Below are 114,535 nucleotides of genomic sequence, written 5' to 3'. Positions count from 1 at the left end.
AGAACACTTTAAATATAAGTCAGTCCCCCCCCCCCCCCCCGGCCCCTCTCTCTCTCTTTCTTCCCCCGCTCCTCTCCTCTTCCTGTGCTGCTTGTGCGAACAGCTCTTCCTTCTCTCTCCACCTGCCTGAGCTGCTGTGGCCTTGTCTGAATCCTCTGAATTCCCACTCCACTGCAGTGTATCCGCCTGGAAACACCACAGATGCCAGCACTTGGTAAGTTGCACACACACAAAAAAGAAGAAGAAAAAAAACAAAAAACACAGGGGGAAGTGATGGAATGAAGATGTCCGTTATGGCAAATAGAACTCTGTCACACTCCTATAACATCTCTGTCACTGATTATCAGACCGGAGAGTCAAACACACACACACACACACACACACAATGCCGGTGTGATCAACAGAAACACGAGAGGAGTGCTTACATCACCGAAGAAACCAGATGACACACATTTGGAAAATAAAAAATAAGCATAAACAATGACGAGCATCGTAAAATCGTCGACGCTGAGACAACTAAAGAAAAAAAATGAGGCAACCAGCTGCAAAGCATTTTGACTTTCTTCTCAAATCCGTGACCAGGTAGTTGTGTTCGATCACTGTCGGACGGATCTTGGAGCCCATCGATCGTCGGCCCGGAGACGGATACGCGCCCCGGAGTCAAGGGGGCTGTCGCTCTGGGTTTCCGATGAAGACGGCGGGTATCTGGGCCCAGACTTCTCTTTCCGAGCTCTGCTCATTGTTTACGGTCCGATTAGCAACTCGAGAAGCGAGGCTGCAGTTGGAGTTGAGAGACGACGCGTTCTCCCAGATTGATTCTCAAATTGAACCCGTTTAACATGCCGAGATTACTGTCGGGCTAATGGTGGACTTGGTGAAATGCTCAGGGATTACTAATCACCAAACACACCGTGTACTGGTGATAATGGTATCAATAGGAGAAAGATGCCCATGGAGGCCCAGACAGAGTCCTGGAGCGCTGTGAGAAGAACAACAACCTGAGGACCCGGCATTGATTTCATATATAATTTATTTCCGTGCAGACAGGAGTTTGAGCAAAGGGAGGGTCTGGAGCACTCGGCTTGTTTTTCTTGAGTCCTCTGGGCTAGGAGGGAGGGATCACGGGGTGAGGAGTCAAGGGGAGGACAAGGTGACGGATTAAGCCGAGGCATTAGGTCAGCGTCGGGCAGCTGAATCAAACCCGACCGAGACCCTCCTCACAACTAACTATAATCGAATACATCATCCGGCTCTGTCAACACATGTGTCTGGCCGGGCGCTATATCACTTCCACATGTGCACACGGGCCCCGAGAAGACGCGGCAACACACACTAGCTGCGGAGCGCTGACAAAAGCAGCGTTTCGGAGGGAATAATGGCAGCATGAAATCAATCTGCGAGTTTCAAAAGGTTACAATGTGCATTGAGACCATATCGTTTCAAAGAGGGTCCACAAAGAGGACTCCGACAACAGGACATTAATTGGAAACGGGCGAACACGAGTTGAGTTGTTTTGAAATTCAAAACGTGTGTGTGTGCTTTATGCATTAGCCGGATAATTAATGCGCCGCAATCATCACCGGAGGCATTGGGGATGGGAATTAATCTCCACCAATAGAGCTCCGTTTCAAAGAAAACGTATCGCAGAGTAGCCTACATGATCCTTTTCAGCATTCTTTGGACATTCATCCACGGTATTTCGAATACCGAATTCGATTACGCGGAACACCTGAACAAACAATATCTCACAGCCAATTGTTCAGCGCCTTGGAGACCATTGGCAAACAAATTAGCAATGTTAATGTGAGCGGGTGTCTTGATATTTTTGGCTGTGTGTGCTTTCAAAAGGCGAGCGGCGCAGCTTCTACCCCGCTCGCTTCGCTTTTTGGGCTATTGTTGACGAAAGAATCAAACAGATTGTACTTATTTGAGGGTGAAACAAAAACAACAACAAAAGATCCAGGTGTTAGTCCCCCCCCCCCCCCCGCCCCCGCCACCTCTTCCTCAGTCGAGAGACATCCTCAGACTGCGAGCGCGGCGTTCGCTATTGTCGGAAAGCGTCTGCATTGTAAGAAGCGATCGGGTTGAGCTTCGGTTTGAGCGGTGCTAGCCTGCTTGACATTTCAGCTTCCAGACAGAACAATGAAATGCTACCACAAGATAACTTGGCAAGGCTATTGCCTCGTGTATTGATTGGGCAAAGGCCCAACATCCCCTCACTAAAAAGAGATTAAAATATCAGACTTGTCTAAGACATTTATGGAGTCTGTGACCTCAGCCAATGCTAAAGTGGAGTACATACATCATAGTCCATCTCTGTGAGCTACACTGACTCTTGAGTAGCACTGACAGAGCGAGAGAGAGAGCGAGAGAGAGAGAGAGAGAGAGAGAGAGAGAGAGAGAGACTGCACTCAACTGCACCTCCATGGTCGGATGCAGAGGGGATTTAGCGAGGAACCGTAGGTGTAAATCAACTTAGTCGCTGTTTCATTAAAGATTCACACCACGTTGGTGCGTGTAAATGTTTAACCCTGTGAGCTGTTGTCAGGGATGCTTCTCTTGCTCCTCCTTGTTCTTCTTCTTTGGGTTAAAATGGATGAGATGATTCTGTAGGAAAGGCAGGGAGACAAAAGCGTGAAAGATGTGTGTATCCATTCACAGCTCCAGAGGACCTTCATTACAGAGCAAGCAGGTCCTGTCAACGTCTTTTCATTACACGGTCCCATATATCCACCCCTGGTGTCCAAGCGGTCCGCTCTGTCGCCTGTCAAGAAAAGGCACTCTCGGGGAAAGTCCTCCTATCTCCCCGATCCCCCCCTCACCGCGCCTGATTCCAGACTGCGAGGCGGGAGAGGCCAGGCAGAAAGGGAGGAATCGTGTTTGCCATCAACAGCTCGAGAGAGTAGCATGGCAGCAAGATTGATGACACCCTCCCTGAAAGAAACAAAAGAACTCCTGTGCACGAGGGCCCGCTTATGGGGCTTGATAGAGTTGTCATCCTCTTAATAAACAGCGCTGATATGTCAGCGGCGGTGGCAGCAGGGGCGACAGCGTGCTCACCCACCAAGCCGTGGGCAGGACCACCTACACCGGCACCGCGGCCCACACGTCTGTGGACCATCTCTCCGTGTGGAGAGGCGCCGGTGGGCGGGAGCAGGGTGACCACTGGAGAGGAATAAACAAGTGACAAAAACATTCCTGTCTCCTGATTTCATTACCGAAGGTAAACTATGCAACAGCGTCTGCGGAGAAAAACATGTTTTTTTTGTTTGGGTTCTGGTCGAGTTGATCTGTGCGGCGGAAACAAGGAGCATTTTGGGGGATTTGGTGCTTTATGAATGTGGGAGGACGGGGTCGGACACATTAAACAGGTTTCACTGAGGGGACGACGTGGGCTCACAATGCAAATTAAAACCACGATAATGTGAGTTTACAACAGGCCCACGTAAGAGCGCCTGTGCAGCTAAAACAAGAAATAACAATGGAAAAATGCCGAAGCAATTCTAAAAGGAAGTGACATTTGAAGTTAATACGCTTATTCACTGCCTTGCCAAGAGTTAGACGAGAGGATTGATCCGTTCAAAATGGAGCTGGGGCCAGAAGATGGTTCACGTTTGAACATAGTTCTCCCTTATTCTATATGCTTTGTGTGTTTTGAAAGTGTGAGTCTCTGTGCTGCATGTCTTGTGAGAACTTGACTGTTTCAGAGCCTCCAGAATGACGATACTCAGTCTTCGACCTTCATTCTACCTGAATGTTTGTCTTTTGTTGTTGTTTAGCTGTGTCTGACTGATAGATATATAATTTATTCTGCAAGCTGTTATATTCTTGTCCTCTGACATGGATGTTTTTATTCTACCCATTTTAAGATAGTTCTCCCCTATAATTTGCTTTGTGTGTTTTGAATGTGTGAGTCTCTGTGCTGCATGTCTTGTTAGTACTTGACTGTTTCAGAGCCTCCTGAATGAGGATACTCACTATTCTCACTATTAATTTTTCGTGCACCGATTGAAAAGCGTTACTATTATATGAACCTTGTAATCTTATCCCGGTTTTGAGGCTCATTTTGTGACATCTGCATCTCGGGACTACAGATGAAAAATAGCCTCTTAGCCACATTTGCAGAAATGTTTTTATGAATGTGCCTTAAGGTCCCTTCTCAAATAAACCAAAGTAAACATGAGGGACACATCAGGCTGCATCCTGCTGGCTCACCCAGTAAAGACGATAACCCACAGTATGAGTTAGCTGAGCTACTCTCTTGAAATACAATAACTTATCCTAACCTCAACACAGTGACCAACAGGAAGGTTTTGTAATAGTAATGTGTCGGACAGTTTGTAACGCTCTTATTTGACCTCATGCTGCAATTAAGAGAACATTGAAAGTTAAAATAATTATTTAGTGGGTTTATATAAGTTAAATAAGTTAATGAAACTAACATAATGAATATAGCATACCAGTTATTACAATACAGCATAATACATATTTGGGGTGGCAGGAGCATTCGCTCTAAAACAAAATGAAGGCTGCACATTTCATCAGCTGCCGACATCCCATAAGAATTCGAGAGACCAAGATGACAATCACACAAATTCCTGCCAAGAAAATGGAGCAAAAAAAATCATTTTATATGGTCTGCCACTTACAATATTCACTTATTCCTCACCAGAAACGTTGTTGTCTCTGTCACGATTCAATCTGCAGCACACTCCCCACACGCTGTATAATACCTAGTTAAAGCCAGCAGGGTGTGAAATGGTATTTGGAAGTAAATGAAACTGACTATGAAACAGTGGAGTTGGGAGATATTGCCATGTCAAGATGACAGACAAGTCCGGGAATGGAGAGAAAAAGTTATTATCCCAAAGAAGAGCCGGGCTGGATTAAATATAACACACGATGCCTCGCGCTGCTCTTCATCCTCGCTGATACAGAATCGAGACAAAAATACAGACAGAAATCACACAAAGGCAGCAATCTGAGCAGCAGCTCGAGCTTCTGCTGAGTTTCATCCGAACGATCAATGGTATTTCATGCCGCCGTGCCAATAAGTGTTATTGCAAAGTGTTTGGTTATTGATGCTCCATACAAAGTGTTTTGAAGGAGCTTTGGAGGAACACAATCCCTCGAGGCTCCTCCTGGCCTGATTTACAGCGATGAGTCACAGAGGACATGCTGAGCATTGAAATAGCGACAAATGTGTTGTCAGCCTTATTAATTTTTAAGGTAGAGGGCTGTCCTGTGGTTTAGTAGAGGACATGATGATGTATGACGGCCGAGAGATCGCAGGGGTTACGGCCTAATTGTTATCGTGTTGATGGGGTGAAGGCCTAAGATCTGTGGAGGGTTCTCCGTCGGCCTCCGAGCTGAATGACCGAGCTGGAGAGAAGTTCACCGAGACCTCTCTTCAAAATGCTTTAATGATAATGCACAGATATATAATAAAGATCCATTGGAGGAGTCACATGGTGGAAAAACATCCTTCACATATCTCTCGCTTCAAAAGCCCTCCTCAAGATATTATATTGGCATCCCTGCTAAAGGTAGTGCTGCTGTACCTGCCCTCTCACTTCCCTCTATGGAGGCCTTCTATTATACCTTATTTTGACAAACCAGTTTGCATTATATCACACAAGACGAACATGTAGTATTCAAGTCTCCAGGTGAAGTCCTCGGTTGGGAGTTGCTGCCCTCTGCTGGGAAGTCAAGTGACTCTCCAGAAGGAACGAAGCTCTCCTCTTTCTCCTTTTAATGATATCTGCATTATAATGTTAGTAAATGTCTCATTTTTGTGTGTGTTTTTGTTGGATGCTTGGATAACGATGATTAGCATCCACTAAGCGTGACTTTTAAAACTAAATCCAAAGCTACTTCTCACATTAGAGAAACAAACTAGTGTTTATTTATTATTTATCTTCAAGTCATTGAGCTTCCACCTGTGTATATAGTGTTATTCACATGACTGTGCACATATAACCCCGCTGCAGATCCTTGAGACTCCCGTTTAAGAGCTGCCAAATGTATCCAACTTAGTCCTCGGAGCTCCCTGCCCTGGGAGGAAGAGTGATACATATATCAGGTTTATGATGACGGTGCATAAACAAGCGATTATCGCGTTGATGACATTGTTAAGTCAGCCAATGAGTGTGTTTAAGTCCCACGTTGTTTTAGCATTTACTTTTTAAAATGTTTTTATTAGGCACGATATCTAATCATATGGTCAGAATGTATTTTAACCTCCCTCTCCTTCACACTACATCTATATATCATCATCTGTCCATCATGGATCCCTCTCCTCTCCTTCTGCTGCAGGTTTTCTTTTTTTTTTTTGAAGGGTTATTGGGGAGTTTTTTTTTTCCGATGTGAGTTTTTTTGGGGGGGGGATATGTGTGTACAGATTGTAAAGCACTCCGAGACAAATTTGTAATTTGTGAAATTGGGCTATACAAATAAACTGAATTGAATTGAAACTGAATGTACTGATCACATTTTTTAAAACTCTTTCTCTGCTTTTTTATTTTATAATGCAGATCCTATAGGACCCTTCACCAGACAGAGAAAGTTTAATATCCTCCCCCTTTTTCTGACCACCCTCGTATTGTCATAAAGCCCCTTACTTTTCATTACCAGAAAAGATACATGACATATGTCCAGGAATTTACCTTTTTTTTAAACAAATTAAGTAAGTAACTTTCTGAAGATTATACAATTGTTTGTTATAGTGTCCCCAATATCCTACAAAACAACCAAAACCAATGTGTGTAACATGTTCATATTTCTTATATGTTTTACACAGTGAAAAAAAGCCTAATAACATCGATGTGTAGTTGTGTACAGGACAGTGAAAACATTTCATCATGTGAATTTTATGTTTACCCAGATGTCCCCAATAATTTAGGAAAAGTCATGAAATATGAAGCAAAATAAATTATTTAAATCATTCATTTAGAGACTTTAAACATTGAATGGGGTCAAATTGACCCCTAAGGTAATAGGAGGGTTAATATTTTGCATTTTAAGAATAACAACACGGAGCCAAACCAAAATAAGGTTCAACACCTCGCTGTTCAAGAACCGGTCATTAATTACATTATTGTGTTTCACTGTTTCACTGTTATCAGCACCCACCTGAACCATGCGTTAAAGTACGTTAGTGAGGGCTTGGCGGGTCTCAGGTGGATCCTTCTCACACTTTAAGCCGCACTAACGCATGTTTTCGTGGGTAAGATGCGAGGCGCGTCCCTTTGGTTCCTCACGGTGTCCTCTCTCCATATTACGCACATGTCACAGGAGAACCCGCAGCAGACTGGTGCAGCAGCTTGCGTGGTGCCTTCAGGCACATGTGACAAGTTTAGGAAGGCGAAACTCAACATATTTTCTTTTGTCTGAGAGCGAGAAGTCACTTCACATGGGCTGTGATTTCATCACCCACCGGGAACACGGCCTTCTTCTATCTGTAATGAACGCTGCAGATGCTACGTCACCGGTGACCGTGTTACTGAACTCTCCGGAAGCTGTGCCCACCGATGAAGACCCTGAGATCTACCCACCGATGAAGACCCTGAGATGGGATTAAAGAAAGACATTGAAAAAGATAGGCCTACAACGTTGATTATTTTTTGTCAAACTACGATTTTAAAGGTTGTAAGTCAAATCAATATTGTACGTACTATTTATCATTACTGGAATTATATTATTATCAACATCATGATATTGATTTCAAACATACTGCACATCTTTAAGAATAATATTTTTTCAGACACAAATATGTTTTCAAGTGAAACCCGTAATTGTTTTTGTGTACAGCAGGTAGAGGGGGCTCCCCTCCTCGGGTCCTCCAGAGGTAATACAAATCTGATGGGTCAGTGTCAGCAAGCCTGAGACACAACCTCCTCCTCCTCCTCCTATTCATCTGCTGCTCTGCAGTTCTGAGTCCATCAGGTGGTGCTGTCCATCCACTGAACTGCAAAAGCAGACAACAGTCGGGGGTTGCTCATGGAAGATCCTTTTATGATGTAATACCGTTTTCAGTGCATCCACAGATGCAGGTTTAGCAGCTATTCGTTAGAAAGCGTTTATTATCCGCATTATCAGATGCGTGATAGTGGATTTCAAAGTATGTATATGTAATTCTGTGTCCATATGTGTCAAACATCGGAGTTAAATGGATTAATATTAATACTAAAATGTTGCAACAACGCTGGTCCAGAACCTGCAACGGAGCTCGAGAGGGGACACCCGCTGAAGCAGTTTCAAAAGACATGTCCAGATCTTGCCACGCCCCCAGATAGTGCACCGTGGTGGAAATCCTGGTCCAGGAGGACCACAACAACACACCTGTCCTTTCAGGTGCGCTTGCAGCACCACACTTCAAATGATCGACAGGTTCAAAGAAAGCACGTTGCCAGAGGGTGAGAGGACGTCTTCAAGCTCTTTGGCACATTGAAGGTTGTTTGGCAGGTATCCATAGGGCCGCCGGAGCTTTATCAATTACATCAGTCTCTCACGGAATATGCTGATAGACAAAGTTATGAATAGGTCAACAACCTTTTCTCTGTGTCACACCTTCTTTTGTACCAGAGCTGTGGAAACTGAAAAGCACTCGTCCCGTGAGAGGAAAAGCTTCCTGCAAATCCATGCCGAGTGAAGCGATCCCCTTTATCTGAAGATGAAACGCTCATATCCGGGTGGAAGAGTTCTCCTCCAGGATGACGATGTCTGCGGGACTTGACGAGTATAAACATTGGGAATCATATGCCATGTCCCTCACAACCACCAGACCCAACTGAGCTGAACACCTGTGGGGGGGGGGGGGGGTTGGACAACGAATTGATGGAGTGGATTTTTGACAAAGCACGTACTGTGCCAACCTCTCATTAAGGCAATACATTATGTATTTTTTCCATTTCCACTTAATTTGTCAGCCATCTGCACTGCCCTACAAAGCCAAAGAGCAGTTTGAAGTACAAACCCTGTCAAGATTGCTCAGATTCGCTCACGTGTGCATTCAGGACTGAACCGGAGTGTACCAGACTCAGAGCATATTGCCCTGTGGGATTATATAATCTCTCCCATTGAAACCAGTGGGCATGCAGTGCCTGATTTCTGCCACAAGGTGGCGTCTCGCACCGGCGACTGCTGGCCGGTCTTATAATGTCGTTCCGTCTCTTCCCGCCCGCTTCAGTCTGCCTGCAACAACGGAGCACGTTGTCGAAAAAAGGCTTTTTAACGCAGCGTCGTTCACACGTTTCGCTTTTTAAAAAGCAAGATTATAATTCCATGCACATGTGATGGTGATGGGGGCGCGCGCGCGCGGTGGAGTGGCACGCGCAGGCAGCACGCGGCTGGGTTCCCGTGGACGTTAGGGGGCGTTGCGCTCCAATGGAGTAACCCCGCCCAGGCTCCTCCGACCAATCAAAGACGCGACGTCCCAGTTCCTGCTCTTATAAATGTCCACGGATCCCGAACACTCGGTACCGGAGAATGAGAGAGACACTAACCAGACATCACTCGACGAGACACTGGACCTACCAGTCCTTTAGTTTTTATTTCGATTTCCTCGTATTTCCAGGTAACTTCCCATCGTGTGTCTGTATATGTGCGCGTCTTCGTTGTACTCGGGGCTCGTGCTCGTTGGCTTTTCATTGTTTCCCGTGTCCCCGGCTTCTCGTTCCGGCTTCACGGTGCGGGTTGCTTTCACGTGCCCTGTCCTGTGTGGGTTTTTTTTTTAAACTCTCGGACTCTTCAACAGTCCGTAGACAGTGATGTTCGCAACGAGGAAAGCTCGATGATGCAATGCCTCGCATCGAGGCGGCGAACTGTTGTAACCATGACGACAGAGGTAACTGCAACAGGACGTACAGTAAAGAGGCGTTTGTGGTCGTTCCACGAGGCAGCTTTTTGAGAGCCAGTCTGCCTCGTTAAATTCAATGTCGGCCACTTTTGTTGTTGTTGCCGTGCTCGTGTGGCGGCAAGAGGCTTTCCCCTTTGTTTCCAAACTGGAGAGGGGCAGAGGGGGACGGGAGAAAAAGCCCGTTTAAAGCGTTTTTCATCCCCCTCAATTTTCTGGAAGAGGAGACAATGGTGCTGATTTTTTTGCTGTTGCGAGGGGATTGCGCCCCCCCCCCCCCTCAAAAAACCCTGTTGCGTAACATGAGCTCCAGAGTGCTGAGGTCTCATTCCCTGCTCTTCTTGTCCTCAGGTGTTTTATAGTAGGAAATAAGATGGCCACGTCCGACAGCGCCACGTTGAGCAAAGTTGTGAAGCAGCATTACATGGAGCTCCCCCAGGGAGATAAAGTCCAAGCCATGTACATCTGGATCGACGGGACCGGAGAGGGTCTCCGGTGCAAAACCAGGACTCTGGATGTTGAGCCCAAAAGCATCGACGGTAAGCGGCCTCTCGAACCTGAGACTACCATCACTGATGGGTGATGCCCCCAAAGGAAACCCTCGCTCATCCATCCTCTTCCTCCCTTTGTAGATCTCCCCGAGTGGAACTTCGATGGCTCCAGCACGGCCCAGTCCGAGGGCTCCAATAGCGACATGTACCTGATCCCTGCTGCCATGTTTCGGGATCCGTTCCGCAAGGACCCCAACAAGCTGGTCCTGTGCGAAGTGCTCAAGTACAACCGCAAACCTGCAGGTAATTAAGAAGCTCAAGTCTTTAAATCAGTCTTCCAATAAATGGTGCCATGTAAATGGCAACTTTTTAAAATGTGTTTGCCTTCTCGAAGAGTAATTAATATGACTATAAAACATGACGTTAAAGATGATGTAATGGTAGCATACCTACTTAACCCTCCTGTTACCTTAAGGTCAATTTGACCCCATTCAATGTTTAATGTCGGTGTTCTTTCGGGTCAATTTGACCCGAGGCTGTTTTTCACTGTCAAACATATAAGAAATATCAACTTTTTTATATATTTAAAGCGGCTTAGGTAGTCAACAAACATAAAGTACCTCACACTTAAACTTGGAAAACAATATTAATTCTAATTTTCTGGAGGTTTTAATTGCTGGGGTCAAATTGACCCAGAGGGTAAAATATGTCAGTAAATATAAAGGTAACAGGAGAGTTAAAAGGAATCAGGATTGCAATGCATGATGGGAGGAACATTACATCATGGGTGGTGGGGGCACACTTGGCTTTATAAATGTGTTAAATGTATAGATTTTGAGTGTCTTGTTACTATCTTATATGTAAGATGCACAAGTTCACTAATTGGCACATGCATCCACCGTGACTCAGTGGTGAAGGCTTGTTGATGGAGACGTGATGAGACGTTCACATCAAGATGAACTAGTTTTGGAAATCCTGAATAATAATAAGTTTCATACACCGTTGTCTGGAGGGGACGAGCCACATTCTTCATCTCTGGGACCCTAAAGCAAATGTGAAATAGTTGCAAACCGCACCAAAGTGCTACCTGTGCACGTTGCCTTGCTGTGTAGGCGACTCTAAAGTCGCTCTGCAGAACCTGCCCAGGCTACTGGATTTGACTGGATTTGACTGCACTGCTGTCGGTCAAATCTGAGAATCTTTTCTTCTTCCAGAAACCAACCTTCGCATCACATGCAGCAAGATCATGGCGATGGTGGCGGACCAGCATCCCTGGTTTGGCATGGAGCAGGAGTACACCATCCTGGGCACGGACGGACACCCCTTTGGCTGGCCATCTAATGGTTTCCCTGGACCACAGGGTGAGCGGCTAGTCCTGAGCGTTTGTGCTTAGAACTTTGGATTGTTTGGTTATTGACGACTGCTTTTACAGGTCCGTACTACTGCGGCGTGGGCGCTGACAAAGCCTACGGCAGAGATATAGTGGAGGCCCATTATAGAGCCTGTCTGTATGCCGGAGTCGAGATCTGTGGCACAAATGCGGAAGTGATGCCCGCTCAGGTATTTATAAAAACTAATCCATGTTTGGACTTGTTTTTGTTTTTTAAACGGACAGATTAAAACTAACTTTATTTTGCGTTTCCAGTGGGAGTTCCAGGTCGGCCCGTCTGAGGGGATCAAAATGGGCGATCACCTCTGGGTGGCGCGCTTCATCCTGCATCGCGTCTGCGAGGATTTCGGCGTTGTGGCCTCGTTTGACCCCAAGCCGATCTCCGGCAACTGGAACGGTGCTGGCTGCCATACCAACTTCAGCACAAAGGAGATGAGGGAAGACGGTGGATTAAAGTGAGTGTCAAAGTGTTGCGGTCGACAACTGTCGCGTGAATAATTGCATTTCCATTTCTGATGATGAACCGCGTCCTCTCCGCCCCTCAGAGCCATTGAGGATTCCATCGAGAAGCTCGGGAAGAGGCACAGCTATCACATCCGCGCCTACGACCCCAAAGGGGGGCTCGACAACGCCCGCCGCCTCACCGGCCACCACGAAACCTCCAACATCCACGAGTTCTCCGCAGGCGTGGCCAACCGCGGCGCTAGCATCCGCATTCCTCGCAACGTGGGCCAGGACAAGAAGGGCTACTTCGAGGACCGCCGCCCGTCGGCCAACTGCGACCCGTACTGCGTGACGGAGGCCCTGATCCGCACCTGTTTGCTGAACGAGGAGGGAGCGGAACCAGCGGATTATTAAATCCACGCCACTAAACGACTCCCACTGCCCTCCCTACCTTTCTTTAAACTAGTACTGTGTTTTTTTTCTCTCTCTCTCCCAATGAGATGATTTTTAACTTTCATTTAATTGCTTAAAGTTGGCTGGTCAACTTAAAAAACATGACGAGGTAATAATATCCTTGGTAGTGATGTGCTGGTAATGGCAGGGTACGTCTTCCCCTCGTCTTTAGACGGGATCGGCTTTTGTAACGATGTTTTATAGCCCAGCCCTTTTCTGTTTTGTTGGTGACTAAAATGAACTAAAGCACACGGGATCGTGAGGAGTAGAGCTGCCAAAGGTTGGACAGCATGTGTAACTTAATAAAACTATGACTAGTTCATGTACTGTTAAAAAAAAAAAAAAGGAAAATCTGTTGACCTGCCTTTTTTAAGTATCCAGTCTTCAATGTTACTAATTCTTTATGACTCGTCTATTTTTTTAATTTTTCTTTTTTTAATGGCAATGTTTGTCTTCAGATTGTTGGCACGCTTAGTCGACTTGTAGTGGTACACTTTGTAGATGTCTGTACCCAGACGTATGTCCTTCAAATGTGGTGGTTTTGTCCATAATGCCATTTGTAGATTTCCTCAAGGAGTTTTATCCTTTTGTTAACAGCGATATTGTAATGCACTTGATTTGGTGACGCCATGTTTACAGGACCTGGTGTTTTTTATTGATGCATTTAAAACTTTTATTTTACCACAACACTGTTGTCTGACTCATGAATTTTGACGTGTCGTTTTGGCAAATATGTTTTCCAAGAGCTGGAGAGGACCGACAGCGTGCTTTGGTTAGCTTAGCATAAAGATGGGAACCAGGGGGGAAGCATTTATTACCTTCGCATTGAAAATGCGGAAGGTAATGTTTTGATGGCCATTTATTTGTATGCGTGTTACTCGCATAACTCAAAAAGTATTAAACCGAATTGCATACAATTTGGTGGGATGATTGTTTATTATCCGGGGACCATTTGATTAGTTTTTGGGATTGTGTCAAGGTCATGAAAAGGTCAATCTTCTTTTTTTTACCGAGGTCAATTTATATCCAATTGGCATGCAACTAAAGCCAAAATGTTCATAATTCAATGCCCAATCTTGTGATTTGCGAAGGTATGCGCTCTACCGAGTGCCCGTTCTAGTTAACTTTATGGATTACAGCAACAATGGTGCCACTGTTTCCAGATGCTAAACTAGCTGGCTGCTAATCTATGAATAATGCTGGCGCAAACCATTTTGTGAGCACCATAATTTAAAGCTGGTCTAAATACTCAAACCCCCAAATGAACCAAGCATTTTTCTCTGAGCATCAAACTCCATGACAACCAAGCTGCCAAATGTCCCGATCCGTCCGTCTGGCTGACGTCTTGGTTGGAGTCCGAAAGCTGTTTTGTTCTGGCTGGTTTGGCGGATCCAACCGGAAGAGGCTGGTGTTCTCACGAAGCGGTTATGAAACGCCTTCACTGGAACAACAGCCTGAAGACAAGTACATGTTCTGGATCCCATTATCAACGACAAACCAGTCCAGCAGGTTGTCTGGACGTATCCGTTTGGTTACCACTGTACGGATCTTCAGGATGTACGGTCGGTTTCTACCAGAAAAAGAAAATGTGGGACTATTTTTAAAGGAAAATACAGCTGTTTGTACAAAGTTTAACTGTGATATGCTAATATGTTCTGCATACCTAAGCCTGTGGTGCCAGCACATGGTGTCTGCGACCAGCCTGCTAAGAACAAATGTGCCAATTTAGCAGTACTTAAGTCAAAGCCGCAGTGTCTCAGCAGCACCTTTGTGAGTCAGAACTTCAGACACAAACATGAAGGGATTCTTTGTTTCCACCTGAAGACACAACCTGCTCCATTCACGTTCAGACCTGGAGGACTATACTGGATCCCGGGACTACAGATGAAAAATAGCCTCTTGGCTAACTCTGGCACATTTACTGCAATGTTTTTATCAATGTGCACTGTCCCTTATTAAATAAACCATTAAAAAAAAAAAAATTTTTAAAAGGAAACACTAGGACAGCACTCCAGTTTCTACTTTTATTGTACTTCTCATATTTGCTATATTAAAAAGGGGGAAATTGGAAAGCTGTCCTGGTCTTAACTAACCAATACTTCTTCACGAGAGTCGCCCACGCTTCCTCATTTCAAGTGACAAAAAAATTTAATTTTGGTGTCCTCAAGCCACTGGGGGGGGAAGGGCAGCGTACGTTTGCTGTGAGACCTTTCCCCTACTCCCCGACAGGCCTCACAACAGCATGCGAGTCAGCTCACTGATTGGATTTGCCAGGCACGAGTTAATAAAGTTGGGTTCAGGTTTCGTCCCGTTTCACCCGAAGCCAACACATGTACTCAAACCCTTTTTTTTTTCTCACCAAAATCTCCACAAACAAAAACTTGTTGTTCCTGCCTTTCCGGGTTCTGAGAGTTTGGGTATGAGGCCATCCCGTACAGAATGCAAAGATTGGAAACAGCAATACTTTAAAGGAATACTTCACCCTGAAAATGAACATTTGTATATCCGTTACTCACCCCCTATAATATCTTGAATGGGGGGAGTAATAAATATGTAAATGGTCATTTGGAGATGAGGTAATCCTATGATGACATCATTCCAAAGTAATCTAAAGAACAGGTCGTATTTCGCAGAAATATTCTTCATCCATATTGTTTCTGCCTACATTCATAGAAAATATTGCTCAGATAGCAAATAGTGTAGAAAATGCAGACTATGCACCAAAAGCACCCGAACATAGAATAAACCTCCATCCACTGACCGCCACACTTCACAGGGGAATCAAACCGACAACCCAGACGCTGCCCTGCAGCCCATCATTCCCAGTGAAGCAGCCAGACTCAAACGGGGACACAATGTTCTTTCCCCCCAACCTTCCCACTCATCCCGCCTGTGCCTGTGTTTTTTTCATCTCCCTCTGAACATGCGGATAGTCAAAACATTACGGAAAGGTTGATGACCTCAATCACTCCCTCCATCTTCTATTTACATATTTGACAGATAACTGCGCGGATCTGTTGTGTTCAGCCTTACTCAACACTTGTTTGTGAAACGCCGTTGCCGGATGTGTGGACTTTAGTCCCTCGATACAATCTGTGAAAAGCACCTAATGACATTCAGCCTCCGTCTTAACTCCCTTTCCCACTTCCTCGCCTCGAAGCTCAATGAGGGTGTTTTTTTCCCGATTTGCATGCAGAAACCAAACCACCTTCCGCCTGGGAAGCTCAAACGGCGGGGAGACACTGGACAAAGGATGGAGAGGGATGCTGCCCTGTTGCCTTGACAACCACCCGGAATGTACAGACTGGATTGTGGTGGTTTCTTGTGTAAAGTGTGTGTGTGTGTGGGGGGTGGGGGGGGGGGGCGCATGTTATGTAAGGAGGGGGAAAAAACATGAAATGGGGTCTCATAAATGGAGCTGCACAATCGACCTCCCCCTCTCAGTCAGTAAGCATGCACTCATATGGCACCAGACAGTGCAAATACCATCCAACGTTATGCAATATTTTACATATTATTAATAATAATGACTGACTTAAAATAGTACATGGAGCTGCAAGAAAAGCAGCACGTGCACGGAGCATCTATCATGTTTCAAGGGAAAAGGCGTTGCTATGTCTGCATGATGTGTGCATAACATGATTCACTTGTGCCGTGTCACTTGTGTAACACGCCATAGGCTACTAGTTCAACCCAGTACTGGCCCTTCTTTCTATGTGCTACAAAGGAATAAGGAATTAGGAAAATCCTCAAAGCAGCTTAAAGTAAACTTTAGCTTGTTGTTTTGCTACAACTGCAAGAGGTGGAGGGGAACCGTCAGAGGTCAACGCATATAATCCTATTAAAGAGACAAAAGACAACATGAAGAGATTGGGCATATCTGAAGGGTTTTTAATTATTTGATGTTTCCAAAAGCGACTCACATTTTAGTTGTTTTTCATGTCAATCATGTCAATCATGACACTCATCTCCCACACACGCACAAAGTATTCACGCTCACGTGCATTGACCCACGCGTGGAAGCTGATCGCGCGTGCCCGCGTCCAGCCCCGTGGAACACATGCGCGAGCACGGCGCTGTCTGCAGGCTCAGCAGGGGACGACAACAAGTTGCTGGGTGTTTACTTCCACGCGGCTGCGGTCACGTGTTCACAGGGCTCGGTGTTTTTGCCCTGACTCCAGGCCTCCTGATTGGCTGAGCACTCCAGCGAGTCCCCCTCCAGCCACTCATGCTTACCTGCGCCGTGATTGGTCGAGCCGTTATGTATGACACAGTGACACAGCTCTGGGTGTACCACTGCAGCCATCTATCTATCTACCTTTGTTTCCTCCAGACTGCAGATAGAGATGCACGATAAGCAGCTGAATTGTGTGGAAGGCCTTGCTTTTGTGAGTGCTACATGCTGAGAGATGTGGATAACGAGTTGTGACCCCCCTGCGAGGAAAACCAGTGGTGAATTCATTATGAACCAAGCTCTGTCATTTTAGCTCACAAACGGTTGCACACAGTCCACACTGCCATGACTTGAACAGTTGGCAGGGTGAGTGGCCAGATGCCAGCACTCTGGCCACGCCACACCGACAAGAAGTGCTCCCCTCCCCCCAAAAAGCCTCCTGCTGATTTATCTGCAGGGGTTGTCCCTTCTTTAACACACACAACAATGGGTGACCCCCACAGTCCACTTTCTGTGTAATTTTCCATTTCCTGATGAGGCATAGAAAACATGGAAGAACAGCCAGTGCAGCAGCTGGTTTCATTTGAATCGAGAACATTTTGTCCTTAAATTGACTAGATTTTGTCAGTGTGTTGGTACATTTTGTAAAGGAAAAAAAGAGGTGTTTTATTAAATTTTAAGTAAAGAGGTAAAAATAAAAACACCAAAGTATGGTTTACATGTTGTACTACCGTGTCATTTGCAAGTGCCTTCATCATTTCAAGTGTTTATTTGTAAGAAGGAATGTTATTTATTTTTTCACCAAAATTGAATTTCTTAAAAAAATGATGTAATATGAAACTTTACAAGCTTTATGTGGTAAGACTGCACCACGACAGCAGCGGACATAATACATATAGAACAACAGAAATCATGCAAAGTGTGAGAATGCACGATTGGACTTTAACATTTAAATAATGGAAATTACGAATATATCCCAGATTAAATTGTACGCATTCATATGTTATTGAATGCTTTAGATAAGATTTGAATGAATAAAATCTGATGACATTTGATCAAAAATGAAATGTATGTTCTAATAAAAAAAGGTTAATTAATCAGTTTTCTTTGATTAGTTTCACACAAAAGAATACAACGTGTTTATTCAAAAAGTGCATTCATGTGTGAGCATGAGACCGATAGCATGTTGGAGTATTTCAGCAGAAGGAAGAAGTTATATACCTGAAGCCAACAGCTGCCTCTCACATGGCAGCCATTATCCTGAGACTGTTTGCCTAAAAGACTCAACCCCCAACAGGTCATCGTTCCGGGTCAAGTCTGCCAAACAGACGCTTAATAAACAACAGCTACACGTCAGAGGCGCATCAGTCCGACTCGGTCGACCCGATTGTGATCGAGTGCCGATCCGATACCATTTATGGATGTTACTGAGATCATTATTTTTCATGTTAGGCAACATCAGGCTTGACTTAATAGTAATTAGGATTTAGGATTTTAGTATAAGGTCGACAGCATATGGATATATAGGATTGAACTGAATAAATCTTATTGTCACCGTTGTCCGACCCATCTATCTGAGTATCGGCCCGGTATCCGATATTGGTATCGTTGCTTCACGTCAGGCTGTCATAACTTCCTGCACACTAGAGCCGCCCTGGCCCACACCCTCAGCATCCCATCCATCCATTATCAACACCGCTTCATCCTCATTAGGGTCATGGGGCGCTGGAGCCGATCCCAGCTGACATAGGGCGAAGGCAGGGGACACCCTGGACAGGCCGCCAGTCCATCTCAGGGCACACATAGAGACAGACAACCATTCACACTCACATTCACACTGTTGAATTAGACAATTTACTAAAGCAATATGTAAATTAGGATTTATTAATATACCATAACTTCATACATGTTGTTATAGAATGTGTATTATTGTTTAATAATTTACAATATTGTTTGGTGATGTGTGTGGAATTATTACCTTTGCATTGAAAATGCGGAAGGTAATGTTTTGATCGCCGTGTATTTGTATGCGTGCGTGCGTGTTATTCGCATAAGTCAAAAAGTTTTCAACCGAATCGCATGAAATTGGGTGGGATGATTGGTTATTATCCAGGGACCATTTGATTAGATTTTGGGATTGATCGGGTCAAAGGTCACGGTCAAGGTCATGAAAAAGGTCAACATCTTCTTGAATCGCATGAAATTTGGTGTGATCATTGGTTATTATCCAGGGACCATTTGATTAGATTTTGGGATCGATCGGGTCAAATGTCAATGTCAAGGTCATGAAAAGGTCAAAATCTTCTTTCTACCATAGCGCGATCAATTTATATCCAATTGGCATGCAACTAATGCCAAAATGTTCATAATTCAATACCCAATCTTGTGATATGCGAAGGTATGCGCTCTACCGAGTGCCCGTTCTAGTAACAAAAAGATATTAATTTTTTTACTTAAAAATCAAAACATCAACAACAACAAAATACATAATTTTCAATAAATTATATAAAGTGTTTCCGAATGCCTAAGCGCAATAGTGACTCACTGTCAGGATGTCTGAGAAGTGACAACACTGAACTGCTAAATACAAAATAAAAGGGACAAGGAGTCTCGACTAGTCACTGCTTTTTCATAGTTAGTACCAAGAGTGATAACCACAGCTTTTCTTTTTTTTTTACTTGTTATATTTTCAATGAACAATCTTGATCTGAAAGATAACCAACTACAGCAGTCAGATACACACAGTGGAGTAAAAAGTACATTTCCCTCAGTAATGCGATAGAAGTATGAAGTACATTTACAACTTCACTAAGTACAGTACTGAAGTAATTGCACTTATTTCTTTGTTACAACACATGCAACAGGAAGTGGTAGAGTAATGCATGTGTCTATATCATCACTAATAGTGTGCGGGTAAGATTAATAAGTCGAGGACCAACCGATAAAATCTCCATCGTCTTTGTGTGTTTTTATCGCTTGATGCCTGTTGCTAGGCAACAACTTTCGTCCAGGTTTTCTTCCTGTCAGCTACCAAGAGGGGAAAGTATAGGTCTCTTGTCAGCTATTACATTACAGTAATAAGATTGTAACAGGAAAGACAAAGATGCCCATTTATTATGTGTATGTATAATGTTTATGTATAAAGTTGATGTTTCAGGACATACATGAGCATCATCTCAGCTTCTACAGATGCAGTATTCTATTTTATATTTGTATTTATTACTGTGAATTGACTACATTATCTCCATATTGATACCCATGATCAAATTGAAAATGTTAATCATTTCAGTAAATTGAATATCTTGTTGTGTATGAATATAAAATCCATAAAAATATCATCAGGGAGAACCTTGACTTTTCATATCTGCTGTTGAAGACTGACTGGTTTCACCGGCCGCTGCTCTGCAGCCTCCATCACGAGCGTCCATGTTTAGATGCGACTACGTTTCATGTGATGGCAGAACAGCATCGTTATCTGTAGACTGTCTCAATGGTTTGCTTCAATTTTACTTTTTTCAAAGCTGATTTGTTTCACGCAGGGTTTTATCTCTAAAAGAGTATCTGGCTCAGTGCAGCAGTGAAGAGCTATAAAGATGTAAATATATAAATATATAAATAACAAACACGTCACATACAATCCCAAACATTGTAGTGGCCTTACATTCAGTATTACAATAAGGGAGATGTATACAGTATAATACACACGTGGTACTGCTTTCTAGGAGCTTAAAGGGAAGAAGGAATGAAAGGGATTTACTCCCGATAGATAGATAGATAGATAGATAGATGGATGGATGGATAGATAGATAGATAGATAGATGGATAGATGGATAGATGGATAGATGGATAGATAGATAGATAGATGGATAGATGGATAGATAGATAGATAGATGGATAGATAGATAGATAGATAGATGGATAGATGGATAGATGGATAGATAGATAGATAGATAGATGGATAGATAGATAGATAGATAGATAGATAGATGGATAGATAGATGAATAGATAGATAGATGGATAGATAGATGGATAGATAGATAGATAGATAGATAGATAGATGGATAGATAGATGAATAGATAGATAGGTAGATGAATGGATGGATAGATAGATGAATAGATAGATAGGTAGATGGATGGATGATAGATGGATAGATAGATGAATAGATAGATAGGTAGATGGATGGATGGATGGATGGATAGATAGATAGATAGATATATTGATAGATAGTGTGGTGTATTTCTCAGTACAAAGGTATCAAGTATCAATGCTGTAGGTCGGGGGAAGCTCTGAGAATAGAAGCCCACTGGGGTGAAGGCCTTTGTGCAGAAGATGACCAGGTAGGGTGGGGGTCAGAAGAACACTTTTAGCCCCAACTGACGTGGCCGGCCTATAGATTGTGACCTTAAACGGCCCTTCCTTCTCCTTATATAACTTGTAGCATAATGTCACATCTTTGGACTTTCGCAATCCGGCTCCTGAAAGTCCCCAGTCGTTCTAGGCGTCTGTTGTTGACCTGTATCTTGTAGAATAAACTTTGTATTCCTATCAAGTGCTGAGTCGCTCGAACTTTCCTTCTTCATCATCATTTCTTCAATCTTCCACGGTCGACGAGAAGATACTACATATTTGGCATCACGATATACTACAATAGATAGATAGATAGATACTTTGTTAATCCTGCAAAGGGAAATGTGTTCGCTACAACAAAGGGAGTGATTTATTGTGTGTGAGGATTTGTTTGTTTGTTTGTTTGTTTGTCTGGAAAAAATATTCAGTTAGAAAAGCACTCAGCTACAACCTCCTCTATGCCTGCATAACGGATGTCTTTGAACGTGTGCGTTGGCTCGTCGGCCTTCTAGGCAGCTCCTCCTCACTGCCAACTCACATGAAGAACCTTGTTTGCAGCTGGGCTGCATCGGTTTAGAAACACAACGACAGGAACAGAAGTCAAAGTTGACTCGATGTCTCTCGGCACACGGACAGCGGCCTCCAGCCAGGACGCCAGGGGACCAACCTGATACTCTTTGTTGTAAAAACCTCCTCTAGGCCAAGGAATTTCCCGCAGCTCCATGGTCACAGGATTCATGAACCACACCAAATACCTGCTGCCTCTCCTGAGGACACAAGACCTCGGCTCCTGCGGGACGTCCAGTGCTGCTGGTGGTGGTCAGGCGCCTCCACAGGCCCAGAAGACCACAGAGTCCACACTGCTTTGTCTTCCTTTGTTCATCCGTCCATGTGCTTCTAGTCCGGGCAGCTGAGACAGGAGAAGCCCGTTTGTCCTTTCCCCATTGAACGCCTCTCACTGTTGTGTACGGGCCTCACAAAGGGAATGCTTATTCTTCCAGGATTCATGTTACCGGATGTTTCACTGCCCGTTAAGCAAACACACATATGAGTACACGGATGCTACAACACACATGAAGTCATTACAGGTCTTCCAGACTGCAGGCGCAAACTACAATGTCAAAGGGTTTCTTCATCATTAAATAACATCACACCTGATAAGAGTTATCATGGAAACATAACAGTTAGGTGGGAACCACTGCGAGATTAATTTATGCTATTTATTTGATCTTGAGTCTGTTTGTTTTGGCTTTATGATGCAGATATGGCAGCTTCATGTTACGTAAGATGGCTGGGAGGAGGGGGGGGCGGGGGGTGACGTGACTTTGCAATTTTTAAAGTTTAAATGTTCATCAAAGTAGCTGAATAAGTGAATTATTATGATCATTGTGAAGGTTATTGGTATACTATACCCAGTCCGGTCTGGTTTTGATAACAACATGTTGTTCAAGGACTTTCTCAGTTCCCTTTCTTCGTTTTTTCCCACTTCACCAAGTTGAACATGTTTTATTTCTGCGTTGATTTGATTTTTTTAAACAAGAAGAGATCTCATCTTTTTCTACTTTAAAGTGGTGGAATGAAAAAGGTACTTTTTTTAAACATATTTTTTTATTTCGGTATTAACATCACTCACAACAACACACACAACTTTACCTCTTTGAAACCCTTATGTAACATTCAGCTGTCATTGTTAGGGGGGATCTCTAGTGGGAGGTCGCAGATCAACATCATACACGACACAGCTCAGCAGTGTATGTCAAGATGTCTTGTCATGAATCTGTGAGAAATATTGTGTTCTGTTCGGCGCCTATTTTAAAAAGCTTAGAACATCATGATGAAAGTATATGATTCTATGATTCCCATTCTCAATCATGTCCGAACACCAATAACTGCTTGGTTTCTGCTGAACCCTGCATGAGCCTGGCCTAGCATGTCTGTCTAAGGGAGACTCCTGGCTGCTCATAGAACCCTTTTTTATTAAAAAAATTGAAAGGTCAAGGGACAGTTTTGAAATAGCCGTGCCAGTTTTTCCTGTGCCGAAATGTCCCCCAACTGTGGAGCGTTATTTAGATCTTTAGGCCTCCGACTTTCATATAATACCAACATCTTCACTCTTTAAACCGGACTACTGCCCCTTAAAAACAGGAGTGTCTGGGATCAGAATCCCTCAGAGGGCAAAACAACAACAAGGTCATCTGTAAGCGCAGGTCAAGGTTTTAATTACCAAGTGAAATATTCTTTATAATTTCTGAATATGCATAATTCAACTCAATTAATTATCCATCCAGACAGCTGTGTTATGTGCTCATGGTAGATGTTTACACAAACACTTCGCACTTGAGTGATTGTCCTTGTTTTCCACCTGTGTGACACACACTTCTTTTGAAATAAAGAAGGTCAAATCTGAAACGCCTTTTTCATTCTTCTCTCTCTTCGAGAGCGATGACAGAACAGGGATCGGCCCAGTTAGTCATGCAGAGACGACGAATGTTTCCCCAAACGACACCATTCTGTCGAGTCGCTCAGCTCCACGAGGCCGACGGACACACAGGTGACCAGCGCTCAGCGTCACACCTCCGGTAACGAGACGTGAGACGGTTCGACTCTGCACCTGAGCCGCGGTGACGTTGCGTAATGTCCTGGATGTATGGCCCCTATGTGCTTCACACGTTGTCCACGCGTGATTAGGCACACACAACACACTGACCCTCTGTGTAGAGCTGCTGGATTGTGGACCCATTCACGTCATTATTGTGTCCTCTGACATGTTGACATCATACAGAAGTAATTACTCGTGTGTCAGACGATGCAACAAGACAAAACTCACATGGCGCTCATCATTTGATGGTTACATAATGATTACATTGAGCAGCGCATTTAATTAGTTTCTGAGTCAGTCAGTGTTGTTTCATTTTCTCTGTGCTTTTGCTTTTTAGGCTTTTTACTCTCCAGATTCTAGTTCCCGTGTTCAAGTTAAAGAAGCGCTATACCAATGCGACACATAAGAGGTCAGTTTACCGGTCATAGAGAGTTTTACTCTGTGAAAACAGCGGGATGTGCCTTGAGGCTCTGGCTGTGTTGGATTTAGTGGTATCTAGCGACGAGGTTGCAGAATGCAAACAACTGAAGTGTGTGAATCCAAGCAGCTACTTCAACGGGGAAGTCTCTCTCTAGAGCCAGTGTTGGTTTGTCCATATCGGGCTACTGTAGAAACACGGCGGTGCAACATGGAGGGCTCATTCAAGCAAACAAAAACTCAAGCATTCTTAGTTTCAGGTGATTATACTAATACGGTATGTACTTAATATGTACTTTCCGCCAAAAGATCCCGTAAATCCGACTCACCGGCCCTTTAAATCTGAGAAAATAATCTCAGTGTAGGTTGAGTAAATCCGTCTGTCAGTCCACCACGTTGGTCCAGGATGAAATGTCTCAGATACTGAATTGTCATTAAAATGTTGCGTATACATATTTGTAACGTTATGACGTTCTCATCAGCGTAGTTCATGTTTATTGCTTATTAATACATTTAAGCATGCAAACACCCTATAAAGCCCAATATACTTGCTAAAAAATTTGCATTACTGATAGTAGCTTTAAGCTTATACTAAAAAAAATCAAGATTTATTTTTATTTTTCTGTCTTATTTGTTTTCTTATTTGTATGTTACACTGCTGCTCAAAAGTTTGTGGCAACCTGTCATAACATCTTGATTTGATCAGGACTTTAGTTTTGATTTGAATTGTCTTTCGTGCTTTTAGGTTGGAGTAAACAAAGTCCTCTTTAATAGATTTTGTATGAGCGGTTTGCAAAAGAAAATGCTTTACAACGGTTAAACCAGACTGACAATTTAAACGTGCAGAAAGAGTCAACGATCCTGTGAGCCACAGTTGAGGCAGAATAGAAGAAATCACCATGTGAGGCAGAAGAAACATCAAACATAGCATCTAAATGTGTACATTTGTATACGGGAACAAGTTCCTGAAGCAAAGCTATTCTTAGAAAACATCACAATAGAAATAGAAGACAAGTGAAGTGGAAGTGGATCACAGAATATCAGCTGAATATACAACAGACAGACACATCACTGTTGAAACCTCTTATATCCAACCACTAAGTAAACTACAGAGGGTCCAAAGAAAAGCAGGTTAACATATTTAGAACCCAATTCCCCTGCTAGGGGTCAAATGATTAAACCACTATTCTCCCCTGGCCTGCAACACTAAACCATTTAAATAATTTAAATAAGTATACTCTATTATATCGGCATAACCGCCAACAGTATAACCGGTTTTAGGCGGTTCTCATTCACTATTGTTACATATGAGATTATTATTATTACAAAACATTTGAATAACTGAGCGTGCAGGACAGACACAGAGGAAGTCAGGCGACATTGTACTGTTCATCCACTCTGTCATACTGATTGGATGTGTTGTTACTCTGTAATGATTCCTTCTGGTCACATGACATCGATTCATCTGTCCATCCTAGAGAGGGATCCTCCTCTGTTGCTCTCCTGAAGGGTTCTTCACCTTTTTTTCCCTGTGAAAGTTTTTTGAAATATTTGTTGTGAGTTTTTCCTGATCTGATGTGAGGTCAAAGGTCAGGGATGTCGTATGTGTACAGGTTGTAAAGCCCTCTGAGGAGAAATTGTAATTTGTGATAATGGGCTATACAAAATAAACTGAATTGAATTGTGTAAAGAGCGACAAAGGAGGAGGTTGGAGGGAGTCAGAAGACTTTCACCCAGGAGACCCTTGTTTGTGTGAAAGATTTATTCCACCTTACTCATGTCACCTAACTTGTGCACTTAACTCACGCCACCTCTGTAAGTTACGTAACAGACAGAGTTGTTTTACATGACAAGCACACTCATTTAAAAAATGAGGAATTACTTGGTGACATCATACATACTTATGAGCCGTTGCCGAACACTCAAGGACTCCCTCTAACCCAGATCTCTACAAACGATTACGCGAAAGCAGTGCCCTCCCAAACCCCTCACGTTCCCTTAAGCTCCCGTCAGATTAAGAGCTGATCGTGTATCTGACGGTGCCACGGGAAGTTTCCTGCTGCCAGTCGTCTGTTGCTACGTCCTAATCCCGGCAAATCCTTTATCTTACTCTTTATTTTCCTTGTGCACTACTGCCCGCCTGAACTGAAGCAGTTGGGGGGGGGGGGGGGGGGTTCAGTGTGGTCATGAAGCAGTGAGGGTGCAGCAGACGCACGTCTAGTCGGCTTTGAAGTCGAGCGCAATGTGTCAAAGCGTGTGTGGAAAGAACGAGCGGTTTTAAAGTCACGTTTTGACAATGTGATGTCACTGTTATCATAACTGTTGTAAATTACCCTTAATGGAAAATCAATCTGCAATCGACAGTAGAAGAAGTATAGAGTATACTTCACTGATAGAACTGTTTGTAAAGCCAGTGGGACCCTTCCCTACTTCCTATCCCCTACTTCCTATCTCCTACTTCCTATCCCCTACTTCCTATCCCCTACTTCCTGCGCTCAGGCCTCTCCCATGTTGAACTCTCAACTGCACACCTTTAGGGTTTTGTGACCTGGCACCTGGCGCTGCTGAGACACACAGACCCACGAGGTCTAGTAAGCATCAGTGTCCTCCTTGTTGTGGTCGTCCTCCCAGCTCCTCGTCATCCTCACAGGCTACTCCACTCACTGGGCCTCTGGGCGAAGCACTCACCTTGAAGGCTCCTCTGAATGTGCTGCACGGACTCTGGGTTCCACTTTAGAAAGTCAATAAAGCACATATCACAGCGGTCATCGTTCCCAGTGAAAAGCCGGTGGGGCAGCTGCTGTCCCTGCAAGACAACCTGTGTCAGCCGCAAGGTGAAATAACTGAGATTACAGGAGGACAGACGCGTCATAATCTTTCGCCTTTTACCAGCTCAAACAAGGAGACGGGGACGTGCAACGCCACCCTTCTGATAGTGAATTCATATCAGTACATCTGTGTTATATATGCAACCATTAACATGTTTTCGTTGTCTGAAACCATTAAGTGATTTTTTTATTGTGAAAAGACGATTCCCACAGCGGTCCAGGGAAGACGCATCGCGTTGACGTCCAGAGCTGTGAGTGTATATTTCATGAGGCCAAGAACTTTGAGTCAAGAGCTTTGAGCCAGAGGCTCACGGCTGCCAAACATCCTAAACCCCCCCCCCCCTCCCCCCTAGAGGCCGCTGTGTTGTTGCACCTGTCGGTTTGTTGTTCTGTCACCAGGGCATCTCAAAAACTTTCCACAACATTCGCTGAACGGACACCTCTCGTACTGAGAGACACAGACTCATCTTTTGGTAATAATTTTAATCGATTACATTCTTTTTTCAGACCCTGCCGTGAAATAAACTGAAGGGGACGTACACGCAGGAGTATTTGTATGAGATGAGACGACAATGGAAGCAACGTAATGGTCATTTAGGAAACAGGAATTATAGTTTGGATACAATCCAGAATTTTTGGGGTTGTTTAAGTTGGATTTCTTGACGCTCGTCTCAATCAAACATCGCGTGTCCTCGTCCTCTCACAAGTTGAATATGGTTGCACAAGACTGAAGCTGAACTTGTGTATTCGGACATAATTTGGCCCCCAAAAAAAGCTGGAAATAAACTGAGCATAGCAGTGGACAGTGTAAAAGCACGTAAAAAACAAACCTTGAACAAACACCTGTAGAAGTTTAAAAAACTAAAAGTTTACTCTTTAATCTTATAGTTACAGTGAAATAAAGTTGGTCCATGACAGTAAACCACAGGCTCACGTTCTCCACCGGCAGTTACTAAAGTATTGCGTTCAACAATGTTGTGAGTTTATTTATTTAGTTGTTACTTACACTGCAGTGCACAGAATGAAAGTCCATATTATATAAACTCTACAACAGCCTTTATTTACCAAATGTTTTGGGGCTACATTGCCCTCACTGGAGTTTGTTCATCTCACCAACCGGCCAAACAAATGTGCAGCAAGCTCATGTCAATATTGGAGCGTTGCCAGACGGGAGGGCCAAACCCTCGGCTGCTGTTGGCACACTCAGACTCCATGGAGGTGAGCTCCTCTCCTTTCTAGACTCTTCCAGAGCTTTGCAGAGCGGTGCAGAAGCTCAGCGCTCATGGCGACTGAGCAAATACTCGGCTGTCTGGCTGCAGGGTCGGAAATCCTTTCACGTTTTTTTGATTTGCATTTTCTAATCATTCTAACAGACATTCTGAGACATCATTAACTTAATTTAGTTAAGCAAACACCTCTAGTACTCAAACTGATCCACCTGCTCAACTTTATCTTCTAAGGTGCACCATTGGAAATCTTCAGAGTCATAACCAGTGGAAGCAGTGTGGACTCTGAAGCTAGGGATTGCCCTCCAGTGGCCAGAGGAGCAGGGATTTAGCAGAAGGGGGGGGGGGGGGGGCTGAAGGCAGCATTGCTCCTGATTATTACTGGTATTGACTGCAAAATATATCCAACGATATCTCATGCAAGATAAAAGCATAACGTTTAACTTATGTGGATATCATGGTTACATATTTAATCTATATTGTCGATCAGTGATATTCAGCGTTGCCATGAAGACACCAGATATACGCAGCGGCCTGGTGAAGATGAACCTCAGATGGGAACTGAACATTTAATCAAATGCCATGCGACGTTTTTTTAATTGAAGTCTGTTCATGTTCGATCTGAGAGACGGCCGGAGTCAGCCTGACAGGCTTTACAAAACCTCCCAAAATAAAGTTGCCGAAAGGGAAATTATTTATGTTCAAGACAGCCAAAAAGTTTTAAAGCGTATATGTCTGGAAAACCACACACAGTGACCCAGATTTCCTTTTCCTCTCTTTCTTGTCTGGGTCAACTTCCTCTGCAGCATTTTCACATCTTCTTTGTCGTTTTGGGTTTTCACAATAGCCTCCAGACGGGTCCTTCCTTTCTTTCCCTCAAAGCTTCTCCAGTCATTTGAACTCTCATGGTAGCATTTTTTTTAAAGGTGTTATTGTTTTATTTCCCCCCCTTTGTATCTTAAAGGCTGCCGAACACACACTCAGGTGAGCACACACCGGTGCTCTCTTACAGCTCCACACGCAGCGTGTCCCAGGTTGGCCTCGGCAGCGTGGGAACCGTATCTTTGGACAGCGGCACATTGTGGCACCGGAGCTGTGGAGAGGGACAGCGGGATAGAACAGGGATTGTCCCTCCGCATGGACCCAGTTCATTCGGCTGGCACACAGCAGCCTGTTGGTGTAACATCACCTGACCCGACCAGAACCGAGTCGGGCTAGAGGCCTCTGATTATTCCTCTCTGGGGTCCAGACTGAAGGAACTATTATTCCACGTTCCACGATATATACAGTGCGGTGCACGCACACACACCGACAGAGACATTTAGCTGAGTCGTCTTAATTAAAACTCCAACACAAAGGCAACAAATGGCCTCTTTATGTTTGCAGAGCGGTGAGAGAAAACCTCTTGAGCTGGAGCCACGACCAGGTCCAAGTTCACAGAGATTCTCTGACACCTGGGTTTAGGAGTTTGACAACTTCTCACAAATGTTTTTCCTGTCCAACACATTGAAAAGGTGTTTTCACAGAATAAAGAATATTATTAAGGGACACGGTTATATTTATGAGCCTGGGTTTACTTTTGATTGATGATTTTTAATTTTGTATTTTGTAAAAGACAGAAGACTTCAACATGAATAGTTACAACTTGTGGTTGACATTTTCCCCAATGTTTTAATAAAGAAAAAAAGAAAAATCAACAGACTGATAAATAATAATATTATATTATTTGCAGCCCCACTTAGAAGCTACTATTCATTTGACTATTGGTCCATAAATCATATAGTAAATTATTGCATTTAGGGATTAAACTCCATTCGATAGTCTCCGTTAATCAATGAGTCGTTTGTGTCAGAAAATAGTCCATGAATAATATATTTAGTTCCTTTAAGTTCTAAATGTGTTTTTAACTCACAGTTAGTCTCTAACATGATGCTAAACACCCAAGAGGATGACTTTGAACTGGATGATCACGAAATGATTGGCAGCAATCCACACATTTGTCAATTCATCAGATAATTCTTCCCACATGTTTATTTCATTTACATTTTAAAAAATGGGTTACATTTCTGTGTGAAACCACACAGCACTAGTTTTAGTCTATTTCAGGGGCAACCTTTGTCCCTGTAACTCGTCACGGGGTCAACGAGGTCGGGGTTAACATGAGAAAGTGGCGATAGCCGTAAACCTCAAGGAAAACTTTGCTCTTGGACTTTTGAACTGAGCATTACCTGCAGGAGGAATGACCACGGCTGCTGGGACCCCAGGGTTAAGATGAATATCGACCTCAGGGTCGTTGTACTGTACAACAGCGCTCAGAGGTACATGTGTGCATAAAATCCCTAGAAATGATCAATACTTTGAAATCCTATTATTGGGTTTCAGCACAAGGTGAAGCGCATGCACACTTCCTTGCAGAGAGAAAAAGTGTGCAGCTTTTTTAAAAGCCGGGTTATGTCACAAAATGTCCAAACCCATCATAAAACAAAGTCCAAACCCATTCTGACACCATGAAGTTCAACTCGGAGGCCCGTTGTTTGTGGTTGTATGTTAATTAGAGTTGGCCTTCATGCTCGCTGTTTATGTAAGCGGGGCTTGTTTATTCATCGTGAGTTCAGCCCCGTCGGATCTCAATGGCTCCATTATTTGGCGAGTGGCTAAAGCCTCTTTCAAACTTCAAACATTGGAGACCGCCCACTCCGGCAAAACCGGCCTTGTGATCTTCAAAAACTGAAACGTAATCCCTCTGCATACGCAGCAACGTGCAGCCGAGTGAGAAGACCTGAGGCCGCTTCTACTTCATTACGTCCCGAGCCGTTATGAGCGGTCCTGGGGAACACCTGAGCACGCTGTGCTCCCGATGCAGTAAACATCACCGCAGAATCGTACAGACGAGCGGCTGAGGACCCGCCGCATTCCCACTGACCTGCGAACAGAGCTTCCCATATGTTCCACCTCGCCAAAGAGAGAAGGGCCACACACAGCTGGGTCATTGTTCTCCACGGGGGGGCCCGGCGTGTGCAAAGCCTCATTATAGGAGCGGGCGGCCATAAGCCTCTTTGAATGTACTCTCTGCACCGGCAGACTGAACCAGCTGGAGCGCAGGCGCCGCGTATGACTGGAACATTGTGTGTTAGTACATCCTGGTTTAAGGAGGAAACAGACCTGCATGAACATTCCAACGCCAGTTTAAAATGTCAGCTTTATTGTATGGACAGGTACCTGACACGCGTGTGCAGAAAGCTGGTGGAGGCTTAGTGCACCGAGCAACACATTCTTCTTCGACCTTGCTGCACACGCCTCCTCCTCCATGGCCATGTTCCAGAAAACAAGGACAGAGCTCTGGTATCAGAGACGTCTTCTCCATGCATTATACAAAATCAAACGTGTGTATGTGTCGTCAAGCTGTTTCCCCTCTGATGTTGTCTCAGTGTCCAGAGGAGACGCACATCTGAAGATGAAATGACAGGAGTCATTCATCGCCTGGTTGAGTGAAGCCAGTGTCCCTTCATGGCCTCTTGATTACGCCGATCTCACCGTCCTGCCGGCCGGGTCACACGGCGTGCCTTCTGCCGATCACACGGGACACAGCTACCCGGCATCTCACAGAGCTGGGAGAGAAGTCCTCTGAACTAAATGACAACGTGATACAAAACTGTCACCTGCCAGCTGAGGTGTTCTCCAAATGCAAAAAAAATGCAAAAAATATTGGCATAGAGTTTCCATCCATCTCCTTTTTATGTGTTTTTTTCAATTTGCACATAAAAAAGTAGAAACATCTACAATTATTTTTTTTAAAGTTGAAATATTGCAAACAAGCTTCCTGCTAGACTAAATAAATAAAAAACAACATGTGAGGAACTGAAACAGAGGGATTTATTATAATGATGACGTATGTGAAGCAGGTTCCACAAGCTGAGGATTACAATCTGCTCCTCTTCTACATTATGAAACTTCTCCTGTTGAAAGGCACATTTCCTTTACACAGTGGTGACATAGAATTAATAATTAGCACAGTTATTGACAATTGGTTTGAGTTAAAATACTTCAATACTTTTATTTTTTATTTATTAGTTGTGTTTCTTCTCATTTTTCACTTTACGTTGTCAGTTTGCTCTACCTTCCTGTCACTTTATGCAGTACTACTGCAAACAGATCGACACACACAAAAAATAAAAATAATACTTGTTCGCTGATCCCTGTCGCTATATTGTGCACATTCTCTAATAAAGTATATTTTAAAAAATTAAAATAACATTTAAAAAATACTTCACGATACATCTATTTATCTTTTTCCCCTCTCTCTATAACTATCTCATATCACCTTCGCTCGTCTACTGGACCACAAAGTCGCTTATACAATTAGAACATCTCTTCCTTTCTGTTTGTGAAGACTCAAAGTTGCTTTTGAGACTCAGGTTGCACAATAATGACTCTACAAACATGCAAAGGAGGGAAAGAAGCACCGTGTCTCCACAGCGTCAGACTGAGTAAGCAGTGTGTGTGTGCAAAGGAGGTGACTTTGTTATTCATGAGTCAGCTGTGTGAAAGCCATGAGTCAGGCTGAGTCCAGGAAACAGCTGCATCCTCGCGTCACTCTTTTTATTCCCACTGTGAACCTGTAACCCTGCAGCCTTGTGGAGCAGCTGTAAAGTTATATTTGCATTTGGTCAATATACTTTCCAACATACAGGACATGGTCATTGACTCAGATTATGTAATTATGTGTCTTATTCAGCAGAGACCAAATCTAAAAAAATGAAAACATAATCTGAGTGTGTCCTCTGAGTGACCAGGTGTTATAACAATAGTCTTTTTAAAAGCACCGTGTGACTTTCACATATTTTCATTTTCCATCTCAGTTACACGTCTTAATGTCTGGTTTCCAGTTTCATGCAATTCTTTCTTTCTTTTTTTCTCTCAGTCTTTATTCAACCAAAGACGACAACAGGTGAATAAATGTAATCGGATCCAGAAGAGAGGAGTTGAGTTTTATTCAGCATCAGGTGGGGAACGCCTGCTCAGAACCTGAACTTGAACTTCAACATTACAATCAGGGTCGGGCCAGTGCCTCGAGTTTCTTGGAGATTAACTTTTCAACTCTCTCAAGGTCATTTAGTCTTTTAGTCTCTGTTGTTCGGTTCTCCGTGCGCCAGTGAGAATAACAGTGAGTCAGCCATCGTTAACGTCATGCTCGAGCGGCTCGGTGCGGTTCTACGGAGCCTCGGCGGCGCTCTACGGTGGGGACCTGAGGGGCTGTGACACGTGTCATCGCCATCCGTCCATTGTTGAGACATTTCACCCAAAAACCACAAACGTCAACATCACGGCGGCTCTACGGGAACGCGAAGGAGATCATAGAGGTCGATGCTCCTCGTCCTCTGGGGAGCGTTGCATTTACTGCATGTCACGGCTCCAGCCACGAAGAAACAGAAAGGGCCCTTCCCCTCTTCGACCCCACCTTAACTCAACTGGTGCAGTATACATCCAATAAACTGAAACTAAGGAAAAACTATAACAAAATAAATGAAATAAAACTAGTGTGTAGGTCGTTCATTCATCAAACTGCCAGTCAGTCCTTTCTCTTCTTCATCAGGGGGGGGGAGCCGCATTGGGTGAAAGGACGATGTCATGTCACCTGGCCATTACACAGGTTTTTAGATAACAGAAGAACATCACAAGATTAAATTCCCCATTTACTGCAGCGGCAGCAGAAATAAAGCTCCATCTCAGCTGTGAGTCGTCACATTTCATGACACCTGTGTTTTAAAGGAGAGGTGAGACGTGCTAAGCACACACGGCCTCATGATTGGTTGTGATACGCACACAGAAGGCTCCGGGAGGATTTACAGTAACAGCAGGGATTATGTTTTATTACACATCGCCGGCTGTAATCCTCTTTAACGACGCTTGTTTGCTGACTCCTCGCTGAAAGAACACTTCAAGACTGAAAGACTGAATTATTATATACTTCAAGTCACGGCTAAAATTAGTGTTGTCTACCGATACAACCTTAAACGTCGGGTCAGTTACGACCACACACGGCGTCGATGACAATAGCGAGGATTTGCTGACTCGTGAAGAAGTCATCGCGCTCCTGGTTTGAGACGTCTCAAAGAAATATAAGGAGTAATATTATAAGTTCATTAAAGCTTTGCCTGCTTTGCTCCAGACCGCTGGCTTGCATCTGATGTGCAGAATGCTTTTATACACTGATAAATGAATCAATGATGAACTGATAACCTGATAATGAGAAAACATTCGAATCAAGATCAGCACAAATACTGTCCACGGGCTCAACATGTTTTCTCATTTAAAAATATCTATTTAGGCAGCAACGTGGGAATCTATTTTAATAAATGATTCAGATTAAAGCTGGAGGAAGGAAATCAATTCCACGTGATACATCTTACTGGTTATGTAACTGGCTTTGAAACCCACATTAACCATGTGGCCTGTGGATTGTTTGTGTGTCAAGTGTCTCACTTTGGTATCGCTCCATTTGCTCCTCTGTCAACAGACAGCAACCAAACAGAGCGTCCTTTACACATGTTGTTGTGGAAGGACACAGTGGCCATGTGGTCATTGCCAGCCACCTAAATCCCAGCTTTGGATATTTACTTTTCTAAGATTGCTAAATATAAAAAAAAAAAGTACCTGGAAAAAGTCTCTTTGTTTGCTTTACAACGGGCCGTCCACTGGACGACGGGTCAGGGTGTGCTGGTGCAAGTAGGTGCACAGACCCCGGGTTGGGGTTTGTGGGGGTTTTGCAACGTGACCATGAGTTGGATTCAGAGGAACAATCAAACCGGGATAAGAGAGGGGGCCGTGGGGACAATACCAAGGCTGTCCCCTGGAGGCCCTGCGCCACATAAAGACCTGATTATCCCCCCCTCCCCCCTCCCCTTGTTTGCTGGCCTTGCCGAGTGGTCAGACAGTGGACTCAGTATGTCCTCTCTTCTGTTGATCGGTGGGGACTCTCTCCTCCAGTCCCCGCCAGGGTCGAAGCAATTTAAGGGGGGGGGAGCTGTTGTTTTGGAGAGCCACTGTGGGAAAGTCATTAAAGTGCAAAGCATCTCTCTTTTATTTATTTCTAAAGGACTCCTGGAAGAGACGTCCACGAAGGCGGCGGATGGTAATGAGTGCTGACACTGACCGGCCACCCCCGCAGTGCCGTGTGTGCCGATAGCCGCTGCCATGGCAAACCGAGTCCTCTGCTGTGAAACGGGCCTGTGGGACCAGCAGGGAGGGCTTCCTCTCTTCCACCGGTGGCCGGTGTCCACCAGCAGACCACTAAATCAGGCATTTTTCGTTCATCTTTGGTGGCCTTTGTAGCGAGGTAGGTATTCTGTCACGTGCACCAAAGATCAGCCTGCCATCATTTATTTAACGGCAACTTGGCGAATACCTGATACGCAACACATGCCTCACAGGCATCCCGAGGCCTTTCATTTAATCAAGGGTCATTCCTCCGCCGTCTCCTCTTACTGGTCATATCATTATCATTCCATGCAATATATATTTAAGTGGTGAACTCAACTACCTGTCAACCTTCCTCCAGTGAGATGACCCACATGGCAGACTGTTATCAAAGCATTACAGAACCACACGAGGACACGTAAGCGGGGACAAAGGCCCACCGTAACGACAGAAGATTGCCTTTACTGCAAAACCTCACGGGAGTTCCCTTTATGAGACAGTCAGAGGTGCTTCACTGGCCGACACCACCGTGGTACAGTAAAACAAAGAAAGAGCTGACCGCTGAGTCCAATGTTGAATGTGACAACCTGTCATTACCTTCGCATTCAAAATGCGGAAGGTTATGTTTTGATCGCCGTGTATTTATTTATTTATTTGTATGCGTATTATTCGCATAACAAAAAAAGTTTTAAACCGAATCGCATGAAATTTGGTGGGATGATTGGTTATTATCCGGGGACCATTTGATTAGATTTTGGGATCGATCGGGTCAAAGTTCAAGGTGAAGGTCATGGAAAGGTCAACATCTTCTTGAATCGCATGAAATTTGGTGGGATGATTGGTTATTATCCGGGGACCATTTGATTAGATTTTGGGATCAATCAGGTCAAAGGTCAAGGTCATGGATAGGTCAAAATCCTCTTTTTACCATAGCACGGTCAATTTTTATCCAATTGGCATGCAACTAATGCCAACATTTTCATAATTCAATGCCCAATCTTGTGATATGCGAAGGTATGTGCTCTACCGAGTGCCCATTCTAGTTTTATATGTGGAGCACATGAACCGGTCTGAAGCAGTCTGTGTTATTCATGTTTCCCATGTATTCCTTTGAGAAATAGGGACCTCTGCTGGAATCCCCTGGTACCACATGTTGTTTACCAAATCGGACATCCCAGCGTTCAGTGGAGACTCATTTCATAGGGCTCTCAAGTGTCACGCATTGAGAGTGACTGTCACGCATTTCGGTCTTAAGTCACGCACTCCCGCCACACATCGTATTTCTCACGCTGAAAAAAACTCTCGGCTATTTAATGTTTTAATGTGCCGCGGCGCGCAAACATGAGCTGGCCGCGCTGCCCTCACCGTGGAGGAATCAAGCGCTCCCCTGGAGTTCTGCTGCGAGGAGCCACTTATCAGCCAATCAAAAAAAGAAATGGGCTACACAATAGCCAATCAGAAAAAAAATGATGGGAATGTTACTCTTGCCTGTCTTCAAAACTTGAGAGCCCTGCATTTCGTCTTATTATAACATTATCCATTTAATGTGCTGCACATGCAATCTGACTTGCATGGCTTCCCACCGAGAAACCATGGTGCAGCAGTGATGTTGGGCTCACCGGGTGAATATTTATCCAGGAGTCAACTTTAAATATTGGCACACCCGCCGTCTATTTTCAGTCCGTCTATCAATTTGCTTGGTTAAACAGCGGGCCGCGCGTAAGAGGACAACATTCACAGGACAGGTCAAAGTCTTGATGAAGGGGGAACCTGCTTGACTGTCAGTGAAGCGGCCGAAAGCCACATCGATCGGCCTCGTTACCGGCTGGGTTCAGGCGAAGAGGGATTGATTAGGCCGCCACACATGCAACGTTTCCCCGTGCTTTGATATCACCCCGGAGCCGTACTCGGGATCCTCTCGCCTCGCGCTACTGTGCACGACTCCTTATAGACTTGTGAAAAAGCGCGGTTATGCAACAGCCCGGCCACTTGAATGAACTGCCATTTACTGCGGGTGAATGGAGGAGTTGAGAATGGCCAGGGGCCCATTGTCGGCGGCCATTGGCATGCAGATCACCGCCGCATTAGTATCAGGCCTCTCGTTGGTTTCAATCAAAATCTGCTGTGAGGAGCTTTCTTCTCCGTGTCGCCCTCAAACTGGTCCTGTCGGAGAGACCATCCGGAGGCCCGCCGCCCGCATGGCACATGGGGCGCCGAAGAGAGAATCAAGTTTGATGGGTTTTTCTGACCAAATCTCGGTCACCAATCTCGGGTCAACAGTTGGTTGCAGGGAGGGCCTGAAATAGGTTGTTGTAGTCACGAGGGACATGGAGCAACAACCAAAGGTGGACACTCAGTCAATACCAACAGAATCAATATCAATTCTTCATGCACCAAATAAGGACAATGCTTTTATTCTGACATAATGAATCGCTAACCTCCTTGTCGACCTGGTGAAACTCAGTTTATATCTGAAATCAACAAGGCGTGCGGACAAGCAATTGCCGCATTCATTTCAGTTGAAACACAAAGATTCACACCAGTTCAGTAACCTGTTTTTCTCTTACATTCTCTCCAAGTCAAACAACTCTGTTATTGTAGCGCTAACATTTTGCAGTCACATGATTCACTGGATGCTGTGATAAACGAGCATCTGCTGAAAATGTTTATTATTTCCCATAAATTTGGTATAAGACACTCACGCCAAACAAGCTATCACAAAAGAACTATAACTTCATTTTAGCAACTGTCTGCATTCCCACTGGGAACCTGTAAAACCACTAATTGGCCAATACAAAAAAGGGTGGGAAGGCCAAGAGAAAGTTGTATTTTGACAGTTTCACAGAATCTGGCGTGTGCTTTTTGTAGGAAATCAGAGCTTTTTTCCATTTAAAGTGCTGATAAAAGAAGTCTGAGGACACAAGGGTGGGTTCAAAGGGCAAACGGTGACTTCCATTTGTTCCCCCTTTTTGTGACAGGTAAGCTTAACTGCTGCGGTACACCATGACCTGTCTCCCTGACCTTTGCACACCAAGAGCATAAATATGGGACTATTCTCCTCAGGGTGCATCTTTGCTATGAACCAGTGCACCTCCAGAAGGCCATAAATCTAGCAATTTCCAGCTGGCTAAACATTTAATATGTTTTATGAGCCTCTTCGGTGAAGGCCAACAGGCGGAAGAGGCAGGAAGCATGTTTCACAGTTGTAACGCAACATGAACCTGGAGAGAGGGGGATCGAATGCTGTGAAACGGTTCTGGTGCAGGCTTAATGACTGGGAAAAGAAAAGCTCGGTGTGCAGCTGTTGTATGGGAGCCTCCAGGTTTGGGCTCAGCCATGAGACAGTTTCACTTACAGCATCAGCTTCATTAGGAGCACTCACTATCCTGTGGTTTTTATACCTCTTATAAAACCAAAGTCACCTGCATTTTTATATATCGACAAAACATCCCCTTATGAATCAACACGTCTAAATCCCTGAAGCCTTTCATCTTTTTTTCTCCTCCCAATCAAAACTCAGTAGTTTAGGAGCCTTTCGGGTATCAAAAGAAAGGAGGAGCTTTAGGAGCTTTAGGAGCATCGTACATCCTCAAAATCCTACTATCTTTACACACAGGTGTCATTAGTGCAATAAACTGAGATTGCAAAGCACAGCCAACTCCCATTCCCTTCCCCAAGGGGACCACTGGCGCCTTTTTTCAGGTTTATCTCGCCCTCCCAACACAATAGAATCAATATGTAATGAGTGTATGGACCAATATTCAATATGTTGTTTACGATGTGAGCACATGCACTCCAGCATGATCTACTACTGTACATGTGTTCTCAGGAGAGGCAGTAGAGGTGTGTTAGGGTCTACTGACATCTACTTCCTCGATGATAAAACGACAGACACATTGTATATAACTTTGCTGAAACTCACAGACTTGGCCGGTGGCGCCATCTAGTGGTCAGCACTTGAAACACACGCGCACACTTGTGGAGGAGCCAGATGGAGCTCATAGTGAGCTCCTTCTCGAGGGCATCTCCGATCTGATGTGTTAAAAGAGGAGGAGCTTTTCTTATTCCCTTCTTCAGACGAGCCAGTCAGAGATTTACCCTGAAACAACAGGCTGATCTCTATTAGATATTAACTCCTTCTCACTGCCTGTCAGGTGGTAAGCCCGAACAAGCCTCTGGGGTGGTTAAACCTCTCCTGAAGAAGCCCTCCTTCCTCCAGAGATCCTCCAAGATCTAACTCGATCTCTGCCTGAATCCTCTGTCGCGACTTTCTTGATCCAGATTTTCCATTGAGAAATTTCAATCTTTTTAGAAAGAACACCAAAATACCACGGCCGCAGATAAAAAACTAAATGACCAGCAGACGGCACTCCTCTCTGTCCCTCTAACCTCTTCCTTTGGTCTAGTTTGACCCTGACACCACATGTGATTATGACATCCTGTTACAGAGCATCGACACACAGACAAAGGCAGTTACTAATTTATTTCAGTTTTTGCAATATCATTTGATCATCTAAACTGTATTTTTATCATAGTTTGTCTCAGTTTGTATTTGTATGACGGAGTTCCACAACGTTACCTGTGCCAAACCAATTTTTTTCTACCTTTTACATGCTTCTTTTGAGCAACATGCTTCCTTTACACATATATTTCTTGATGCAAATTTACAAACTTTATTAAGCAGATAAATGCAAATAGATATAACTAAAACCAAAACAGTAATGGAGAGCAAAAACTTACAAACATAAAACATGGAAAACCTGCAACTTCTTGATGACTAAAAACATGGAAAACCAGACAAAACCTATGTTTTAAGAGCCCATCACACCTCCCAGATGAATTATCTGATGATGTAGATTCTGTTGGTGGCTCCCTGACGCATCCAACACCACTAACGAGAATCTGGGCGTTATCTTTGCTAAACTCTCCTACTTATCCAAGCAAAGCAAATCTCAATCATCTTTAATTCAAATAATAAATTCAAAAATTCTGCACATCTTGTCAAAAAGAAAGAGAAAAAAAAGGTCAAGACGCTGAATACTTCGAACTTGATTACTGCAACCTTATTGCACTCTGCCTCTATAAAATCCAGTCCCCTCCCCTTGATCCCATCTCCCGCCAGTTGATCCAGAATGCTACAAAAAACTCATCAGAGATCACATCACTGCACTACTAGTCACCTGCACTAGCTGCTCAAAAAAATCTTTCTAAACTCTTAAAATACCTCAATAGCCTTGATTGGTGATGCTCTTAACTGGTGATAAAGCTTGCTTGTATCCATATGCCCTTCTAGACCTAGACTACCCCACTAGGGAATACTCTTAGAGTCTAGTAGAGTCTTAAAAGATGGGAGGGAGCCAGAGCCCTTATCTTTCTTTGATTTTATGGGTTTCACCAGCTTCCAATTTCAGTCCTCACACAGTCACCAGTCACCAGAGAGAGAAGAGACCAAGACTTCCTCTTTGACAGAGCTTAGTTAGGCTTGAATCTTTATAGGCCCTGTCCCCCCCCTTATGCTGCTATAGGCTTATAGCTGCTGGGGGGGATGCACTGAGTACCTATCTCCTCTCTTTCCTTCTCCTTCTTTGATCACCTTTTCTCACGTTACTAACTCTGCTTTCTCCCCTCTCTCCCCGGCTACTCTTCTTGACTTTACGCCTCATCATGGGATCGACACCCATCGACGGCATATCTGATCTGCCTGATGGATCCAAATTCCTGCTCATGTCTCATCATGACTACGCTGACACTGTACTGCCTCCTCCTCCTCCTCCCCCCACCTCCCTGATGGAGCCATCTGTGATGGTGATCGTGAATATGCCTACTATGGACCTACTACTCTCTGTCATCATCATCTCTCAAATAATTCATTGAATAAATCTGTCTAAATCACATTACACCCATTCACCTCATCTGTCCATCTAGGAGAATCCTCTCCTCCTCTCTCCAGGTTTCTTTCCTTTTTTTCCTTCCCTTGAAGGGTTGGGAGGGGTTTTGGTCCTGGTTTGTGAGGTTTTGGGCAGGGATGTCTGTGTACAGATTGTGTAAAGCACTGACAAATTAATTATTTGTGAAATTGGGCTATACAAATAAACTGAATTGAATTGAATTGAATCAGTTGATTGAAGGAAGATTAACAAAAGATGGACCGCTTTGGATTATGTGTGGCGTAAAAGTGTGAAAAAGAGGATGTGCAACTTCCCTCGGTTTTCTTTAACGGTTTTTTTGGACCCATCATTACAAATCCATTATTCAAGAGCATAATTGTCAGTTTGTTAAATAACAGAAACAACTGTTAGTTGCATCTCCAGACGTGACACCGGAAAGAGTTCCTTGTTTCAGGAGGTCGGGCATGGAAGGATCAACTCTAGCGGAAAGTCTCCAGCTGTTCTCCACCTTCTTTCTGACACATCTGGGGGATCTACTGTGCCTGATGTCTTGTTGCTGTTCAATAAACGTGACACGCTCCCTCTTGGAATAAATAATACTTGTAAAGATGACCCCCCCACCCCCCGTGAAACGAAAAGGCTGTGAAATGTTATACATATGACACTTATGACGAATCCACATGGACATTTTTATTAATTTCACTTCATGATGACACAAAATACAAAGTACCAGGAGCACGTGTCTGTGCCGCGCGTTACATTATAAGCAACCTCATGTTCTAATGAAAGAGCCTTTTATTAATTTTGTTATGTACATCTCTTGATGGAGTCGCATTTAGATCGTAGCTAATACCTTTGGGGGAAAAATAAACACATTCTAATCTTCACAAAAATATTCTATCCACACATTTCCCCCAGAAGTGCGACACGAGTTACACCGATAACACCGACATGTTCTCTGACAGTCACAACTAAAGCTCAGCACGTCAGCTGCGACCGGGAACCCCGTCCCTGGAGGCGCTGCGTCACACATAAGGGAGGACCACACCGGACAGGGGACCACTGGACTGTGTCCGTGTACGTTTCTGCAGGGATGGGACAGTGAAGCCGTTTGCATGCACGTGCTATACCCAGAAAAATAAAAATAAAATAAAATAAACGTGTTGAGGCTTTCCTAATTATATGGAATAAAAACCCAAAACTTTCTGAAGATAAATGCTACTGTGCACTTTTGTTACAGCCCTCGTTAGTTTGATCCTGATAGTTCAGTCTAAGGCAACTTTCCTTTCAAAGGAAATCAGGGAATGTCATCAATGACATCACAGTGATGGGGAATACGTTTTATGCAATCTGAATATCTAAACCATGTCAGACGTCTTGGCTTGCCTCTGTAAACAAAGTTCAGTGGAGGTTAACTTCTAGGTTTGTCATATCAGACATTAGAAATAAGAATTCAACGCTGTGAAATGCACACGCTCACATTTGTAAACCTTTCCTTCTTCCACATTTAAAATTCATCATGACATCATCATCATCATCATGACACATCTGTATGCTTTACGGTGAGGTATATGTCCCTAAATACTCCGCTTGGATCGCGACCTTAACTGCATGGCACTGTTTATGAATGACTGTAAATGTGATGATGAACCTTAAGACTGTCAGTAGTGATCACCTTCAATGAAACATGAACGTGAAATCAGAAAACAACACGTTGATGTGTTGATGTTGCTGCGCTACAACATAAACGCTCACGTGTAAACACACTGTGGCACGCTGTTCAATATGGACCGGTATCTTGAAATGTATTAGGAGAAAAGAAGTGTGTATTCATCCTCGTGAAAACAACTATGTGACTTAGAAAGTTTTCAGAATAAATCAACAACCACATTATTCATTCCCGCCCTCTGCTGATGGGTGAGGAGCAGTACAAAGATACATGTTGTTTGTGAACTTTACATAATGCCCCAGGTTAAAAAACACAAATGAAAACAGCATGAGGGAGGTGGGGATTTGAATTCCAGAACTTATGATCAACACACATTTGGATGTTTCCTTGGCTTTGCATGCTAATTACCAATTGGCTGCACAGCAAGAAAATCAAAAGCATTCTGTACACAACCAGAAATCTGGCACGACGTAAACCAGAGGACACGACCACATCCAGCAAGCCCTCGGCCCAGAAGGATATTTACACGTGGCGAGAGTTTCTGCCCTGCTAGGCGACCACTTCTTCACGTGGCAGGTTGAGCCTCACCTCGCCTCCGGCTGCTGTGGACGCCGAGTAGACTGCGGTGGCGGAAACAGAAGGAGGGCCATTGGTCTCCATGGTGAAGAGCTCGCAGGGCCCTGGTAGGGCCGCGTCAGGAGCCTCCTTGTCTGGGCTGGAGGCCCGGGATGAGCCAGGAGACGACGTGGGGCTGAGCTGCACGGCCGTAGTGTCCTGCAGCGTGTGCTCGCTGACCTCTATTTCAAACGCCGCCCCGCCGGCCAGCCCGCCGTGTCCCATCAGCCCCGCGCCCCTGCCGCCCACCTTGGACCTACGCGAGCTGTTGGGAGGCGGGAGGCGGCTGCACACGCAACAGGCCCCGAAAAAGGAGAAGGCCACCAGCAGCAGGATAGGTCCGATGATGATCGGGGGATTGGCCGAAGGCACCAGCGTGCTGAAGGCGAACGCTCCAACGAGGGTGATGTTGAGTCCGGCCAGCATGATGCACAGGCCGCAGGCACAACAGAGCGCCGGAGAGGGCAGGCCATGAGGGCGGGACTTCCTCCTCGCCGGCTTCTCTTTTTTAGGTACAGGTGTGCCGGTGTTTCCATCAGTGATGACCATGTCTTCTCCTCCGAGCTCTCTCACTCTTCCACTGTGTTATCAAATCTCCCCGCGTTTCAGTCCAGACTCTTCCCCATGCAAATGCTTACATAAATTCACAGCCAGGGAACATCTTGGTCTGGAAATGGAAATGGCAACACATGACAGCTGTGAGGGTATTTTTATATAGTGAAACAACTCTGCATACGCTTGCTCTTATGATCACTGTGGGCATATTTTTAGCGGAGTGTATTCCCCGACAGACGCTGTGTAATGAGCTCTGAACATGCAACACTCTGTCCTGCTACTCCGATAAATTACACATCATCATGATAACAATCTGATAACCTGAAAGCTGAGTGTTAAAGTTGGCTCTTTGGTCAGAAGCCTGTGTCACATGCAGGGCTGCTTCACCTGCTGCACATTTAAATCAACTGGACTATGTTTTTCTTTAATTTTATTGTTTTGCTTAATTCCCATAAAACTACACACACGACAAGTGCAGAGCACATTGTGTCGCAGGTAAACACAAAAAAAACATGCATTGGTGAGACCATTAATGGGGAATCTACTGTTGCATTATCACACCGTATCAATGAGATGCATGCTGGGACTCGCATATAACACATAATAAAAGGCATACATGTCTCTTAATAATTGAACATGTTTGTTCATAATATTTACTCATTTGATCTGGCAAGTGCAGTAAAAGGTGTGCAATGGCTGCATTTGTGCCAGCGAGGCCACTGTGTTTCAGTATTTAGTAGTAATCTAATCAGCTCTTTCATTCCAGCATCCATTCAGGAGCATATACAGTGTATGTAAAAAGGGGTGTGGGGAAAAAAGGTATTATTTGTTGTAAATGTGTCAAACTAGGACCATGAACGCCTCACGAACAGTGCGTTGGATTATGAGAAAGGTTCGCTTGGCTGACTGTGTTACATTCCTGTGAAATGAACCGGTAAAAAATAGAAATCACCTTACCCTGAATGTCGATGTAGTGCAGGTCTCTCCATTGTTTAATCAGCAGGGTTTCACCGACATTCCCGGTCTAATTACCGGGTGAAATTACCGAGAGGATGAAAGCGCGCATCAACACCAAACGAGGGGTGTTCATCCCTCCGCGGCTTCCCGGTGCTGAGGGCACAAGTCATGACAGCCATTCAATCAGTGGCCATGCACGGACACACAGACGCCGAGGGCTACACGCCACGAGGAGGAGGAGGAGGAGGAGGGAAAGATCTCCTAGATGAGTGAGATGCAATTTCTTCGGAGTTGGCACACATCAGACGCAACACCACGCGCCGCTCCTGATGTGGACCGAGACGCACGTAGCATCGGCGAGGTCATCCTGCAACGGGAACGGGGGGGGGGGGCGGCAATATGTACGCGAGGCGTCGCTCGGGTGGTGGGTGTGTCGTCATATCATTATTGCATTTATCTGATCCGCCGCTCAGAGCACCTTCTCTCCTCTGTGCACATCTGGATGCGACTCCGCTGTCTCCTCCTCACTCATCCATCCTTGAGTGCTCAACCTGGCGTGCGCTGTGTGTGTATATGTGTGCGTGTGCGTGTGCGCGTGGAGGGGATCGTGAGCTACATGAAGGCTGTCGCATCTTGCCTGTGTCACTATAGCTCCCCTTTACTTACTTGTTGCTGATTTGTCTATAAACTCTTTAGAGGAGTCACATTGTAACTATAATGGCTAAATTGGAGGTTAATATATCAATTAAATGGGAAGTACAAAAATATGTACAAATTTAAGTCATTAATTCAAACTAATTCAGGGTAAAAAATCTCATCACCGTTGAGTAAAAAAAGTCATTAACAACTCATTAATAAATAAATAGGCCAACAGGTGGGCAGTTATAAATGTCCGTATTGGATCAAATGGGCACGTGTTGCCTAATAGGCCAAGAAATTCAGTAATTAAATCATTATTAAAGAGTTCAGCCATTCAGAGGTCAAACTGTCTTTAATGATTTAAAGAGCTAAATCTAGAGGAGGATAAACACCACCTGGCAACCCAGAAACGTATGAAGGGCTGGTGTTCATATTGCCTCTTCCCTCTATAGTTTGTTTACAGAGACCTTTTATGCAAAGTTTTTGCATCCTGACAGTTGAAATTGATTTTAAATATGTTGCATGGGGCAAGAGCTCATGCGCAGAGGAAACGGGCAGGAGACCAGGTACGGTGAAAGAAAAACATGCTCTTTACTGAGAAAAAGTAAAACATGGAACTCAGAAGGCGAAGTGAGACACAGGATTTACCAAAAGGAATTACAACAGGAAGAACATACAGGACTAAACAACAGGAATCAATGACAACAGTCTGGCAGGGGACACAGGAAATAATGGCAGTATATATAAGGGGTCAACCACAGGTGTAGTGCATGAGCAATCAGGGAGGCAGAAGAGTGAAAAACCACAGGTGTAGGGCATGAGCAATCAGGGAGGCAGAAAAGTGGGAAACCACAGGTGTAGGGCATGAGCAATCAGGGAGGCTGAAAAGTGGGAAACCACAGGTGTAGGGCATGAGCAATCAACAGACACTGGAGACACACAGAACTAACAGGGTGGGACGTTCTCCGAGCTGGATACTTCATTATTACATGACATTACGTGTCATTTAGCTGACACTTTTATCCAAAGCGACTTACAATAAGTTCATCAACCATGAGTAAAAACTCAGAACAACAAGAATCAAGAAAGCAGCATTTCTTCAAGAAAGCCAAACTACAAAAATACCATTAGTAATACCATAAGTAATACAATAAGTTTATAAGTAATACCATGAGTAATACCATAAGTAATACACTAAGTAATACCTTAAGTAGGTGCCATTCTGTTTTTATTCAAGACATAGTCGGTAAAGATGTGTTTTTAGTTTCCGGCGGAAGAGATAGAGACTTTAAAATCTCTTAAGATTAAAAGAAACAATATTTTTGGATTATCTGTCGGGGTAATTCAGAAAATGTGGGCTTCAGATTGTGATTAGGGTGTACTGGCCCTTTAAATGTTCTCACTTCTGGTTTTAAGGTTTTTCACGCCTTCTGGTTTTCACTCAGGCGTGTTTTAATTGCTAATCCCTTTAACTCGCTCTGGTTGAGGTCACAGTGTTTCTTTTGGCGGAGCCGTGGAGCAGCCATTCTGTGCTGTCTTGAATATATCAATGCCTTATGCTTCACTGCCGAGGCGTGGGGGCTGCAGTTCAGTGTGCACATGCACGGGGACGCAGCCGCTTGTGTGTCGGCCATTTCTGCACACGTGTATTCCAATTTGTTTTCCTCGTGCGAGAAATACAAGCTGGGGAACTCGAGCCGAGTCTTGTACGAGTCCCACCGGCGCATAACGACCGTTACCGCTTCTTAATTGGCGGCTGAGAACATTCTGAGATGGCGAGATGAGCCGCGCACAAGTGGGACTACACGGGTTTAATTTGTTCCACTCGTTGGCAGCAAGTTTGGAGTTACTTCTCCAAACAATCACAACGGGGGATCTTCGGAGGTGTTTATTAGGCCACACAAGCACACTCTCGTGAGATCATCTCCACAAACAAGCCACAATTCCACAGAAGATCATTATCTTGTGTCCCTTGCGTCGGCTTTCGAGAGCCAGCTCATGAAGAGGATTTATCGGGGAAGTCAAATAATATCGGTCAGTCGGGCCTTTTGATGACATCATGGCAGGTCTTGATCAGACGCTGGCTGCTTCAGTTTCCGTCTAGCTAAGAGGTCTGGTATGTCTGCAGATGTCCTGCAACACATAGAGCACGAGTCACAAGAGGATTGTTGTGTTGTGTCTGAAACACCTAAAGGCAAAACTAGAAGATTAGACTTTAGAAAAGTAGATGTCTGTCTGCGCTACGTCTTCCCTCAGTTTGTGACTATCTCATGTTCTTTCTCTCCCAAATCATCTCAAATAAAACCAATGAAATGAAGATGACATCAAGTAAATAATGCATGTCACATGATTGTCCCACACAGTTGTCTCTTTGGATCCTATTAGCTGAAGTAACATTGGCATTGCTTCATCTTAAGGTAAACTCACCTTCTCTTTAAACAAATAGTCCCCGGACATATCACTAAAAGAGCAAAATCGAAGACAATTCAGAAGAAATCAAATCAATAAATCTCATGTGTTGCATGAAATTGACTCTGAGAGATGAAAACAGACGCTCACGTCTCAACAGTGTCGTCAAGTCCCTGCACGACTTTGACGTCTCCGCGTGGCGGGGCTTCATGATCTCATTTCGGGGAACTAAAAAGCTTGACCGCATTGCTGCTGAACATTATCCTAGAAATATCTCTGTCACTCCAGGACGTTAAAGTGATTGTTCCGCTTCGTGAGGGCAGTCGAGCGCTGACACTCAGCTTTATGGGCCAGAAGATGTGTCACTTAAAGTCTTTGTACGTTCATTTTGGGGCCTTTATATGTGGAATGGTGACAATCCAGCAGTATTGGCGAAGCTATGGCATGTCAACACATTATAATGTTGAATGTGGTGAATGGCAGCGATTAGACACTGGTGAGGTTGATGATCTGAAGAACTCTTCGGTTGGGGTGACATTATGTTCTTTAACCTCAAATGGGACGTGAACCCTCTGTCTACGTCCACAGATCTCCTCGGCCTTCCCGCTCGTCATTAACTTTCTTTCATTTCATCGACATCAACCCGCTTCATGCGTAAATCCCTACTCCCACATTAATAACATATGCAAATACAATTCCCCGCATTTAATATCGTCCACGTACCCCTCGTCCGGGTTGGCCTCAGCCGCCGGCCCGCCCTCCACAAAGGTTCCCATTCGACTCTTAGAGCGCTCCAGGTTGAGCTGGCTCTGGGTCCCTGGCGAGAGCACGGGAGTCAATTCAAGTACATTTTATTTAAGCATGTCTAGACCGTACTCTTTAATTTACAGAGAGCCCGGGAGGTCTCCCCAGAAGAGCAGATCCACACGCTGAAAACATGCAACATATTCATCTTTCAATCTGAGGGCTGAATTGGGTTATAAAGGCTGGACGGTGAGAGAAAACATAATCTCAGAGGGAAAACACACACACACACACACACACGAGTCATACGAGCTGCATGAGCCGCTGTAGCTCATGACAGATCTCATAGGACTGTACGGGTGCAGTTGAACAGCCCTAACAGAGTTGATGAAAATAAAAGGAGAAATATCCATCTCACAGTTTATTGCTAATAACTCCTGACCAACTTGTTTTCTTTTTCACCATTTAACTGCAATGTCGGTTTGAAAATATGAACACATGAGTTTTCTGTCCATACATTACAGGGTTATAAATCAAGAGATATTAATGCTGGATTGTAAATGCTGATGCCTAAAAAATATAATAAAATAATATGAAGAAATATGTATTGTGTGATGAAAAATGTGTATCTCTTTGCGAAGTTATGGTGGGGAGATACTTTACATCTTACGTCTCTAGAATCTCTGAAATGAATAAAAACACAATTTACACTTACAAATGATAAATGACGTATATCTTCGTCTCAAGCTGTGTTTTCATGTGTTAAATGCTTCTGATGAACTATAACATCCATAAAGAAGGCAGCGCACTAAATCTTTTCTCTCACATCTTTCCTTAATCTCATCATGTTTCCCATCTAGGTCAATAAAAAGTGGTTATGAAAGAAGAAAACATCTCTCTCTCTCTCTCTTTACTTTTCAACTGCACCCCATGCGATATTAGTAAGATGATTGAATCTCTGCAATAACCACCGAGAGCCGACACCTCTCTCGTTGGTGTTGATCAGCTCTGCAGCGTGCAGACGTGCAGGTGTCAGATTTGATGCATATTGGACTCAGACGTGCCAGCTCGCGACCAACGAGCAAACCTGTCGCTGAAGAGTTATTTGTGTGCGGGTTGGCTTCCTGTCTATTGAAACATACTCCCTCACCTTCTCTTCTCAGCGTCTCCACGGGTTGATCCGGAGCGGGGTTGGCAGCCGTGGGGTGCACTCTGAAGTTTCCTGTGGTTGTTAAAGACAAGAGACAAAACAATGCGTGGCTTTAAATATCTTTAAAAAGTCTCTTGATTAAATCTATAAATCAACGTACCGAAGGATGGAAGCATGTGGTTGGTGTTCAGCCAGTCTTTAATGAAGGGGGAGATGAATATGAGCAGGCCTGTGAAGCAGACAGCATAACTCGACTGATGAATCACACATGAACGCTGCTTCCTTCATCCACTGTTGGTACGACAAACGACAAGCACGAGAACAGATTCGCTGCTACCGGGTGAATATTTGTCACAATCGAGGCTTCGAACGAAAAGGAGAGATGATAAAATGTAATTTCTTTGGATAGAAACCAAACCAGGAGTGGAGGAACACGTTGTGCACACCGCAGGCCCGACAGGAAATCTCATTAGAAAAGGATATCTGATTTAATTGCATGTGAGGCACACCAGAGGATAGAACCGCTCTTCATATAAGTCTCGACAATGAAACATCCTTCCGAGTATTTTCAGTGCACCAGACACACCTTGGGATGTTTGGCCCCCGTTCGGCTCGGGCGCCTCTCGGTGGCACTCGGCTACAATTCAAAAGTTATTGATTTCCCTTATAAGCCACATAAGAGTCGGTATTAAACCCTGGCTGGTCCCGAGGGCGTCTGTGACGAGCATGCATGTGCTTAAAATGTCACGAAACTGCAGAAGGAGTGAAAGGAATCTGTCGAGAACACTCCGTTCACACTCATTAGTCAGCCTATGTGTCAGAGGAGGCATCAAGGCCCCAAAACACGTAATTAGATGCGACTTGGTCTGCGAATGTCTCCGGCAAGCTGCCGTGCTCAGTTCTGAATTTGCCAAGAGTCTTGTGCGCATTAAAACCCGACTGAATTATTAAAAAGCTGATCAAATCAACAGTGGGAACAGGTTCCCCATTAACTATGCATGCTGATGTCGTCGTGCTCGGATCGAAAGCCCCGTGCCCTTTGCTCTTTCCCTTTCTCGCTGCTTCGTCTCCGGCTCTCGACTGGTTCCAGTTACACGGTTGTATCGAGTGATCACGTTGTGTCTTTATCCCAGGCCAAAGAAATATCACTAACTTGGGTTTTAAATGTATTAAAAAAAACAGAAACAAGGATTCCTCAGCGTGCCCGTTGGATATGAATGTGTCCTCCTCGAGCCAGACACCGCTCTGAGGAGATCCCACTGGTGTATATGGAGAGATGACGATCGTTGTTACCATCTTTCCGCCCTCGGACCTTATTAAAACACAATATTGAGATATTGCACTTTTCCTTTTGACACAAGCTAAACTATCATATGCAATGAAGGTGATACAACATTAGAAAGGAAATGTTTTTCTTGTGGGGTTTCCTTTTGTTTCCCAATAAATCATTCGTAAGTAGGTTTTGCGACATCGTGAGGTAATTTAACCTCTTAAAATCCACCTGCCCACTGGTGGGTGAGAGGTGAATGGTTGTTTTTGCATGATGATGTTAGGGTGAGGATTATTACTTTTTAATCGGGGTTCTCTGATACTACAAATACAAGTATGTGACCTTTTCCATAGAGGCCTCCAAAAGGTCAAAATGCTGTATACGTAAAAGCTATTCCCTTAAAAATTAACAAAAGTCATGAAGTACCACGGTGATACGGCAATGTTATGCACGGTGTTTTTTGTAATCAGTTTACACAACCAAATTGTCCATCAATATCTGGTGACACGACTCCGTGCATGGAGCAATAAAGATAACCACCAATGGGGTGCGTAGTGCGGAGAAAACTTGAGCACAGACTCACCGAGGCCTCCCGCTCCCAGGAAGATCCCTCCGACAGCGTGAGCGTCGCACTGCGTGGAAACCCCGACGATGATGCAGCCCGCCACGATGCTGAGCACGGCGGATCCCACCCGGAGCCCATGGTACTCCCCAACACTGACGGGGTTCATTCAGCAGGTGGAGGCCCCGCCACCTGCCCCTCACACACACACACACACAGAGATTCTCGATATGATATGCGCTGCTGCAGGCCCTCGCTGCCACTTGCAGCTTCACTGACATCTGCACGAGCCTCTGCCCTCCCTCACTCTCACTCTCACTCTCTCCGCCACAGAAACACCTTCCCTGGCGGAGCCTCCATTTCCGTTCCTCGAAGCTCCTGAACGTCACATGCATCTTTAAAGAAGGAGCTCTGGTTTCAATTGCCACCGAAAATTAGAAAAGCGGGGGTCACTTGCTCGAAGGAAGTAAGGCGCCGTGGCGTGAGAACAATGGCACAACGACAGAAGGGGGGATGGAGAGAGAGGGAAAAGGACGACAGTTAGGGAGTCGGAGTTAGAGTATGTGCTAGTTGTGTTTTTTGTCTGCGAGCTTGCAGGGAATGTGTAATGAAAGGTTCAGAGAGTCCTCTACAATGGGGGCCCGAGCCCATCCACAAAGGCCTGCAGTTGCCATAGAAATAGCATATCCATGGCAACAGAGGGAGAAGGAGGGTAAGCAGGATTAACACTGATGAATAAGATAACATATGAACTTAGTGGGGAGAAAGAGAAACGCGTTTCCTGTTCGGCAACGCTATGTCAAGTCTGTATGTCTACAATCAATGCCGGTGATATGCTGTGTGTGTGTGTGTGTGTGTGTGTGTGTGTGTGTGTGTGTGTGTGTGTGTCAGTGTGTGTGGCCACCCATAACGTTGTCACCCTTTCAGCGACTCATTGTCAAAGATTATATCTTAAAACACTTGAAGAAAAGTGTTTTAAGAACATGTTAAAGTCTATTTTTTCACTACATAATGATATAACGACTGCGCGACTAAACCAGATCCATCATAGCATGCAAAATTAATTTTGATAAATTAAAGTTAGAATAATAATAATTAACTTGATTACATTTAAGATAAGAAAAAACTCTATACAATACTTTTACTATCAAGGACCCATTTTCTCACCACATCTGACTATTGTCACAGAAAAAAAAAACGAATTTGAGGATTAACATCTAGATATAATATTACAAGATAAAATTAGAAGTTGCATTAAGTATCACGCTGAGATAAATCATACATTGAAGCGAGTACATTGAAATGTCAAAATTGGTTTGCGTTGGCCGGGAATCGAACCCGGGTCAACTGCTTGGAAGGCAGCTATGCTAACCACTATACCACCAACGCTCTACACTCTCCGCAAAATGCTGGAAAACCAGGCTTTCAGGGATATTCGGGTGACATTTATATACATGCACTTACATTATGCATACGCCCAAATCTCTCAAAGTTCTGCACCCTATCCTCCTGTAGAGAGAGGTTAGGACCGCCCACCTCAAAGCATACAGACGTCCCCAAATATGGAAGACTGTAGCTGTAGAAAAAAAAAATGTATGATGACAGTTGTATTGCACATCTCTACGCACCATGAAGCTGAGAGGCAACGTTTGTGGTATTACCAATAATTATCCAAAACATTAACCAAGTGTTCCTTTAGGTTCAACAAACAGTTGAATTTGTTTGTAATCTTTTCCTTCTCATGATCATTTTATATTGAAATCGAGAGAACTCGAGAGTAGGGGGGCAGACTCGCTGTAGAAATTTTCTATGTTACTTGTTGTTCTTAGTTTGTACTCTAGGTTGAATGCACTTATTGTAAGTCGCTTTGGATAAAAGCGTCTGCTAAATGTAATGTAATGTAGTTATGTGGAACATTGACTTGGACGTCATCCAGGAAGGAAACACAAAACAATTTGGCCAGTACGGGGATCGAACCCGCGACCTTGGCGTTATTAGCACCACGCTCTAACCATCTGAGCTAACCGGCCTGGAACTGTGATAAACGATATTATGATGTCATAACAAATCTTTCTTATATAACAGTGATGGCACATATCTGAGATATGGCCGCGAAGTGCACTAATTATTTGTATGGAGCAAATCCAGGATACGTTAGGCCTCGTGGCGCAACGGTAGCGCGTCTGACTCCAGATCAGAAGGTTGCGTGTTCAAATCACGTCGAGGTCAGTGTTTTGGAAAATGTACGAAATATATGCTATACATAAAACAAATACTGAAATCAATAAATAAATACACTTAAATTAATAGATACTAAAATGTGGAATAAAATCACCAATTGCATCGATAGATAAATAGACATCCCCTGGATGTTCTTTAATGGGTGTTCTCTGGTAATATGTCATCATGTTCCAGTTGTATTATGTAACTGTGCCGAATTAATTTCAATAAAAAATGTTTTATTGATTTTATTTCATTTTCATAACTGAACTGAAAGAACTCGCTTGATATGTATCTAGTTGAAGGACATTGTCAGTTTCACACTAAATACTGCATAACTAGACTAGATTAAACTAATAGTATGCAAATTTACAGCAAAAATAAAACGTAACTGTGGGCTCGTCCGGGATTTGAACCCGGGACCTCTCGCACCCTAAGCGAGAATCATACCCCTAGACCAACGAGCCATGAGGCCTACATGTTTGCGGTGTACTTTTAGATGATCACACGAACAGCGAAAGTTGTTGTACTTCTGGCGAATTTCAAGATGCATCTCATGTCAACGACGGTGTATCGGATGGTATTAATGAGCACGACGTCAAAGCTGCCTGTTTTACTTTGAGAAAATATATTATCGTGCGTGAAAGACAAGGATTTAATAAATTATTTGTTTTGGAAGTATTGCATAGAGCTGAATTGGAGTTAGCTTCACTACAACAACCAACAGAAGTTTGACTTCATGCATAATATGTTATTCCACATAAGTAGTAATATATTACGTAAGCATTCAGTTAACATTTGGGGTTGGGCTCTCTAAAACGGGTTACCTTGAAAGTAATGTAGAAAATATTACATTTGTATTAATGTTTTACAAGGCTAGAAGTTGCAGGTCTGCTGAGATCCTCAGCTCCTTTAAATCCAAATGGAAGACTTTTCAGTTTGCTGTTGTCAGATTCAAGGATATAAATTAATTTCTGCATTTCCCTACTGCATTGTAATTTTTAAACTGCACTTCAACTTGTATTATATGTTTAGCTTTTTAATGTTTTACTGACTGTTATTTGTTTCAAATTCAGATGTTTCCATCTGCATTTATCTGTGGATCTTAATAACGTTGGCCCATTTACACATGCAGAAGGTCAAGGAGGCGAAAAAACTGTGCAAGCACGAATTAAATCACACATTTACCCGATACACGTGTAAAACCAATTCTGACTTAGGTCCTTCTACCTCATTAACATACAGACACAGAAATACATAAATAAATAATGTAGATGAACACAAATGTAGAAAAAAATTCAAGTATTTTATTTATCTATGCCCTGTTTGAATACAATTGTATTTATTCATTTAGGTTTAAGATGCATATAACAGTGATAAGTACAGTGAAAAGTGCAGCGGTCATATTCACGACGCAGAATACGCACCAGTCAGCAGAGCTGCCCACTGCATCCGGGTTTTTATCAACTGTCAGGTGACTCGCACTCAGCCATCTTGTGGAAAACGAAGAGAGAGAGAGAGCCACACAACTCGCATACAAACCTTGTGCTGTCAGAACAAGCCGAGGTAAGACAGCCAAAGTTTAATACACTAGCAAAGAAAATTCGTACATTTAAGTAAAGTGCCACGGTCAGCGAGTCATATTGTGACGAGCTGCGGTGCTTTGGGGCTGTTATTAAACAACCATGTTTACTTGGCCTCGAAGCACCGGGCTCCCGTGATTCCGTGTGCCGGTCCGGGCCGTGTGAAATGCGGGACGATTTGTCGAGGAAACGCTGTTGTGGCTTCTGTCTGCTCGAAGGCCGCGTGTAGCTAGTTAGCAACCTGTTAGCATGCTAGCTACAAGTGTAATGAGGATTAACTCCTGTGTTGCGTTTGTTATACAGCGTTAGGATATGTGACAACACGGTTCCTCCTTTAGTAAATTGCACATTTAGCGGCAACACATGTCGATCCTCGCGCATGACGTGACACTTTAGCGACAATGTGTTATAACACTGCTAGCTGGCTAACGTTAGGGGGCCAGCTGCAGTTAGCTAACGTGCTAGCATGACCACCATCGGCTATCAGACAGACACCAGCATGTCGCGAGCGGCACTTAAACTACAACACGACTGTTACTCCGGGGTGAACATGTAACCGTTGGGAATCGCTCGGGCGATTGTCCGTTACTAGTGTCACATGTGTTTAACGTTAGTCCATTATCCATGTTAGCTCGCTGTGTCCGCTGACGTGACGCTGGTAACGTTGGGATGATTTCCATTAAACCTTCGCGACTGATCGCCGATGCTCGAGCCAGCCTTCGGCGTTAACATTAAACAGTCACGTACATAACCCCAGCAGCTCCAGTAACGTTATAATCTGTGGGTAAAGTGGGTCGGTGCGACTATCCGCTGAAGTAGCGCGGCTGTTTGTTTAGCGTTAATGTTACACGGTCAACACTCCGGACAAAACTATTGCCAACATAGTGGTCAGTCCTTTAAAAAAACATTTTGTTATACAGCTCATACGATTTAAACACGTTCCCATTATTAAAAAAATTGCTGTCCCACAGAACCGTGCAAATAAAAGTTGTATTTTTAGTTTGGACAGTCGGCGAGCCTTTTCTCTTATTTAATTTAAAATAAGTGGTAACATTATGTCGTGTTTTAACTTTATGTTAACACGGGCACATGTGTGCTGCAGAATCTGCACCAATGCTGCGAACTTAAGTCGCTGATTTTATTGCTTTAAGTACGACAACTTCCACGTGGCTTATTGCCTCCCATATGGCCGGTGCTGCTGCCTGTCGTCTGTCACCGTGTGTGCCTGATATTTGCTCAAGCCTCGCGATGTAATAAATCCTAGCTTTAAAGCCGGAGGGAAAGTCTGAGCAGTGGAAAAATACGCGCACGCAAACAAACGGCGAGCTAATCTGGTTGGCAAAAACATGATTGTTTTTTGGGGGGGTTATAAACTGAAGTAAAGGCAACCTCCGTTGTCAATTACAGGTGTCTGGCATACCCTCTTTGGAGACTGGGCGACTTCCTAAAATAGCTTTAGCAGACTGAAATTGAACACTGCTTGTGTGCTGGAGGGATGGGCTCTCTATCCCTGGGAGTTGTAACGCGTTAAAGCAGGAGATGAAACCTGAAGTATTTGTCCAAATTCTGTTGGACAGATGTATGCTCTGATAAATGTGTTGTTAAATAGGCCGTGTCCTAAAAACAATATGGTAACACAACATAGGTTTGGGTTATTACATTTCTTTAGATGAAAGTGCAGTTAAATAGTTTTTTCCATGCGCCGTAGAGCAAATGCCACTCAGTGACTTAATGTCCATTTAGTTTCTTCTTGAATTAGTTTTTCAACTGTAAAATGTGCCATAACGGTATCTAATGAGTGGTACTAATCCTTCTCCCTTTTCATATTTGTAGAACTTCAAGGAAGAATGGCCGAAACCCAGACACTTAACTTTGGACCAGAATGGTAAATTAACTTTCATTCATTCATTCTTGGGATCAGAGAAATGATTTGTAGGTTGTGAAACTGGTTTTCTATTTGGGCTCAGTGCAGTTTTTCTAGACATGTCCAGACATGTCAAGTGCCACCTCAGCTTATCTGTTGTCTTCCCTTCCTCTGTCCCTTCTGCTTTTACTATGTTCCCCCTCTTCCCTACCCGCTTCCCCCCCCCCCTCCCTCTCTACAGGCTCCGTGCCTTGTCTGGAGGTGGTGGAGTAGTGGGTGGCTGTGGGGTTGCCTCTCCACCCCTCTCACCTGCATTGCCAAAGTATAAACTTGCAGACTATCGCTACGGGAGAGAAGAGATGCTAGCACTTTATGTAAAGGACAACAAGGTTGGTACGCTCACGTCTGCTTCCAAGTCAACATGATTTGCATATGAGTTGTTTTTTCCGGCAATATGACATTTACATCTTATTTTGGTGGTAACATATTCTTTCAAACCAATGTGCATCTTAACAGTAAAGCCTCTGATTGTTTAGATCCCCGTAGACCTACACGATAAGGAGTTCCTGCCCATATTGCAAGAGGAGCCCTTGCCACCTTTGGCACTCGTGTCTTTTACAGAGGAGGAACAGGTAGGCGTATTTGTATCAGGTCTTAATTGTACTTTTTGTCAAAAAGGGAGCCAAATACACAACGGGTGCAAAGAGGAGCGCTAAGAGCATGCCGTTTGTCCCCCTCGCTCCCCTCCCCCATTTTTCTTGCAGAGAAATTTTTCCATGTCTGTAAACAGTGCAGCTGTACTTCGGCTGACAGGGCGAGGAGTCGGTCCGATAGTAGGGGCACCGAGAGGCCGAAGTACCTCAAGGGGTAGAGGTAAGAACTGTCATGTTTCCTTTTTAAATTCAAGGAAAAAGTAGCTGCGGGTCACATTTATGCTGTGGGCACACTGGTGAATTCATTCTCCCACGCTTTTGTCTGAGCTATTCTGTCTGTGCAGTTTCAGAAGTCACAACAACTGCACATAGTTGAGATGCCTTTGGACTATAACGTACTGACCAACTCTCAGGAGATGAATCGGGGTGCTGCAAAGTCGTTTATTAGGACTGTATCCGCATATTAAAAAGGTTTTGTCCTAGTATTGCTTGTTTCAGATTTCTGGCAATCCGAAAGTCTATTTGCATTAGTTTGCATGGTTAAATGTGGCCTGCCAAGGTTTCATCATTAAACAAAACTAGTTTTACACCTCGACGGGTGGGGTTCTTGCAGTCTGCCTGGGGGATTTAGCTCAGCGAGCCAGGGATAGATGCGATTGTGACCAACGGCTCGGAAAGGGTCGGGGTGAAGGTGGCTTCTGGCTTTTGGAGGCTCACCCTGACCTCGCTGCTCCCTGGGGTCATGGACTAAGGATTCACTGCGCCCGCTCTCCCTGCGGGGAGGAGCAGGGCCTCCTGCCCTCGGTGCAACCGTCAGCCCTGGCAGACTGTCGTCAGCGCGTCTGTGGCGATGGGCCGACCTGCCTTGAAGCATGGACCTCGTCTGGTCCACCATGCTTCGTGGGTGTGGCTTTCTTCTGCTGTGTCGTCACTTCATTTCTATACCACTATGCGTTAGTGAGTAAATTAAGTCATATTCTTTGACGGGGGCAGCGAGAAGTACAGTCGGCTGCACTGTTTTAGATTCACAGTTCCCATTCCCAGTTTAAATTGAATCAGTGGCAGCAGCTCTGTCTGCTTTTATGTACTTCAGATGAACTTCGTATTCTGGTCATGTCACTTCAAAACCTTTTTCCGAACTGCCTAAATTGAAGGTTGGTCAAGAAGCCATGTCATATCGAGGGTTTAATTATAAATGGTACATAGAAAATATATGTGATGTTGGCAGTAGTGCACAATATTGTTTGTCATCTGACAAAGACAATTAGGAACAGACAATAGCGTACCGCAGCTTAACTGCTATGTCACCGAGGAGGATATTGTTTATGAATAATTGAGGACAAATGAATTAAAAACCACAAGAGAGGGTTTATGATGCATCCTTGGATTTAAAAAAAGGAAGGGTGTACAGCACAACGATTCAGCAGATTTTTGCAATAGTTAATGGTAGTTCAGTTATCTGTATGTTTGGTAAAACGTATTCACCAGTGACTAATAACTGTAGAGGGTGGGTTTAGACTTTCTGACTTTTTGTGGAAAACATTAAATGTTTTATGCAACCCTCTGCTGAAGTCGGCTCTTTGATTGCACTGTTAAATGTCCTACAGAGTCAATGGCAACTCGACCTCTTCCGGTCAAATTGAGTCACGTCAACCTGTGATTGTTTTCAGGCCGGGGAAGAGGAGATGGAGGTTTTTACCAAAGAAGTTTCGATGATGTGGAAGGTTTTGGTCGTGGAGTGAGGGAGATGCATCGTTCCCAAAGCTGGGAAGAAAGGTATATTAAAATGCCCATTTGTGAAGTTTTGTTGTAAAAAGAAAAGAGAAAACATCTGCCCTTGTTTGGACCATGTATATATATTTTTCTAGACCGTAATTAAAACATTTTTAAATAACTCCATGTGTTTTTTTCCCCCCTCACCAGGGCAGAGAGAAGGTTTGAAAAGCCAGGTCGAAAAGACCCAGGTTGGTGTCAACTCTCGTAGCTCTAATAATCAATACATGTCAAATGCAATGGCTTATATATATATATTTGTGGTTCTGTCCCCCCAGTTGAAGTGGCCCCAGGACATTTTCCGATGAATCACAGTAAGTGTACCTTCGTAGTTTAATAATTAACCACCGAGTTCAGATTATAATTGTTTTGCGTGACACATTTACAGTTAGATTGATTGATTAAGTTAAGCGAGTTTGATAATCTCTCTTTAAATGTTAATTATCAATATAATCATGGCATCTTCCCCTTTAACCACCGTCCCAATGCTCTTTACAGTCCGGGGCAACTATGAGGATGTTGTAACGGCCCTTCCGAGGAAGCAGGATTTCACGAGATCAGAGAGCGAGAACTGGCGTTCTTCTCAGGCTGGTGAGGCTGGTGAGGCTGGTGAGGATGATGAGGGGGGATTGGCACCTGGCAGGGTCTCGACAGGACAGTGAGCGGTGGTCCCCCCTGAGCCCAGGTGGGCACAGCGCTGACCATGTTACCAATACATCCATCTCGTGATAAATGTATTGGTGGTGTGTAGCTGTGTTTGTCATATGGGTTTCTTTAGAAGAAGTTACAGGAGAATAAATGGTACTATACAACCTGCTTGATCTAAGGCAGGGGTCCCTAAACTTTTTCCTGTGAGGGCCGCATAACTTTTCCCTTCTCTGATGGGGGTCAGTTTGTAACAGAAAAAGTTTGACGATCGCAGGCGTGCCTAAATGTAAACATTGATTGTTTTCTAGAAAGCCACACATAACCAAATATTAATAACTAATACTTGTTCTCTTACCTAACCTTTTCGCCATTATTCCGTTCTATTTGACAGGGGTTAGTCTAGGATTTGCAGGGGCCAGACTGAAAAAAAATCATAATGCGTCTGGTGTTGTTCAGGGGGCCGGGCCAAATGTGGAGGCGGGCCTTAGTTTGGGGGCCACTGATCTAAGGGATAATTTAAAACCGTTGCCTTCTGTTAAGTGACTAGCTTTCAAAATGATATGGTACATAACTGGTACCGATTAAGGGCTCATGCTTTATGAAAAAGGCTGGTATCTCTTTACTTCACTGCTTTTGAACCGGACATCGTAATGCACCTGCTCCAAACCAAACTGTTGTTCTTGTATGTAGACGCACTGGTGGCCAAATATTTACTCTCCATCTTGATGAAGCTGTGGTTGGACATGAGATTGATTGTTGAAATAAAATGTGTTCTCCAGAAGGGCCTCGGTCAGCAGGGTGGCGGGAACACCCAGACCAGCGCCGTCGTTTCCCATTTGATGCAAGAGAAGACGAGCGCGGCTTCCGGAGGCCGCGGTCAGGAAGCGGCAGCTTGGAGGAGGTCCCCCCCCGGGGGCCTCCCCCACCTCCTTCTCCCCTCCCCGTTTCCTTGTATTTTGGTTGTAGCTTTTGCCCGGGAATCAAGCCAGACGGTCCACCTTCCTTCACCCCCAAAAACCCCTTCCCTTTCCCTCTCCTTGTCCACGTTTTGGGTTGGACCCTTTGCCTTTTTTCCCCCATCCGGTCCCTTGGTTTCCCTTTCCTCTCCTTTCCCCTTTCCCTTGTTGGGTTAAACCCCTTTTTTTGGGTTTGGTTTAAACCTTACCTTTAGACCCCCGGGTTCAAAAGGTTTAACCCCTGTCCTTCGCTGCCCAACTAAGAGTTTTCCTCCCTTGCCTTTTTCGTTCTACAAATTTAAAAATATTTTTCCCTTTCTAAACTCACCCGGGGTTTTCCTTTTGGGGGGGTTTTAAAACCCAATTTCGTTTTTGGGGTATTTCCAAAATTTAAAGTACCCTTAACAAGAAAAACTCCCTTAAATTAACTTTTATTTTGGGCCCGAAATAAAATCTTCCCAGGTTTTCTCCCGCCCGATGGGCGTTTGTTTCCCCTTTAAGATGGGTTTTTTTCCCGGGCGGATTTGGTTTACTTACCTTCGGTCGCTTCCCCATCCCGGCCTTGGTTTTTTCCCTCCTGCCTTTTTGGGATTTTCCGGCCTTTTTTGCTCCTGTGTTTTAAGCTTTCCCTGCTCTTTTAAACGGTTCGAGTGATTTTTCCGGTTGCTTTGATGAATCTTGTTTATTCTGGGCGATGGTTCTAACTTCTTTTTAAGCCCGGGGTTTTCTAAACCTTGGGAGCGCTCTGGGTTTCCTATTGGGTTCCTTTTAAAATTTCCCTTGCTTGGGTGACCCTTGAAGGAGAAAACCCTTTAGGCTCATGCCGTGCTTTGGCCCTTTTACCCCCGGGCCTGTATTTTTTTCCCCGGTGGCCTTTTGGAGGTTTTCTTTTCCGGGTTACTTGGCTGGCCCTTTCTTCCCCAGGCCTGTTCCGTTTAATTTTGTGCAAGATCCCTCAGATTTATTTTCGCCTTTTAAGTTCTTTCCTTTTTTCTTCTTACAAATTCGGGGGTTGTTCCTCCTTTCTTTCAGGAGGGCCTGAAGGTTTTGTTTCGACCGGGTGCTTCCTCATGCTTTCGCCCTTTTGTTGGGCCCTCCCTGGCTCAATTTGGTTTTTTTTCAAAGGCTCGGTTTTTCCTGAGTTCTTGAAACGCCTTTTCCACGTCTGGGCTTGGGGTTTGTCCTAGGGCCCCTTTTCTTTAGGGGAATCCTTTTCCAGTTTTTTGGCTTTCCCTTTTCCCCCTTTGTGTGCATTTGAAGCGTTCCTCATTGTTTTAAAAAGGTCTGGTTTTTGGGAAGAAAGTGGAATGTGAACATTTTTTCCGTAAGAAAAAGTTTAAATCTTAAGGGAAGGAAAACCCTGGAAACCTCATTTGGCCTTTTAAAAAGCCTCCCTTACTTAACCTTCTCCGGGTGGGGGCCCTCTCTCCCCCCGGGCCCTTGGTTCTAATGGGTTTCCCCTTCACCGCTTTTAAACCCTTTGGGCCTCGCTTTCCCCAAAATGAGTTTCCAACCGTGCCGGTCGGGCTTTTTAGCCCCCCTGTGGCAAGCGTGGCCGGCAAAGGCGTTGAGGCCTGTTGGGCTTGGAGTCGCCCCCGGTGGGCGGCGAAACCAAATTGACTATTAATAATTTTTTTGGTTAAAAATTTTGGTGGTAAAGGGGGCCTCGGTGGGAAATGGGGTTAAATTAGAGGGGGGGCCAAAACCCAAAGGTTTCCAAAACCAAAAAAAGGTCGTTTTTTATTTTTGGACAAATTATTTTTGTACCGTTTAGAGCCCCCCTTTCGGATTAATGCTTTTGAATTTTTGTCCCCTGGTTGTACCCGGATTTTAAGGGGGAACCTCATTCCTGTGAAGACGTTGGTTGGGGGCATTTTCCTTGCCTTTGCGGGATTTGCCCCCGGGAAGAAGAATACCCCCGGCAATTAATGTTTAAAGGGTTTTAAAACTTTTGGCGTTAAAGTAAACCAAATTTCACCTTTTAACCCTTTGATATTAACCCCTGGGCCAGGGCTTTAATCAAAAATTTGGACTTATTCGGGGGTTTTTAAATCCAAAAGCTATTGCCCCTGCCTAAAGCCAGTTTTTCCCCTTTCCCTAGAGGGAGGGGTGTTGTTTAGGCCCCTTGGGGCCCTTTCACCCTTTAACCTTTGGCGAGCCTATGTGTTGGGTTGGCCTTTTCCCCCTTGGTCAGCAGTGGGCCTCTCAGGGCAACCCCCCCCCCTCCCCTCCTTCAGGCCCAATTTCCGGCCTTTTGTCCTTGCAAATGAAACTCTATCATTTTTTGTTTTTGGCCTTCCTGGTAAGTTAATGCACGACAAATTTTAACCATTCCCAGGTTATTGCGGGATATGACATTGTAAGCACTCAGTTCATTTTGACCCACTGTTTCAGGCACTTGACTCTTTGGGTTCTGGTATTTCAGTCTACTATGATCGACAACAACCTTAAATTTTTCTAGCTTTATCACAGCTAGGTGAACAGGGATTAAGCTCCAATAATTTCTCTCCTAAAAGGCAGAACCAGCTTGATACAGAGCCTGTCAGTAAATAAATGAAAGGATGGTTCAAACATCAGTCTGAATCAGTAATGGGTTAAAACCAGTTCAACTTTAATTTGTAAAAATCGTTACGTTTATCAGCGGGCTGTTGACACTCACAAACGATTCAGTTGTTCCTGTCACACATTGATTTCCCTTGTGTGCGTGCTGTCACGCTATGGCCTGCAAAGGCTGTCCAGCTCACAAACCTTCTTGGTGATCAGCACCAAATACGACCCAGGCTGTGTGAGAAGGACCCAGCCGTGCTCAGGCTGTACAGGTTAAAGTTCGCGTGGGTCTTAACCTGTATTGACATTACCGTGCAGCTACATTGATTTAATCAATTAAGGGGTTGCCATTCTACTGTGAATTGTAGAAAGCACAGTACTCTATGGTTAGGCTAGAGTAAATCCAGAAGTAGTCCTGTAATCTGGAGCGACGCTTTTGCAACAAGAGCCAGCTGCTGCCTTCAAGTCTGGCGGAAAAAGTGACCAATGGTCGGTTTAACTCACATAGGTCAGGCATGTCTGATGAATTTTCTCAAGAGCGTGGAACTTAGCGTTTGTTCCTCCGAGCCGTACTCACGGCATGAGCACTGGAAGCATTGTAGCAATTTGTCGGCCACAGTTTCGCGAACCATTGTGAACGAATGTTACAAGCTGTGCTCCTTGAAGCTCGGCTGGCGGATACCGCCAAGCCTCCTGTGCAGAGAAGTCTCTGAGGTACGCCAGCGTTCACAGATGCGCGCTGAGTCAGCTTTCGCTCAGTAACAGCATATTCTCGATAGGCCTACGAGGATTCCTCTATATAATACATACCAGAATGTACAAGGGTCTAACTGAAGCAAAAGCGGAATGAAGGCCTTGAGATGGAAGCGGTAGAGGAAGGAGCAGAACGAGGAAACTCGCAACGGTGAGAAGATTGGCTGGGATCGCACATGAGGCTTAGTCTTGACCACCAGTAGGGAGGTAATCATTGCTTGTTTAAGAAGCTCGCAGCGGTTAACAGAAAGGCAGTGTCGATCTGATGAGGATCTCATGGGTGCAAAGGGTACACAAGGGTTTGCATAACAATCAGCTACATTTGAAGGCATACAGGGCTTCTAATAATGCAACTGACTGGAGTAAGCATCTTGCTGAAACCAGTAATGGTCTCAAAAGGAGGCCTATGGCCCAACGCCAAGCTTGACTGGGTAAAGGGTAACCTAGAGCCCTATGCACGCTTGAGCAGTGTTAGAACAGCAGGCTAGAGGAAAGAAGAGATATCTGTGATTTCGAAACATCAAAGCACTTATGGCATGTAAAAAGGAAATGGTGAGGATTATGTGTGTTGTCAGTCATGAGTATGGTCACAGCTCATTCTTAGGAATTCTAAATCTAGTGAGTCGAGGAGAAGCGGAGTCTGGTCTCCAGCCTCGTTACAGAACAGTCTGTCCTGCCTACTTCCCTGAGCTGAGCCGACGAAGCGAGGAGTCTGAGAGGCAGACTAAACGCAGTTCCGAGCTCACGCAGATGTCCTCAAAGCTACGCTCCTTCAAAGCGCTTGACGCCACATACCACTTCACTCATAGTGGTTAGCAGTGTACATTCACGTAAATGACCTTTTGTCATTGTTACGGAGTTGACATTGCTCTATGACTGTCAAGTAGATCTGCCAGCCCGAGCTAGTGTAAGCTCAGGAGCGGTCTATGCAATGAGAGATCCTTGCCTCCTTGTATAAGGCACATGGAGACCTTGCATGAGCCCTGACCAATCGACTGAAGCCTTCAAAGGTACGTAGAAGATCTTTCAATTGTAAAACTAGTCATAGATGAAGCAGCCTCTTCAAATGTCAAAGTAAGAGCATGGACAGATTCTTGCAAACAGTCCTGCTTGCCTCTGCAAGTGCTCCCCAGGTTGGCAGAAGATGGTCTAGAATAACAGCAGAAGGTGGTGATACCAACTGACAGCTTAAACTCAGAGACAGCCGCTAACGACGAGCACTGCGACTGCACAGAGCTCGCTAAGGTCTTACCACAGCCCCAGGGACCAGGGAGTGAAAGGTCCTGTGGATGTCAGAATGCGATCCTCAAACAGCTGCTCCTGATCTGATCTTATTCTTCCTAGGCATTATACCATGGGTGCAGAGCTGTCCAGGTGGTTATCAGCAACTCGTCCTGGTCAAAGAAGTATATTTCAAGCCATCTGAGCTCTGAGTCACTGAGGTACGCTTCATCCAGGCCACGCCGCCTCAAAGTACGTAGCCAAGATGCAGCGAGCGTTTGCATTTCTCAACAAAGGTATAGTTTTAACTTGGTCCAGTGCAGTACCACTTGAGGTGGTGTGTTTCAATCAGAAAGAACTTATGGTATTTATGAATTGAATCCCACTTACTTGTGACTATGTTTGTCTTTGTTCTTTAATGCAACAGAAGTGTACTGAGCTGTTGCCGTGTAACGGCTGACTCTCTGTTTATTCGATGGCTTCTGACAAGTCGGTGGATGGGATCAGGTGAACAGCACAAGACCATCTGCCTAACTGGTGGCGTCAGAGCTCCAGTTCAGCCACTCGGTACACCCACGCCAGTTTTCTTGTTTCGTGGCGAGCTTGAAGGATTAACTTCTATTCGCCTGCTTCGGGCTTGCCAACGGGTTAAGAAAGTATGCTCACGCAAAGACTGAAAACCAGACACGCACAACCTGGGTATATCGTATTAAGAATCCAACTTATTGTGGATGCCACAGCTCCAGAGCGTGCTTCACATATTAACTTTGTTGAACGGCATCCATTTTAATGTGACTACCACCTTGTCTTCTGTAATTTTGCACGTGTGAAGTCAATCCTGTTAGACGCAACAATAAGAAAGTGAATACAGAGACTGCTGAAGTCTGGTGTCCGAAGGTGTCCAGGAGCCAGCCGATCACCCATGCTCAAGTGAAAACCCGCGCACCTTCTAACAGCAAACATGCAGTGCTAATTCATGGCCACTGTTCTTGAACTGCTCATCGGGGGCAGTTGGCTCATGCTCCATACCCATTTGCTCCTCGCAGTCAGGCAGATTATGCATCCTTCCTGAAGAAAGTGCCGGAACTCGGTCCCTCACAGCAGCAGCACAACTATGTCAGCTCAAGCTCCTGCAGCATCCGAGGCTCTAAGACTGCCAAGGAGTTCCTGTGAATCGTCGGACCTAACATGAAGCATTGCCTATAACCAAACCGCGCTCATTGTTTTTAGAGCATACGAGAGCACTCCCTCCATGTCACGTCCCTAGTCGATCAGGACTCTGGTTCTGTGGGGTCAGCACTGTTTAGGCTCGCACATATGTTCAAAAGGCTGCTCCAACATGTCTTCCTTGAAATACTGCGTTTGTTTTGAATGATGATGAGACAGAAAGGGTCAACATTTTATGGTATATTCATGATATGAAATCGCAGCTTGGCTACTTGTCCGACCAGGTTCAGAGAGATGCAACATGTCTGGTGTTGTCTGCACAGGTAATTCAGTAGGGTGCAAACTGTGCTCTTCGGTACAGTCCAAGCCCGGACCTCATGTCTTGGCTCAGCAGCAGCCATGTTGAACGTCTTCTGATTGGTAAGAGGAAATTAGATTAAGTTGAGTCGCAGACTTCTAGGTCAGATGCCGCGCCATCGTCTGCATGAGCTAGAAATACGTCTTAGCCGACTGCCGATGATATCTCTCCTCTGCTCTATCTTTATTGTTCCATCTGACAGTTAGTCTGGAACGCGCGTCTGAGAGACCTAAATGGGAGAAGAACGCTTGAGAATCCGTCGACACAGAGGACATCGCTAAGGAGACTGTGCAAAACGTAGCACCAGCCACTGACTAGTTCTTTGTCCACGTTTCGAGGCTTGAGACCCGCTTGTTTTCTAGCGACATTGAACGCCACCAATGAGCAGAAAGCTTACCAATCAAAGAGGACTCTGAGTCTTCAAAATAGCTCTCCAAATTAGAACCAGCGCGGTGAGTGCTCTGAAGAAGCCACGGATAGTTCCTTTCTGCGACCAGATAGGTCTCAATGAAGTGACGCACCCTACGGGTTTGAAAGGACCGAGCAAACGCTTTATCTCCTACCAGGAGAGAGGCCGCAGCCAGTAGGAACCTGTACGCTTTGCAGAGGCCGTCGGAGGCCAGCTGAGGAACGTCAGCCAGCTGGGCACCCGCTCTGCCTGCGCAACTAGTGACAACAGAACATCATTATGGCCACATATATCGGTATCTCAAACATTGAGGATCAGCATGGAGTGCTCAGGAGTATTAATGAGCTGCAAACAGAGTTGAAGCCAGAGTACGCAGATATACGCATTGTTCTTAAAGTTTATATTGAAAGCTTTCCTCTACAGCTAATCTCTTCACAGCTAGTCGAGTGCTAACAGACCCCACCCTGTTGATGCGGTCAGACTGCAGAGTGCGCTCAGAGCGTTGGCGCGATGTATTAAACCGCGCTATCGCATTTCATTTTTAGTCGATGTGAACAATAAATATGATAAAATGCCTTTTGAAAGTGGCCCTTCATGTGCCTTTCAGCTTTGTCGCTCTGACCACGACGTCCAGCAATAATGTTAGCTCTCAGAAGCTGAACAGCAGCCTCGCTATCTGTTTCGCGCCAGGTGCAGTCTGTCTGTTAAGGGATATCCAAACAGCCAAGCAGTGTACCATATCCTCTGTTCAACGGAAACTCAGGCTGTGCAAAGAAGGAAACATGCAGCATCTGCAATCATGCTATTAAACATATGCAGCAAATGACAACGTTGCAGAGCATACAACATTATTATTGCAGTATGAACAGCTGAAAACGGTCGACTGGAGCCCCGCTCACCCGGCGGAACTAATTCCAGACAGAGAACTCAAATATTCAAACTGTGCATTTGGATTGGCTACAAGCTAATTGGCCAGTACGCACCATGGTTCAGCAACTCATTGAATGAACAGACTTGTCAACCATTCTGAATTACGCCGCCTGACCTCCGAAATCTTGCCTGCACGCTTTCCTCTAAAGGAGTCTTTGCTTTTAGAACCTTTTGATCAGGACAATCAGTGTATTTGGAAAGTAGGAAGGCAAGGATCAGATGACTTTCTATTACTCCGTGAGCGCAGACAGGACTTTCGTTCGACGTTAATGAGCACCACCGCCAGTAGTAACGATGTATGCCGAGAACGGTTCTCCTCACAGACAGCGCACACAGAACTCTTGGGCACACCAGAATGCTGCATAACTGGGTCTCGACCCAGCAGCTCTGGGACACACAGCCAACCTGGCTCTGGGACAGGCGACGCGTCAGCACAGAACCTGCTCAACGAAGAATAGGCGCACAGAAGCTCCCACACAGAACGCTACCTCATGAAGAATCCACTTCAAATGGGCCAAGCCCTCCGATAGAAGCGTGCACTCTAATGAACGCTCTACACAGCACCTCTTCAAGGTTCTCATGTCCTGCTACTTTGTGTGAGAACTTGCGGGCGTCTAGAATGGACAGAGGAGAAGCTTGAGTCCAGGGTCACAGGGCCAGCACTGACCTTCATCAATGGTCGACTACTCCTGTCTAATCACATTCGCAAGAACCTGAGAGGGCTAGAACAGAGCGCCGTCCGTCGCCAGTCGGGCTCGAGTTGAAGTCAAAGTTCTCATCCCTTTCAGTTCGACGCTTGCATAAACCTCCTGAAAGGTGGACACATTCCTAACGATAGCAGAACTAAGCTGCTATCTGAACATCAGCATAGGAATTCACAGTTCCTGAACTCAGGCCAAACAGAACGCCAACCAACCCAAATCCGCCCAGAGAACCAAAGACCCTACGCAGCAGCCATGTTGGCTTGGGGTAGCATGAGCCCCATATGTTCGAGCCCCAGTTTCAGCCGCCTGTGCCTCTCCTTTATGATGAGACAACAGACTAAACATTTGTTTTCATTATTATGAATATCGCAGTTTATATGGTGACCAGTCAGGTATGTTGTAGTTGTAGGTATTCTGTATGGTAACGGGCTCTTCGTATCAGTCCAACCACACGAGTGGCTCTACCATCGCTTGAGACGTGTCCCTCTGGAAGGAGAGCGAAATGGTCCACGCGACCAGCCTTCTAGGTGCAAGCTCGACGCAATCTGTTCTGCATCTGGAACGTCTTACCGACGTATCGGATTTCTCCCGGCTGCTAACGGAATCCTCTCTTTCTCTGAACGGCCCGAGAACTGAATACTCGGCCAGCTCCAGATTGAAGCTCGTGGAGACTCGAGGACTGCTCGAGAACGCACACTATGTGTCCCGCTTTGACACGCTGTTTACAGAAGCCCTCCACCATGCTTCCAGAATTTACTGAGAGGCGCTCGGCCTTCAATATGTCCAATAAGCCACCGTGATCCCTGCACGGTGCGAATTTCCCCTGCCGACCGATTCTGATGACACCCGGGAAAGCCGCTGACCGTGATCAACCGCACGTGGAGCATCTGAAGCCGAGAGGTCATCTGCATAAACCAGTGTCCGCGTTTTGGACCTGTTACGAGGTGCCGCTCGTCCAGGACCGTACTGGGACACCCCGCGGCTGGAATTCAGCAACAAATCAGTTCTAATTGGCCGAACAATCCTAATACCCGCGCGATCTCCAGACATTTGCGAAAGCAGCGTGGCGGGTCATGATGAGGTACCCCATGGTGAACACTGGTCTGGAGAGAAGAGATTACCATAGGGACTCTTGATTTAATCAAAGTCTCTCCGACGCCAGGGTATTCGACTAGCTGATGCACATACCCTGTATGGTGCGGTCGAGACCAGGTGCCTGCTCAGATGCCTTGAGTCGTTCCCCAAAACAGCCACTGGCATTCATCTTCAGCGTTGATGGTGCGAACAAACGCTCGATGTTTGGACCAGTGAGCGCTAGTCGGGCATCCAAGATTGTGCCGCGATCCACCGGCGTTGCAGCAATGGAACATTAACTGTTGGGCTCGTAAGTCTGAATCCGAGCCTCCCAGCGCTCTGTTCTGCTGGTCATGTCCTGTTTCTAACGGGCCATCAGTCCAGAGTTTACTATCTGTACACATATGGCCTGAAAGATAAACTATCCACGCTTCTGCACGATCATATTTGCTGACCGTTCGAGTCACTCCTCTGCATTGAAAGCAACAACGGTCTGCACTGGATGCTCCGCTCACACCGCTGACCGACATTCAGAACCAAATTGTAAACTCTCTTGATCTCGGATCGTTTGCCCGTGCACCACGGTGCATCCCTGGTTGACCCTGCCATGCTGCAATTCGGTGACAACTTCACCCTGGCCTGACCCCGATTCTCTGTTCCTCACCTTGGACCTCGTTATGCTATTTTGGAACCGCATGTTCAGTTTTAGGAGTTAGCGGAGGTGCTAGTGACTTTCTTTGTCCGTCCTATGTTCCCGACCACTCTGGGATGGGTGAGCCACCTGCATTCACACCATTAATACCGAAACCTCCATCCAGATGCTCCCAGAACCTCGAACAGACCTGTGCACATCTTTCCGAACATCTCACAGACTCCTTATTTACCTGAGCACAGAACCTCCCGTCGTGTCCGGTCCGCACATGAACCTCGCCACACGAACCTGCTCCAGTCTCCAGTGTACTCTCCGAACCCGGCTGCAACGAACTCCAGCCTCATCATGCTGGTCATCTACATATGTCGAGCCGTCCTTGCATCACAGTTATCACTCTCACCAACTTTCATATCTAGTTGGAAAGCTACTTGTCGTGTCTTGGCTCGTGTAGCGTGCGATTACCACTTCCTTTCTGGGATCCCCAGGGCTCCGACTATCTCGTGTATCTCATTGTACATTGGCCGTTCTCGCCGCCATTCAGTTCGGACATGCATAAACTTGTCCAGCGATCTTCCACAGTACTTTCAGACTTTTGGGGCAACATTAAGGTCGGCCCACAGAATCGCCGCCTCGTCTGACCCCCACGCCTCAGAAGCCTTGTCATGTCTCAATCGCGCTGCTTATCTCTTGTAACTTTATGCTGTGTCAGACCTTCTCAGTGGCAGAACCACTCTGTGACCTCGCAGGACGCCTTTCTTTTTATTACTGCTCGTAGTTCTATGCTACTTGATTCTTTCACTTTGTTATTCCTGCCAGACATCTATTAGTTGAAAGCCAATCCGTGTCTGGTCGCCGAATCAATTGTGCTGATCTTTACGCAGGCCGAGTGCATTCTGTTCCCATCTATTGCATCTTGTCTCCCCGTCATCTAGTGACTTCCTTAATGTGCTTCTTCCTCTCTTCACTCTGAAAGCCAAAGTCCGGAATACCTCCTGAGACCTGTCCATGTTGCACCAGATCTTTTTTCTCCTGGCTCCTCAGTGGTCATGTCGAGACCCTTTGTCGTAAGGTTAACCGTTTTTATCTTTTTCTTCCATGGACCATGCCTCGACTGCAGGTCCTCTCACCGTCCCGCCTGCCCTGAGATTTGGTTAAAACTCCTTGTTGCAAGCCTGTGGCCGTGCTCGGTTCCCGTTTGCTCAGCCCTCGTGCGACTCTCGCTGTCCTCGTCCCGCTCCCCGACCTCCAGTCTTGTCCCTGCTTGCACGTGTTTATCTGCCGTTGGCCTGGTGGGGCGACTCCTCGTGTTCGTGCTCGCTCTCTCTCTCCTCCTCCACTCTCCGTTCCTCGCCACTTATTAGCTTCCAATGCATAATTGTAGGCGTCTTTGTACTTTTCAACTTTAGGTTGGCAAAGCACTCTGTGAATTCGCGTCGGTTCCCCACCCAGAAACCTGTCCTGAGCCGATCCTCAGTCCAGCTGTTTCGCCGCCGCCTAGCTTCTATGCTTAGAATTGTCTGCTCTTTAGCTCTTCTCAAGTGTTTTGGTGCTGCACCCGCTTGCCTTCGTGTTTGCCTGTCAGTGCCTTTCTGTTTTGCTGTTGTGTTTCTTCGATGTCCGTCCAATGCCAGCACCTTTATCTACCTTCATCAGCGTCCCATATTTTTCTTTTAATTGTTATTGTAGCCATTTGAGACCTGTTGTGAGTTCTTGCCACTTTTGTCCATTTGTGTTTCCAGCACACTCGTTTCGTGTCTCGGTCTGTCTCCCCGGAGTCTTAGTCCCCTGCCTGCACTGTTTCTGCAGTGGTCCTGTGCCGTCCTCCATTGCTCTTTCTTTGCTCCTTATTTCTAATAACCTCTTCTTCAGCCAGTGATGTCGGTTCTAGCCGGTCCACGCTGTTGTCCAGTAACCCTTTAGTCTTAGTTCCCCGGCTAGTCTCCTGACTTTTCATGCCATGTTGTGTTCCTGACATAACTTCCTTTAGCTTGCATCTCGGTTTCTCGTGTCGTCTCAGAAAACTCTCCTCGCTCGACTTCATTTATACTGTAGTAGAGCTTTTCCTCTAGGTTGACTGAGCTCTTTGAGTGTTTTTCACAGAACCTTTCTGGAGCCATCCTCATGTTGTTCGCCCCTTTCGAACTCTCCATGTCTTCACCGTGCCCTGGCATCCTCGAGTCCTGTTTCCTGCGGCTCCTGAATTGCTTTATGTCTCTTGTGCGTAATGCTCCTTCTCCTTCCTGTATTTTTTCCTTTTTTTTTAACACTACGTGTGTGAGTCGCTCTGCGGTTCACATTGCTGTTGTTACCGAACACTCATCGTCGTGTGAGCCGCTTCACGGTTTCACACACTTGTTCCTGAACTCATTCCTCCAGCTCGCTGCTTCTCAGTGTACTTTGTCGCTCCTCTAGGTTGCTTAGTCTTAGCACTCTTATCTGTCTTGGTCTGCTCCTTCCTGGCCATCTACCTCATTTAGTTCTGGCCTCACACTTTACTAAAACCTCCATCCTCTGCCAGCTGTTCGAGCAGCTTCTTCTTGATTCCTGCTCTGTGTTCTAACGTTTTTGTGGTGTGCGTCTCCCTCCCTTTGGGCCCACTGTGAGTGCCTGTTTGAGCGTCCGTAGTTTTGCAACAGCTATCTGTAGTGAGCCGCATCTGCGTTCAACGACCTCTGCTTTTGTCTGTGAAATGTTTCCATTGAAATATTTTTTATGTTGGGAGAACCGGATCAACCGGAGTAAAAACCCAACTTAAATATGGAATGTGCAACCCACACGCCACAGGAAGGCGAGCGTGTTTATTGTCCTCCAGCTCGCCTGAAGAACTGAAACGATTCTTTTCCGCAAAGAGAGTTTTTTGGGCTTTTGACCGCTTTATCTCCTCCAGGCTGCTTTTGATTTCGCTCATGGCCTGGAGAAGATGGCCCTTTTCTTCTGCCACTGGAGCTGTTGACTGCTGATTGAGTCAATGACTCGGTCAGCGCAGCCTGCAGCTGATTGCTCGCTCTCTTTGGTGAGCCAAGTTCATTTCTGCCTTCCTGGCTCTTCTTCAGTAACAGAAGGGTCTGGGCCAGGTTGATTTCGAGCCCACTGGTTCTCCTTTTGCAGCTGAAGGGCCTCCTCCAACTGCTTTAATTTGTGGTCGGTCTCAGCTTCAGTGACCTTCTTCAATTCGAGTTGAAGCTCTAGGTCACTGATCTCTTCAACTTTCTTGAGGCGAGACTCCTTCTGGAGAGCCTCATTTAGTTTGGCATCCGTTTCTAAAAGCTCCACTTGACTTCTCAGAATTGCATTCTCTTTGGAGAGGAGCTGGCTGGTGCCCTCGTCTACCTCCTCTTTGATGTCCTTTATGGGTTCTGGGGCCTCAGTGGGGATGATTCTTCCTTTGCACTGGTGAGGTATCCTTTGTGGTTTAGTGGGCTCAATTCTCGGCCGGGTAGCCTGTCTACCAGCTTGTTCACCCCCACGAGCGCCCTGAGCTACTTGTGGTGGGCGCTCTCCCTGCACCAGGCACTGTTTCCTCCAGGAGGTTTGGTTATTTTGTGTCTGGGGAGAATTGACCTCTGCAGACTGATGAACCCTGTTCTTGCTGCAGAGAGTGGAAATTCTGTTGTCCTTGATCTTTTCAACATTCTTGAGACAAGACTCCTTCTGGAGAGCCTCATTTTGTTTGGCCTCCTTTTCTAAAAGCTCCACTCTACCTCTTTGAAGTGCATTCTCTTTCATCAAGAGGAGCTGGCTGGTGCCCTCGTCTACCTCCTCTTCAACGTCCTTTATGGGTTCTGGGACCTGACTGGGGGTTTCTGAGTCTTTCAACACCCCACAGGGTTTCTTACCATCAAGAGCTTTCTTTGCCGCATCTTCTGCTTGAGCCTTCTTATCCCTGATAACTGCCCTTTGTGCTTGATCGGGTCTAAAGGGACCCCCTCTGTAAGGATTATAGTTCTGGGGCCCAGAAATGACATTCATATGCCAAAGCGTCCTGTTATCGTCAGGGTTTGGGGCGTTGTAGGTGACGCTTATGTCCCCCTTAAACCTCCTCCGTCTTTTGTTGCAGTTGCTGTAATTCATTGTCTCCATTTGAAAATTATAACTTTCTGTGTTCTCTGTGTTTTCAAAGGGCCTTTGTAGAGATGGTGTAGAGATGGTGTGAAGATTGTGTTCTCAGTGATGCAGAAAATGAAGAATCCTGGAAAGTACTGACTGGAAACAGTAAGGTTTACAAAATACCTCATATACAGCTTCAGAGACAAAAGCCAATAAAGGGATCAAAGCCTGCTGTGATGTCATCACGCGTCTACACAGCTGTGACGTCATCAAATTATATTTGCTCACTCTCGCTCTACGCGCCCTCTCGCTCTATACGCGCGCTCTCTCTCTCGCGCGCTCTCTCGCGTGCTCTCTCTCTCGCTCGCGCGCTCTCGCTGCGATTGCATCACAACATGGACATGTTCTCCAAGCTCCGTTTGTCACAGCGTCACTCAATGCACTGTGATCACGTGACGTCCTTTCCCCCTCACAGTGGCGCAGTGGTTCTCCAACAGGTGGGGCGGGGGGTGCGAGTGACTTTTTCTTTGCTCCGTCCCGATGCGCGCGGACCGGCGTCGGAGCTCTGCGGCGACCACGATCGACGTATTGAGCACCCCTGCATTCAAACATTAAATAGCCGAGAGTTTTTTTCAGCGTAAGAAATACGATGTGTGGCGGGAGTGCGTGAGTTAAGACCGAAATGACACTTGAGAGCCCTGTGAATGTTTAATATTAATTATTACACCATTAGACCACCATTACATTTTTCCTCTCGCGCACCCCCTAGAGGCAGCTCGCGCGTGCGCGCACCACACTTTGGGAATCCCTGTTCTAATGTATTGCGTCGAGCAGACGCAATTAATTCTGCCCTCGGTCCATCCGATGTTACCATGCCAACACAAACACCTTTCAGGAAGTCAAAGTGCAGCTTTGACATGAAATGAGTTGTGTTTTTTAAATCCAGAAAGAGGAAATGAGACCCACTGATCCCCTTTGAATATGATGATGATGATTTTTTTTTTTTTTTTTTTAAAGCCTTCACTGTCAAAGCCACGGCGGTGTTGTTGTCACTCAGTGCGAGACATCTTCACACCTCGTGCAGCAGGAACCACCACAGAGGAGGTTCTGTCTGTGGGAACAAAGTGAAGGGTATGGGGTGGGGTGGGGGGGGGGCAAACTTTATGCCCGTTGACCAATTTGGTGTCGCAGCTTGTGTGACCCGTCACAAGAGGAACAACCACCCACCCCCCACCCCCACCTTCTCAGGCACTCCTGTTAATCAGTTCATCAAAAGTATATACTGATGCACCTTTAGTGTACTATATATATATATATTTATATATATAAATACTACTCGTAGTTACACTGTGGGAGATTATTTTAGATCCCAATACTTCCTCCACCTTCCACCATGTCTTTATTTTGAAGACCAATTCCTTTGCCGTCACATATTTTCTCCCCAAGAGTAGAGGAGTCCAGGAGGAGAGCGCCGCGATGTGACCCGGCGGAGGTCAGCGGCTCCCGAGTGTTTACCCCTCACACCCAGCTATGTGGCCGGAGGAGCTCTGGAGTGGGTGGGCCCTTCGATGATGTGCTCACAAAGTCCACACTGTCCAGACGGTCCCGTGCACACACCTAGTCCCACCCCCTCTCTCACCCCTCGGTCGCCTACCTCTGCCCTGTCCTCTTCCCCTGCTCCTCTTCCAGGGTCCGACACTCGTTTGAAGTTCCAGGGAGTTTTGGAGACGCTCTCGATCCGACCGACATCTCGTCCCTCGCGGCCACCACCATGGCTCCCAGCAGCAGTGTCTGTAGATTCCTCCTCCTGGTGCTCCTCAGCCTCCTGGTAGCCTCTGTGCACACAGGTAAACCTCCTGATCCATTTGCTTTGAGTGCATTTTATGGAAAAGAAACAAATCTGTCACCTTTTGGAATCAAAGGTGCAACAATGCAAGGTAAAAAAAAAAGTTCTTTAACCCTCCTGTTACTTTCGGGTCAATTTGACCCCATTCAATGTTTAATGTCGGTGTTCCTTGGTGTCAATTTGACCCCAGGCTGTTTTTCACTGTCAAACATATAAGAAATATCAACTTTTTAAATATATTTAAAGGGCTATTTAGGTAGTCAACAAACAAACATAAAGTACCTCACACTTAAACTTGGGAAACAATATTAATTCTAATAATTTTCTGGAGCTTTTAATTGCTGGGGTCAAATTGACCCCGAGGGTAAAATATGTTAGTAAATGTAAAGGTAACAGGAGGGTTAAGACATAAGGTGAAATCAGAAGATTTTAAATCAAGTTATTCGCCTGTTGGGTCATTTTAAATCGTTGCTGATCTTTGTTGATGCTTCGTGCTGTGGAACACCGATTAGATGGTAGTTTGTTCCAAAAGCTTATAGATGCCTGCTTGTCTGCGGTGTGTTATTCATGGGCTGATGTTTGGTCATCTGTAAGCATCAAATCAAAGATGTGAGTGTACGTGTCATTCCCCCCCCCCCCCCCCCACACACACACTCACAGGCCTGGATGTGATACTGTAACCCGATGTCAAAGATGCCGTTGTTGACGCTGAGCGCTCTTGTGACTAACGGGATGATCTTTTCTGCGTTCACGCTGCCCGGTGTTCATATGGAAGTGACTCGCTGCCGCCCTCTGACTCCGGCTATAAAGTTGAAGTGATTCTGTGTCTCGTTGGTTTGAGGTAGTGAAACATCCACAAAGTGTCGACTTTATTTCATGTGGGTTGAGAGATTTAAGCGGTGGTCGTCAGAAGCAGGCTCAGATTGAACGTCTGCAGCCGCGGACATTGTTTTTAAGGCGTCTTCACCGAGCGTCATCTGGTTCTGTGCTATTTGCGACTTGACAGATACGCACACTTAGTTCTTTCTTTCTCTCTGAGGTCCAGAGGCCACAGGAGAGGTCAAGAGGGCACTGGGACGACGGGGATGTAGCAAGTCGACATATTTTCTGCCTCTCCTGTGAAAAAAAACTAAACATGGCTGTCACCTTTCACAAAGCCTGCTGTGAGAGAAAGAAAAGGCTCCGATCCCAACACGGTCAGGGTTTCTAACATTGAGGTGCCATGACCCGCCTTCACCTTCCTACGAGTGTCCTGCAGCCTCTTCTCAATTTGAAGGTGGAAACATATTTTCCACGCCTCACGAGACTCTAATAAATACCGGCAGACGAGCTCATCACCAAGCCTCCTTTCCTCATTTCAGAAACAAATTAAAAGTGCACTTGTCAAATGTGACCGCCGCCTATTGAGGGAGGGCGAAGCGGGGGCACAGCAACGAAGAGCACAGCAACAGTGCCATGTTTGGTTCTCGATGCTCGGGCACGTTGCTCTTCACACACCCGTCCTGTGCGTTCGGTCATCTCTCTGGTTGGTGTGAAATCCTGACCCAAGAGGCTTGAGGCACCAACAAATGGCTTTCTGTGTTGTCAGAGTCTGGGAGCAGCTTTCCCTGCAGTCTGCCAGGCCTTCGTGAGTAGAGAGAAGGAGGCGTCTCGGTTGACTCGAGGGACTCGTACCCCTAAGGGCTACTTCTGTTCGAAGTAATGGGATTTCATTTTAATACACATCCAGCTACATGTGTTCAACCAACCAGGATTACACATGTGGTGTGGCACTCGACTTTAGTAAATGTGCAATAACTGAACTGCCAGAATGAGCCACATTGACATTTGAAAAGTTAGCTAACGGTAAAGGAAGCACAGATAAGCTCACGGTAATGGAGGCACAGTTTAGCTAACGGTAAAGTAAGCACAGTCTAGCTAGCTCGTTGTCACAGCTGGCGAAAGGAGAGCGACGCGCCACATGACGGCGGACTTCAGCTCATCTGATACGTCAGGCGACAAAAGAAGAAGAATGATCTCTTATTTGACGTTAAATCCATTTCACAGAAAGGACCAGCCCGAGTGAACTCTTCCTCACGGAAACAAACGGCCGTGGAAACATTAAGTTGTTGTTGTTTGCCTTCTCATGCCGTCCACAAGGCACACGGCCTTTGACACACTGGGACTATTTAATAAACAAGTTTGTTTGACATCCAGGGCCAAGCAGGTCGCTGCTGGTTGCAGCCCGACGCCCTCCGTGACCGCACAAGCTGCCGTTTGTGCGCTCGGCTGAAGGCCTCATTGATGGCTGAGCTGGCCGGAGGCCCGGGCCTCGGAGCCTCCGGCCAGCTGCAGGACAAGAAGCTGCGCACGACTCGAGAGTCAACACAGCAGCTTCAAAAATACTCGCATCAGAAGCGCCTATCAGAATTTAGGCGACAACAGAGCCAAGATGCTGACGTTAATATCATTATATCAGATGCAGTAGTTCCTACGGAGAGGAAAGATAGAGCCGGGTGGAGGAGTTCACTGAGGGCGTCGGAGGCGACGAAGTAAATATGTAAATATGTGGCGTTAAATAAACTGAGTGCAAATATGTTTGGATTCTGGTTGTGTTGGTATGTGAAGAGTTGAGGACGGGATACGTGAATCAGTGAGGTTTTTAAACATCCTTTTAGGGAGAGGTGAAGATCAAATGTGCCTCTGGATTTCAAAAGAAAGCTGCACAGCGGTTCAGTTATTATAAAGATGTGAATCAATCTGCTGGTTTAGTCTTGGCTGCTGTAGTGGTGTGAGAAGTCAGAGGGTAACCTCATGCTCCGATGGTGATGCAAGGAAAACCGACTATGGATTGGCAGAGACGGCTGTACACAACTTGAGCTTTGTGCACAGTCAGCAAATCACTGCCTCTTCCCTCAAGCAAGTCGGTGCTAAAGCAAAAATATTCACGTTCATAAATAATGAGCCAAATCTTGATTAAAGGAGTTTTTAAAAAAAACAATTATACTCAAGCTTGATTGGACGCGTGAACACGTCGGGGGGGGGGGGGCTTGTCCATCCTCCACAAAGACGTCCTTATGCCCAGGCCCGAGCCGTTAGCCCAGGGAGACAGAGGGCGGCTGTTGGGGTCGATACAGACGGGGCCATGTGTGTGCGGCTCGGCATCCCCCTGCATCAAACACCGCCGTGAGCCACGCCGTCAGAGGAACGACCGCCAAGGAAAACAAGCCGAGTCAACAGGGAGCGGGAATGAGGTGACTGCATGGCGATCGGCCATGTTCAAAAGAAGCACGAGTAGGACATGTTTTCTCTTCTTCTTCTTGGCCTGCAGAGACGGAGGCGGACTCGACGACCAGAGACAACCAGGACACCATGTCTGGAGAGCCCCCCGGTGACGTCACCACCAAGGACCCGCTGCAGGCCATGACGGAGCCGTCCTTCACCTTCGACTACGAGGACATCACACACTCCCAGGCCCTCGACGAGGAGGAGGGTAAGGCCGACACTCCCCATGCCAAATCTGTGTCCGTCACGGGCGTTTTCAAATTATTCTAATTGTGTGTGTGTGTGTGTGTGTGTGTGTGTGTGTGTGCTGGGGCCGGGGGCCATCACAGCCATTGTCATAGCGGTCTTCCTGGGAGCGTCGGTCCTTCTCGCCCTCATCGTCATCACGCTCAGGAAATTCACCGCCTCCTAGAGTGAACACATCCCACCTTGTGTGTGTGTGCGTGCGCGTGTGTGTGTGTGTGTGTGTGTTTGAGTGTCTATGTTTCTCTCGTGCCTCTTATCTCTTTCTTTCGATCCCAGTCGTGTCTTTCGCTTCGCTGTAGATGCTGAACATTGTGGCAGGTCCCTTGACTGACAGATTATTACAGAGTTTCTCCTGTCGACACACAATTGTTGTAAAACACGTCCTCTGGCTACCGAAGATATGTTAGAAACTGGCTGGCTCTTCCAGTGGAAATCTCAGCATGTCTACGTCATTCACTTTGTATTTTTATTGCTCTTTTATGCTCCTATAAGGTTTGTTTTCGGGGTATTCTGAACGTGTTTGCTTTTACTTGTACATGAAGTGTGTGTGTGTGCGCGTGTGTGTGTGTGTATTTGCTCGCGCTCTTGTCAATCTGTGTCCTACTTTTGTCATTTATTGAGAAAGATGCACGAGGTTCCTTTAGTCTTTCAACGTGAGCCCAAATCATGTCTAAAACTGTATGTCCTCGGTGTCACTTGTGTACAAGTTTTTATTCCACCATTTACAAATATGTGTAGAGGCAAAATTAGGGAAGAAGAGTTGGACGGATTTGGTTAGCAGTCGAGTGAGTAGTTTTTTTCGTTGGTGTTTTATTCGCAGTTGATTCAAAAATGATTTCAGTGACATTACTGTATCTTCTTTCTACACGCCGCAGAGTCCTCAGCCATGAAGCTGGATGTTGCCATGGTAACGTCAATGACCCTTTCTTTGTGAGAACTAGGTTGAATAAATAAATCTAATAAATACGAATCCTAATGTCTGTGGCGCCTGTGTTTGTGTCTGTCTGTCTGTCTGTGTGTGTGTGTGTGTGTGTGTCTGTGTTTGTGTGTGCATCCTCTCAGCGTCTGAAACCAGGAAACCCTCAAATCCAATCACAGCCGATCTCTTCCTTTGCAGCGTCTCTACAACAACACTCACTTTGAATGCTTTCAGTCTCACTGAGACAGGAAGGTTGATTCATACACACACTCTCACTCATATTAGCAGGACTAATAGACACACCACAGCAGCCACCATGCTAGATTGATACATGATGAAGAGATGAAAAGGAAGTATAAGCACACAAGTCTTTGTCTATACATTCACGACAATCACAACATATATAAAGATGGATGATTCCAGTCTGAGTAAATACAATAGCACAACATGGTGAACGTGGTGCACATCACATCTGTCAACATCTGCACGTCATCGTGAGCACGTTGGCTTCAGACTAGAAACCTCCGGGGCTCACGTCAATCATTCTGGTTGACTGGGTGAATGTTGTCTTTTATTTTTATTTTTGTATATTATTATTATTATTATTATTATTAGAGCTGCAAATAATGATTATTTAAATTACCGTTTACTTTTAAGGATTATTTGTTGATGAATCAATCACTCTTTGCGAAAAGGAAACCCAGCAGAAGGATGCCCTTAAACCCAAGACGATGTCTTTGAACGTGGGGTTCAAACTAAATGATACAAAACAGAGAAAAAGCAACACTTCATCATCGTTTCAGTTCTAATTATTGTGTTTTCTTATAATAACTTTGTCTAGACGAGACAAAAAACAAAGGTAGAATTTAAACAGGAATTAACTGTTCAATATTTTTTTTTTTTATGAATCCAAATGTAGAGAAAATGCAATAAAAGAAATAAAAAGTATAAATAAAAGCCACTAAAAGCAGTAAAAAGATAACATCCCATGGAAGCCAGTCTGTGAAGCTTTTAAGTTTACCAATGATTGTGTGAGCCTGATCTCCTCGTGCTGGTGGGTTGAAAGCCGAGGGCCCTGATGGCAAAAGCACCTTCAGAAGCTGCACTCTCTGCTATAGCTTGGGGCCCAGATATGATCAGTGAAATCTTGAATTACATTCTGAGACGCACAGGGAGCCGGTGGATAGAGCCAGGGTTGGAGTGACATCACCAGTGAGAGCTGTGAGACCTACATCACAAATGTAATCTTCTTTTCTGGAGCCTTTATCAGCGATCGTGTCTCCACGTTTCATTAAAAAGCAGAGCAACGTGGCCTCGATCATAAATGGCTATGACACACATCTAAAGACAAAGGCACGAATCAGGAAGTGGTGATGAAACAGCAAAGTAGAGAAAGCAGAAGTGTGTCTGGCATCGAGCAGTCAGTCAGACAGACAGTCAGTCTGGATGTTCCACTGACTGACATCCGTGAGGTAAGAGAGCGACCACACTTACACTTACACTAAACTGCACAACATACATAAGAAAGTATCAGATTAGTGTTGCATTTTTAAATGTTTGCACGCCAGCTCTTTTGTTTGTATAATTAAATCACAAGCCAGACTTTCAGTGATAATATTCAAAAGTTAGAGACGTATTAAATTGAGTTGAAATCCCGGAAGCCTCAGATCCTTAAGGAACTCTTCATGTGTCTTTGATTAAAGGCGAGAGCACTTCAACGTGTCAAAGATGGAGCTGTATTCATTCATATCTAAATGAAATGAAACGAGTGAATCGCTCACCAATGTATTTCAACCTACACTTGACTTATTACTTTTAATTACATTAAGAAATACAGTCACGAGCAATGTGATTGAAACAAATGGGATGCATGTCCTTAGATCTGAAGGCAGACACAAAACCAAGTTCACAGTTTCTGAGCCCGCACGCAGCGCAGAGGTTTCGCATGGCTCGGCGCTGTGGTGCATGTGTCTTTATTCTTCTGCGTGGGAACAAAGAGTAAATCAAATCAAACTGTTTCCCTTGCAGCAGCAGTGGCGCCATGACGAGCAACTGTTCGCTGGAAGCGGTGGACCACCTGATGAGGTATCTGGAGCTGGCCATCTACATCCCCATCTTCCTCTTTGGGTTGGTCCTGAATGCCGCGGCGCTCTTGGTGTTCTGCGTCTTCCTGCGGAAATGGACCGAGTCAACGATCTACATGACCAGCTTGGCTCTGATGGACATGCTCCTCCTCTTCCCTCTTCCCTTCAAAATTTACGCCGCCAACTACCTCTGGCCCGCCTACCTCCAACCCCTCTGCTCGGTGCTGGAGAGCCTGTATTTCTGCGGGATATATGGCAGCATCTACACCATCATGTGCATCGCTGTGGACCGGTGGGGGGCCATCTGCCACCCGTTCAAAGCCAAGCAACTGCGTTCGCCCAAAGTGGCCCTGGGGACCTGCATCGGGGTCTGGGTGCTGGTGCTGGCGGCGGTCTGTTGGACCACCTCTCGCTTGAGGGAGGTCAAGCAGACGGACTTCCACTGCTTCCACCGCTTTTCGGAGAAAGGATGGAGCCCTCCGATCATCATCTGCCTGCTGGTGTTCGGGTTCCTGGGGCCCGCGTTGGTGGTGGTCTACTGTTCGGCCTGGACCATCTGGGCTCTTCGGCAGTCCGGCCAGCGCAGCGCCCAGAGCCGGGCCTGCGTGAAGATCATCTTCAGCAGTCTGAGTGCCTTCCTGCTTCCGTTCACGCCGAGCCACCTGGGCATCCTGCTGCAGTTCCTGGTGAGAAACACCAACGTTCATTCTGAGCCGACTGGACTCTAAAGTGCATTTAGACGGCGTCCTGGAGATTATGATCACAACGGATAATCTTCATCAGCAAACGGGGTGTAGAGCAGTTACGATGCAGCAGGCGTTGATACGAACAGGCAATGTAGAAGAGCTGTGACCCTGGAGTCAGAAGCTGTGCTTCCCCGGTTTGTTGTTACACTAATGTGACTCCGGGAATTAATTTTAATGTTATTTTTTGACTGGTTTTGTCGCAAAACAAACCAATAGACGTACAGGATATACATATATATATATATATATATATATATATATATATATATATATACACTACCGTTCAAATGTTTGGGGTCACCCAGACAATTTTGTGTCTTCCATGAAAACTCACACTTTCATTTATCAAATGAATTGAACATTTCATAGAACATATAGTCAAGACATTGACAAGGTTAGAAATAATGATTAATATTTGAAGTATTAATTTTGTTCTACAAACTTCAAGCTCAAAGGAAGGCCAGTTGTATAGCTTATATCACCAGCATAACTGTTTTCAGCTGTGCTAGCATAATTGCACGGGTTTTCTAATCAGACATTAGTCTTCTAATGCGATTAGCAAACACAATGTACCATTAGAACACTGGAGTGATCGTTGATGGAAATGGGCCTCTATACACCTATGGAGATATTTCATTAGAAACCAGACACTTCCACCTTGAATATGAAATTTACCACATTAACAATGTATAGTGTGTATTCTTGATTAATTTAATGTTATATTTATTGAAAAAACAGTGCTTTTCTTTGAAAAATAAAGACATTTCTAAGTGACCCCAAACTATTGAACGGTAGTGTATATATACAGGACTGTCTCAGAAAATTAGAATATTGTGATGAAGTTCTTTATTTTCTGTAATGCAATTAAAAAAACAAAAATGTCATGCATTCTGGATTCATTACAAATCAACTGAAATATTGCAAGCCTTTTATTCTTTTAATATTGCTGATTATGGCTTACAGCTTAAGAAAACTCTAAAATCCTATCTCATAAAATTTTAATATTTCCTCAGACCAAGTAAAAAAAAAGATTTATAACAGCTGAGTGTTTGTCAAGGCTCAGGAAACCCTTGCAGGTGTTTCGAGTTAATTAGACAATTCAAGTGATTTGTTTAATACCCTACTAGTATACTTTTTCATGATATTCTAATATTTAGAGATAGGATATTTGAGTTTTCTTAAGCTGTAAGCCATAATCAGCAATAAATCAGAATAAAAGGCTTGCAATATTTCAGTTGATTTGTAATGAATCCAGAATGCATGACATTTTTATTTTTTAATTGCATTACAGAAAATAAAGAACTTCATCACAATATTCTAATTTTCTGAGACAGTCCTGTATAGATATATTTATATATCTATATATATATATATACAAAGATAGCTGTAAGTAGCAATTTCAGTGACAAAGCCTACTCTGTTTATTCAGTGTCAGTTTTAAACATGTCTCCTTTGACCGTTCTATTTCAGCCACATAAAAAAGGCTCTATACAATTATAAAAGATCCTGGGAACCAAGACATAAATAGATTTAATAGAAACTAATCCAAGCTAATCCCTGACGTTGACCTGGCAGGAAGAGGTGGTCTTCAAAAAGCCCGAAGACAAGCTGCACACCTCTAGTGTTACTGTAAGACGAGGCAGAATGGCCGGCTAACGCTCCTCTGTCCTCTACGTGTGACCCTCCACACATGTCCAGGTGCGTCAAGGGATGATTGAAGACTGCGGCAGCAAGACCAGGATCAGCCTGTTTGTCCAGACGGCGATGTGCCTCTCCAACATCACCTGCTGCCTGGACGCCCTGTGCTACTACTTCATCGCCCACGAGGTGAGGAGCTCCAAGCACAGCTTCAGGATATCGATGGGCAGCAAGAGAGGAGCCACCAACAGCACCTCAGAGCTCTGAGCACACGCGTGTTCGAGGTGACATGCACAGCTGTGCTCCGGAGGCCGGCAGGACGTCTGGCTTCGTGAGTTCTAGAGGGGCAGTGAAGGTGAAAAGGAGACCGTGATGCTGCAGTAAGAGGGTCCCAGTGCCATCTCATTTAACCAAAGCGCTTGAGATTCAGGCTGAGGGGAGAGGGAGCTTGGATACGTGATGTGTTCCGGTGGCAGGAAGCCGGAAGACGCCTCCGTGACCTCCGTGACCTCCGAGAGCCCACATTGAGAGATGGCTTCAGAGTCATTTCCACACGCAGTCAAATCTGCCACCAATAAATCCTCGCAGAGCTTTGCAGTCGGCTGTGTTCACTCAGGAAGTCAGAGGCACAAACCAGATAAGCAGATTCACTTTGGAGAAAGTTGGTTTCGATGGCATGTCGGCTATAAAATGTAGAATAAATAAAAAGTCAATCTGAACATGTAAATGATCTGAGCGGTAAGTAAATGAAACCATAAACGTACATATTTTATTTACTGACCTAATATCAAGACACCAACCAGTTGAGATGTGAAAACACATGAATGTAATTCATTATTATTCATTGATAATTAGTCATAAATGATAGCTCGTTGACAACAGATTGTTGTCAACTTAATTTGATACTAATACTAATACTAGTTGTTGACATTGTATTACCGTGGGTTGGTTCTTCAACACATTTTAGGAAATATTACTTACAAGTAACTTCATCTTCACTGATTTCTAAGAAAACTGGGAATATAGCTTTCCGAATATATTCAACCCATCCAAGGGTTTACTTTTTGGGGAGAGAAGTTACATTTGTCTACCAATCATGTTCCTTTATTCTTTCTTAAATAGATCTCGCCCACTATATATAGCTATATATATATACAAAACATGTATATGTGTGTACAGTATATATATATATATATATATATATGTATACATATTTATTAAATATAGAACATGCTATATTCATTATGACACATGTGATGTATAAATATAAATTAGAACTTTATATTCTTTTTTTTAACAAATTGTTTTACAATGTAACTTCAAATGTGCAATAATGTTATTAAAATGGTTCAAAGCCAGCTTGAATAGCCTGACCTGTTTATAAGACTGTTGTGATGTTAGTGTGTTCAGCAGGACATTTAATTGGTGTGAGCATCAGAGCTGAAGCCGAGAGGGAAGTTACCCGTCAGCACGCCACGCCGCGATGTGGAACAGACCTGGTGGTAACAGTGGAGTCACGGTTAGGGGATGTTGTGTGTATTAATACAGTTTTTATTGTCCAAAACTTTTTTATTTCACAAGACTTTCATGTTTTGGTTTAGTTCATCACTAGAGTCTCGATACATGTGCACTCGTCTCCTGTTGACTTTCTTTGTCCTGCGTCTGCGCTCCAGTCGGTGCTGTTTCCTTTTAATGTCTGTTTCTGTGAAATGTGTCTCTATGAAGGACCTTCTTGATATGGTATTTTTCTGTTCTCCAGTGAAAGTGGTCTGCAAAATAAAGTAAGACAACAACTTAATGATGTGGATATTTATCGTCTGTGGACCACATGCTTCAGCTCTATGGCCGAAGTCTGTTCTTTACAGACTCGACAAGTGGCTCGTGAAGAAAGTTACAGAAATGATTACTTCACTAAAATGTTCTAAATTTTCTGCATGACATACATTTTTAAACCAAATCTTTCACTTCCACTTTAAAGGGAAATAAAACTTACAAGAGATCATCTTGTGATTTGTCACATTCACCATGACTCGGCAGTTTTACCTGTTATAGAAAGTGATAATAAATGTGTAGCAGGCCCAAGAGGGTCAGGGCGTTCAGTTGGTCCCAGTTACTGAGTCTGGGATATTTTATATTACTTTATAACGACTCTATGTTTTACTTCAAAGTGCACATTGAAATAAACAACTATTCCACCCTATATGTTCCATATTCACTACGTCGTGTATGATTTACTGACACTGTTGCGGTTGAAAATTCAACACACGAAAAAGTTTGATAATTTATTCGTAAAGCAGCAAAGATATTACAAGAAGAATCGACTGTACAGTGAAATAAAAGTATCCAGGAAAGTGAAATAGGAGCACATGTCCCGGCTTATTCGCTCCAAGTTTTACATTGTAGAGATCAGAATGCCAGAAAAGGACGGACTGGAGACAACAGGCACAATCCAAGTTAAGAGGAGGAAGAGCAGGACAACGCTTTAGCCTTCGATATCATCTACAGTAAGTGATCTAGACAAAAAAGCACTCTTTCTAAATATTTCATATATCCTTAACACGAAGCATCTCTGACAGCAGACTTTGGTTCCTTCTGTCCCTCTGAAGCACTGCTACTAATTACAGTCTAAAGCCATTATATCCACGGAGTAGTCAAGTGTGATACCAAAGGAATAAATAAAGAGACAAAACAAGTGGATTTCAGATAAAAGTCTATGCATGTATATGAGCTCCAGAAGAAAATCAATGTACAGTATATATATATATTGCTTAGGAACAATCAAAGTTATATACATCCTTCACTAATGATACAAACCAGCAAAGAAACGTCTAATGTACATGAGGTATGTTTCGCCTTTTCATGACATTCAAAACAAAAAACGACAAAGAAAGAAAGAAACCGATATTAACATGAGTGCACCATGCAAGCAGCTTCAATATATCCGTTCCATTACCCACAGTGCACTGGGTTACCAGATAACAATAAGGACATTCCTAAAATAAATCCCATCATGTCTTAGTCTGATGTAACAAACTGACACACATTAACATCGTATACCGCTCGACAAGCTACAGATATATCCTAACACGTGTATGACGTCATCCGAGGACACAGACCGTGAATATAAAAAGACGTTGGACGATAAAAAAAAAGCATTTCCAAACTCGAGACAAAAACACAGAAAGTCAAACTGTTGGACAAACACTTGCTCTTAAAGTGCAGGTACAAGCCTAAAGAATTCAAGAGGTATGGCTTCAGAGTTGGAGGGCTGTTATTTCCCCCTTCAGATTCAGAACCGGTCGCAGATGACGGTCTCAACCACAAAGGTGTTCTCGAAGTGGCGAATGCTGTGGCACCTCTTCGCATCGCGCCTCTCAATACCTGCAAGAAGGAAGAAGGAAGAAAAAAAGGAGACGCGTTTAGAAAAGCGCTCAAGCAGTAGAGGTTTTCTCCAGAGGTATTATTTAACCCTCCTGTTACCTTAGGGTCAATTTGACCCCATTCAATGTTTAATGTCGGTGTTCTTTCGGGTCAATTTGACCCCAGGCTGTTTTTCACTGTGTCAAACATATAAGAAATATCAACTTTTTTATATATTTAAAGGGCTATTTAGGTAGTCAACAAACAAACATAAAGTACCTCACACTTAAACTTGGAAAACAATATTAATTCTAATAATTTTCTGGAGATTTTAATTGCTAGGGTCAAATTGTTCCATGGGTAAAATATGTCAGTAAATATAAAGGTAACAGGAGGGTTAAACAAAGCCTGCATGTCATCCCCACAGAGCACCTCCATATATGCGCTGAGGAGAAGCTCGCTGCGTCACGCCTCTCACACCAATCAAAAGGCGGCAGCGCCAGAGATATCGCCGAAGCGCATCGCCGCCCCCGCCGTGGTGTGTGGATGTATCCGCTACACTACCACTGACTCACTTAGCAGGAAGTTCCCGGGATGCGCCCACACACACAAGCACTGGCATGATAATCAGGCTGCATGATTTCAGAATCATACACTCGGAAGCCCCTATTTGGTTCTGGTTGTATCTGTTGTTCTGCTTGGTCCCAGAACTCAACACGTACTGGTGCGAAAGAGGGTGATACATTCGGAGGGGTGACCCATCCCTCGTCATTTAGCATCTCTAATTGCCTGAGCAGATTGGAAACAGGAAGTGGACGAGAGCACTCACGTCTGTGCTGACTGCGGCGCCTCAGGCGGTAGGTTTCTTTGCCATAGCAGAGTCTGTGGATGAAGGGGCCCAGCTGCCTCATGTTCCTCACCCTCCCGGTCACCATCATCTCCTCCTGGATGATGTAAGTCTGAGGAAGGTACGTCCCTCTCTGTTGGCAAAGGAAACACTGAATGAATCACTCAGTCGGGGGCGGGGGGGGGGGGGGGGAACACAGCACACCGGAAGACGGGGGTGCGGTGTCATTCATCTGCAAGCGATGCCTCGGCAGAGGACGGGGCGCCTCACCTTGACGTTGACGAGCAGCTCCCACAGGCTGCGTGGAGGCATCACCAGGGTTGTGTTGAGCTCCGTGATGTAGCATTTGTCCAGGGCGATGTCGTAATAAGCCGTGAGGCCCTGAAATCAATTCAAAAACGAGGTTACAACCTCAGCGATGGTGAAACGCGAACGACAATGAGAGCGCCGCGGTGAACGCGCGGAGGCGTCGACCTACCCTCTGGAAGTCGTGGATGATGTCGGCGGGGTCGCTGCCTCCAAAGTGCGGCACGGGGACACTGATCTGCTCGTAGTTGTCGTCAAAGTAGATGCCAACGTTCTCCTCCAGTTCCTGTCGCCCCCTCAGAGGAGCGTACACCGAGTCCTCGTAGACCACCCGGCAGTGGAACAAGCTGTCTTCTGGGATCTGCTGATGGGGGGCGGGGTCACTTATATTAGCGCGCCACTTTAGGTTGTATCTTTTTTTTTCTTTTTATTTGTGCCACTGGGTTCAGCATATAATCTCAGCAAAAGGGAGAATGAACTGACCTGAGGTATGAAGTAGTAGCGATAGACGTAGATGGAGGACAGCACCAGCCCTGACATGAAGACCACCAGGCCGAAGGTGAGGCAGCACAGGCCGGTTGGAAACGGCTTCTTGTGCCTGACGGGAAGAACCAGCTGCCCCTGTGAAGAGATGAGCACGGTGGTTAGAGGTCAGTTTGCCAAGAGATCGCTGTGTAGACGTACACCTGTATCTTTGGACATGATGGTATCACATGGTATACGTTTGCAGCACCCCAACGTTTCCGCAACGTAAGGTGACCAAGCATGCAAAGAACAGGCCAGGTTTTCTATTTTTAAGTGAAAAATCAGTCTTTTCCTTTTTCGTTTGATTGGAATTCAGTTTTAATGATGCAGGACAACAGAATGCTGTAGCCTATACATATTTGATGTGTTTTGTCTTTTTCTCCATCTAACTCTGAAGCTACTCAAGGAGACGATTTGGCTTGGTCGTTAACTTGATACTAATCCTATCCCCGTCTATGATGGGTATCAGTGGACGTGATGTCCTCTCACACTGCCATGTTCCAAGACGTAAACGGAACACTCATTAATTCGGACGGGAGGTGTTTGCAAAGTCGTCAGTCAGGGGAGGAGATCTGAGAGACGTAGGACGGACCAGATGCCCACCCACAGTCTGCTGACTCGCTCTACTACTGTTGCTATGGTGAGCGGAAGCAGGGAGAACAGATTGTGCCAGGCTCTGACGAAGATGCTGGCACGTGGCCGTCTGGGTCTATTCTTGGAGTCCTACTTCCACACTCCATATTTGTTAGTTCCCTTGCGCCCTCAGTGAGAATCAAAGCCAATGGAATTGCGTGGAGGAGTCCCTCAGCGGAGGCGGTCGCATGAATAGATCTACACACATCGGCTCTGACGTCTACTGTGGCAGCCTATCAGAATCCATCCCGCCTGTTAGGTCACGTCTTGTTCTTCTGCTGACGTAACAAACAGGTGAAGAAGAAGCAGAAGCGAGGGATGCGTCACACATAGGTATTCATTGTGTACAGTGTGATGGGGGAAAGGAGGAGGCTGAGACAGCCGTACATCCATTGTGTGCCAGATATCTAATTATGTGTGGGCTAAGAAGGACAGGACTTCTTGTAACACGACTTGGCGTTTAATTTAGGTTTAAAATCACGCTACAATCCCAAAAAAGTCCCGACATCATGCACAAAATACTATGAATCTATCTATTTACTTTAGAGCAGTTATTTTAATGTGGTTAAAAATACGGGCTGATTCCTGTTTGAGAATTAGAGACTAAAAGCTCAGGATTTAGGGTATGCCATGAGGTTGCAGAAAATAACTCATAGGATGCAGGATGCAGGAATACTGACGGACACACAGCTATTTGTCCGTATTTTTGCTCAGATTGAAGTCCTGACTTTTTATAATGCCACTTTTGATACGTAAAAAGCTTCAGATCTTGTACACTGTTCATAAACAACACGCATTAAACCTGGATTCTCACTCTCAACCACAGACTCAGAGTCTCTCGGGCGCCACCTGCAGGATCCCCGTGGTACTACGTCTCGTGACGCCACTTAACTGGTGCAGTGGTTCTACTAAGGTTCTGTCGACAGAAACGAGGCTATGTGCACGCCTACGGCATATTCTAACTAAAGGGAAGATTTGACTTTAACATAAATAATTAGATGTATGTTACATGCACGTATGAACCATTTAGATGACGTGTGTGATATTCTGCTGATGGCACAATTACAGTAGAGCCATCTGCAGTGTGTCCTCGCCACGGCCAAGGTGACGTAATGTCAACATCCCCAGGCTGAGATGAGTCTTTTCCATTATTTTTATTTTTCAATTCAAAAATATTGTCCAAAGCTAATATGTATAATAATAAACTGCACTATATAGTCCTTGTTTTTTTTAAATGCACCTGCATCATATTTTACGTTTGAAAACAAGGTTGAATGCATCAATAAATAGGTCATAAATTACCAGATTAAAATCAAATCCCAGCAATAAATGACATGAAGATGCAGTGACAATGCAAACAATACAGCTTCGATCAAATGAGCGTTAATCTACGCAGTTATTACATTTGCACAATGTCTCCTAACGCTCTACCGAGACACAAGACAAATGGGTCAACACAAAAGAAAAGAAAAACAAAGACTGCCAACTCACGTGAGCCTGGGGTATAATGATCTTGTCTTCATCGATCTCTTTTTCAGGCTTCTGCGCCGAAACTGTCTGGAAAGATATCTTCACCATGTTTGTTTGCTTTATCTCGTCAGCTGATGCTCAGTGCGCTGGTTCCATCCACCGAGCCGGGCAGATTATATAGCGGCGGACCAGTCTCGCCCCCGGGGATCAGTGACCTCACAACAGCGTAGCTCTGACGAACAAGCATTGTGTGGGTCTCCAGGAAAAGGCGCCTCGCCGATGTCAAAATAAGAGTTCGGGTTTGGCTAGAAAATTAAATTTTATGCAGAATACGCAGTTTGCAGACTCTTTGGTAAAAAAAATACATATAGTTGACTGTTTAAATGTGTTTTAGGTGGAAATAAACTATTCTAATCTCCCGTTTGTTGATATAAGACTACAGTGTGCCCTTATTGTGAAGGCAATTGCCCGATATGGTAGCGCTTTCCGTATTTTATTTAAAGCTGCATCTACTATTCTCGACACTATCATCCGGAAATGGAGGGTTGTGTCAAACTCTCAGCCAGCTACCAGACTGCAAAGTTAGCTCTATGTCACTACGACTGATCATTATAATTAGTGGTAATAATGATCATATTAATAATAGTAATAATAACTGTTTGCATACATTATTGAACACTGTGTACTGTACGATTTGTGATAGTAGGCCTACAATGTGTACTTTAGGTTTGAATATTTAATGTATAGTGTAATTTATAGTAGAATATAATGCAATGCAACTTAAGCATTTAATAATGTACAAATATAAACATGTAAGATGACCTAACACACATTGTACATTTCTAAAATGTGGTTACAAAGGTGTCAGTGCTGTAGATAATCAAAATAACTAAAGACACATTTCAGAAAATTAAAAAGCCAAACTATCAGCAGGCTACTGCAACAATACAGCTGTAACTGGATCACTGCAAACCAAACGTCATGTAAAAGGGCATATTACACAACCCATGCAAAGAGCCAAGAGAGTGTGTTCATATGATTCACAACCTAAAAAAATGTGTTGAAAAACATTACGAGCTTTAATTATACTAGAATCGACAATGAAAACGTTCAAATACAGGGAAGATCTCTTTTTTGTGGCAGCACTGTTTTAGGCTGCTGGTTAATTTTGAGAGGCCTCTTAACACATGTAAACTTCACAAATGGCTCATCGAGTCCAAATCCACATTAGTCGTTTTTTTACACAGAGTGGAGCACTAATCCTCAGAGGTGCACTGATGGCTCACAATCAAGCATGACACAAGCCCAGCTCACTAATGATGCAACGTGAGAAGTAGCAGATAGATAGTGGTGTCACACATTACAAGAGAGTGCTTAAGAATATTAACATTTGGAAGTACATGTTGAGGGGGTGTTGGAAGTTTTGTTTGAGACACTGAAATCACCTGGTTATAATTGGTTATAATATAATTTCAGAGCAAATAATGTAGAACTGAAGAGTTAATGTTTTTAATCTTGAAGTAAAATAAGGTTCTGACTGAAGTTGGGGACAAAAGCCGACGTGACCACCGGTGACTCGCGGGTACGAGCCTCGCGCGCCCCGGGTCTGGTCTCCGTTCCCCCATTCATATGTAAATGAGCCGTCATATATACCGAGTACATGCCCCCTCGGAGCAGCATTGAGGAGCCCCGTCTTTCTGCACGCTTTGTTGGCCGCTGGGATCGCCCGGCCATCTGTCCCATTGACAAGCTGTAACGGCTCTCGGGATTACACGGCAACCTCCAGCCCAGTTGGTTTCTGGCAGCGCCTGGGTTAAACTTTCACCAACATGGCCCCCATCCGTAACGACGCAAACGAAGCGGACGGAGGTGATGACTGCGGTGGAGTCAAATCTGACAGAAAGGTGAGGGCGCTAAATGCCGAGATGTCCGTGTTTGACTCGGCCGATAGCTGACAAAGTAACTCCGTTGTCGTTACTGTTTTGGCAGATGAGGAAACCTCTGGTGGAAAGGAAAAGAAGGGCTCGCATCAATGAAAGTTTACAAGAACTCAGAGTTCTCATGGCGGATGCAGACGTAAGTCAGGCTGCTCTGCATATATGTGTTAGGCCCCTGCTTTGTGCGGTGTTGTTCCTCAACATTAGCTGCACCGGTGTTACTTTAGCGAGCTTGTGTTGCCAGCGCTTGTTACTTAACGCTTTATTTCACCCGCTGCAGCTGCAATCAAAGATGGAGAATGCCGAAGTGCTGGAGATGACAGTGAAACGGGTGGAGGGCGTCCTGCAAAGCCGGGCTCAAGGTACACATCTTGCATTCCCATTTACGAGAGTACCGCCATGAAACAACGGTTTATTATATATTTAACTATTCACAAACAAATGTTAAACCGTAAGGTAATTGGCACGGCGTCATTCCGCCCGACAATATAACGTTAATATATGACGGTTGGCGCATTAATCTCCTAATTAATTGCTGCGACCACAGGTGCGCGTGTGCGTCTTCAGCCGCGGCTCAGCCAATCACAAGGCCAACGGTTGGAAATGTGTGGTTCTGCTACCTCCCCCCCCCCCCCTCCATGAGCTAACGGTCGTTTTACTCCATCTTTCCGCAGAAGTGGACGCCGTGAACCGGGAGGCGTGCGAGCGTTTCGCCGCCGGCTACATCCAGTGTATGCACGACGTGCACACGTTCGTGTCCAGCTGCCCCGGCATCGACCAGACGGTGGCCGCGGAGCTGTTGAACCACCTCCTCGAGAGCATGCCCCTGAACGACGAGCACAGCCTCCGGGAGCTGCTGGAGGACACGGCGCCGGAGTGCCCCGGAAATAACAGCACTTGGTCGGAGAGCATGTGCGCGGCTCTCGTGTCCCCGGCCCCGTCCACCGCCTCCAGCGACGACCTCTGCTCCGACCTGGACGACACGTACTCGGAGCAAAGTCACGTTTCCTCCTCAGAGGAGGCTGACTGCCCGGATGTGTTGATCTCGCCTTCCTCCGCTTACTCCAAGTCAATGTGGAGACCATGGTAGATCATGTCAAACAAACAAAAAGGCATGTTTTTAAATGACACTAGCTTCTTTACTGCGTTAGGGTGTTGTGTGGGGGTAGGCCTCAGTCCATGATAATAACACTGCTGAGGTGACAACTTTGTTAGAAGGCATCTGAAAAGCTCTTTGTGTGTGTGGGGGGAGCGTGGGGATGGTTGTATTTTAGCTTACAATAAAGCTAACATGTATTTAATAAATAAAGTATGTAAGTAAATCAGAAGTCAGAGACTTGTAGGGTCTTCATTTGGAAGTGTATTGGTCTTATATGGGCCTGCCTTAAGTGAAGGGGTAAATGCATATGTAAATATTTACTTGTTGAATATGAATGGACTGTATAGAAGATAGCTGTCCCACTAGACATGCCTTATTAGTTGTGTGTAAATTATTTTGTATTTAGGATGTCTTTTAACTTTGTATTTATACGTGTCCAATGATTTTTTTTTAGTAGGCTACCTCATCTGATTTGCCTAAGTTAAAACGTTTAAATAAATACCTTTTTTGGCTTTGAAATTGCATTTGTTCTGCTTCTTGAAAAGAAATATCGCATTTCACACACAAGGATCCCACTAGACAGCCACCCACGGCTGTTTTCAGGATGTTAGTTATTACTCTGCAATTGTGGGCCATGTGTGTGCACTCTCTCTCTTTCACTCTCTCTCTCTCCAAGATCCCTCAGCACATCGTAGGCATTTGTGAAATGAGTAATTCACTCGCTCCTTATATAGGCCTAGTTGGCACGACACTGCTCAACACGCCCTAGACAAGCCGTCAAGGACACGCCGAAAAAGCCGAGTCAACAGGAGCGGAGAAGGGATGCATGGCGATGCCAGTCAAAGATAGCATGGGACATGTTCAGCGTCTGCTTCTTGGTCGCAGAGACGGAGGACGAGTCTCGACACCGGCACCAGAGACGCGCGACCGGACGACCCCGTGCACCTGACCGTCCATGGACCCGGCAGCCACCGACGAGGCCTCACCCGGCATCGGGAACTCCCACCATCAGGCCTCGGGTAGTGTATATTGTGTTGTGTGTGGGGTGGCGTCAGCATTCATGGTCTTGGGGGTCGGTCTTGTCTGGTCTTCCGCTCAGGGAGCTACGGCTTCTACGTGTGACCACCTCACGCTTCATGCCGCTCGGGATGCTTGAGTCGCTCTGTGTGTCGTCGTTAGTGTTTCTGTGTTCGTGTGCTCTTGTTCTTTCGTCTTGTCTTTGCTTCGCTTGCTGTCGTCTCGCTTGCTTGCGCTGAGAATTGTTCATCCTTCGACTACAAGATTTTGTAACTCGCGTCTGACCAATTGTTTAAAATGTGCCTCCTGGCAAATCTATGCTCTGATAGCTTGTCTTCAGGTTATTCAGAGTTTCGCATTATTTGTTTTTTATTGTTTGCTTTGGTTTCTAGTTTGTGTTTGTAATTGTTTTCTTTTTGTCATATTTTGATGATGGGTTGTATTCCTTAGTCTTTCATCTTGTCTTGGCCCAAATCTTCTAAAAGTATTCCTGGTGTCACTTGTGTACAAGTTTTTTCCACATTTAAAATATGTGTAGGGAAAATTGGGAGAAGAGTTGGACGGTTTTTCAGCGTTAAGTTGTGTAGTATTGGTTGGGTATTTATTGCAGTTGATCAGTTCAGTGATACGTTTTTCGTCTTATCTCAGCCGAACTGCATGTCTGGATGTTGCATGTACTTTCTTTTAGACTAGTTGTAAAACTGGAAAAATAATAAACGTTGCCTTTCTGTGTGCTGTGTTGTGTGTGTGTTGTCGTGTGTGTTGTGTCGTGTGTGTTACCTGACGTCATTCGCATTCTCTCGTTCTTCAGGTCTCTACCTTCAGCTCTCACTGAAGCGATCTACCAATCCTCATGAACAGGATTATAACCCACTCTCCACTTAAGACTAGTGACAAGCATCTAAACGACAGATACAATCAATTTATCAAAAGCGACAATTAGCAACATTCAAAGTACAGAAGATTAAGACATGATGAGTATGATGAACAGTTAATGACATGACACATCTGAAATGATGCACAACACTCTGTATACACGCATGCAGCCATCGTTGGCTTCACCTGAAACTCCGGGGCTCCGTAACATTTTTGCTGGAATGCTTTGTCTCATTATTCATGTTGATTTTATATAATATACTATTATATTAGTTACTTTAAATTATTTTTATATCAATCATATGTTTAATCCACTGAAAGATATCTAGGAAAGTCCTTAAAGGCAAATACTTTGAACGGGCAAACTCAAATGTCAAACAAAACAACTATTGTTATTCTATATGTTTGTTTTATAATAACAGTTAAGACATTACAAATAAATTAAGAAATTTTAATAACTGTCAGATAAAGTTAGATAAAATAATAAGAAAAATAAGAAAAATCAAACAAAAAAATAAGTAAATTAGTTAAGCTAAAGCCTATGGGTAGGTCTAACGTCCGATTGAAGCCGGTCTGCATGAACCTTAGTAAGGACTTGTATAGATGACTCCAGATTCATTGAAATTCTGACCCAGGAGCCGGTGGATAAGCCAGGGAGCATACATCAGATGAGCTCTCAAATAACTTGGGCAAAGATCTGACCAAACCTTTAGACGTCACGGGTTTCATAAAGCAGAAGTGCCATCAAAAAGCAGCACAGATTAAGAGCAGACACATCAGGAAAGTGTAATAAGCAATGTGGAGCAAAGGTCGAGACAGAGATCATTCAGACGACACGTACGGAGACTAATCACTACTGACACACTACATCTAGTTAAAATGCACTAATAATGTTAAATGTTAATTTAATAAATAATCAGATTAGTATAATATAATATTTAAGTAAAATAGCAGTAATCAAACTAAAATCCTAAACAGTCTGAGTTTAATTGGTGACCCAATCCGGAGCGTAGACATTCACTTCTGTGATGTAAACGGGCACAGCACTCAACTCAAGATATTATTCATTATTTAATATAAGATGTGCACCCAATTTTCAACAAATCTTGATTACTGATATTAATCACAGAGGGATGAACACAGGATGATGTTAACAAGTGAGAGCATTACATCTCAGTCTGATCCAGGCCTTACCTGCGGCCCGGTTTGCATAAGCGGCCTTGCAGTCAGATGGGCTATCAGCATTTAAAAAGCATGAACACATGAAGTTCCCATTCACACAGTGCCTACGACAATTTGGAACGTGGACCACCGGGGGGTCTGGAGGGCCACCCCAAAATTTTTTTTTGGGAGCGCCCCTTTTTTTCCCCACACTGGAATGCATTCAATCAACAGTTTCTTTAAATGAGGCGAGTTTCACAGCTGGTACCAATACAAATGCTGCATGGAAATATTCATAAAGAATGAAAAACTGCTGCAGCAGCTACATTAGGCACAGGCGGCTCGAACAATGGAAATGTGTAACGATACGTTCTCAGAAACAATCCTACGTGATGGGTTGGTGGGCAGATGCAGCTTGATTGTCCTTTTCTCAGTGCAGTCTCAAAGGTGTTCCCGCCTCCATCATGACTAAGGATCAGTAACGTATACACTCATCACTTCATCTACGAGAGAGAGATATTTTATTTGTCTTTTTTGCTAATTTTACTTGAGCGAGGAGTTGGACGGATGGGGCTGCTGAGTCCGTGCCTGCTCTTTGCTGGACGCATGTCTCTTTCACTTTCTTTTCACTTTCCTTTCAGTGACTAAATGCAACACCAGTGAGTCATTTGGGCAAATCCTACAGCTGTAAAGGAGTCTCACTCATGAGAGAAGGTGAGAGGGTTCCTCTCTGGGCCGCCGCGGGCAGCTGACCTCCCCCGTCTCCGTGTCAACCGATGTCCAGGTCTCGCTGGTCCTCCGCCGCCGCCGCTGACGCTTCCCCTGAGGCGCCGTCACAACAGGAGCAAGCCTGGGCGACACAGACACAATGAGAACGTGAGGGGTGACTGATAGAAAAGGGTACTTTGAATATTTATCTTTTTTTTCCTTTCTTCTTTTCAAGAAAACATCTCAAGCCCAAAGAAAAAAAATATAATACAAACAAATAACAGTTGGACATTTTTCATTTGAAAGCCAAACTAAAATGAAAATAAAGATCCTTGTACCTTGATGTCTATCGCCTTGGGCAGACCCCCCTTCTTAATCCAGGGGTGGACCTGCATCAGCTCCTTCTTCTGCTCCTCTGAAAAGCGAGGCTGATTCTTCTGCAGCAGCCTCAGCTGCTCTTGGTCCTCTCTGAGCACTCTTTGGATGTCACTGCAGATGCAACAAACATGCAAGTCAGACATCCAGATGGTATATTATTAATGCTGGGGAATCACTAACGGTGAAAACAATCATTTTGGAATTACATTGAGCTATAAAAGTCATTAAAATGATCGACATGCAAGTGCTCAGTCTAATCTCTTCCCCGCTGCATATGTGAATGTAAGGGTGCCACCTAGTGGTCAGAAACTGTTCCTGCCACATTGTTTTAAAGTCAAAAGGGCTTATTGGTATATTTAGTAATTTGCTGCCTCAAGGCGTTGCGAAACACAACACCGTGCAAACCTAGGTGGACATGAAGTAGCGACTCCACATGTTTGTGCAGCCAGAAAACAGACAGCAGCACTGAGGACGGCGATAGTGAGAGGAGGAGTATCTAGTGACTGGCATTGCATTGTTTTCAAATACTGACAGATAAGCTATCGTCGCACCTGCCTGATGTTTTCTGTCTCCTGGCTGCACACACACACACACACATCATCCATTATTTGTGAAAGGGAAACACGTTGGAGTTGTTCTTGGTGCATGCTGACCCTTATCCTTCCATAACAAACAGAAGGTTGATAAACTATCAAACAGGAGTTCCCTACAGGGCAACCACCCCCCTCCTCTCTGGCCCCGCCCCCTGTCCTCCTACTCACCGCGAGGGCAACTCATAGGTCATCATGACCTTGTCGTCGGTGTTGGCGGTGAGCAGCCACAGCGGGTCCTGCAGGGGTAAGTGTTCTCTCTGGTCCATCTCCACGGGCCTTCCCTTGCTGCCGCTCAAGTGACCTTTGACCTTCTTGCTGTTTTGGCCGGAGTCCACGCTGCCAAAGTAGTTAATACTGTTGTTGCTTCCTGAAACACCCAAATAGCTCAGCATTAATACTTTTGAAACACATGCTGTGCTTATCTGACAAATTTTTGTAAACACGTGCTTATTAATAACTCCAAATAGAGTTGGCTCTTACCACTCTTAATATAAATACTACTAAAATTTGAGCTGATTCTGACTCTGGGGTTTTCTACTTCCCATGCTGCTCCTTGCATTCAGTTTTTCATTCATCCACGAGAAGTTGAACTTCCTCTAAGATTCAACCTCAGGTCCTCACCTGTCCCACTGCCGGAGGTCCCGCTGGCTGACGTCCCGCTGTTAGACGTCCTGCTGTTGGACGTCCCACAGCCGATGGACCCTGAGGTGCCTGAGCAGGAGTCTTCGTGGAGGATGATGTCCAACATGCCGCTGGACAAAGAGTTTGCGTCGCTGTTGTTCATTAAAAAAAGATTTTTTTAAATGATAATCACAAGTCGTTAAAAAGGTAAACAGAGAAACGGTTGCAGTTGTAATTGACGTATGGAACCTGGGAGGAATGGGATAATATAATATAGATAGTCAGAATGCTTTATCACAGATTAAGATGAGTGTTTTGCTTTTTACAGTTAAATCGAAATGTGTTTTTTCTGTTAAAGGTTTTTCCCCTCATTCTAATTAATGAAGCTTTTGCTTTGTTATATGGATTGTCACATGACTTGGAGTGAACCTAGCTAAATAAAAAAGAGGACAAAAAGAGCAAGTTTGTGTGGTCTGAGTGGAACTCCAGTTTTTAAATCTGTGGAGACGGATCTATTTCCTCTCAAGAGGGACATTGCAAAAATCCAAAGGACGTAACTTGACAGGAGGAGTCTGGCGCTTTTCTGAAGACGTGCTTAACTCTTTGCTGCGAGCCCTCAGGCGAGAGCACACCTTCTCCCAAGACAAGCGCTCGCAGACGCGGGGCGAGGCCTCGCAATACAAGGACCCGGGTGGACCAAGGAGGCTGACGGACGGCTAAAGGGTGGAAGGGATAGCGACATCATGAGTTCACACACTGTGCCACATTTCATCAGACTGACTCCACATGGCATGAAAAGAAGACCGAAAGGGGAAAAGGCAAACAAGAAGAGGTTCGGTTCATTTGCTCACCGGCTTCAGCTCCCTCTCCATGGCCTGGTTGCCATTTGCTCTTTTCTCCCTCTCGGCGGCGTTATTCCCTTGTCCTCCAGCAGAGGGCACTGTGCCGTCCTGTCGGTCCACAGACAGCTCCAAGTCCAGCAGGTTGAGGGGTGTGCTGCAGCGGGACTGGAAGAGGGGCGGAGACGGCCGGCCGCCGCCTCCTCCTCCTCCTCCCAACTGGGGCGTAGAGGAGCACGACTGGCCCTCCAGCACGGGGGCCATCGAGGTCTCCAAGGACGAAGGGAAGTAGAACGACGGGGTCAGGTAGTCTGCTTGAAGGGCAAAGTGGTTCTGCGGGTTGAACTGGTTCTGAACACTGAAGGGAGGAGGCGGCGTGAAGGGGACCGGTCCTGGATAGGCCGCCTGACCGAAGGGCTGCAGTTGGGCGGGGAAGCCACCGGGCACTGCGTGGTACACTGGCTGTGGAGGAGGCAGCCCAGGGGCCATCGGAGGGTAGGGCAAGGGCAACATTAGGGCCACGATGGGGGCGACCATCGGGCTGGAGTAGGGAGCAGGATGAATGGGCGGGGCACAGGGAGGAGCCTGGGTGCCCTGACTGTCCCCAAAGCCCTGCAGAGTGGCGCCTGCGCGTGGCGCTATGGCACTGGCTGTGGGGTAAACCTGGAGGGGGTAGCCCGGCATCACGGGGGGGTAGGCCATGGGAAAGGTGCACTGCGAGGTGTCAGAGCGAGACCAAGAGGTCGGGTTCAGGCCGTGGTTCAGAAGACGAGGCCGCACGTGGTGCTGCCTGTGATGGGACACGGTGCTATCCGAGGACTCGGTCTGCTTCGCCCGCTTCGACTTGGTCTTGGCCAACATAATGGGTCGGTCGTTGGGATGAAGGTGGAGGAGGATCGATGTGCCAATCAGGTCCTGGGGGAGGGACCCGAGCAGAGGAACCGCCCTGATTCGGACAAGAAACACGCATCGCTCTGTTAGCCGGCAAGCTATCGCGTAAATGTTCTGTGCTCAAATACTCAGAAGCTGTGACTGAGAGGTGAAGGCACCGGCCAGCGGCTTACCGCTCATCCACATCCTGGAACAGACAACTCGGAGTGTGCGTGGTGGTGAAGATGCGTTGGTCTGTTGGGATTCTGGGCGCTTTAAGAAAGAGAAAAGAAGTGAAGTGTCTACTTTAGAATAATGGACGACCTTTGGGTCGTAATGGGGACCCGGGTCAGTGGGGGACCCGATTAATTTTATTTTGATTTATCTTATACCATTGTAAATGTTCTGTTTAAATTCTATTTTGACTGTTGATTGTTTTTGTTTTTATCTGTCTAATGTACACACCAGCTGTCAAATTCTGTGTCTAACACACGTAGAAAATAAATATTTATGAATCTGGTTCTGATAATAACAATAATAATAATAATAATAAAATAATAATAATAATAATAAAATAATAATAATAATAATACTTTCCCCACATCGGACATTCATTTCTAATTGTGTTTAGTTGATTGTACAGATAAAGATATATAATTAAAAGTATAAATCAAAGATGAATTCATCATCAAAATGACGGAGCAGGAGTTGTTCTCACCATCATAACGGAGTGAACTCTCTCCGCCAGCAGGAGGCAGCAGAACTGGTCCTCCGCCTGCACTGTGTCCTGGACCTTCATCCGGTAGGGCAGGGATTCCCAAAGTGTGGTGCGCGCACCCCTGGGGGTGCGCGAGCTGTCTCTAGGGGGTGCGCGAGAGGAAAAATGTAATGGCGGTCTAATGGTTTAATAATTAATATTAAACATTCTTAGGGCTCTCAAGTGTCACGCATTGAGCGTGAGACTCAGTGGCGTCCCTAGGCTAAAAAACATCCGGATGTTTTTTAATTAGCCCCGAATGTTAATTTCAAAAAACAAAAACAAAAAGATTTGGCACACAAGTGGTTAACACCTCCAGGTCGCACGTGACGTCATTCACCCAAAACAGCGGAGTCAGACTGGCAGCAGGCGCACGTAACAGCAAGCTGCTGTCTGAGAGTGTTTCTATGTCTACAAATTTCGCTGTTTCACTCCTCTGGGCTAAGCCCAGCGCCGCCGCTCCCATAACGCGCATCGCTCTGCCGTGATACGCGCCGACACATCCGCGCACACAGATGAGCACACGCTCACTCGAAAAACTCACTAGCCCCCCCCCCCCCCGCCCGTCAACAACTCTTCTCGGAGCAAAAAAAAAGAAAAAGTGTGGGGGATTGGGGGTGCGTGAACCCGGTCGGGATGTAGAAGGGGGTGCGTGGCCTAAAAAGTTTGGGAACCCATGCGGTAGGGGGTCATGCGGAACGGGTAGTAGGCTACTGCAGGTCGCCCTCGCACTCCTTACCGCCACTAGAGATGAGTGAGAAAACACAATTAATATAAAATAAAGCATGAACACTTGAATGGCCCTTACTCAAATCTTTAAAAAGGCTGTAAAATAGTACTAAAAATCCACAAATCCACAAGGAGACAGCGTGTAGCTGCATTTCTGTCTCCAGTACACAAGAGTGGAGCGTGTTCATTCTAATATGTATGTTCTTCAGAGTTTGAGAGTTTAATTTATTTCTAGACCAAACCTTAGATTAAAGGTTTAGCTTGAGTACAGTGTGTAAAGGTGAAGTCCTCACAAGCACAGTAAGGTGTGTGTGTGTGTGTGTGTGTGTCTGCCTATATGTAACAACATGGGCCTGGAAACAGAGCCGTCTCCACGGTCCACAAGTGTATGATGTCATCAACTAAGTGAAAAACATCAAGAGCGGAATGAAAGTATGAATCAACATGGCTCACGGGTTTCAACCAATGCACACACACACACACACACACACCTGATACGGCAGAAGAAGGACTTCTCCTGTATGCAGTCGGGCGCCGACGACGACTCTTAAACGGGGAGAAAATAAACGTTTTAATAAAAAGGCAACGTCGTCCAGCTAAATGCTAATCGGGGCTTTGGGCTGCGGCAGGTGGTGAAGATTTAATCCATCAAAGCTCGGCACTTGAATCGAGACAAAAATATTTCCAGGCAACCGAATCACATCTCTCTATATTCTTTTATTTCTATTGCCATCAGGGCTGTTCTGCCCTGCTTGGTTTAAAGGGACAAACATCACTACATGTCAACAGTAGAATATCTACAGGAACAATTCAGGGTTAAGTGTCTTGCTCAAGGACATATCGACGAGGGCGGGGATTGACCTGCCGACCCTCTGATTGAAAGAGCTGATAACCACTGACCCACAGCCGCCCAGCATCAGTCTTATGAATGAATACAGTCAGACGTACTATTCAGAGATCTCATTATCATCTCACAGTGTGATATTATGGAGCGTTGCCTTGGCAACGAGCCGTCAGATATTCACCTGCTCCGGCGCACATGCTCCAGGAGGGCAGCCGGTACGGCGTGGTGAAGCTGTGGAACACGCTGACGTCCTGCGGCGTCAAGAACTCCACGAACTTGCTGTTCTTGAACACTTCTCGTTTGCAGTTGAGGATGGAGGCGGTCTGGTCCGAGATGGAGACGATCCGTCCCGTGATGACGGAAACCGCCACTGCAAAAATGTCCTGTTGAGGGAAATCCAAACGGCGGGATGAATGAGAAAACGTGGACGCAAATCAATCAGCGGAGGATCTTTTTGTTCCCAAAAACATATTTAAATATTTGCTCTCCCCAGTGACTCACGTTGTTTTTGAGTGTGTACTCAGAAGTGATGCTGTCTAACTCCTCGATGGTATAAGAAGACACATCCAGGCCTGAAGGTTGACTGTCGTTGGTCATCAGCAGCTGGTGGTATTCCTCATTGGCTGCAACACACAGACAGGGATTTTAATAAAGTCTCATCACAGCTCAAAATACAATGCAGATATTTGGCTGACAACATGAACCTGGGTAAGGAGTAGAGATGATCTATTTTTAGTGAAGTCACAGACATTGTTTAATGATAACAAATCAGTGCTACGCTAAACTGCGTCACAGTCGGTACTGTTGGACCTCTAGGCGCCCACACCCATTTGTACACAGGGGAGAATGAAGCCTCGAAGGCCCGTGGGTCTTCTCCGACGCAAATCCCGTCTTTATTTCTTTATCTGGATCTCATTTAGCGACACGGCTTCCTCACATTGTTGTCGTAGCGCAATAGCTCGTTAATGTGGAGGGAATTGAACCACGCGAAGGAGCAGGCCCTTGGTAATAAAGCGCTGAGGGACGTATGAAGGCCCTTTACCTTGCACTTGTTTGACACAGCGCAGTGCGTACTTGATGGTGTTCAACGTGGACGACTTGCTCTTGTGCCTCTTGTCGGCGGGCAGGTGCAGCTTCAGCTCTTTCAGCAGTTTAATCATCTCCTTCTGGGTCTTGGCTTTGGCAGACTCCTGACTACTGCGGGCTGCACAATCACACAACAGCAGATATTGCAGCCAGATATTCCCCCCCAAAAAAGTGAATTATAGAGGATGTGAAGCATGTTTTAAGCATGACTAAATGCGAGGCTACTCGTGGTTCCTAGTCTTAAAAAGTAGGATGGGAACCAGAGCCTTCAGGTATCAAGCTCCTCAAAACTATACCGGTTTACTGAAGAGAAAAGACCTGCAGCCGGGACTTCAAGGAGAACAATGGAGAGAAGGAAAACAATGCACGTGAGAGATTTTTGAATCTTCTTCTTTTAAATTAAGGAAACACGTGTGGTGCACCTGGATCACCACAAGGGGCGTCAAGTCAGAGCTGCTCCAACTAAAAAAAGTGCACCCATTGCCAAACATGTTTTGTGACAGAGTTGAAGCATAAGCAGCAATACACTAGTGAAGCTGTCCTCGACCTGCGTTTCCTCTGGGCAGGATTACACAGCTAGTGTAACGGACTTGTACTGGCCAAGGAAGAAGTCGAGTCCGCAGGTTTATTTTCCAGGTTTTATTCCTGCTGACCACATCCATACATCAGCTCCCTCATAAATACAAAACTCTTATCTCTAACAGGACTACGTTATATATAGTTTAACAAAAAGGGCAAAACAGCGACCCCCAGTGGACAAAATGAATAACTGCGTGAGTTAGTGACTCGGCGGAAATTCTAAAGTTAACACAAAGGAAAACACATAGCTGCTGACGACATCCATACATCAGCTCCTAAACATACCAAAACAGAATGTATACCAATTACCACTAGTTATACTATACGGGCAAAACATACGACAGGACGACCGGAAGTGTCAAACCCCAATGGCGCCAAAGAAGCAATGAAACAAAAGATACCTGTTGCGTGTTTCTAAGATCGCCAAAAGATATATTTGAATCATCTCTTGACGATCTCAAAAATACACAACAGGCAGACACCGCGATTCGCAACACAAACGGCCACACTTGCAAAAAACATAACAAAACAGTGAAAGACCAGGGAAAGACCGGGCTACGGAAGCTCGAGAGGAACAGAAGAGGCGAAACTCAGCCTCGGCAGAAAACAATGCTACTATTTAAAAACTAATTCAAATAAAATTCACACACACTCAACGGGACTGTTGAAAAACAAACAAAACGCAACACAATATATTAAAAACAAGAAATAATAAATTGCACTTTGAACTCCGTTACACTAGCTTACATTTTCTTTATGAATAAAGATGAATTATTATATGGCAACAACAGTACAAGCGTTCTGATTGGCTAATGGGCCACTTCGTTGCACGACATGAGACCAACAGCCAACTATCCAGCGTCAGTATTACAGCCAAACAGTAAATTAGAATGTTCGACAACACGTGGTTCTTGTTGTCAAATCTAAGAGCCAATCAGCTCTCTGATGTGGCCACGGCCAGCCGTTGGTTTCCCATCATGCAACGGGGCTCATCGCTGACAGGACTGCGAGCTGGAAGTAGACGGACTAGTGGAGTCAGTCCATGACGTCACTTCCCACGCGCGGGATATCGTGCTGGAACGGCACGGCGAGTCCTGACGAACTTCCGCTCGAAGTCTGAAGAGAGAGACTGTGGAGCTGATTTTGCGCGAGTTTTTGCTGGATTTGGAAGTTTCTGGTGCGGCTTAGTTGGTCAGACAGGAAGAGAGGTAACAGGTGGTCACAGTCGACCCAGAAGTTTGACTTTTACGCTTGTCAGGATGGCTGGAGTAGAGGAAGATAGTGATAGCATGGAGCTAAGTGGTAGAGAGGCAAGAGGCAGGAGGGAGAATGAGTGGGAAAAGACAAGGAAGAAGAAAAAGAGGGGAAAAGTGAATTTGGGTGAAACCGAGAGTGAAGAAGAGGAAGTTGGAGAACCAAAGGCAGAACTACTGAATGTAGTGATACGATTTGAAGGAGAAGGAGGAGTTAAGAAAATTGATCCATTAAAGCTGACTAAAGTAATTAGAGCACAATTGGGAGAAGTGAAGTATGCAAGGGTCTTGGGAGATGGCAATCTCTTAATTGGGTGCAACAGTAAGGAACAAGTTGATAAGGCAAAAACACTTGCCGTGGTTGGACAGATAAAAGTGCTTAAAGTGGTGAAAGTGGGAGAACAGAGGCCAAATGACGCTAGGGGAGTGATATCTGGAGTACCCTTGAGTATGAATATGAAGGATCTGGTGGCGAGCTTAATAGTACGTTGCGGAGCAGTTAAGAGTGCTAAAAGAATGACAAGAGGAATAGAGAAAAAGGAAACGGAAACAATTTTGGTAGAGTTTGATGGAAAAGACATTCCTGCGGAACTGTATTGTGGATTTGTGAAATACAGAGTAAGGGAGTTTACACCAAAACCAGTGAGGTGTTTCAAATGTCAGGAATTTGGGCATGTGGCAAAAGTGTGCAGAGGAAAGATAAGGTGTGCCAGGTGTGGAGGAGAACATGAATATGGAAAGTGTGGAGAAGGAGTTCAGCCAAAGTGCTGCAACTGCGGTGGGAGACATAGTGTTGCGTATTGGGGATGTGAAGCAATGAAGCGAGAGGTGGAAGTCCAACAAACAAGAAGGAAAGGAAATGTAACTTATGCAGAAGCAGTTAAGTTGGTGAGGCAGGAGAAGAAGCCAGAGGAGGGTATCAATAAAGTCCAAATGGCAGTGGAAGCAGAAAGAAATGATAAAGTCAGGGTACGGGCAGAGAAGGAGAAGATGGTGACTTTCATAGCAGGGTGATAAATGCAACTGCTGAGGTTAAGTCAAAAACTGAAAGGATTCAAATAATTGTTAAAGCAGCAGTTCATCATCTTGATATGATAGGTTTAAAATGGGAGGAAGTGAGAGACCGTCTTAGTGTACAGGCAAGCCAGCATGCATGTATTGGGTGATAATCATGTTAATACTTCAATGGAATGCAAGAAGTTTAATTTCCAATGGGCAGGAGCTTAAGAAATTTATAGATAGCAGAAGGGAGAAACCAGATGTCCTGTGCATACAAGAATCGTGGCTAAAGCCAAGATTGGACTTTGTAATAAATGGGTATGTATCAATTCGAAGAGATAGGAAAGAAGGACAAGGAGGGGGCTGTGTTACTTTTATAAAAGAAGGGATTCCCCATAGGGTACTGGGTATAGGGCAAGAAAGGGAGTATGTGGTAGTTGAAGTTTGGAGTGATAGGAAGAAATTTGTGGTTGTGAATTATTATAATCCATGTGTAAAACTAGAATTGAGAGAATTGGAAGAAATAGAAGGACAAGATCGGACAAGTATAGTATGGTGTGGGGACTTCAACGCACATAACACATTATGGGGGAGTGGAAGTACGGATGGCAATGGACAAACTATAGAAAAACTATTAGATGTTAGGAATTTAGTCTGCATAAATGATGGGAGTAAAACCAGGATTAATGTCAGCACAGGAAAGGAGTCTGTGCTGGACCTAACACTAGTGTCAAGTAACATTGCGGCAGTGTGTGATTGGAAAGCATATCATGAGGGAACTATAGGCAGTGATCACTACCCGATATTTTGTAAAATAAATATTCGTATGTCAGTAGTGGAAGAAGCCAGGGGTGAAAAATGGGTCTTTGGGAAGGCCAACTGGAAGAGATTTAAGGAAAAGAGTGATGGGCATCTGAGTAAGATTAATGGTGATATGCCTATAGAAAGCCTAAATGATATGATCGTAGAAGGCATTAGGGCAGCTGCTCTAGAGTCCATCCCAAAAAGTAAAGGAAAAGCAAGTAGAAAAGCAGTACCATGGTGGACCAATACTTGTAAAGAGGCGGTTAGAAATAGAAACAGGGCATTCAAGTTAATGAAAAGAACCCATAACTATCAGTATATGATACAGTTCAAGAAAGCTCAGGCATTAGTGAGAAAGACAATAAGGCAGGCAAAGAGGACATACTGGAGGAAGTTTTGTGAGACAGTTGGAAATACAACACCAGTAGGAGAAATATGGGGAATGATTAGAAAGATGGGAGGGGACAGAAGAGAGTGGAGTTATCCTGTACTAAAAGATGGAGAAGAGGTAGCGGTGACTAATAAAGAGAAAGCTGTTATGTTGGCTAGTACATTTGTAAAGATACACAGCAATAATAATCTGTCTGAGGAAGGGAAGCGAACTAGAGAGGAAACAAGATGTACACATAGGGAGGCCTTGAGGAAGAAGGAGGATACTGAAGATGAACTAAGTGTACCATTTACAATAGGGGAGCTAACAAGAGCAGTTGCTAAAGCTGGAATGACTGCCCCAGGAAATGATGACATATGTTACATTATGGTAAAACAATTAAGTGGAGATGGGCTGAATAAATTGTTAACATTGTATAATAAAGTGTGGGAGGAAGGTAGCATACCAGCAAGGTGGAAGGAGGCTGTGATTGTCCCTATAAGGAAGCCAGGGAAAGATGCCAGTAACCCATCAAATTATAGGCCAATTGCGCTAACGTCGAATATATGCAAACTTATGGAACGGATGGTAAATGAGAGATTAATGTACTATGTAGAGAAACATCGGATACTAGTAGGGTGCCAGAGTGGATTTAGGAAAGGTAGGGGAACCTTGGATTCAATCCTATGTTTAGAAGATGAGGTAAGAAAGGCACAGGTTAACAAAGAAACTGTGGCAGCAGTGTTTTTTGATGTAGAAAAGGCGTATGATATGCTATGGAGGGAAGGGCTATTGATTAAAATGCATTCCATAGGAATTGGGGGGAAACTGTTTAATTGGGTTAGGGAATTTCTAGATAAAAGAACTATCCAGGTAAAAGTAGGGACTGAAAGATCAAGAACATTTGAGGTAGAAAATGGGACACCACAAGGGAGTGTGGTAAGTCCTATTTTATTTTGCATTGCAATAAATGACATCTTTGGAAAGGTCTCACCAGATGTGGGAAGGTCACTATTTGCAGATGATGGGGCTCTATGGAAAAAGGGTAGAAACTTGGAACATATTGTTAAAAAATTGCAAGAAGGGATAAAGCAAGTTGAACTGTGGGGGAAGAAATGGGGATTCAGATTTTCAGCAGAAAAAACGAAAGTAATGCTCTTTACCAGACGGAGAACCAGGGGAAACTGTCAGCTGAAGCTGTATGGGAGCAATTTAGAAATAGTAGAGACGTTTCGTTTCTTAGGAGTACACTTTGACAGCAGATTAACATGGAAGGATCACATTAAAAACGTTAGCGATAAGTGTAAAAAAGTAATTAATGTATTGAGATGTCTGGTAGGGTTGGACTGGGGAGCAGAGGTTGCATCTCTACTGCACATGTACAAAGCTTTAATTAAATCCAGATTAGATTATGGTAGTGTAGCATATGGGTCAGCTTCAGAAACCGCACTTAAGCAGCTAGATGTTATCCAGGCCAGGGCCTTGAGAATCTGTATAGGGGCAGTAAGAACATCACCTGTGTGCGCCATCCAAGTAGAGACCGGAGAAATGCCACTGGGTCTTCGCAGAAAGCAACTGCTGGGTAATTATTGGGTAAATTTGAGAGGTCATGAGGGTAGTCATCCAACTAAAAAAGTACTGCAGATGTTGGGAAAGGCACAAAGTGCCAAAGACGAGTTTTGGCTGGATAGGAGAAGCAGCAGCAAGAAGCCTAGGAGTCTCTGAGATAGAGCTTATCCCTACTGTCATTTGGCCAATAACTCCTGTGTGGTTGCTGAAGGAACCAGAGGTAGACATGGAGTTGCTGCAGATTAAGGTAAAACAAAAGAATCCTGATCTAGTGAGTGAGTTCTATGAGTACACAGCTGGAAAATACGTAGAGCATGTGCAGGTTTTCACTGATGGATCTAAAGATCCAGTTGCAGGCAGTACAGGGTCTGCTGTTTCAGTCCCGAGCAAACATTATGAAATATACAAACGCACTTCGGATTTTCTGGCTGTGTATTCAGTTGAATTGTATGCACTTGTCTTGGCATTAGAGTGGATTGAGAAACAAAGACCAGGCAAAGTCCTTGTGTGCAGTGACTCCATGTCGGCACTCGCCAGTCTGAAGTCGGGTCTGTCCAAAACGCGACAAGATCTACTGTTTAAAATATTGACAATGAGCTCAAGAGCAGTGGAGCAAGGCATTGAAGTAGTATTTTTATGGGTGCCGGCTCATGTAGGTATCAGAGGGAATGAGAAAGTGGACAAGCTAGCCAAACAAGCACTAAAGGAAAACAGAGTACAAGTAGATCTTAAGTTATCAAAAGCAGAGGGAAAGGGCATCATCAAGGAAAATATCAACAGGGTGTGGCAACGTCAATGGGACCAGGAGACGAGGGGGAGACACTTGTACTCAATTCAGAGTAAAGTGAGGGGGGTAAAAGTCAGGGGAGGAAATAGGAGGGAAGAAGTCACAATGGCAAGATTGAGGATTGGGCACAGCTATTTATGCAGCACATTATTTGTGATGGGGAAACACCCAACTGGACTTTGTGAGCGCTGCCAGGCACCAGAAACGGTACAACATGTTGTTACCACATGCAATAAATACAGGTCAGAAAGGAAGGTCATGTTGGAAGAAATGGAGAGACAAGGGATGAAGGGAAGCGAGATAGGGAGTATATTGGAGTGGGGGTCGAGTGGTGTGGGAAGAGGGTGTTTCATGCAATTTTTGCGAGCAACAGGACTGATGGGGAAAGTATAGTAGCTAGGAACCGGAAGATGGCAGTAGTGCAACTTAAAGGATGCAAGCTGCCGTAAAACACCACAGAAGAAGAAGAAGAAGAAGACGGACTAGTGGAGTAACGGTTTTCCGTGAGTTCGTGAACATGGTAGGAACGTTGTAGTTTAATAGAGGAGCGCGAGCGCCAACGGAAACGACTGGACGCCATTTTCAACCCAGAAGTTACAACGAGCAGGTTGGTTCTCTTTGTTTCTTTATCACTTTAAACCAGTGGTCGCCAACCCGTCGATCGCGATCGACCGGTGTGCGGTATTAACTGGTTTTTGAATTAACTGGTTTTGGTACGCGTGCATGAGGCAGATGTGCCGTAGGAGTGGCCTCGAGTTGCCTCTCAGGACCCGTCTCGACTAACTAGGAAATGCACATTTCCATCGCTTAGCCTCTCTGTCACGTTCTTTTTATGTAACGCTAATGTTTTAAAGACTAAACACGGATGACTTTGCTGTAAAATGTGATACCTGTTCGGGAGGCTGTAGTTGAGACGCCGAGGACACGGAGCGAGGACAAAGTAGGTGACTCTGCTGGTGCCTGTTCAATATACGACTCACTTCAATAAATACTTGACGAAATGCTCTTGTTGTCAGTCTGATATTTATGTTATACGTCGTTATCTGACGTCAAGTCGATGTGAGACCAGTTTACTCTTCATACAGTGTGTAATGAAGCATGTAGCCCGTTGTTTACACCCAGCTCGCCCACCGCTGTCAGCTGGGAAACTGTGATCGACTCAGATTAAGTTGTGATACCACAACAAGACTTTGTGCTGTCTTCACATCTCTTATGTTTTATATTCGAGACTACGGATCAACATATATCCTCGTAACTATACTCTACCCTGTGCAGCACTCACTGTCCAGATTAAACATGACTGTTACCTGTTGTTTTGTTACGATAAGGACACACAT

The 114,535-nt window shown here is 45.0% G+C and overlaps 9 protein-coding genes, 2 long non-coding RNA genes and 4 other non-coding genes across 17 annotated transcripts; 7 read left to right on the top strand and 8 right to left on the bottom strand.

Moving 5' to 3' along the window:
- The first annotated feature begins 9,467 nt into the window (after window positions 1–9,467).
- glula (glutamate-ammonia ligase (glutamine synthase) a) lies at window positions 9,468–13,318 on the top strand. The gene is made up of 7 exons (XM_056421475.1): window positions 9,468–9,574; window positions 10,205–10,392; window positions 10,486–10,647; window positions 11,559–11,705; window positions 11,777–11,904; window positions 11,990–12,189; window positions 12,280–13,318. Exons 2-7 carry the CDS (start codon window positions 10,227–10,229, stop codon window positions 12,590–12,592), a joined length of 1,116 nt encoding a protein of 371 aa, XP_056277450.1. The 5' UTR covers window positions 9,468–9,574; window positions 10,205–10,226; the 3' UTR covers window positions 12,593–13,318.
- An 11,330-nt stretch (window positions 13,319–24,648) lies between these two features.
- Window positions 24,649–26,945, bottom strand: LOC130198323 (uncharacterized). Its single transcript, XR_008832619.1, has 2 exons — window positions 26,859–26,945; window positions 24,649–25,699 (listed from the first exon to the last, which is right to left on the bottom strand). It is a non-coding gene; the product is annotated as an uncharacterized LOC130198323 (long non-coding RNA).
- An 8,302-nt stretch (window positions 26,946–35,247) lies between these two features.
- Window positions 35,248–42,472, top strand: LOC130198104 (uncharacterized). The gene is made up of 2 exons (XR_008832567.1): window positions 35,248–35,560; window positions 42,275–42,472. It is a non-coding gene; the product is annotated as an uncharacterized LOC130198104 (long non-coding RNA).
- A 1,055-nt stretch (window positions 42,473–43,527) lies between these two features.
- Window positions 43,528–44,168, bottom strand: tmem275a (transmembrane protein 275a). The gene has a single exon (XM_056421599.1). It carries the CDS (start codon window positions 44,140–44,142, stop codon window positions 43,528–43,530), a length of 615 nt encoding a protein of 204 aa, XP_056277574.1. The 5' UTR covers window positions 44,143–44,168.
- A 2,207-nt stretch (window positions 44,169–46,375) lies between these two features.
- Window positions 46,376–55,608, bottom strand: kncn (kinocilin). Of its 2 annotated transcripts, none has more exons than XM_056421847.1 (7): window positions 55,527–55,608; window positions 53,344–53,455; window positions 51,901–52,071; window positions 50,208–50,276; window positions 50,048–50,119; window positions 48,877–48,970; window positions 46,376–47,877 (listed from the first exon to the last, which is right to left on the bottom strand). In XM_056421847.1, exons 3-7 carry the CDS (start codon window positions 52,046–52,048, stop codon window positions 47,802–47,804), a joined length of 459 nt encoding a protein of 152 aa, XP_056277822.1. In that variant the 5' UTR covers window positions 52,049–52,071; window positions 53,344–53,455; window positions 55,527–55,608; the 3' UTR covers window positions 46,376–47,801. The 2 variants fall into 2 exon arrangements, with proteins under 2 accessions (XP_056277822.1, XP_056277823.1); XM_056421848.1 differs by having other exon boundaries at window positions 46,376–47,866.
- Window positions 53,197–53,268, bottom strand: trnag-ucc (transfer RNA glycine (anticodon UCC)). The gene has a single exon. It is a non-coding gene; the product is annotated as a tRNA-Gly (tRNA).
- On the bottom strand, window positions 53,836–53,909 carry trnai-aau (transfer RNA isoleucine (anticodon AAU)). The gene has a single exon. It is a non-coding gene; the product is annotated as a tRNA-Ile (tRNA).
- On the top strand, window positions 54,037–54,108 carry trnaw-cca (transfer RNA tryptophan (anticodon CCA)). The gene has a single exon. It is a non-coding gene; the product is annotated as a tRNA-Trp (tRNA).
- trnap-agg (transfer RNA proline (anticodon AGG)) lies at window positions 54,495–54,566 on the bottom strand. The gene has a single exon. It is a non-coding gene; the product is annotated as a tRNA-Pro (tRNA).
- Window positions 55,599–67,270, top strand: LOC130198437 (GRB10-interacting GYF protein 2-like). Its single transcript, XM_056421598.1, has 11 exons — window positions 55,599–55,665; window positions 57,516–57,567; window positions 57,788–57,935; window positions 58,083–58,178; window positions 58,311–58,419; window positions 59,870–59,975; window positions 60,123–60,163; window positions 60,251–60,286; window positions 60,471–60,563; window positions 61,400–61,521; window positions 67,148–67,270. The coding sequence occupies exons 2-11, from the start codon at window positions 57,530–57,532 to the stop codon at window positions 67,268–67,270; spliced, it is 912 nt and encodes a 303-aa protein (XP_056277573.1). The 5' UTR covers window positions 55,599–55,665; window positions 57,516–57,529.
- Window positions 67,271–77,149: 9,879 nt separating this feature from the next.
- On the top strand, window positions 77,150–81,776 carry snorc (secondary ossification center associated regulator of chondrocyte maturation). The gene is made up of 3 exons (XM_056421691.1): window positions 77,150–77,285; window positions 80,595–80,756; window positions 80,851–81,776. Exons 1-3 carry the CDS (start codon window positions 77,210–77,212, stop codon window positions 80,958–80,960), a joined length of 348 nt encoding a protein of 115 aa, XP_056277666.1. The 5' UTR covers window positions 77,150–77,209; the 3' UTR covers window positions 80,961–81,776.
- A 1,978-nt stretch (window positions 81,777–83,754) lies between these two features.
- LOC130198436 (G-protein coupled receptor 55-like) lies at window positions 83,755–87,979 on the top strand. The gene is made up of 3 exons (XM_056421597.1): window positions 83,755–84,483; window positions 86,242–86,370; window positions 87,583–87,979. The coding sequence occupies exons 1-3, from the start codon at window positions 83,755–83,757 to the stop codon at window positions 87,601–87,603; spliced, it is 879 nt and encodes a 292-aa protein (XP_056277572.1). The 3' UTR covers window positions 87,604–87,979.
- Window positions 87,980–88,450: 471 nt separating this feature from the next.
- itm2cb (integral membrane protein 2Cb) lies at window positions 88,451–93,487 on the bottom strand. 2 transcript variants are annotated; one of them, XM_056421690.1, is made up of 6 exons: window positions 93,344–93,487; window positions 91,178–91,315; window positions 90,867–91,055; window positions 90,659–90,769; window positions 90,371–90,521; window positions 88,451–89,562 (listed from the first exon to the last, which is right to left on the bottom strand). In XM_056421690.1, the coding sequence occupies exons 1-6, from the start codon at window positions 93,428–93,430 to the stop codon at window positions 89,471–89,473; spliced, it is 768 nt and encodes a 255-aa protein (XP_056277665.1). In that variant the 5' UTR covers window positions 93,431–93,487; the 3' UTR covers window positions 88,451–89,470. The 2 variants fall into 2 exon arrangements, with proteins under 2 accessions (XP_056277665.1, XP_056277664.1); XM_056421689.1 differs by having other exon boundaries at window positions 90,867–91,058; window positions 93,344–93,486.
- A 1,453-nt stretch (window positions 93,488–94,940) lies between these two features.
- On the top strand, window positions 94,941–96,880 carry LOC130198147 (transcription cofactor HES-6-like). The gene is made up of 4 exons (XM_056421244.1): window positions 94,941–95,226; window positions 95,312–95,398; window positions 95,540–95,621; window positions 95,934–96,880. Exons 1-4 carry the CDS (start codon window positions 95,152–95,154, stop codon window positions 96,347–96,349), a joined length of 660 nt encoding a protein of 219 aa, XP_056277219.1. The 5' UTR covers window positions 94,941–95,151; the 3' UTR covers window positions 96,350–96,880.
- Window positions 96,881–99,626: 2,746 nt separating this feature from the next.
- Window positions 99,627–106,960, bottom strand: LOC130197536 (period circadian protein homolog 2-like). The gene is given in 16 exon segments (XM_056420238.1): window positions 99,627–100,183; window positions 100,185–100,262; window positions 100,459–100,609; window positions 101,260–101,458; window positions 101,713–101,864; window positions 102,271–102,428; window positions 102,564–103,497; window positions 103,616–103,694; window positions 104,140–104,148; window positions 104,151–104,230; window positions 104,867–104,889; window positions 104,892–104,922; window positions 105,399–105,453; window positions 105,933–106,134; window positions 106,253–106,374; window positions 106,794–106,960. Coding segments are annotated over 16 exon segments (2,460 nt in total). The 5' UTR covers window positions 106,912–106,960; the 3' UTR covers window positions 99,627–100,114.
- Window positions 106,961–114,535: the final 7,575 nt, after the last annotated feature.

This window comes from Pseudoliparis swirei, chromosome 8 (assembly GCF_029220125.1).
Source record: "Pseudoliparis swirei isolate HS2019 ecotype Mariana Trench chromosome 8, NWPU_hadal_v1, whole genome shotgun sequence".
Taxonomy (NCBI): Eukaryota; Metazoa; Chordata; class Actinopteri; order Perciformes; family Liparidae; genus Pseudoliparis; species Pseudoliparis swirei.
The sequence above is the reverse complement of the archived record's forward strand: the minus strand, read 5'-3'. Positions and strand labels throughout refer to the sequence as shown.

Excerpts from the sequence above, each read along its gene's own strand:
- LOC130198436 (XM_056421597.1), top strand. The coding sequence starts at position 83,755 with ATGACGAGCAACTGTTCGCTGGAAGCGGTGGACCACCTGATGAGGTAT. Across the intron at positions 84,484-86,241 it reads GCATCCTGCTGCAGTTCCTG|GTGCGTCAAGGGATGATTGA; the intron begins GTGAGAAACACC and ends ACACATGTCCAG. Across the intron at positions 86,371-87,582 it reads ACTACTTCATCGCCCACGAG|TGTGTTCAGCAGGACATTTA; the intron begins GTGAGGAGCTCC and ends TTGTGATGTTAG.
- LOC130198147 (XM_056421244.1), top strand. The coding sequence starts at position 95,152 with ATGGCCCCCATCCGTAACGACGCAAACGAAGCGGACGGAGGTGATGAC. Across the intron at positions 95,227-95,311 it reads GAGTCAAATCTGACAGAAAG|ATGAGGAAACCTCTGGTGGA; the intron begins GTGAGGGCGCTA and ends CTGTTTTGGCAG. Across the intron at positions 95,399-95,539 it reads TTCTCATGGCGGATGCAGAC|CTGCAATCAAAGATGGAGAA; the intron begins GTAAGTCAGGCT and ends CACCCGCTGCAG.
- tmem275a (XM_056421599.1), bottom strand. The coding sequence starts at position 44,142 with ATGGTCATCACTGATGGAAACACCGGCACACCTGTACCTAAAAAAGAG.
- glula (XM_056421475.1), top strand. The coding sequence starts at position 10,227 with ATGGCCACGTCCGACAGCGCCACGTTGAGCAAAGTTGTGAAGCAGCAT. Across the intron at positions 10,393-10,485 it reads TGAGCCCAAAAGCATCGACG|ATCTCCCCGAGTGGAACTTC; the intron begins GTAAGCGGCCTC and ends CTCCCTTTGTAG. Across the intron at positions 11,706-11,776 it reads TGGTTTCCCTGGACCACAGG|GTCCGTACTACTGCGGCGTG; the intron begins GTGAGCGGCTAG and ends CTGCTTTTACAG.
- snorc (XM_056421691.1), top strand. The coding sequence starts at position 77,210 with ATGGCTCCCAGCAGCAGTGTCTGTAGATTCCTCCTCCTGGTGCTCCTC. Across the intron at positions 77,286-80,594 it reads GGTAGCCTCTGTGCACACAG|AGACGGAGGCGGACTCGACG; the intron begins GTAAACCTCCTG and ends CTTGGCCTGCAG. Across the intron at positions 80,757-80,850 it reads GGCCCTCGACGAGGAGGAGG|GTGTGCTGGGGCCGGGGGCC; the intron begins GTAAGGCCGACA and ends GTGTGTGTGTGT.
- LOC130198437 (XM_056421598.1), top strand. The coding sequence starts at position 57,530 with ATGGCCGAAACCCAGACACTTAACTTTGGACCAGAATG. Across the intron at positions 58,179-58,310 it reads CTTTTACAGAGGAGGAACAG|AGAAATTTTTCCATGTCTGT; the intron begins GTAGGCGTATTT and ends TTTTTCTTGCAG. Across the intron at positions 60,287-60,470 it reads ACATTTTCCGATGAATCACA|TCCGGGGCAACTATGAGGAT; the intron begins GTAAGTGTACCT and ends TGCTCTTTACAG.
- itm2cb (XM_056421689.1), bottom strand. The coding sequence starts at position 93,430 with ATGGTGAAGATATCTTTCCAGACAGTTTCGGCGCAGAAGCCTGAAAAA. Across the intron at positions 91,316-93,343 it reads TCATTATACCCCAGGCTCAC|GGGCAGCTGGTTCTTCCCGT; the intron begins GTGAGTTGGCAG and ends ATCTCTTCACAG. Across the intron at positions 90,770-90,866 it reads TCATCCACGACTTCCAGAGG|GGCCTCACGGCTTATTACGA; the intron begins GTAGGTCGACGC and ends AATTGATTTCAG.
- kncn (XM_056421847.1), bottom strand. The coding sequence starts at position 52,048 with ATGAACCCCGTCAGTGTTGGGGAGTACCATGGGCTCCGGGTGGGATCC. Across the intron at positions 50,277-51,900 it reads CCTGGGAGCGGGAGGCCTCG|GCCTGCTCATATTCATCTCC; the intron begins GTGAGTCTGTGC and ends TCTGCTTCACAG. Across the intron at positions 50,120-50,207 it reads CCACATGCTTCCATCCTTCG|GAAACTTCAGAGTGCACCCC; the intron begins GTACGTTGATTT and ends TAACAACCACAG.